Source organism: Sminthopsis crassicaudata, chromosome 4, assembly GCF_048593235.1.
Source record: "Sminthopsis crassicaudata isolate SCR6 chromosome 4, ASM4859323v1, whole genome shotgun sequence".
Lineage (NCBI taxonomy): Eukaryota > Metazoa > Chordata > Mammalia > Dasyuromorphia > Dasyuridae > Sminthopsis > Sminthopsis crassicaudata.
In genome coordinates, this window is record NC_133620.1 from 295,640,039 (window position 1) to 295,751,553 (window position 111,515).

General features: G+C 39.9%; 6 protein-coding genes and 2 long non-coding RNA genes across 19 annotated transcripts; 5 read left to right on the plus strand and 3 right to left on the minus strand.

Moving 5' to 3' along the window:
* Nucleotides 1-5,143: 5,143 nt before the first annotated feature.
* LOC141566736 (uncharacterized) lies at nucleotides 5,144-34,864 on the minus strand. The gene is made up of 3 exons (XR_012489381.1): nucleotides 34,457-34,864; nucleotides 9,264-9,394; nucleotides 5,144-7,194 (listed from the first exon to the last, which is right to left on the minus strand). It is a non-coding gene; the product is annotated as an uncharacterized LOC141566736 (long non-coding RNA).
* Nucleotides 19,679-33,620, plus strand: LOC141566733 (polyunsaturated fatty acid lipoxygenase ALOX12-like). 2 transcript variants are annotated; one of them, XM_074311708.1, is made up of 14 exons: nucleotides 19,680-19,936; nucleotides 22,129-22,339; nucleotides 23,089-23,170; nucleotides 23,310-23,432; nucleotides 23,582-23,685; nucleotides 23,982-24,142; nucleotides 25,133-25,276; nucleotides 25,558-25,767; nucleotides 27,377-27,463; nucleotides 28,540-28,709; nucleotides 31,196-31,317; nucleotides 32,134-32,234; nucleotides 32,367-32,534; nucleotides 32,649-33,620. In XM_074311708.1, the coding sequence occupies exons 1-14, from the start codon at nucleotides 19,802-19,804 to the stop codon at nucleotides 32,826-32,828; spliced, it is 1,998 nt and encodes a 665-aa protein (XP_074167809.1). In that variant the 5' UTR covers nucleotides 19,680-19,801; the 3' UTR covers nucleotides 32,829-33,620. The 2 variants fall into 2 exon arrangements, with proteins under 2 accessions (XP_074167810.1, XP_074167809.1); XM_074311709.1 differs by lacking the exon at nucleotides 32,367-32,534 and having other exon boundaries at nucleotides 19,679-19,936.
* Nucleotides 34,865-34,958: 94 nt separating the features above from the next.
* RNASEK (ribonuclease K) lies at nucleotides 34,959-36,796 on the plus strand. The gene is made up of 3 exons (XM_074311721.1): nucleotides 34,959-35,419; nucleotides 36,157-36,236; nucleotides 36,386-36,796. Exons 1-3 carry the CDS (start codon nucleotides 35,342-35,344, stop codon nucleotides 36,525-36,527), a joined length of 300 nt encoding a protein of 99 aa, XP_074167822.1. The 5' UTR covers nucleotides 34,959-35,341; the 3' UTR covers nucleotides 36,528-36,796.
* Nucleotides 36,797-36,974: 178 nt separating this feature from the next.
* BACC1 (BPTF associated chromatin complex component 1) lies at nucleotides 36,975-40,277 on the plus strand. 9 transcript variants are annotated; one of them, XM_074311711.1, is made up of 6 exons: nucleotides 36,981-37,268; nucleotides 37,796-37,890; nucleotides 38,423-38,524; nucleotides 39,250-39,440; nucleotides 39,647-39,751; nucleotides 40,045-40,277. In XM_074311711.1, the coding sequence occupies exons 1-6, from the start codon at nucleotides 37,248-37,250 to the stop codon at nucleotides 40,107-40,109; spliced, it is 579 nt and encodes a 192-aa protein (XP_074167812.1). In that variant the 5' UTR covers nucleotides 36,981-37,247; the 3' UTR covers nucleotides 40,110-40,277. The 9 variants fall into 9 exon arrangements, with proteins under 9 accessions (XP_074167819.1, XP_074167821.1, XP_074167812.1 ...); XM_074311715.1 differs by having other exon boundaries at nucleotides 40,049-40,277; XM_074311710.1 differs by having other exon boundaries at nucleotides 37,015-37,268; nucleotides 37,766-37,890.
* A 5,228-nt stretch (nucleotides 40,278-45,505) lies between these two features.
* Nucleotides 45,506-52,160, plus strand: BCL6B (BCL6B transcription repressor). Its single transcript, XM_074311707.1, has 9 exons — nucleotides 45,506-45,623; nucleotides 46,234-46,424; nucleotides 46,787-47,008; nucleotides 47,969-48,331; nucleotides 48,648-48,739; nucleotides 48,941-49,120; nucleotides 49,237-49,367; nucleotides 49,624-49,761; nucleotides 50,194-52,160. The coding sequence occupies exons 2-9, from the start codon at nucleotides 46,246-46,248 to the stop codon at nucleotides 50,311-50,313; spliced, it is 1,425 nt and encodes a 474-aa protein (XP_074167808.1). The 5' UTR covers nucleotides 45,506-45,623; nucleotides 46,234-46,245; the 3' UTR covers nucleotides 50,314-52,160.
* A 17,874-nt stretch (nucleotides 52,161-70,034) lies between these two features.
* LOC141566740 (uncharacterized) lies at nucleotides 70,035-71,746 on the minus strand. Its single transcript, XR_012489382.1, has 2 exons — nucleotides 71,576-71,746; nucleotides 70,035-71,469 (listed from the first exon to the last, which is right to left on the minus strand). It is a non-coding gene; the product is annotated as an uncharacterized LOC141566740 (long non-coding RNA).
* Nucleotides 71,747-71,849: 103 nt separating this feature from the next.
* SLC16A13 (solute carrier family 16 member 13) lies at nucleotides 71,850-74,740 on the plus strand. Of its 3 annotated transcripts, none has more exons than XM_074311724.1 (4): nucleotides 71,850-72,413; nucleotides 72,550-72,693; nucleotides 72,955-73,692; nucleotides 74,279-74,740. In XM_074311724.1, exons 1-4 carry the CDS (start codon nucleotides 72,215-72,217, stop codon nucleotides 74,500-74,502), a joined length of 1,305 nt encoding a protein of 434 aa, XP_074167825.1. In that variant the 5' UTR covers nucleotides 71,850-72,214; the 3' UTR covers nucleotides 74,503-74,740. The 3 variants fall into 3 exon arrangements, with proteins under 3 accessions (XP_074167825.1, XP_074167827.1, XP_074167826.1); XM_074311726.1 differs by having other exon boundaries at nucleotides 71,850-71,989; XM_074311725.1 differs by lacking the exon at nucleotides 72,550-72,693 and having other exon boundaries at nucleotides 71,850-72,479.
* Nucleotides 74,741-75,492: 752 nt separating this feature from the next.
* On the minus strand, nucleotides 75,493-77,845 carry SLC16A11 (solute carrier family 16 member 11). Its single transcript, XM_074311723.1, has 5 exons — nucleotides 77,682-77,845; nucleotides 77,165-77,372; nucleotides 76,805-76,948; nucleotides 75,897-76,658; nucleotides 75,493-75,769 (listed from the first exon to the last, which is right to left on the minus strand). Exons 2-5 carry the CDS (start codon nucleotides 77,367-77,369, stop codon nucleotides 75,540-75,542), a joined length of 1,341 nt encoding a protein of 446 aa, XP_074167824.1. The 5' UTR covers nucleotides 77,370-77,372; nucleotides 77,682-77,845; the 3' UTR covers nucleotides 75,493-75,539.
* Nucleotides 77,846-111,515: the final 33,670 nt, after the last annotated feature.

Below are 111,515 nucleotides of genomic sequence, written 5' to 3' on the forward strand. Positions count from 1 at the left end.
GTTGAAATCCTACTCATTTACTTTAGATGGAAAATGCCATCTGCATTCAGAAAGAGAACTATGGAGTCTGGATACAGATACAAGCATATTGTTTTCACCTTTTCTTCTTCTTTTTTTTCTTTCTCATGATTTTTCCCTTTTGTTCTGATGACTTTAATTTCATCATCTGATATGTCTGTTCATATCCTTTAACATATTTACCAGTTGGAGAATGACTTGTATTCTTATGTGACACAGTTCTTTATATATTTTAAAATGAGATCTTTATCAGAAACACTGGCTATAAAGGTATCTCTGATAGAACTTAATGGGTAAGCAGACTTTTAGATATAGAGAAAACCTTGAAAATTTTTATTCAATATAGGGATACCTAAATATGAAGTACAAACTATGAATTTACACTTTGATTGATTAATCTATCTCCTTAATTTTGAAAATGAGGAAACTGAAACCCAAGGTCATCCAAGGGAGTAAGGAATAATTTGTGCTTGAATACTTCCTATTACAGCAAGTTCATTGCTCACATCCTTACCTGACAGTGGCTCTGTTGAATAAGTGGCAGAAACTGAGAATGTTATCTTCATCTTCTAAGTGTAAATGATTGATTTTTTTTTTTTTTTTAGCTTAAAAAATTTATCCCTATCCTGGGCTGGAAACAGGGGTCCAAAGATGGCATGCTTATCAGACTGAAGATGTAAGCAGCAGTACAAGTAGAAGGAATGGGTGGAAGAGGCAAAGAAATGAACTTAGGGCTGAATGAAAGGGAAAGCTTCCTAACATTGAGCATAGTTCCAAAATGTAATGCGCTGCCTTCAAAAGTACTAGACTCCATTTCACTGGAAATTGTCAAAGGCTGGATGAGTACCAATTGGATAGATAGCATTCAGCCTATACCCAAGGTATAGGGACCTGCTCTTGTACTTTGTTAAGAGAATTTTACTGTATTGGTCTCTAAACTGAATAGCTGAAGTCACACATAGCAGACCTTGAGACAGACTTTTAGAGATCAAAGTAGTGATTTAATTGTCACTTTCAGAGAGGGGAAATATTGCAAACCAGAAGCTCTTCAGGGAAAGAGACCTTCCCTGTTAAAGGAAAGGTAGAGATTTTATACATAAATCATTAAGTAGGAAAGTGGTTACAAGGGGCAGCTAGGTGGCGCAGTGGATAGAGCACCAGCCTTGAATTCAGGAGGACCTGAGTTCAAATCTGGTCTCAGACACTTCCTAACTGTGTGTCCCTAGGCAAGTCACTTAACCCCAGCCTCAAAAACAAAAACAAAAAAAAAAAACAAAAAAAAAAAACCCTTGAAAGTGGATTACAATATAATTCTTTTGATTGCTTCAAATCTTGAGGGTCAATGAACTCCCACACCTACCCCTACCCTCAGCACAGAACTAAAGTTCTAATGCGCCATGCACTATGCGTATGCCCTCACCCAGTACAAAAGATGTGACGCCTCTCCCACTCCCCACACATTCTCTAGTACTGGAGCTCCTGGAAAAAAATGATCTTCCCTTTCACTCTCCTCCTGGGGCAGACAGCTCTCCCATAGCATTTTGCCAAAGGATGGGAAAACTCCAAGTGTAATCAAATATGAAGATTCCAATCTCCTATTCCCAGCACTGGTAGTTCCCCTAGTTATACCATCTGACTGCTTCTGTGACCTTACAAATCTCTGCCCCTTTGCCATAACCTGCAATGAATAAAAGGATAAATCTATATACTTCCAGGCATCTCAACCTATGTTGCTCAAGGAACAAAATAATTGCAATGCTTGCATAAAATCAGAGACTAGTACTATTTTTTTCATATTATCAAGGGAGGTGATATGAGAAATCAGTCATCTTCTTTGACTCAAAAGGTTAGACTGGGTTACATTCTAAATGACCATTCAGTTCTAACATGCATGAATCTGACTAAAACTTTTATCATCATTTTTTTTCCATCATCTGCATCACTACTATAGTTAATAGGTCTTCAAAGTTATTGCATTTATGTGCAGTATGTGTAATATACCATTTATCTTGTTCCAAATTTACTTCTTCCAAGCTTCATGGGATTAGGCCAGGCCTCTTTCCACTACAAGCTAGTGGCTTTTTCTCTTCCAGCTCCAAGTCTGTTCCACTGCACAGGTTCATGAACCATAATTGAATGCACTATTACAGGTATGGGTATATGTTGGTTTTTTAGTATGGAAAGTAGATGGTGGTGGGAAGAGCATTCAGTGTTCAAATTCTGATCCTGACTGTTATAAGGGACAAAATACAACTTCTCTGGCCTAAATTTACATTTTGGCAAAAAAGGGAATTGAATTATATGATTCTCATGGCTTTAAAGCACGGAGCATATGGGATTCTCTCACTGATCACAACTGCTTTCCTGATGACTACTACCCTCTAATTCTAGGAGTTTGGAACTTAATTTTGAGAAATTGTGTGAAGATGTTCTTCCTAATTCCTGGATGTTAATGAAAAAGGATCCTTCCTTTAGGAAGTCTGTCCTGCTTCTTCCAAATTGGCAAGTTTGATACATGCTATCATCCCCACGGACAGCCAGGTCTATCTACACCACTACCCACCCAAAGCGAAACAGGCTTCATTCCCCTTTCCTAAGAAGATGCACTGCGAGACCATATTCCCACTTCACGACGGTCCGGCAAGACCCTTCTCCCGCACTATTCTCATTAGGAGATGAGGGAAACTAAGTCGTCATTCAAAAAAAATGCCCCGTATTGGGAATTCACAGAACTTTTCATTGTTCGAAGGACTCGAAAAGCCGGCAGGGTCGCTTTGGGGGTCACATGACTTTTCAGAGATCAGACTCGGCAAGATTTCCCTCCACCCCTTATTTCCTCCATCGCAGGGGAGAGAGTCCTATTTGCCCCCGGACTCTGTGGAAACTGAAGGCCTGCGAATGTTGGCCTCAACACCCCTTCATTTCGACGTTTCTCTCTGCAATTTTTTTGGGGGAAGGGCCGGTCTCTGGCGTTCTACGCCTGCCCCTTTTCCGGCTCTAGTGTCTTCCTTTCCCCAATCCCGGAACTCCTGGATGGGCTCCTACGCAAAATTTGATCTTGCCCGTCTCCTACTTTTTTTGTTGGGTCCGCCCCTTCCGGATAAAACTCCGCCTCCCGGCGCCAATTCCCTTCAAGGGGTGGGCTCCTTCCCCAGACCCCGCCATTGTAGCCCCTCCAGGCCACACTCTTCACACGCACTTCCCCCACTTCCCGGTCCTCAAGATAAACTCCTCCCGAGGAGAGGTTCCCCTTTTTCTGGCTTCCTCCCGCTCTCTAGGTCCTCCTCTTTAGGCTAGAGTCCCGCCTCCTTCCACGCCTCAATTAGGTTCGGTCCACCCCTGCTCGAGCTCGGCCCTCCCCACTCTTTCCTCCCCCAGTCCCGGCCCGCCTCGATCTTGTCAGTCCTCGCTCGCGCTCTTGTGCTTTACTTCCCGCTCTCCTTCTGCTAGCTGGAACCGTGTTCCACCCCAGCCTTTGCACTCCCTCCTAGGTCTTGGGCTAATGCTCGGCTTGGTTTACTTCCTTTGTGCTAGGCCCCACATGACCGCAGGGAACGTGAAGGAGGCCAATATGGGCCATGACTTATTGAAACTCCTTTGGTTGGACCAGAGAACGTTTGCCAGGAATCGAGGGAGCAGAGGAGGGCGAGGCTCGAGAGAAAACGGTAGTAGGTGGTAGTGGTGGAGCCTGGAAAACAAGAGGCGGGAGCGGGGATGAGAATTTGCTAGTTGGCCCTCGGGCCACTAGATGGTGCAGTTTATAGACTGCCCGGCCTGTTGTCAGGAACACTCATCTTTCTAAACCAAACTTAGCCTCTGCCACTTGCTCGTTGTGACCCTAGACAAGTCACTTAGCAATGTTTGCCTCATTTCTTCATCTGTAAAATGGCAAATCACTACACTTTCTCTACCAAGAAAACCTTAAAATTTCCTGATGAATCGAAATCGGACAATGCATTTTTGCTTATTTTTGTAACATACACGCTGAACGTATTTGTGCGCGCGCGCTTACGTATGTGTATGTGTTTTAGTGAGAGAGACGAGAGGTAAAAGGAGAGAGACAGAAGAGGGGCAAGAAGAGAAAGAGACACGAAAAGTCGAACGAAACTGAAAACACATAAATGTAACTAAAGCTCTTTTAACACAACATCCATGGATATAACAAAATCTCTTATCTATCATCATTCTGTAAAACTACTAAGGGTAATCTGTTCCATTTTGCTCTAAATTTTCTTCTTTCAAGCTTCACAAGGGTACTTCAGTTCTGGTATATCATAAATCATTGAATCAATCAGATTCTGTTTTCATCTTTCTAGAATAAGTAACTTACTTTTCAAACGCTTTAAGATTTAAAGCAATTTGTGTACATTTTCTGTGATCCTGGCAAGCCTAAGATAAATAAAACATATTATTTCATAATATTTAATTTCCCCCAATTATGTGTAAAGACAATTTTTAACATTACTTTTAAAAAAATTTCAAATTCCAAATTTTCTTCTTCTCCCTCAGTTACCCTCCCTCTCCCTCCAGGAAGCATGTAATTTATTGCAGGCAAGACCAATCAGAAATGGATTTAGCAATTAAAAGAAATGAAGTTTCTGATAAAGAAGTTTCAGTTGAATAGTGGGGTCTGAAGCCAGAATATAAGGACAGTGAAATGAATTGAAGATAAGGAAATGGGGTCAATGAGAGTTTTCATCTTTTTTTTCCTAACATAACTAATATGGAAATTTATTTTGCAATATTGCAATAGGTATAGCCGAAGTTAAATTGCTTACTTACCATCTCAGAGAGTGGGGAAGGAGGAATGGAGGAAAAGAATTTGGAACTCAAAATTAAAAAAAAAAAATATTAAAAATGATCTTTTACATGTAATTAGGAAAATAAATTAGTAAAGGGGGAAAAAAGAACTATCATTGCAAGTATTTGAACCCAGGATAGGTCTTAACTATTTTCACTATACTATGCTGTTTCTTCAGTGACACTAAAATGCTTAGTCTAATTACACAAAAGCAACACAATCTGTTAATATTTCACAATGTTTTGAAGCTTGTATGTGGTTGGTTATTCTGACCAGCACAACATAAATGGGCTAGTGGTGGTTGAAAATAAGGAGACTGGGTTGTTAATTCAACAGCTGTTTATTAAGAGAAATCATGATGCTTATATATCTTAAAACCATATGTTATTATGAAAAGTATTGTTCTGTGACCAGCCCTGGTTTCTGTTTTCTATGATCTAACTCTCTGAAGCATGTTGAGTCTGGAGATTCAATCTTGTGTAAAGTTCATAATGCCTCAGTAATTGTTCCAGAACCTTATGTTTTCTCACGATTTCAAGCTTAAATACACCCTTGATTAATCTTAGGAGAAGGGGAACATCCCAGTTACCGAAGTCTCTAGCTTTCTGGGAGTTCTTTACATCTCTCCCTTTTTTATTTTTTGAAGTGCTCTCAAGTCTTGAAGTCTAAGATCCTGTCTGTGGACATTCTCAGCAATTCTTTTAAAATGGTCAGAAAACAGCCTACCAGAATAAGTCTAGATACAGATGCATGTAAGTAAAATTACAGCAAATGCTATGAGTATAATTTCATGCCCAATGGCATGGAATGTTCCTTGTCTTAATCCACTCAGCAATTGTTTGGGCACTGGTCAGGTTCTAGATTTTCATGTCATTCTTTATCTAACATTAGCAATCTTTTTTGAAGATCTTCAATATCCAATGAAACATTTGAATTTCCTCATAACTCATTAAGGTAATTTCTAATTTTATTCCAATTCCATTCTGACTCACTGTATTCCTTGTTAACCACACAGAAACTAGTAAACCTGTAATCACACACCAATCTTTGTCTAATCCTCAATTTTTCTACTTCTTATCCTATTTCAAGGCCATACTCCCTTAATTGATTTGTAGCTTCACAAAACTCCTTATTAATTTTATTCTGTATACTAAACCCTTTAGAGACGTTCAGAGTAAGTTCATGCAAATAATTAGCTTGAACTATTGCTTTTGAACAGTGGTTACAGACATAGCAAGTAAGGCACTGGAAGCTAAAATAGAAATTAATGCAATTATATAAAAAAAACAACACATGAATTACATCTTTTCTTTCTATTTCTGCAGAGCAAATGTTCAATGTTCTCCAAGGAATGGTTTGTTCAAGTGTGATACCAATTATCACTCTGCATAGGTAACATATTAAATGAAGGCTTCATAATAAGAAACACAGTACTGATATTTAACCTTATTTCCTATGCATTCAGACCTTTCATTCCCTTCAAGTAACATTACAAACTCCTATTATTGCTATTGTCACCTGGCCAATTTCTACTCACATGAAAGCATAATCATTTCCCAAACATGCCTGGACAGTAACATTATATGATACATTCTTACTTCTATTCTGATAATAGGGGTCTCCACCAATTTTGTTTGGGGTATACCCCAATGCATATGGTAATTACAAGAGTCATTATGCCAGAAAATATAATTCTGATTCCAAATTGTGTTTCAAAGTCTCTGTTCTGTTCTGCAGTCCAGAAAAGGAGGATCAGCTTCTGATAACATATGAATTCCCCAATGAGGAATTGTTTCACAGTTCTGTCCCAATATACCCATAACCATAGTTATTAGATTGAGGAAGTGTTGTATAAGTTTTATGGCACTAGACTTAAAGCCTTTTTTATGCAATTGGAGAGTTGCAACATTTCTAGTAGCCAAAAGCCTGTGAAAAGGGCCATATTTATGATGAAATTGGTTGTATCAGACTACAGCTGCCAAAATTAGCATTTGTAGTAACACATAGGGGAGGATCTTTAGTAAGTTCAGTAAAATTAAACTTAATTATTGAACTATTTGACTCGCCTCCATGCTCATTAATACCAAATTCCTTAACTAAATATTGAGATACAGTTTAATAGAATTTCAGAAATGTATTCTCATACAACTACTACTCATCCCATCCAACAAACTCTCACCCAAGGTAGGCTTTGTATAATATCCCAGAAGGTTTTGTTTTATCCTTCTCCCAATTTAAGTTGTGCCCCCACCAGGGCATTTGCAGGAGCCATGCTGCTCGATTCCTCTTGGGAAAGTCTTTTCTTTTATCTTCATGCTCTGGATTAATTTAGACAGGGCAGCTACATCTTTCAGGGATCCATGTATCTCCTTCATCTATGGAAATAGAAAGAAAATCTAGGCCCCGAATTTATTACCTTATCAAAGCCCCTCCATATCCCATTAACATCCTTCCATATCACAGAGCTGACCCCTTAACCTTTTCTGTTCCTCTTTGTTGGAAGAAAAATTATGTAGTAAAGAAAAAATAAGTAGACTGGGGTGTGAGACATGTTATTCAATGTGAGATAATTAATGGTATATAGTGCTTTAGAAAATCTGTTCTTGGGGACTTCTCCCCCTCCCCCCTTTTATTGATTAAGAATGACTTTCAAAGTTCTATTCTTACACTCTACTATAGCCTGTGCTGTTGGATTGTAAGGGATTCCGGTAATATGTGAAATACCTAAGAAGCACAGAATTTAAAAAAAAAAAACATAAAGAGATCCATTGTCAGTTTTGATCTGTTCCTAAAAGGGCAAAGCAAGATAATAAATGGTCTATTACATGTTTTGTGGTTTCTCCTCCTAGAGCAGAGGCATAAATGAATCATGAATATGTATCTACAATAACATGTACATATTTGCATTTTCCAAACTCAAATATATGTATAATATCCATTTGCCAAAGCTCATTAGGACATCTTCCTCTGTGGTTGATACCCTCTAAGTAAGAAGGGTGATACACAACATAGGCAGGACATCCTTTGACTATCTGTTGGGTCTGCTCTTTGGTAATGTTGAGGGTTGTGGTTCCTTTAACATACTAGTCCTTTCAGATTGAGTTATTCCTTTCTGATTCCCAATCCCTCCTAGCTGATGCATTATCAATTCAAGAAGCTAGGACTTCTGATTCAGAAATCCTGGTCAAAAGCACCCCTCTGAATTCCAATAGGAGATCAGGCTCTCCCAGACTCCCTTAGATCTGAGCCAACTGGGATTCCACCCATGGGACCCTTTAGCTAAATCTCTCATTATAAAAGAGCCAAGCTGGAGTCCTCTTTTTGCAGAGGTTCTACACATGGCAGCCTTATGCCTGGCATGCTAAAGATCTCTGCCCACTGGAACACTATTTTTGGTGCCTTCTTATCTCTACTTTCATCTTTTACTAACTAGACTTTACTTCCAAACCCCATAATAAACCTCTTTTATCAATCTAGGTTTTCAGGTCTGTAAATTCCTTTACAGCAGACTCTTGCACTGCTACTAGACCTCATTTAACTCCCTATCCTTGCACCGAATCCAAAAGGGTTGTAGGGGAGCTCTATTTGACTCCCTGTACCCTGAACCTACTACTAGACCTCAATTAAACCCTAATTTTATTTAGGTACCCCAATTCTAGACCTCATCAGTAATACGAAACATTTTTCTGAGCATCCAAACAGATTGGAAATGTTTAATGATATGCCTATGCTTCTTCCATGGTGCTAATAAGACTTTAATCTGCTATATGATTTCCAACAAATATAGGTCTTTCAATATTAGTGTAGAAAGGAATATGTAAAATATATTTTTATATTTCTGATGAGCCCTTAACTACGTCTTGAAGATCTTGAAACATACAAAATTCAATAATATTCCTTTTTTTAATATTAGCTGTTTCTATTCTAGATAACACTCCTACTGCATACTTAGAATCTGATATAATGTTGACAGGCTCTGGAAACATAACCATGTCAGTTATAATAGCTGCTAATTCACTTTTCTGAGTGGATTAAAAAAAGGTGTTTTGATTTGTTTAAGGAGCTCATCCTCAGGGCTGTATATAGAGACAAGATAAATTTGTAGCATCAGTAAAGGTATTTTTGGCTCAAAAATGACTGTTCTGATATAACTTTCTGAAATATAAATTCATTTTCTGTTAAGAATTAAAAAATCCCTTTTGAATTGTCATATTTTAATTGGCACAGCATGAATCTCAATTATAATCTGCTATTCAGGACTTTCTTGTATTAATTGTTGTATCTGGTCTCCATTATAAGGGATATGTATCACCTCAGGTTTGTTGTCATTTAATCCTATACACCTATTGATGTGTTTGAAAATCAATTTTGTTACTGTAACTGGGTACATTTCTAAAGAAGTGGATGAGTTTATGTAAATATCCCCATTCTGTAATTTACTTACCTTGTATGATTATGCCTATAGATGTGTATCTCGAGGCCAAAATTCTCATCTACAACCCTTTTCCTTCTTTTATTCTGTCAGTGCACTCCCAGGAAGCTAGAGTCTTCAGTAACTGGGATGTTACTCTCCTCCTAAGATTAATCAAGAATGCATTTAAGCTTGAAATCATCAGAAAACAAGGTTCTGGCACAATTACTGGGGCACTGTAAACTTTATAGACAAGATTGAGTTTCCAGAAACTAACAATATGTTTCAGAAGGTTAAATCACAGAAAACAGAAACCAGGGCTAGTCACAGGACAGTGCTTTTCTTAATAACATATGGTTTTAAGATATATAAGCAGCTAAGATGACAGGAAAAAATAATGATGAATGTTGGAGGAGATGCAGGAAAACTGGGACACTGATGCATTGTTGGTGGAATTGTGAATGAATCCAACCATTCTGGAGAGCAATCTGGAACTATGCTCAAAAAGTTATCAATCTGTGCCCTTGATCCAACAGTGTTACTACTGGGCTTATATCCCAAAGAGATACTAAAGAAGGGAAAGGGACCTGTATGTGCCAAAATGTTTGTGGCAGCCCTTTTTGTAGTGGCCAGAAACTGGAAAATGAATGGATGCCCAATCAATTGGAGAATGGTGGGGTAAATTGTAGTATATGAATGTTATGGAATATTATTGTTCTGTAAGAAATGACCAGTAGGATGAATACAGAGAGGCTTGGAGAAACTTACATCAACTGATGCTGAGTGAAATGAGCAGAACTAGGAGATCATTATATACTTCAACAACAATACTGTATGAGGATGTAATCTGATGGAAGTGGATATCTTCAACATAGAGAAGATCTAATCCAGTTCCAAATGATCAATGATGGACAGGATCAGCTACACCCAGAAAAGGAACACTGGGAAATGAGTGTAAACTGTGGGCATTTTTGTTCTCCTTCTCAGGTTATTTTTACCTTCTGAATCCAATTCTTCCTGTGCAACAAGAGAACTGTTCAGTTCTGCACACATATATTGTATCTAGGACATATTATAACATATTTAACATGTATAAGACTGCCTGCCATCTAGGGGAGGGGGTAGAGAGAGGGAAAGGAAAAGTCGGAACAGAAGTGAGTGCAAGGGATAATGTTGTAAAAAATTACCCAGGCATATGTTCTGTCAATAAAAAGTTATCAAAAAAAAAAAAAGATACATAAGCAGCATAATTTCTCTAATAAATGGCTGTGTTGAAATCAGCAACCTAGTCTCCTTCTTTTCTTTTCTTTTTTTTTTTTTTTTTTTGAGGCTGGGGTTAAGTGACCTACCCAGGGTCACACAGCTAGGAAGTGTTAAGTGTCTGAGACCAGATTTGAACTTGGGTCCTCCTGAATTCAAGGCTGGTGCTCTATCCACTGCACCACCTAGTTGCCCCTAGTCTCCTTATTTTCAACCACCACTAGCCCATTTGTGTGGTGCTGGTCCCAACAGTTGGTAAGTGTAAATATTATCATCATTGACAAATGAAGAAAAGCCAATTTCAGAAAATAATTATTCTAAGTCACATAGTAAAATATTATTATAAAGAATAGAATTCAAATTCACTTACTGACCTGCATTCTACCTTTGTTTCTCTGTATCATCTTCAAGCATTTCATTTTTCCACAAATTCATGAGTACAATTGAAATTTTTGGTGTGAGCACCGTGATGCTTTTGTAGGAAGGAAAAGTGTTGAGTAGTAAGTAGAAAGAATATTTAATTTAAAGACCTAAGTTCACCACTCTATTTCAGTGGTCAAATCACAACTTCTCTAGGCCCAAATTTCTATTTTGGCAAAATAAGGAGGTTTGGAGCATAAAGCATTCTCTCATTAATTTTAATTGCTTTTCTCATGATTCCTTGGCTTTTGCTTGGATCACAGACTCCTGGGGCTTGTAACTTAATTTTGAGAAATGATCTGAAGATGTTCTTCCTAGTTCTTAACTGTTAATGGAAAAAAAGAAACAAAGGATCTTTCCCTCAGGAGGTCAGTTCCTGGTTCTTCTTATTATCCTCCTTCCCCCTTTCTCTGGAAATTTCAGAAAGGTCATCCCCATCAGACAATAGATCTTACATTACATACTGCCCCCTAGAACCCACAGGTGGAAAAGAATTTCATTTCCCTCTCTCCTAAGAAGATGCACAGCAAGATAGTAAGCTGTTTGGGCATTCTCCCAGTTAAGGGATGAGAAAAACTCTAACATCTAAAAAAAAAAAAAAAAAAAAAAAAACAAAAAAAAAACTATGAACGAAAAATCCAGAACCACTAATTGTTGGCTAGATTGCAGAGTCAGGCAGGCCTACCTTCCAAGTCACTTGATTGGGGTGTTCAGTTAAGTGAGGCCTCCCACTCTCTGATCCCCCCCAACCTTCATATTTGTCTTTGTCCAGACCGTACTATATTTGTGGGGTGAAAGGAGAAAGATTTGTATTTGCCTCTGGACTATGTTGAAGCTGCAAATATTGTGAAATGTCCTCTTCTGCATCCTTTCATTAAGTTGTTTCTCTGGCTGGTCTTTGGTGTTCTGTTCCATTAGCTCAAGTTCTTTCTACAAGACAAGTCCAGAACTTCCAGTACTTCTCCCTGTACCATGCCTCCCTTTCTCCTTTCTCCCTCTCCTCCCCTCCCCTCACTCTTTCCCCGCCCTCTAGTCGAGCCTCTTCTGTCTCTAGCTCTGCCTCCCAAAGCCCCTCTGTGGTTTTCTTCCGCACTTTCAGGCTCTGTTGTGGGCCCATAGCCGGTGACTTGCAGTGTAAAGAGCCCATTAGGACCATGAAAGGAAAGAGTGAGCCGACTTTGGTATGGAGGGGAGGGGAGTGAGGAGAAAGATAAGGTGCAAAGGAGGGGTGAGAATTTAGGGAATTAAAAGACTGAATGGGGTTAGGAAGAAAGCTTTTATTAAGCCCCTACTTTGTGTTGGTCTAGAATACAAAAAAGGGCAAAAGAGATCCTACTTTCAAGGAATTTAGTCTAATGAAATTAGGAAAACAAGGTCTGGGGAGTTTGAGCTTGATGGGATTTAAAAATGCTGAACACCCCAAAATATTGGGGTTCAGGGCCAATTAAATGGAGGTGTCTCAAAATAATTTATAGGCTTAGAACCATCTCCAAATCAAGAGACAAAATTTTTTTATTAGCTGTTGGCTGACAGGTTAATTTCCAAGCTACTGAAGTGGGGAACAAACAATTTATAGAGGTAATTCTTTGTTGGGGGGGGCCATGTTTAGGTTATTGTAGTTACCTTTTAGTTTTAGAACGCTAATTTCAGGGGGCACCTAGGTGGTGCAGTGGATAAAGGACCAGCCTTGAATTCAGGAGGACCTGAGTTCAAATCTGGTATCAGACACTTAACACTTCCTAGCTGTGTGACCCTGGGCAGGTCACTTAACCCCAGCCTCAGAAGGAAAAAAAAAAAAAAAAAAAAAAAAAAGAATGCTAATTTCTAAATCTTAAAACTGGCTAGTTTCAAAAAACCTGATAAAGCTAATTTTAGAGCTTAGAGGTTGGTTGGAGTTAGAGGTTAGGTATCTTCCTTTCCAAGCCAGCATCCCACTCATAAACTGAGTCAATAAAACTAACATTCTTTTCAAAATCAGTATGATTATAAAATAAAAATAATCTTAAAGTAAAATACAGTACTCTTAATATCAGATATCTTGGAGTCCATCTAAATAATACAAACAACTTGGAGCCATGGTATAGTACACCTACTTCAGTTCCTCCCCTCTCAAATAGTATCCCTGAGACAAAACAATGCGGAGATTACAATCATATCAAATTTATTAAGGAGTTCCTCAATCTGTGACCTGCAAGCTACAACAGTCAAGGATCTACCCAAACAGATGAAATTACAATAATCTAAATTACAATCTAAATTATTGCAACATCTATTAATATCTAATACACAGCACAGAAGAGTTCAATTAATATTGAAAAAACCTTAAACTTCTTATCTTCTCTACAAATTGCTTGCCTTTTCAATGGGGAGACAAGGAGAGGGAAAGAATTTGGAACTCAAAAAAATTTTTTTAAAGTTTAAAAATATTTTTTATATTTAATAATGACATGGGGAGGAACCCTGAAACTGTCCTGACTTTGGGATACACGCTTGAGAACTCCTTGAAGGGAAGAAGCTCCTTGAACTCTTCTGGGAGAGACCCACCCCAGGGAATCAAGATAAAGTGGTTTCATTCTGTTTTCTTGATGGGACTGGTTGAATCCAGGACCACTCCTAACCTGAAATGGAGATCTAGATTTCTTTCGACTTCTATTGAGTTAGAGATTAGTCTAGGACTATTTATTCAATTGGAAAATTTCTAATTAATTCTCAAAGATCTTGGTCTGATTTCAACTCAAACTGCCCCCAGCCCCTAGCCAAAGTTTCAAATTATAAAAAGGAACACTTCCTTGTAGAGGCCTGAAACAGGAATATGCCGTGCCAAGGAACCTCTCTCCTTGGCACAGCTGCCTGCAAGGACCCTCTGTTCACTGAGAAAGCATTCTCTTCTCAGTGTAGCCTCCTAACAGGACCTTGCAGAAGGTCCAAAGTAGCTTGCTCTGCTTCCAGGACCCTGCCTGTTGAAATGCATTCTTTTCTCAGTGTCAGCCTCCATTACCCTAAAAGGACCTGGCAGAAGGTCAAAAGCAGGCCAAAGCAGGATAATGTCTTGTCAAGAAACCCCTCTCTCCCTCAGCATAGCCGCCTTCAAGGACCCCGTGCCTGCTAAGAAGACATTACCTCTTCTCAGTGTTAACACCCCCTTTTTTAAAAATAGCTTTTTATTTACAAAATATATGCATAGGTAATTTGACCCTTGAAAAACCTTCTGTTCCAACTTTTCCTCTCCTTTCTCTCACCCCCTCCCCTAGGTGGCAGGTAGATCAATACATGCCAAGATTTCTCTGCTAGGAACTTTATCTCTCTCTGTTGGGATTTCTCTGGTAGGAACTCTACCTTGTCAGTCTTCCTAGCAAAGGCTGACTTCTCCAACAATAAACTTTTTTTTTTTTTCCAGTCTAACTTTTCTGGTCCAGAAGGACCTGCACTGACCAGAGAAGTTCCCACAACTCTCTGCCCTGTGCTGAACCTCAACAATAAGAAAAAAGTTAAAAGATTAAAGTTGGGGGAAAAAAAAAAAAAGCCTTGGATAATAGTCCCACTCCATTATATTTAAACTCTTTCCCTTCTTCCTTAAAGAACCATCCTCCCTAAAAGTAAGTAAAACAACTGGGAAAAGAGATACAAAATCTTAAGAACTCCTTGAAAACTAGAATTGAGTAATAGGAATTAACTAAATGACACAAGATGTCAAGAAATAATAAAACGAGAAAAAAAGAGCTGAAACGGCTCATTGGAAAAACAACTGGAGAGCTGATCAAGGAGATTATAAAAACTGTCAGATTTGAACTCAGGTTCCTCCACTGGGAGGACTGCTGGTACTCTATCCACTGGGCCACCTAGCTGCCCCTAATTTCCACTTCTTTATCCCAACAAAGAAAAATCAGAGCAAAAGGGAAAAACTTGGGATAGATTAAAAAAACAAAACAAACAAACAGAAAAAAGCATGTGTTGATTTATATTCAGTCTCCTTAGTTCTTTTCCTGGACACAGATAGTATTTTCTGTCCAAAGGCTATTGGGGTTGCTTTGGATCACTGAACTAGCAAGAACCAAGTCTTTCATAGCCGATCATGGCACATTCTTGCTGTATTCCTGGTTCTGCTTGTTTCATTCAGCACCAATTCATGTAACTCTTTCCAGACTTTTCTATAATCAGCTTATCATTTTTAATAGAACAATAATATTTCATTACCTTCATGTACCACAACTTGTTCAGCCATTTCCTAATTGATGGGCATCCACTACTTTGCCAATTCTTTGCTACCACAAAAAGAGCTGCTACAAACATTTTTGCATATAGGTCCCTTTCTCTCCTTTATTATTTCCTTGGGATACAGACCCAATATAGTATATAGTTTTGATGCACACATATAGCACTGATATATTGTTCTATAAGAAAAGATGAGCTCAATAGTCTTAAAAAGACATGGGAAAAGTTACACAAAATAGTGAAGATAAAAGTGAGCAGAACCAAGAGAACATTGTATACAGTAACATCAATATTGTTTAGTAATGACTTTAAGGTTTTTTGACTTATAAATATACAAATTAAAAAATAGGACATATGAAGAAGCTCTTTGTATCTAAAGAAAGAACTGATAGATGTATAGAGCAATGTTATATGTTTATATATATTATATATATATACATACAATCCCATACAATCTTAAGAACTCCTTGAAAACTAGAATTGAGTAATAGGAATTAACTAAATGACACAAGATGCCAAGAAATAATAAAACGAGAAAAAAGAGGAAACGGCTCATTGGAAAAACAACTAGAGAGCTGATCAAGGAGATTATAAAAACTGTTACACTACCTGGACACAATATTACAAGAAACTATTAAGGAATATTTTCCTGAAGTTCTAGAATAACTGGGTAAAGTAAAAATAGAAAAACTCTTGTTCACCACTTGAAAGAGATCCAGAAGAAAACTTACAAGAATATCATAACTAACACTCCCAAGTTAAGGAAAAAATAGTGCAGGGAAAAAGAAAAACAACAAACAATAATTTAAATACTGTGGAAATACTGTCAGGATTTCACAAGATTTAGCAACCTTTACTCTAAAACTGTAACTCTTGGACCATATTTCTAAAAGCAAAAGAGCTGGGGTAATGACCAAAAACAACTTACCCAAAGCAAAGTTAAATATAATGGGGGAAGACATTAATAAACTAATTTTCATGTATTTGTAACAAAAAAGGACCAAAATTCAATAGAACATTCAAAAGATCCAGAAGAAATATAAGGAAAACATTAAAGACTGATTATAAGGCTTATTAAGGTTAGACTATTTACTTATTAAATATATTTAAAATGTTATAAGTATTTTCAAAACTTTCATCATTACTAAGGTAGTTTGAAAGAATGACTGGATCTGAATTATATATGATGGGGTGATTCTAAAAAGCAAAATTGTATAGGAAAAGATAAAAGGGGACAATTATATTCTAAAAATATAATGTGAAAGGATATAGAGATTGGGAGGGTAGAGAAAGGTCTGTTAGAAAGGTGGGTAGATGGGAAGTGAAAAGATGGTAACAGGACAGGATAAAAAGATAGGCTGAAAAGGAGAATAGTGAGTAAAAATAAAATGGAAGAAAAATCACAAATAGTCATTATAACTTTGAATGTGAATAGGATGTTTTTAACAGCTCTTCTTTGTGACACTTAACACTTCCTAGCTGTGTGACCCTGGGCAAATCACTTAAACCCAATTGCCTCAGCAAAGCAAAAAAAAAAAAAAAAAAAAAAAAAAAAAGGAAATTACAAGGATTCCTATTTTAGTTTATTTTTAATACACATTGTTTTATGAATTATGTTGGGAGAGAAAAATCAGAGCAAAAGGGAAAAACTTGGGATAGATTAAAAAAACAAAACAAACAAACAAACAGAAAAAAGCATGTGTTGATTTATATTCAGTCTCCTTAGTTCTTTTCCTGGACACAGATAGTATTTTCTGTACATATACATATATATATGTATATGTATATACATATATATATATATTTCCTTATTTCTGATAGCTATCTGAAGGGCAGATTGAGGGGAAGGAAGAAATAGAAAGGGAAAAAAGAAATTTACATGATAATTGTATTGTATGTTATATATTTATTGTATATTGTAAAATAATTTAACAGAATAGCAAGTTGTACATAATAGATTTGAAGTTTCATATGCAATCATCTTTTTTACTATACTGTATTATGGAGATGTTTGTTTTATTTCCTATATTAAAATAAAATTAATTTTTAAAAAGAACACCTGCCAAATATTTTCCTAAACTATACCTCCACATCATGTTTTCAGATCTTCCTCCAAACCCCAAAATCCCAGAATACTCCCAAGATTTCAACAGATTGCTGTCTCTGTGTCTACCCCATCCAATCTCCTCTTACTGTCTATACTTTTTATTCCTGGATTCCAGGAATGGAGCTCTATTTTTTTAGACTTTGTGCATCTTCACTTGTATAGTGTCATTAAGTCAAGCTGGGAGACAGACCTGCTCATAGATTGAGGTGGGAAGTCAGTGAAACTGAGACACTGTGTTTGGTTCTGAGTAACTTGAGGTTTTTCTTTTTGTTTTCTCCTTCCAACTGAACTGGTATGCCTGGGTACCCCATGCTCCATGCACATGCTTTCATCAAGCACAAAGAAAATGGTGACAACTATTCACCAGGAATCCCATTAGATACTGAGCCAAGTTCAGCCATAGTGAGGGGATGGGCAAAATGGGCAGTTAAAACTGAGGGCCAAACCTTGGATGAAGAGTGGAAGACAAATGTCTTTCCCTATTCCGTTCAATCCTCTAAGCAACTAAAGTGATGTTCCTTAAGCTCACATTCAACTGTCACTACCTACCCTCACTCTATAAATGCCAGGGGTTCTTTATTATCTCCAGGCTCAAAAGTAAAATCTTGTTTGGCAAAGAAAACCTTAAATTAGGTCTCCTCCCTCCCATATTTCCAGTCTTCTTACACCATGCTCTCCACGACATACTTTTGGATCCAGTGACATCCTTGCTATTCCATGGACAAGATACTGTTCTCTATCTCTAAGCTCCAGGCTTTTCTCTGGCAGTCCCTCAGGCCTAAAATGCTCTCCTTTCTCATCTTCTGGATTCCTTTATGTCCCCACCAAAAAGCTATCTTCTACAGGAAGCCCTTCCCAACCACTCTTTAATCTTAGTACTTTCAGTCTGCTAATTATATCCTATTTATCCTACATAGGCTTGGCATGTACATATCGGTTTGCTTTTTGTTTTCCCATTAGATTATGAGCTCTTGGACTTGACTCTTGCCTTTTTGTATGTCCTAGTGTTTAGCATAGTATCTGATACTTAACGTTTACAGAAAAAAGATAGATTTGGGATGAAATCTGGGCTCAATTCTGACAGTACTTTTGTGACCTTGGACAAGCTCCTTCTCTGAGTCTAAAGTTTCTCCTAAGAAATGGGGAGGAACTGGCTAGACCTGAGTGGTGGAGAGGCAGGGAGCTAGACCAGAAAGAAGCTTAAAGTTCCTTCCAGTTCTAAATCTAAGATCCCATTAAGGGATATTAGGGAACTTTACTAGTCTTTTGGGAGTGATATGCTTGTTTTATTGTTAGGTTTCTCTGGAATAGCACAAAGAAGAGTATTTTTCAGGATCTGGGAAGCTAAGTCATGCTGAGCTGTTTGAGGGAAGATCTGGGCTCCCTGAAAAAGAGATCATAGAAAAGAATGTTCAACTGTTTCAAAGTCCAATTCTTTTTGTACAGCAAAATAACTGTTTGGACATGTATACATATATTGTATTTAACTTATACTTTAGGATATTTAACATGTATTGGTCAACCTGCCATCCGGGGGAGGGGGCGGGGAGGAAGGAGGGGAAAAGTTGAAACAAAAGATTTTGCAATTGTCAATGCTGGAAAATGGCCTATGCATAAAATTTTTGTAAAAAGAAAAAAAAAAAGAAAAGAATGTTCAGTAAAACCTGGCCTATGAATTCCTGCAGCCAAGCCCAGTGGAGAACAGTGTCACCATCTGAGCCTGCCCTGCCCCTTTCAAACACGCTTTTCTGAGTTTACTAAAATTCCCCTTAAACTTTAAGTTCCACACCTCAAGTCCCTTACCTATTCTCAGTATTCTCAGAACCCTCTCTTTAAAAAAAAAACCCAACAACTTCTATGTTGGAAGCAAGGGACAGATAAATAATGCTTTTGCTGCACTGAAATAAACATGATTTGGGCCAGGAGTAAGAATACTGACACTAGCTGTGTGATTTTAGACAAGTCATTTAAGCTCTCTGGATTTCAGTTATCTCTTCTGTAAAACAAGGATTCTACTACTTATGGGAGGAATGTGAGGAAAATACCTGGGAAAAATTTAAAACTCTAGAAATGAGTCATGTCATAAAACATGGATTGTATAAGCTGGAAGAGAACACAGAAATCATGTCCTACTCTGAAAACCATCTTTAAAACCAAATATAACAAAAATTTAAGAGAAGTCACTTTGTCAGACTTAAGCTATTTAGAATTCAGGAAGGGACAGTGGGGGGAGCCCCTAACCAAAAAAAGGCAAGTTTCCTGTTTCTGATAACCAAGCCCTTTTATTTCCTATACTAGGAGTCCTAATCACCTTAAAAAGAAACCCCAGACATTCCCCCTTCCCTGCCCATTTTCCAGGGCAGGTCCAGGCCCATCCCCTGGGTGGGGAAAGTGGAAGCTCCAAGATTTTGAGAAGGGTGGGGACAGCTGTAGGTACATAGGTGGGTATGGGAAGGGCTTCTTCACTAAAAGGCTTGAGTCTTCGCCTTGGAGAATCACTGGACAGCAGTAAACAGGGCTTGGAGCAACTTTCCCGTTACTCTTCTCACAGCAGCCAGAGTCTCCAAGACAGATGGGTCGCTACCGAGTCCGAGTGGCCACTGGAAACTTTGCGTTCTCAGGGTCCACCAACCAGGTGCAGCTGTGGTTGGTAGGGCTCCATGCAGAGGTGGAATTGGGGCTTCGGCTACGGCCAGCTCGAGGACAGGTCAGTGAAGGGGATAAAGATGTGAAGAGAACTGGGAACTGAGTTATTTAAGTATCATGCATTAGGACAACTGAGAGAGGATCGGGAAAAAGTTCTGGGTCAGGGATTTCTAGCTTACTGCCATGCTGATCCTAGTTTGAAGGATAGGAAAATAACAAAGTTGGAGCATAAGGGACAATGGATTTGAACGGGAAGAAACCTTCAAAGGGTATAATCACAAACTATATATGGCATTCTGGGATCCCCAGGAAGGGTCATTTACCTTGGAGCCAAAAAGCAGAGGAGTCTGCTCTGCCAAAAAGCAGAGGAGGACAGGAAAGGGACCTATAGAAACAATGCTAGACTTGGAGCTAGTGGATCTGGATTAAAGTGCCCCACTCTGCCACTGAAGCTCTAGTTTGTTCCTAAGTGGCCAAATCACTTCACCTTTCTGGAAATCAGTAGGGTGATTGACACAGTATCAGACAGGCTTGTTATAGACAAAGTTCTTTGAAAAGCACTATGGAAATATGACATATTCCTATTGTCCCTTTTCCCCTGGTTCTCTTAGAATTTTAAAAACTGGTAAACAAAAACCTATTTTTTTCTCTCTCCAATCCTGCTTCTCTATGAAAAAGAAAAAAAAAAAAAAAAAGCTTCATCAAGCAAACCACTTCCTAAATTAGTCATATTCAAAACACAGATCTTAATTTGCAATGAAGTACCCAGGCGAGAGAAAACACAGGGCAGCCAAAATAATGAAAATTTAAGAATGTTTATTGTTAGCCAGTGACTGAACCCCACCAGAATAGGGGAGTCAGCAAATGAGTGGTCTCAGGGCCACATATTTATAGATAGAAGAGACAGCAAAATGTTTCTTAATACATTTGTCATAATAAAAGAAATTTCTATTCTAGACAGAAGGCAACGATGATCACATTAAGGGTGCCATTCCCAGACAGCAATAAAACAGTATTTCTTTATGTTTATCAAGTTGTCAAGGTCTTAGGTTTTTTAGGGCAGCACATCTAGGGGTGTAAAAATACCATCTACATTAGGGCATGAAGAGCTAATAACAAACTTCTAACTAAAGAGTTTCAAGATTATTTTTCTCACGGTACCATCTGGGGTACTTTTTCACTTTAGCATTCTGAATCCAACAAATCATTGAGTCCTCTGAAATGATGGGTTGTTAATCAATTTTTAGGTCTTTTAAAATTTTCTATTTACAATGTTATTCTGTATACTGTTCTGATTCTGCTCAAGTCTATACAAGTCTTTCCCAAGTTTCTCTGAGTCTCCATCATTTTTTACTGCATAGTATATTCCATTATATTCATCCCCAGGTAAATGAATGTCAGACTCTTTGATATAATCTCACTACTTGCCCCTTGACTACTTTGAAAAGCTGTTCTCTGGGATCTATCACTTATAATCTAGAATTTATTATTTATAAGATGTGTATGACGTGTACAATTCATAGAAGATTATTTCTAGAAAGAATCCTAGAAGGTATCTAGTCTAACTTTCACATTCTTTCTACCTCTTAAAATCTTACTCATCCATCATGGCTCAGCCTCCAGTACCATATCCTCCATAGGTTTTCCAATTCTTGCCTCCTCCACTGAATTTGTTTTTTCTCCAGACTAACCACTTTTCCTAAACTTATGTCACTTAAACATTTATTTAATTGCACTGACCCCAACTATTCAAGTATAATCCTATAGCATCCATAATGGTAACCAACACGTACATAGAACATGAAAGAACGAACCTTAGAAATGTAATTCAATTTATCAAATATTAAATACCTACTATGAATTTACATTGTGATCATTTAATCCAACTCCTTCACTTTATAAATGAGGACACTGAGGCCCCAAATCACATGTATTATAAGGGAATAGGCTTGTTTATCTTCAGCAACAACAGTGTAAATGAACAGTAAGTTCATTCCTCACATTTTAATCTCACAGTGACCCCCAGAGAGGAGAACAAGTCTTTGGGTTGCATAGTAGACAGTTACCTGTGAAACTTTTTTTCAACATAGAGGCAAAGTGTCTTCAGATATAGGTTCAAATTTTACTACATTTATGACATTAGGCATTCAGGGTCCTCGTGTGTAAAATCTATAAAAATACAAGATGTTGTGAGCTATGATTTCAGTTCTCTACCTTCTGATTGACCTACTTTTCCTTCTACCTATGCTGTAGATGGAAGATTTTGAAGTTGATGTCTCAGAAGACCTGGGTCCCCTCCAATTTGTGAAGCTTCGTAAAATTCACCTTCTGATAAAGGATGCATGGTTCTGCAACCATATAACTGTTTGGGTCTTTGAACAGAGTGTGGAAGAGAAGGAAATAGTATTCCCCTGTTACCGCTGGGTAGAAGGGGATAGTATCATCTGCCTTCCTGAGACCACTGGTGAGAAAGATGGAGTCTGAAGCAAGGAGAGGGCAATGGACTTAGTCCTGGAAGAGAATTTAAGGATCAGCCAAATTACTGACCTTGTTTTAATGGAAAGTAACTGAAGCACCTTAAAAGATTATGACTTGGCAAAGGTGGGGTGCGGTTGGAATTAAAGTTAAAAAATAGGAGGGAATTGTTAAGGAAAGGACAAGAAGGAAGGAAGAACCACAAGAAAGGGAAGGTATAAGGAAGGCAGTGTACAACAAGGGAGCAGGAGGTCAGAAGTAGAAGGAGCTGGAAGAAAATATGACAATTCTATAACATAAAGCAGTACCTTTAGCTGGGTGAGGCTGGGATATGAGGAAGAGAATGTACAGTGTATGATTTTAGGAAGTTAATAACAGAAAAAGGCGACAATAAAGGCCTCAGAATAGAAAATGCAAAGAATGTGATTTTGGTAAACAGGAGGTGTGAGAGTAAAAGTTGGGCAGGGCCAGAAAACAATGTTCAGAACTAAGAAAGGGGTAAGATGGGATAGGAAGCTTGAGATGAGGTCTCAGAATAATAGGAAATCTGCTCTGAAACTGGGTAGCAGATAAGAAAAGGGATAAGAAATAAGCTTGATATGAAAGCAGAGAGTAAAAGAAAATGGGGATGAGATTCAGGAAATTAGTGAACTGGGGGTTAGGGAGGAGAGAGCAGCTTGGAAGCACATACATGGAGATGGATCAGGTAAGTGAGATCTTGTTTCCATGCTTCCCCAGCTTGGATGATAAGAAATGAATCCCAAGGCCTGTTTCAAAAACATCAAGAAGAAGAGCTGAAGGCGAGAAGGACACTCTATGGGTGATGTCCCTGACCCTTGATCTCTCAGTAATTTAAGCTCAGATTCCTGGGCTCCACCTTATTTACACTGTGACTTTTGATCCTTTGGTGGCCTCCAATTTCCACTAACCCTTTTTTCTTTTAATCCTTTTGATTTCAGCTGGACCAGTTGGAAGAAAGGGATACCATTGTCAGTGGCTGCAGCATCAGAGAAAGACCTGCCTCTGGATGCGAGATTCCATGAGGAGAAGAAGGTTGACTTCGAAAGGACACGGGTTGTGGGGTAGGAATGAGACAAGAGGCAAAACTGGGCTTTGGTGTGGAAGTTTCCAGACAAAATGGTAGATATAGGGTTTGGGGAGGGCACTTAAGCATCTAATTTTTAAGCATCTAATTCCCAACCTAACCCAATTCCTTTACTCCTTATCCTAGGGTGACAGAAATTGCCCTTAAACGTCTGTACACCTTCCTGGGCTCCTGGAATAGCTTGGAAGATTATGACCAAATCTTCTGGGGTGGCAAGAGTGCCCTGGCCAGTAAGTAACCGCCCTATAATCTTCCAATTCAAGCTCATCTTCTCCAATGACCCATCCATGATATTCTGTTCTCCCTTTCCCCATATCAACAACACTCAACTTCTCCTAAATACTTTATCACTGTTGTCTTTCCACTGACTATTTTACCCAGAAATGGCCATAAAGGTAACACACTTTAGGTATCTCTTTTGAGAATTTCCTGAAGGTCAGGGGCATCTGAAAGTTGGGGGCCCAAATGTTTGGGACCCTGAGGAGAGGCCCTTTTTAGTGCTATGATTTCTGCCTTCTGTTCCCAGAGAGGGTGCGCCTATCCTGGAAGGATGATGATTTTTTTGGCTACCAGTTCCTCAATGGTGTCAATCCCACACTGCTGAGAAAATCCTCTTCACTCCCTACTCGACTGTTGATTCCCCCAGGGACAGAGGATCTTAAGGCCCAGCTGGAAAGAAAGCTCCAGGTAATACTCTTCTCTTTACTCCCAATTCTTTTTTCTTCCTTGTAATCTCTCTGATGATACAGAATTTAAAAAGCTTCAAGGAATCAAATTAGGTGAATTTCTAACTACATTGCTCAAAGTTTAGGGAAAGGAATAGGGTGAAATGCCATAAGGATAACTTGTTTTTAAAACTGAAGAACCCTAATTAAATTCTGGAAAAATAATAAGCATTCACAGAAGTACAACTGGAAGAGTTAACAGTAACTAAATACCTTTCCTTCATGGAAAATTTATTTTGTGGCAATCTTGAAAACATGTAAAATAAAAGGAAGAGGAGTATAAAAATAAAATGAACCTAGTATTCTTTTTCTGGAGAATCTGGAATACAGGAGAAACAACACAGAAAAAGAAACAAATGGAGACAGGAGCAGATTAACAAATGAAGACTCTTCATATAGATCTTAGTACTGGACCTCATTACATAGAAAAAGGGAGAGAGAAGGAAGTCATGAGATTAAATGACTTCAGGAAAATGTCTTGGAAAAGATGGCAGGGGAGGGCGTAGGAATTTAGAAGAGTTGAAAGGAAAATTGAGAGGAGGGAAAATAAAAATTTTGGAAGAAAAAAAATGAGGTTTGAAAGCGGGAAAAGAAGGCAAATGATATGAGAGAAGACTATCTAAACAAAGGGCCCAAATGTAAATAGAAAGGACTCTGGAGTCAGAAGGCTTGGTTTCTAAGCCCTGCTTTGCTTTAGAAGATGTGTGGCCTTTGGATAAATCATTTTACATCTCTGGGCCTCAATTTTCTCCATTGTAAAATGAAAGGATGAATTAGATGACCTCCAAGGTACTTTCCAGGTTTCAAATTCTGTGTGCCTGAGCCCAGTTAAGAATCTGGACTCTTTTTAGTCCTTTTTGCTGATGTTCTGACTGTCCCTGATATTAAAATTGTTGTTCCACGTTAAGCTTGGAAACTTGACCTCAGACTCAGACTGATATATATCCTCCAGGAGGGTTGCCTCTATGAAGTTGACTTTTCACTGCTAGCTGGAATCCAGGCCAATGTGATCCAGGGAGAGAGGCAATATCTGGCTGCTCCCCTACTTATGTTAAAGATGGAGCCTGATGGGAAGCTGCTCCCCATGGTCATCCAGGTGAGAGAACCTAGGCATCCCTCTACTCAGCTCCCTTATTCATCCTTCCATCATCCCACTGACCCATTTCCTGAGACATAGACCTTTGACTCTGCTCTATTTAATCAACCCTTCTTCCTTTCAAAAACCCATGTAGTTCAATAAAAAGAGCAGTGACTGGAATAAAGGTCTTGGATTCACATACACTACCTGTCTGATGTTGGGCAAGTCAATTAACATCCACTGGGCCTCTGAAGTTCCTGCCAGTTTTTGATCTATAGTGGTATTATTTTGTCTTCCAGATCCAACTTCCCAGCTCTGATTCTCCAGTTCCACCACTCTTCCTGCCTTCAGATCCCTCCCTCACTTGGCTCTTGGCCAAGGCTTGGGTCAAAAATTCTGACTTCCAGCTGCATGAACTACAAGCACATCTGTTGAAGACTCATTTGATGGCTGAAGTGTTTGCTGTAGCCACCATGAGGTGCCTCCCAGGGATGCACCCCATCTTTAAGGTACCTAACTTTACCTTCTAGCTACCCTTCACATCCCACCCTTCTGGGATTAGATTGGGAAAGGACTGCAAAATAATATTCATGTAGGGTTTCTTTATACCAATTATATATTATGTGTTTCAACTGACAGCAAAGAATCCTGGGAGGCACCTTTAGTACACCTGAAAGAACAAGTCACTTCTTCTCTAGGTCTTTAATTTCCTCCTCTGTGAAATGAAATTGAACTAATGATATCTCAGGTTCTTTGTACTTCTTACATTCTAAGGTTCTAGATTGTAATAATGCAGATACTTAGTGTGTGCTAAGCATTTATTGTGTGCTTGGCATTGATTAAATCTCTGAAGGATTAAGAATTATGTGGTCTCTGCCTTCAAGAGGTTCATGATATACATACAAAATTGTAATAAAGTAGGTGCTCAGTCTTTCTTTTTTTTTTTTTGCTGAGGCAATTGGGGTTAAATGACTTGCCCAGGGTCACACAGCTGGGAAGTGTTAAGTGTCTGACACCAGTTTTGATCTCAGGTACTCCTGACTTCAGGGGTGGTGCTCTATCCATTGCACCAACTAGCTGCCCCTCACTCTTTCTTTTTAACATCTATTGGCACACTTTCCCTCTCATATTCCTTTCCCTACTGATCCTTGCTCAATTCTACTCTTCACTTTTTCTCTTCTTTCTCTCCCTCTCTTTCACTTGCTTTTCCCTTTTTCCCCCCACTTATAATAGAGACAGCAACAAACATGGCACAGGTGGGGGAAAAGTGTGTGGTTGAAGTTACCTGAATTGGAGAGTTTGTAGAGGAATGAGCAGTTCTTAAAGTATTTGGGGATTAAATTTGTGTAGATTTGAAGGTTATTAAGGACTTTGGACTTTATCTTGGATGAAAATAGATATTTTAAGAATATTAATCAGCACAGAGTAGAATAGAGAGATAAAAAGTATAAAAAAAGTCCTGGAGAAGATGCCAGAACCTTGGGGGATCCACCACTGACTGGGGCAAGGAAGAAGAGTAATTAATATAAGCTAAGATAAAGATTACAGATATAGATGGTAAGCATTTCCTCAATGATCCAAGAAAAAAAACTGCCCAAGAAAATAAAAATTTTGAGCTAATCAGAAGGGAGTATGCAAATGAATTGGAACCCTAAATTTCCTCTAAAATATATATCAGGTAATTATCTTGCTCAAAAAATGTCCCCTACTTCCCATCATGTATTTTATAATTTGGCCCCACATATAAACCCCTTCCTCTAATCAGTTTGGTCTTCCCCAATTATGATATGCTCAGTCCCACTTTCATAACTTTAAAACAAACAATGCCCTCAGGTATCTTACTCTTTCCTCTTATCTGAGTTTCTTATCCCTGCAAGAACTTTTAGAGGCCATCATTTTTATCATCTATTTCTTTATTTTTTATCTCTTTAAATTTTATATTATTTTATTTTTACTAGATTTTATCTGATCTCATCCCATTTCCATACCAACTATGTAATCTGTCCATATTCTTTATAATGCTTCTAATGCTCCTCTATTGTAGCACCAACTTTGCCCAGAGTCCATTGTCTTGTGGAACATAAGCTTTCCCCTCTCTTATGGCTCCTATTCCAACAGCTCCTGATGCCTCACCTCCGTTATACACTGGAGATTAACACTCGTGCCAGGACCAAGCTCATCTCTAATGGGGGATTTTTTGATCAGGTATGAATGGATGAGAGTTCATCCTCTCATCAGGAGTTAAAAAAAAAAAAAAAAAAAAAAAAAAAAAGATGAGTGTGTCAGGGAAGATTATAGACCTCCACTCCAAGTACCTTTTTTTTCAATCCTTAGGAGCCCACAAATACTCCCCTTTCCCACAGCATCAATCAATCACCTGATTCTATCTTATTTTTAATCCTATTAAATTTTATGCACAAGGCACTGTAACTATATGGTTAAACCAGATATGAATGATCCCTGTCTTCCATGAACTTACATAATGATAGGAGATACACACAAATAACAACAAATTAGATGATGACTTAAGTATAAAGGAAGAGTCAACACCAATGTAAGATTCAATGAAAGAGTTCATATCAACCTGGGAAGATGAAATAAGGTCAAGCAGCATCTGAGCAGGACCTCAAAGGAAGAGAAAGATTTCAATAGAGCAATTGTATTCCACATGTAAGGGCACTTGCCAGTTTACCCTGAACATAGGTATATAGTGTATGAAGGGGAGTAATGTGAAATAAAGTGAGAATAGTAGGAAGGAAGAATTTGTATTTTATTCTATAATCATGAGGAGTCACTTAAGGTTGAGGACAGAGCAATGACAGCATCAAATCTATGCATTATCTTGAGCTGGGTTTCTTCAATTTTTCCTAATCACAATCCCTTTTCACCCAAGAAATTTTTATGTAACCTTGGATATATAGGTATATAAAATAGGTGTACAAATCAAACATTTATTGATAATAAATCATAATTGTACTACCCCCACAATCAGTTACATGAACCATAATTTAAGAAGCTAAGATATAAAGTATTCTGGCAATACTGAAAGATGATAGAGAAAAGAAGAGCCTGGAGGCAAGGAAAGATGTTATTTCAATAATGCAGGTCAGAAGTAACAGGGGACATTGTTAAATGTACCTCAATGGTCTAGCAACTGATCGGACTTGAGAAAGAGGGAAAAGTGAAAAATGACCTAACTAAATTCCTCCCAACCTCCTTTCTAATTTTTAAATTGGCTCCCAGCCTCCATCCCATCTTAACTCTCTATTCAACCAACACAGGCGGTGAATACTGGTGGGGGAGGTCACCTGGAAGTCCTCCGAAGGGCAACAACTTGTCTGACCTATAGATCCCTCTGCCCTCCTGATGACCTGGCTGACCGAGGGCTTCTGGGGGTCCCATCAGCTTTCTATGCTCATGATGCCGTTCGGCTCTGGGACATTATCTCCCGGTGAGGAGGTGGCACCAAGGGGAGGGATGGACCAGAACAGGGGGAACATGCAATAGTGATAGGGCAAATGAGGACTGGGAACTAGACAATATAGACTAAGTAAACAAGATGGCCAAGACTGAAAGGATATATTTAAGAGTCATGAGATGATGGTCAAGATATAAGAAAAAGAAGACAATGGAAGGATTTACATTTATGTGGCATATTAGTTTCATATCACTTTCTTCAAAATTACCTGTGAAGTAGGTAGTGAAGGTACTATAATTATAAAAAATGAATGATATGTTCATTTAACTACAGATGAGGAAATTGAGACTGAGCAACATTACATGATTTGTTCCTAGTTACACAATAAGAAAAAATCATGATCTAGGAAGAGGAAACTTTAAATTGACATAGAGAAAGTTGTCTAGATCAATCTTCCAATTTAAATGGAGAGAAAAAGAGATGGAGAGAGTTAGGGGAGTGAGTGTGGGAAAACAGAAAGAGAGGAAGGGAGGGAGAGAGAGAAAAGCAGGTACAACACTGGTGAAAGAATACAAGTAAAGTTGCCCAATGATTCACAGGATAGAGAATTCTAAGGGGGGAAAATCCCATAAATCCCTCAAACACACAAAGGAAATATTATTCATGACAACAAGGAACATCACTATTAAAAGTTATGACTTACTCAAATGGAAAAGAATAATGGAATGGGGATGTTATTTACTAAGCTCTAAGCTTTAGGACAATATGGCAATTCTGATTTAGGACTAGAATGAGATGAAATACTCATACTCTATAAACCATTTGACAAGAGAAAGTTCACTCAAGCAGAGCACAGATATGATTTGTAAAGCAAACTTATAGAAATAGTTCAATAGCCCCCCTCAACTCCATGTTAAGTACAATGATGCACAGGGTCAGCAGGATATCTTTCTTTCCAGGGCATCCAGAAGTCCACCAAAGCTAAAGAGTATTAATTATTCATGGACTAGCTTTTATGTCTCAGGCCACTGATCTTTCCAACTCCTGTGACCATGTAATCATTTCAGTAAAATCTTTTTTCTTTTTTAGCATGTATAAATAAGCATGCACTTATTTGTGTATATTAATATTGTATGATATTGTACTAATAAGTATATAAGCTGTAAAAGATTAAAAAGTATGAAATAAAGAAGAAATAATAAGTGAATCAAAAAGGAGCCACTGGAGTATACTAAGTGAAGTAAGTGTTTAGATCTCCACTTAAATAAAATCACGTTGGCCACAGTGTACAGGATGAATTGGAGAGAGGAGATGTGAAGAAAATAAACCAATTAAGTTGTTTAAATAGTCCAGACAAGAAGTGATAAGGGCCAATGTGGTGATAAGGGGAATTAGCTGTGTGAGAAAGAGAATAATGCAGGACATGTCACAGAAGTAGAAAAGGCAAGATTTTGGCAGCTTCCTGGATATATGGGGTGAGGGAGAAAGATGAGAATACAAAAGCTTTCAGAGAAAGTACAGAATAAGATCCTATAACCTAAAACTTCATAGTCAAAGGTAACCTTGGAAGGATGGGAAGCTCCCAAAAATGAGGAAAGAAACAGAAACAATGCTAAGGAAGAAGAGAGAATTGTCTAAAGGGACTAATGCCTTTTTAGCTAACAGCCTTACTTGGGGATAAAAACAAATGAGCAGAATAATCTTATAAGAAAAATGTCAGTGACCTGACTGATAAGGAATGTTAAGAACAACAAAAAGTTTTCTAAATTACTTATGGGCAAATAAGGACCAAAGTAGAGACAGGACCACTGCTCTAATAGATAACATGAAGATGGAGCAAAGACAAAAGCACACAATTGTTTTCTTGGCCAACAAGAATGATCTTTGGATTGGAAAAAAGAGAAAGAAAATAGTGAAAGTTAAAAAAAAAAACAAAACACCAGGATAAATTAGGAGAGAGTAGAAAACCTAACTTCTCTGGGCAAGGTCAAATCACCTAGCCCAAATTAATCTCATAGTTAAACAAATGTTAGTGATATGAAAGGTGAGGAGACCTTTGCTGCAGGACTGGAGAACAAAGGTCCCAACTATTCAAAGAGAGAGGAGAAGGCAGAAGACTGGAAAGATATAGGAAACTTGCATTCACTTAAAAGTGCCAACATATAAAAAGACACTAAATTTGTTCAGTGCCTCAAGAGGCAGCACTAGGAGCAATGAGGAAAGTGGTAGAAAAGGAAGCCTACTTTCTTTGATGTAAAGAGAAGCTTCTTAATATACAGTTACTTCAGTTAATGAACTACCTCAGGCTTCCTCTCATTGGTGATTTTCAAACAAAGGGGGGGGGGGGAATCACAACCTGTTGGTGATGATATGATATGAAGAAAGGATTTTTTAAAATCGGTTTGGGATGAAAAAAGATGTTCTTTGAATTTCCTTCTAACTAATTCTATGATTCTATTGGAAGCCCACCTGTTCCTCTTAGTTACTTTTCCCTAACCTCCTTCTCTTTTGGAGAACAGATATGTGCAAGGAATAGTCCAGCTCCATTATCTGGAAGACGAACTTGTGCAGAATGACCCTGAGCTACAGGCTTGGTGCCGAGAGATCACTGAGATTGGCCTGTGTAAGGCGCAGGAACGAGGTAAAACTTGACATCTCTCAAAGGAAAAATCATCTCCCTTTTCTTCTAAACCCTTCCTAGAAACCTCTTTAAAAGCTTCTCTGAGCTCTCCTATCTTTGTGAAATTATTTGCAGGCCTAAGGATCATCTAAGATGATCTCATATTTCAGTCTTCTTACATTTCCCTACATTTCGTTTCCTTATTCCAGGTATTGACAAACAAGCCCAGCTCATAAGCACAAGGCACATAAGGCAGATGGTACCTCATGTCAACAGGGTTCTGTTGCCAGTAGGTAGATCTTAGGATCTCCATCTTCCAACATTACAACTTCTACTCAAGGATAAACTGAGAGACAAAGACAAAATTGCTCTTTCCTCACTTCTAATTCTCTAGCTTCTCCAACAAACAGGACCATTTTCTCCTACCCCTATCTGCTGTAAGCCACTATATATTAGTCCTCGTATATATCTAAACTTGTATCAAAAGTTACAATGTAAAGGAATTTGTCAACACAAAAACTTGTGAAAGGAGGAAGTGATTTACATTTCTAAATTGACAAGAGAAATAAGACTTTTGATCATGTAACTTTTTTTTTAAATAAAGCTTTTTAATTTTCAAAACATATGCACAGATAATTTGACATTGACCCTTGCACAGCCTTGGGTTTCAGATTTTCTCCTCCTTCCCCTCCCCCCTCCCCGAGATAGCAAGCAATCCAATACAGATCATATAACTTCTAAGAGGCAAAATTTTCCTAAGTCCCAGGATCTTGGGAGAACACCAGCCCTTTTTTCTCCCTTGAGTCTATTTCTTCTACAAACTCTTCTCTTTTCTAGGGTTTCCTGTATCTTTCCAGTCTCGTGATGAGCTCTGCCATTTTGTCACCATGTGCATCTTTACATGCACAGCTCAACACTCTGCGGTTAATCAAGGACAGGTAAATTAATTTGCAAATCTGAATCCCTGACTGTATGTGGGCCAAATACATTTCTTTATTGGGGGAGGAGTTTGGAGGAAAGAAACTAAGGGATCAGATCCTAAGTAATTTCAGTGTATATCCTAATTACAGCTAGACTGGTATACCTGGGTCCCTAATGCTCCATGTACTATGAGGCAGCCACCGCCAACTACAAAGGATGTAACATTAGAGATGGTGATGGCCACATTGCCCAATGTCCATCAAGCCTGTATCCAGATGACTATTTCATGGCACTTGGGTCGGTTCCAGCCAGACATGGTGAGAGCTAGAGCCAATAGATGGAACAGGGTCTGGGGGTAAGAGAACAGAATGAGCAGCTAAGGGGCTAGAGATCTGAAGCGTGTAACTGTGAAATGACCTTCTCTGTCTCAGGTTCCCCTGGGTCATCACAAAGAGCAATACTTCTCAGGACCTGGGCCCCAAGCTGTACTAAACCGTTTCCAGGAAGATTTACATACTCTGGAAAGGGAGATTGTGGCTCGGAATGAAAGTTTGGACCTGCCTTATGAATACCTTAAACCAAGCCGGATAGAAAACAGTATTACTATCTAAGTTAACACCTGGCTGACTACTACTCTGATTGGATTAGAAAAGCCCCATTTCCTTTCCTAACCCTAATTCTTTTACAAAAAAATCACAAACTTGGAGATCTGTCCTCACACTTGATCTACTTCATTTTTTCACACTCTTCCTTGCCAGAGGAGAGGGCTTTCTTCTTCTGATATAAAGCAAGCTTAATATCACACTCTAGTGTCATGAGTTTACATTCAGATCCTTGACAGTACTATTTTCCCATTCCCTACACATGCTTCTTATTTTCTGGTATTGATGTTCTTGTAAAGAAAAATCTTCTTTGACTCTAGTCTTGGGGCAGACATCCCTCCCACATCATTTTGCCTAAGGATGGGAAAGCTCCCAGTTCAAAGCACTGCTAGTCCCCCTAGCTATACCACCTTACTGCTTCTGGGTCCTTTCATTTCTGTGACCCTTTGCTACAATCTGTAATTAATAAACATATATGTAAACTATAAGTCTTCTCAGTATCTATTGCTCAGGGAACAAAATAACTGCAATACTGGTATAAGGCCACTGTACCATCCAGATGATATCCTAGGATACAGTCATCTTCCCTGGGACAGTTCTCCAAACAGCCTTTAAAGTCAGCTACCTGTTGATATAACTAAATCTCTTTTGAAGTATTTTGATCATCATCTTGTACCACCACTGAGTAAATGATTTTATGCCCTTGTTATAAATTTACCTCTTTTAAGTTTCATGGGGATACTTTGTAGTTCTGGTATGCCATAATTTACAATCTTTAATAAAATCTTTTCTTCATCTTTTCAGAACAAGTAACAACTTATTTCTAAAACACTTTAAAATTATTCAGAGTATGGTATGTCCATTATCTTGTGATTTTTGAAAATCTATCTAGATTTATTTAAATAAAACAGGGAGTATTATCTCTATTTTATACATGGCTACACAGATTTAGAGGCTAAACAGCTTGCCCTTATATCACCAAGGTAATATCAGAGGTGAGACTTTAACCCAGGATTTGGGTTCCAAATCAACCTTGCTTTTTCTACTGCACCAAGCTGACTTTCCAATGATAAACACTAAATCTGTTAATCTGCTCACAAAGAAGCTCCTCCAATCCAGTTTTTTAGTAGCTCATGATGTTTCAAGGCTTATAACGTGTTTTCTTTGTAACAACCTTATGTTGTAGGAATTAAAAATAGTATTTCATCATTGTCAGATAAGGAAACTGAGATTCACAAAAGTTAATCAAATTACTCAAAATCACGAGTAGAATAGAAGCAGGTCTGCTGATGACCTAGACAGGCCTCTTGCTGCTACAGCTACATTTGGCATTCTCCGTGCCAGCTCCTAATCTGTTTTACTTTTCTCTAAGTCCATGAGGCAGAATTAAATACAATATTGCAAGTGTAGGCACATGACTGTTTTGTAGGAAGAAAAGTGTAGGAAAGAGCATTTAATGTAAATACCTAAGTTCAAGTTCTGACCCTGATGTCAATTCTGTTATAATGAACAAAATACAATCTCTGAGCCTAAATGTTGGCATGAAAGGGGATGGAATCATATGGCTCTTTTCTGATGACTCCTTCCCTCTAGCTCGGGCCACAGAAGCACACCGATTCTTGGGGCTCGGCGCTTACCTCTGACAAATGGGCTGAAGATGATCTTCCTAGTTCCTGTTAATGAAAAAGAGGGAACAAAGGCCCTTTCCCTCAGGAAGTCTCAATCCCTTGTTCTTCCTACATCCTTTTCCTCCTTTCTCCTGATATTTTCAGAAGATCTAGTTGACAGATTTGAAAATATATATGCCATCATCCCATCCCCATCAGACAACCAGGCTTAATACTGCATCCCACCTAAAGCCTAAGGTGGAAGCAGGTCTCGTTCCCCTCTCCTCAGAAGATGCACCGCCGGATAACATCCCCTTCACTACAGTTGGCCAAAGCCCTTCACCTACATTCTCTCAGTTAAGGAATAAGGGAAACTAGGCCAATACATGAAAAAAAAAAAAAAAAAAAAAAAAAAGTGCTTCGAACAGGGAATCCACAGTTCCACTCACAGTTGGCTAAGCTAGAGAGCCGGCAGGGGAACCTCCAGGATCACGTGATTCTGAATTTCAGTCACGTGAAGAGCCCCTCCTTCTTGTTTCGTCCTCCTGCGGAGCGTACCATGTTCAGCGGGTAAAAGAATTCTATTTGTTCTCGGATCCGATAAAATATGTGTTCGTGGGAGCTGGAAATGCTGCAGATTTCATGCTCGAGATTTCTTCTTTACAGCGTTTCTCTCTTCTATTCCCTTTTCTGGGAATAGCCGCTCTACGGGGTGCTAAATCTGTTCCCTACCCCCCCCCCCCCGCTCTCTAGTCCCGCCTTCTCTACCTGGGCCACTCCTTCGGGCTCGAGCTGGGTGCTCCCTTCCTGGGGAGTCTCTCGTCCCATCCATTCCAGCTTCGCTAAGCCCCTCGGTCTTTTATTCAGTTTTCTGAGACCCGCATTGCATTCCAGTTGCTCCAGCCTGGGATCACCATGGCTTCCCTCTTGTGTTGCGGGCCCAAGCTGGCCGCCTGCGGCATCGTACTCAGCGCCTGGGGAGTGATCATGCTGGTGAGGAGGCCGAGGGAGGAGGGTGCAAAGGAATCGGGAGCCCAGCTCTGGGGAGTGAATGACTAAAACCCTTTCGGGGTGGAACCTGAGGGTTGTTTATGGGAGTCGTGGGAGCCGACATGGGGAGAAAGGGATGGTGGGAAAGCAATAAGAATGGGAACGGGAGAGGAAGGCGTTAAGTCGGACTGTGTTAAGTCTCTGCTATAGGCCCGTCAACTGCTGAGCTCCAGGATTCAAACGCAAGTGGCAAACCCTATTCTCAGGGAGCTCAGTCCGGTGGTATGAAGTTGAGGTTAGGAAGAGTGGAAGGTCTGGGAAGCTTGAGGAACAAGAACTGGTTAAGGAGAGCTTGATTCTGAATCTGACAAAGAAGTCTGGGGTGCAGCTTCCCATAATCAGCTGCTGGCCTCCAGAATGGGGTAGAAAGCCAGAGGAGGAAGTCCGTCTCGGGTTAGTGACCCTCCCTCCCCCGAGAGATGTGCAGTGTGGGTGAGGTGTGTTGCCGGATCTCAAAACGTGACCTGTTATTTTCTGAGGAGAGAAGGGTGGAAGTGGAGGGGATGGTCAGTTTAAGAAGTAGGCGGCCCATTCTGGTTTAGTCTGACCCGGGTATTGCCAGATCTGAGACCTGATGTTATGACAGAGGGAAGAAGGGCAAGCCAAGGTTGGTTCTTGGGAAGTGACTGGGAACCTAGAGTTGTTTCACTTTACCCGTTATTTTCGCGTTATTTCCTCAGGTCCTTCTTGGAATTTTCTTCAATGTCCATTCTGCTGTGCTAATTGAGGATGTACCTTTCACTGAAAGTGATTTTGAAGAGTGAGTTGTAGGGGTGGGAGGGATCTTCCAGGCCCCTTAAAAGCTTGGAGAGTTGATAGAAAACCCGGAGGGCTGGACTTCAAGTATCCTGGGGGCAGGGAGGGCAGGGAAGTCTAGCAGCTGCCCTCACCCTTACTTTCATCCTCCAGGGGTGGTCCTCAGAAAATCTACCAGCTTTATGAACAAGTGAGCTACAATTGCTTCATTGCTGCTGGCCTCTACCTCCTCCTGGGAGGCTTCTCATTCTGCCAAGTCCGACTCAACAAGCGCAAAGAGTACATGGTCCGTTAGAACACTCCACACCACCCCCAAGGACTTGGGGGTCCTCCTTGCCCCATGTCTCTTATTTAATTCCCTTCTCCCAACCTTTCCCTCCTTCCGGGGGGTCCCTGCATTTCTGTCACTTTAGGAGCTGAGGGCTTTGCTGTTTACTCCCTGGGGAGTGGGTCAGGGACGGTGTAGAGAAGAACTTCCATTATCCTTTTGCTCGACCCTTTCTAGCCCCTCGGCTGTCTCTGCTAGAAACAATAAAGCGAGCGTTCTCTGCGGCCTCGGCTGGAGTTTGTGCTTGTAATCCTTCCTTCGCTTTAATGCCTGGGGTCGCTTCTAGAGTAGGAGGGAGGGGCGAGAAACCTCCAGCGTTCCGAGTAGCGTGCCTAGGAAAGTGGGGCGTGGAAAGCGAGCAAATCCGGAGGATGATTAGCTAGAAACGGAAGTGTCCCGGCGCCTCGCCGGAAGCCGAGTGAGCTCCGCCTACCAGCCCCGGTAGTCGGGGCGAGCTCCAGCGCCCGCCGTCTTCCCTTCATGCCCCGTGGACTGAGCGTTCCTTCCGACTGATGGTGCGGGGGAGGAGCGCGAGCGCGAGCGCGGCGGACTCCAGGGGCCGGTGAGAAGCAGCTTGCTGAACAGAGGGGCGGGACTTCCGCGGCCGTTTGTTGGCTGGGCTGCTCCCGTTCTCTGCTCGCGCGGCAGCTGCTGCAGCTGCGTCCCCGGGAGCTGGCGTCCAGGGCCATGACGTCAGCTTCCACCAAGGTGCGCGCTCCTCCCCCACCCCCAGCCCGGGAGAGACCGAGAGAGCCTGGGTTGTCCTGGGGAGGGAGGCCAGGAGGACATTCTACCCACCCCCCACCCCCATTCCCGAGGATAACGCCTCTCTTGGGAGGGACAATGAGGAATCTCGGGTGTTGCTTCTTCCCTTCCTACCCCACCCCCAGTTTAGCGTCCCACCAATTCCTGGGTACCGATAGAGCCTGGCGTGGGAGCGCCTTCTCCCGGGGGAGGGGAGAACGGGGACCCTCTGGTAGTGTTTCCTCCGAGTGGGAAAGGAGGTTGGGTGCGCCCGTTTATGCCACTTTTCACCCAGCAGAGAGGATGGAAAACGACAGGTACACTCCTCACCTGGCGGGAGAATAGAAAGCCTTGTGTAATGCTTTCCCCAGAGCGGAGAGTTGAGTTTTCTAGTGTTACTCTCCAGTAAAGTGCCCCTCAGGACGAGCCTGGTCCGAGGCTTGTACCCCACAATCCTCTAGTGGTTGGATCCATCCCCTGCCGTCCTCCAGGTCGGGGAGATCTTCTCCGCTGCTGGTGCTGCCTTCACAAAGCTCGGTGAATTGACCATGCAGCTGCATCCAGTGTCGGACTCCTCCCCTGCCGGGTATGTTTGAAGTGGGAGGAGGAGATCTGAGCACTCGGCAATCGACCCAGGGAGGAGGGAGGATCTGACACACGTTGCCCTTGCCAAGGGAAGGGGCAGACCGCTCTGCAGCCACCATCCCTGGCCCTCGGCCTCGGTGCTCTTGCCCTTCACTGTGGGCCGGTTGGCTTACGAGTACTTGGTCTCCATAAACCACTGACTTGTGACCTTGAGCACATTTAAGTTTTCTGTGCCTGTTTTTAATGGTAAAAGCATAACTAAGTCTTTGGACAATTGTTACAAGAATGAAGTGAGATTTGTAGAAGTGCTTCGTGAGCCCTACCGCACTGTGCGAAATGAAAGGAGGCAGACCTGGGGGGTTACCTAGTTAAATTGTTTCTGTTAGATGCACAGACATACTTAGGGTTCGTGGAAGGACTTTAAAGGGGCTTGGTGGCTTTGAAACTGAGAATCCAGAGCATGTGGTGTGTGGGGTGACTTCACCCCTCCTTCCCCTACTCCACTTCCCCATCCCCCTTTCCCCTCCTGACAGTGCCAAGTGGACAGACACCGAGATAGAGATGCTGAGGGCTGCGGTGAAGCGATTTGGGGACGATCTTAATCGCATCAGCTGTGTCATCAAGGACCGGACTGTGTGAGGGAGGGTGGTTAGACAGGGAATGGGGTGGGGTGGGGTGGATTGCTTATCCTCTTGACCTTTCTTCCCCCTTGCACTACCTTTCCTGCTGTCTGAGGTCGGGGTGTCCCTGGGAAGTGGATATAAACAATATGAGGATTACTACAGTTGAAGCAGAGATTTTTGAAATATTTTGGTGGGGTCTCCTAGGTTACTTCTGGAAATAGTTTGCTTAGGTTCTCCAGGAGACCTTATAAAGCGTGTAATCCTAGTCAGTTGCTTGTAAAGGGACTTCTGGGATTCTTTGTATTGGGTATTTGGGGTTGTTTCTCTAGAATGGGGTTCCCACTCAGTTATGAGTATTTATGGTAGACCTTTATGAGACAGTGTCTATATCCTTCCTGCCCCCCCCAACCCAGCTCCAATGATATGATTCCCTCTCTGGAGTTCCCTGGCATTCCAAATAAAGAAGCATGAAGCCCCCTCCCCGGCTTTGGACAGTTATTTTACTTCTAAGCCTCCTGTCCCTTTCTCCTAAAGTGATCTACTTGGTCTACACTTAGAAAAAATGAAAAGTAATCCCTCCCCATGAAAAAGTTAGGGATTTCTGAGCTAGAATTCCCCAGCCACAGATTAAATTCCCCTGAATTTCCTAATATCTCATTCCCCATGTGCCCTTTTATTCACCATATCCCTTTGACACCCTTCCCCCTTTTTTCGTATCCTCTGTCTCTCCTCCTCAGCGCTCAAATAAAGTCTACAGTGAAACGAAAGGTATATGAAGACTCTGGCCTCCCTCTTCCAACTGAATCACCCAAGAAAGGGCCCAAGAAGGGAACATCTAGTGTCCTGGTTCCTGCCTTACCTGTACCCCCACCCACTGGGACTAGTGTCCCTGAAACCGGGGGCCCTCCCCTGAAGAAGCAGAAGGCTGGTGAGGGCCATGGAGTGTTTTTTTGTAGAGGACTGCTAAGGAGAAAGATAAGATCCGAGGTCAAATGAATGAACTTGGAAATGAAACTAAAAGGGAGCAGTCTCAACCTGTAGGGGAAGAGGAGAAGCAGGGAGGAGGGAACTGGAGTTGGGAAGGTTTGGGGAAATTGATGTTGGGGGGGAACCTAGTTGATGCCTCCCCCTCAGATGTGACGCTGAGCGCCCTGAATGACTCAGATGCCAACAGTGACCTAGTGGACATTGAGGGCCTAGGGGAGGCTCCCCCAGCCAAGAAACTCAACTTCGACCAGGGTAGGAGTCCTACCCCTTCCTATACTAGTATGGAGTTGGAATCTGGGGGAGAAGGTTCTTGTACCCTGGGGAGAGGGAACTCTGTGGCGGGGAGAGATAATGGCATAATAAAAAAGAAGTGGATTGGAGTCACAGCTGCTTGAGTAGAAGCTTTGCCTCCGACTAGCTGTGTGATATTCTCTAAAATGAAAGAGTCATATCAGATGTTTGTATGTTTTGTGACAGGTTGACATTTCCTTGAAAGGTGGGTTTAGGGCTGTCTCTACCTCTCCTCATTTCATTTCCTGTTCCAGACAGCCTGAAACTAGACTCTGGACTTCTCATGACCTCTACTGATCCTCCTTTGCTCTCCCGATGACCCTCCTACTTCTGACCCCTGTAACCCTTTTATCGTGGATCTAAGTAGAAACCTGGAAAAAGGAAAACTGAAGGAAAATATCTGCCATACAGATCCTGTGTGAACACTTGCCCTCTGCCTACAATGGACTTTTTTTTTCTAACAAAATCAAATAAAAATTTCACTCAACTTTGTGGCTTGGTCTCTATCTCATCAGAGAACAAAGGATTATTCCTCCAGCAGAGACGAAAGGGTTGTCTTCTCCCCACAGCTGCTCTAGCCAGCCTGTCTGGAGCAGCACTCTCAATACTGGCATGGCTTTCCTTCAGGTGCCAATATTTCTGTGCTGCTAAAGCCAGGGAGGCCAAGGTGGTGGTGGGAGTGGGTAAGGAGAGCAAAGGTACGGAAAGATTTCATCAGTTGAGGTAGCACTTTTCCCTGAACGCTTAGGATTTCTCCCAAAGTTTCTGGGAGGGTATTCTTCAAAGTCTCCGCAAGGTGGCCCTAGGATCTTCTCTGGTGAGATACTCCTGTGTATTTGTGGGATCTATCCATTTTGTTTGTCATCCGTCCTCCAGGGCGTCCAAGGTGTCCCGCTCCGGGTCCAAGTTGTGGTGGTGGCAGTGATGCCTTCCTTACCCTCACTCTAACATCACAGTGTGGTTTGGACTTGGCCACAACACCGAACAAACCACAGTGTGCTGCTGGGGCGGAGGCAGGATGGGATTTGGGAGTAGTGTGCTGTGAGAAACAAAAGGGTAGTAGAGACACAAGTACATTGAAGGAAAAACTAAGAACATAAAGCCAATCGGTGGAGGGACGTACCTGGCTTGTTAGAAGGAATTTTGGGGATGCAGTGGCAATGGGAGGGAAGGAGGCAAGAATGCAGATTAGGTAGACAAAGAATTCTCAGAATCTGGCCAAAAAAAAAAAAGGATAGAAACCAGCCCAAGATTTTCTTAGGAGCTGGTTCTATATGTGCACAACTGATTAAGAACCTCACCTTACTTAGCCCCTGCCCTAAACAAGTGTACACACATCTATTCTCCAAAGGCAGACAAATACAAAAATACCCCAAATAAGGCTAACAAGTGGTGAAAACCAGTTCTAGATGTGGATGGGGCTGGCTCTGAATTGGAGGTGGAAGCCAGAATACTGCTTGGGACTCTGACCTGGCACAAAATGAGAGGAAGGAAGAGCAGGAATTGTAGAGGGGTGGGAAAATGAGTGGCAAAAGCCTAGAGAGAAGCCACTTTTGGGCATTTCTACCTACCTCTACCTTGCTCCATAACTCCAGTATGGGTCCTATTTGGGACCCATTGTGTCCTTTTCTACATACTCACCCTCATATCCCATCAATCAGGCCCAAGTCCCCAAGGGGAAGCCACGTTGAACATACAAACATTCCCCCCTTTCCTCACCCATGCTCCTCCCCAACCTCCAGGCCCTTCCTCCTGACACGTCTTCTGTCCTCCCACATCCTCCCATCTTGTCTGAGACACTAGAGGTAATGGGGGTGCAATTTAAAAAAAAAATCTACATTTGAGTCTGTAACAAACATAAATCTAAAGTCAAGAGCAAAAATCATTCTAAGAAAAATTAAAAGTACTTTCTAGATATATTAAAAAATATATATGCACACATACCATCAAAAACCCCTTTAAATTTCCAAAAAGAAAGAAAAGAAAAAATCCCAGAAACCAAAAAGAGCTAAGATGGTGTAAACAGTTTTTCAGGTTTAGGAGGAATCCGGACACCCCCTTCTAAACCTCTCCACCTTCAACACACCAGACTTCTAGTTATCACCTACATTACCCCTCAAATGTAAGAACCCCTAAAAAAATCTTAATTTTAATCTTTAGGAGAATTATTTAAAAATTAGAGATGGAAGCCAATGAGAGATGAAGAGGTGTAAAAATTCTTTGGTCTCCACTTTTAGCTTTGAGGTGATGTGTGCTATGAATTTCAAGGCTCAAGAAATAACTTCAACCTGTCACCCTATCTTCAAAGTCCATACCCCAACTCCCACCATCCCCCCCAACTTCCCTTATTTTGCCCCCAAACAGGGAATACCTCCCTGACCCCTCCCCACTTACCTCAGCTATTCCCCCCTGGTTCCTGGTCCCCCCCTCATTTCTGAAGGGAGCCGATTTGGAAGCACATTCCCCAAGTTAGGGGCCCAGGAAGAGGAGACACCCCAAGTCGTATCTTCGGCCTTCTCTTTTCTCCTGGCTGACTTAAGGAATGGGAAGTGTCTTAAGATGGGAGGAACCCCCCCCAAGAGGGCTTAGGAGTGGGGTTTCCTCACTCCAAGTTAGAATTGGGGACACCCTCCCCCCCTCCCAATCCATCCGTCTCCAACTTGGGTGGGAGAGGCAACAGAAATGCCCAAGTCAGATTACACCAACACTACATTCCTCACCCACCCTATAGGGGTCCAAAGCCCCCCAAAAAATCTCTAAAAAATTGAGGGTCAAGGGAGGACCACCCTTGACCAGCTCCCCAAATCTCAGACACTCAGGTCCCCCCGTTTCTCCAGGAAAATTCTTCCTTTTGCTTGCCTCCCGCCCGCCCTGCTCTGTCCTGATGCCAATTTTGGAAGTCACTCTCCCTCCTCCTCCCGGGTGCCCCAGCCCGCCCCTCTCCCCTTCCAAGGCTGAGATGCCCGACACCTGGGGATGTGGTCAAGAGTCCTTCCCAAGGATCTGGGGAACATGGGGCCCAGTTCATTCCCCCTACTCCCTAGGAAGCTGAGAAGCCCGCTTCTCTCTCCCCTCCCCTCCCCCCAACCCCGGCTGGGTCTCTGTGGTGGTTTAAAGAAGCTTTGAGGACTGGAATCTGCCATTGCAGTTATACAGCCAGGTTTTTTGTTGTTGTTGCTGCTGTTGTTGGGGTTTTTTGTTTTGTTTTGCTTTTGGTATAAGTTTGTTTTTTGTTTTTTTTTGGGGGGGGCAACGGGGGAAGGAGAAGCAGAAAGAATGCTTGGGTCCCTTAATCCCCCCCACCAGATCTTGTTCTCTTTGGGAACCTATCCGTCAATCTAACTCCTTCCAATTTCCTGCATGCTTCTGGCAATCCCAAAGGATTACCAACTTTATGGGATGGTGGTGGTGGGAGCTCTAGTTCGGGCATCGAATTTCAAATCCCCACTCTGGCTTCTAAATCTCACAGCTACAGAGGCTCTTTGTTACTAGGATCTAGCAACAATTTGAGTCCTTCAGACACATGTATTCCATAACTAACTGAAAAATCTCCAAGTCAGCACCCCCAAAATGTGACAAGCGCTCTCAGACCTATACTCTCAGTCCCTGCATCCTCCCCCCATAAAGTACTCCTGAAAGTAAACCCTAAAAACTGGTCGCTGAATTCCTCAAACCCTCTCAGTCTCCAACTGTAAATAGAAACCCAGTTAACTGCTTCACACCCAAACTGCATTCCTAATTGAATTCTCAGCAGATTTCCAATCTCGAACCCATCGACGTCCTAAAGTATTTGTTAACAGCTTCCACACTCACTGCCTCCAGTCTGGGCTTGTGTCCTCCCTGATAATCTTTCTCAAACCCAAGGGGCTCCTTAAAACCTGTTTCTGCTCCCAGTCATAGTTAACCTCCAAATGATGTCAGAACCCCTTTTTGTTTTCCTACAGAATTAGAGGACAATCACCCTTTCCCACCAAGAACAGAGCTCGGGAACTTGCAAAGAATCTTCTCTCCTTGACCCCCTGAACTACTCCATGATCCTTTACTATGTCTTTCCTACTTTCCAGTATGACCCCAAATTAAAATTAATGATGCTTGCTTAAGGTCCTTAAGGGATTGAATTGCAGATAATTAGCATGACTAAGGATTAAGAGAATTCTACACAACCTCCTCTGACCGTCTTGTCCACTGGGCTACCCTTGCCTCATGTCCCCTTAGCCAGAAGCTTTCCACATCTCTGAATTGTATTAAGCTCCACTAAGCCCTGGCGGGGCTTACGCCATGGGCGTACAGGGAAGGTAGGAAACAGTCACTTCTAGCTCCCAAGAAGCTCAGAGCCTTTGGGGGAGACTACATGCGGCTAGGTACAAACACAAGGACAGGATGGAAAATCAATAGACACACTCTCCCCCGCTCCCTTCTTTACACTCCCATTCCCACCTCCGTTGCTACGGGCTTAGCTTTCCCTACTCCGAATACCCAGGGGGATGGGAGGGTGAAGTTGTGGGAGTATGAGTTACAGCTGGGCAGTGAGGCTCCTTTCCCAGACCCTAACCCTCCTGAATGTCTGGGACAACGCAATGCTGCCATCTTGTGGCATGTCATGGGACAGGCTCCTCAGTGAACCAAAAGCCTGTTCCGTGGTCTGGGCGAGCTAGAAACCCGGTCCCCTGGGAGGAGCGAGGGACGGGGAAGTAGAGGGCCATCTGTCTAGTTCTAGATGCAAAGTGAAGAGAGGCCGCCGTTCAAATGTCGCCTCTATTAGAGGCTGTGCAACCGCGGGCAAATGTTAACCTCTCTGGAGTCTCAGCTGCCTCACTTGTATAAGATTTGTTGCTAGCTAAAGCTTATGTCTATAGGATTAGCTAATACTTAATTCAGCATTGTTAATATGGGATAAGATAACGTACAAATAGCGCAGCAATCACACACACACACACACACACACACACTAGTGCTTGAAGAGTGGAGTCTGGCAGGAGGGGAAGAGTCTGTAGCTTCGAGTGGCCGGGATGCCAGTGTGCCCCGATCCTCTCCAGACTTCCGTCCTGGCTTGGGGGGTTTCCCCACCCACTCTAGCGGAAGCAGCTGGACTGTCCGTCCTGTCCCCGTACAATGGGAGGAAATGGACTAGAAATCACATCCGCCCCTCCCTTCACTGCCTCTCCCTCTCAGGTCTCCCTCCCCGACTCTCTCTCGCGGTTCCCCTGCGAGGCCGGGCCATGAACATTTTCTGTAGCTACGTGGCAGCTACACAAAGTTTAGGGTTGAGGCCAGCCTTCTTGCTAGGGACTCTTAGACATCAGGGACAAAAACCTGCTCTCAATAACTTTTCTTTCCACCTCTCGAACTGGGATGCTCGACTCTAGCTGGAATTTTCTTTTCCCGCCAGGACTCTTTTAGTCGGCAATCCCTCTCTTCCCTCCCGCTGTTTGCCTCCGCAAGTTCCTAATTGACCCCCGAAGGCCTCCCCCAGTGGTCCTAGACCCTAAAACTTTTCTCTGGCTTTCCAAGAGGCCCTGCAATAGTCAGAGTTCTCTAACCCTAAATCCCGGTTCCCATGAACCTTCAACGCTATTCCGCTAGGACCGGCAGATCACACCTTTCACATGCTTCCGAGGTCCCACCCCCAGTCTCCCCCCTCTAGGCAGGCAGGAAGGATGCCGACCCAAATGCTTCCCCTCCTCCCTCCTCCCGCCCCCAACATCCCGCCGGGATAAAGGAGTCAGGGCTGGGAGAGATACTCCGCCCCATCCCAGCCAGAGCAGAAACCGCAGCCCCTGCCGGACGGGGGTGAAAGAAGGAGGGGACACGCACTCCGGGGATCCTGAGAAGTGTAGGGGCAAGTTGGGCTGGAAAGCGAGGGACCCAGGGAGTTAGGCATAATGTGCTGGAGGGAGTAAGACTGCAGGGTCGGAGGGGGGCGGGGAGGGCGGGCGAAGATCTCAGGAGTCTCTGATGTCTCTGGATAGATTTGGGGAAATAGTCGAGGAGAAGGGAAGAACAAGATGCCAGCTTTGGATCAAATCCCAGGTCTAGGATTTTGGAATGTCATTAACATCACTTCACTATCTCCTGTTAAATGAAGAATATCATTAAGAATTGGTTGAGTCTAGAGTTTTCCAAAAGCGGTTTTTTTGAATTCTCCCCTGCATGGGATAGGGAATTAGGATTCTGGTGACTGGTGCACCAGATCTTGGGAAGAGCCGCACTTTGGCGATGGGAGGTGGGGAAGAAGGACCCTTGACTTCCAGCACTTAAGCCATATTTAAGTCCGAAGGCTTGCAGAGGCTGCCCTTCAGGAAACATATCCTGAGAAAAGGTTGGGGAGGAGAGGGAGGCCGTTCCAGGGGAACAAGAAGGGCCCAGACTAGGAATCTGCCTATTCAAAATCCTGAAGAACAAACACCCTGGTTCTTTGACTCCCACGTCTCATTCATTTCCAGGCCACCCTCATCATGAACTCGGCCACCGCCGCGGTGGGGAGTCTAGGCTACGTCCGGGAATTTACTCGCCATGCCACAGATGTGCTCTGGAACCTGAACGAATTGCGCCTTCGAGGGGTCCTCACCGATGTCACGTTGCTAGTGGGAGGTCGGGCCCTCCGGGCTCACAAGGCTGTCCTGATCGCCTGCAGGTTCGAGAGGGCGGCTCTGTGGAGAGGTGGGGAGGAATGTGCTCTTCCATCAGGGGCGGGACCTGACTGAAAGCAGGGGTAGGGTGAACTAGACTGATGTGGGATTTGGAGAAAATTTCCCTGCATTGAAGAAATGAGGCCATTGGAAAAATTAGGTTTACTTGGGAGGAGCAAAATATTAACAGAGCCCACGGGTCCAAAGTGTGGATCTCAGAGTTTATGTAGCAGAGGATTATTGTTTTGGGTTTTTTTGGCTTTCTGGAACTGAACTGCCCGCCGCATCAAATACCTGCATTCTCGATTGTGAGATTGTTTTGGCCTAAGGAAGCAATAAAACTCACCTCCCTTTGTCTGGCCCGCAGTGGCTTCTTCTATTCGATTTTCCGTGGCCGGGCAGGAGTGGGAATGGACCTTCTATCCCTACCTGGGGGCCCTGAAGCTGGTGGCTTTGCCCCCCTTTTGGATTTTATGTACACTTCACGTCTATTCCTTTCACCTGCTAATGCCCCGGCCGTCCTGGCAGCAGCCACGTATCTACAGATGGACCACGTAGTAGAGGCCTGTCACCGATTCATCCAGGCAAGGTGAGGGGGAGGCAGTTTGGAGGGAAGAGGCTTGGAAGGAGAGATGACAGTTGAGTAAGATTGGGTTCCCACAATGGAGCTATCAGAGGAGTTGAGAAAAGGAGAACAATTTCAGGTTGGGGAATATTTAAGAAGATAGTAGGTTTGGAGGTAGTGAAAAAATTGGAGGTTCCAACTTGGAAATAAATCAACTTACCTCTCTGAGCCTCAATTTTCTTTTCTATTAAAAAAAATATCCACATTGACCTGATGGCAGGGGCCTAGTAGTTTTGCTTGCCATCGAAGAATCTTAGTTTCCTCTTACTTAAGTGGACTGACTTGGAGGATTGGATTAAGTTTGGTCAAAATTGGCTCTTTCACTTCCTAGTAGTGTAACTTTAAGTGATCATTCAACAAATATTTATTATACATCTGCTAAGTGACAGGTACCAAGCTATGTGTTGTTAATTTGAAAAACAAAAATGACAGTCTCTGCCCTCAAAGAGTATATTATTATCTTCCATGTGGGAGACAATACAGAAAATTTAGAGAAATTCGAAGGAATATAAAACCATGAAAGGAATTGATAGAAGCTTGAAGGAAACTAGAGATAACAAGAGATAAGGAAAAGAGGAAGTATATTACAAGCAGTGTACAGCCAGTACTCCAGGAATTCCCACAAAGACTAGAGAGGGAATATTGTGTGTGAAGAAAGCCAATTTGGCTGGAGAGTAGGGAGTGGAAAGGAGGCTAGAAAGCTAGGTTACAGCCAGATTGGAGAAGATTTTAAATGCCAGAAGAGATTGTATGTGATCCTAGAGAGCCACCAGAAGTCATTCAGCAGGGGAGTGCCAAAGTCAGACCTTGCTTTAGCAATATTGCTTAATTTAATCTCATTTGTAATTGAAAGAATTGAAGCAGAGAATTTTTAAGGCCAGCTCCATCTCCAAACCCTGTAACCTCAACTCTTCTATCCCACAGCTATGAGCCCATAGGTATCTCCCTGCAACCACTTGATGCAGAATCACAGGCACCTCTTATGTCAGCAGCCCCTCCAGAAAGTAGCCCTCACCGCTTTGAGGGGCACCCGGACCCCCCAACAGAGTCCCACAGCTGTTTCCATGGTCCTCCTATCCCAGGCAGCCCACCTAGTCTTGGCCCTTCAGCCTGCAACTGGAAGAAATACAAGTTCATCATTCTCAACTCCAGGATGGCCCAAGCAGGGACCCCAACGGGGAAGGCGGACGCTGCTGCCGAACCAACTGGTTCCGCAAAGCCTGCCAGTGGCGAAGAGGCCTCTAGCAGCAGCGGGGAGGAGGGTTCCTGTTCCGGGACTGGGAGCAGGTTCGAGAGCCTTGGGGACTCGGAAGGTTGGGGGAGGTATTATGTCAGGTGATACCTAAAGGGTGTGGACTCAGGGAGTTGGTACCCAGCGGCTTTTGGAGGGGCGTGGTCCTAGGAGATTGGGGAGGAGGTGTCCGTAGTGAAACAGTTCAATCACTAATCCAGATTCTAAATGGGAACTACGAGCATACCTCTAGTTTAGATCAACTCTAGATCTAACACAGCTTCTCGTTTGGGAGTGGGAGGGTAGTTTTTTTTTTTTTTTTTTTTTTTTTTTTCTCAGAAGAGCTTTTGCTCTCCCTTCCTCTATCCCTAGGCTCTCCCCGGCGCTTGATCCCCCCTTGCTGCTCATGCTTCCCAGCCAGAGAAACCTCGGATCGCCTTCTGAAGCGTCTTGTCCCCGACCAGGTGAGAACTCTCTCCCTTGCTCCGGGATCCCAATAATAAGCAATTCAAAGAGACAAGTTTCTTTCGAAACAACCACAGGACTAGAGTTAGGCGTTTTCTGCCGGCTGTCACAGAGAAGGAGCCAGGCTCAGGAATCACCACCTCATAGAAACTACAGTTCTAGAGAGTATCCTAAAAACTTACTATTGCCATTCCTCCCAGAGAGTAATTTCTTCAACTACCAACACTGTGAGGGAAGGACTGGCTGCCCGGCAGAGGTGGAGTCGCGAGCACTGACCCCCCTCAGCCTGGGGAACGAAGACAAGCCCTACAAGTGTCAGCTCTGCCGGTGTGCTTTCCGCTACAAAGGCAACCTCGCCAGTCATCGGACGGTGCACACAGGTACACTGGGAGAGAAGAGGGAAGAGAGACCGAGGGGGTGGGAAGGGGCGCCCCGGACCATCCCGCTGTAGTAGCAAAGGTCAGAGCTCGAGTTCCTTCTTTCCTCCTCTTCTTAGGGGAGAAGCCTTATCACTGCGCTGTTTGCGGGGCGCGTTTTAACCGACCTGCCAATCTCAAAACGCACAGCCGCATCCACTCTGGAGAGAAGCCCTACAAATGCGAAACTTGTGGCTCTCGCTTCGTGCAGGTACCGGGGTTGTGGAGAGGAAGCTTGGGAGAGTTCTAAGTAAGAATTCTAAAATGACCCAGGATTTGAGTCCTGGGGTGGACAGGTTATATACTTAGCCGGCTCGCTTTAAGAAGACGCACTCAAAGGTCCCATGTCGACTAAAGCTTGGTTCAATAGGTGGAGGGAACCAATGGCTAAGAGAAGGGGAGAGGATGAAAGGTGGTGCGTTGAAAATATGGCAGAGTCCCAATGCTATCCATCCTTGCGCGCGCAGGTGGCACACCTTCGTGCACACGTGCTGATTCACACTGGGGAGAAGCCCTATCCCTGTCCTACCTGTGGAACTCGCTTTCGTCACCTGCAGACACTGAAGAGCCACGTGCGCATCCATACTGGGGAGAAACCGTATCACGTGGGTATTAGGGATTGGGTAGAGCCAACCCCTCTAAGAGACAATCTGCCCATTAGTGTTTTGAGAGCTCGACTCGCTGAGTCTTTAGGGAGTGATGGGTGAGTGGAGAGCAGAGGAGGGAACAAGTAGGTTGGAGACTTCTGGAAGCGAGCTGTGGGAGCACATAACAAATGTTGGGCAGAGACTGAGGATCAAGATTGGGGAACTAGAACAGGCACTTTTTTGGTCCCACTTGAGAGGGGAGTAGGGAGGGTGAATAAAAAGTAACTTGTCATTCAGGAGCTAGTTAGGGAGTAGAACTGATGATGGGGATCAGCACTCCGAGGAAAATTCATTTATTGTAGAGTTTAAAAGTGAAAATGGTAGGTTTGGTTAGTATTTGCTTGTTCTGTGGCACGTTGCCAATTGTGACTCTCCGTTTTCATCCATCAGTGTGAGCCCTGCAACCTGCATTTCCGCCACAAGAGTCAACTTCGCCTCCATCTTCGACAGAAACATGGTGCCGCCACCAACACCAAAGTCCATTACCATGTTTTGAGGGCCCCTTGTTGAGGGCCAGGCTTGTGGCTCAGCTTACCCTTACCCTCACCCTTTCCTGGTTCTAATGTTGATCTCAATCCAGTTTTTCACTTCGGGGAGAGCAGGGGTAGCAGATCTACTAGGTCTGTTTCCATTTTGCTGGCCAAAATCTCTTCCCTTTGGGATTTTTTGCCTAGAAGAATTAGGTTGCCTGGCAGGGAATAGCACTCAGCTAATTTCAGTTCTTCTATAAATATAATTTATTGGAGTTACTGGGTGAAGTTGATGATTTTTTCTCACAAGGAACCATATTCCCCATTTCCTCATTCCTCCCCCACACCCATTAGGGAATTATGTGGCTAGAAGTGATCCACAGTAAAGTGAGATTATAGCTCTGCTGGCAGAGCCAAGCCTGGGGACCCATTTGTACCTAAGCTTGAATATTTCATATAATTATTATTATAGTCATTTTACATAAAGAAACTTTTTTTTTTTTTTTTTTAATTTTACAAGAGGTAAGAACCTTTATTCTACAGCATTTTAGGAATCCTCTGGGGGCAATGAAGCCAAGCCATGCCATTCTGGAAAGTGATGGATCTTAAATCAATGTTTTTCTCTGTGGCTGTAGAACAGAACGACCCCTTCAGTGATCGAGATGTAGAGAAAATAAATCTTTCATCGTAGCTCTGTAAGAAGTTTTGGGGTTCTTCATTACTCCAAAGTGGGGGCTGGTAACCTCCAGAAATTTCATTAGTTCATGCCTAATCACCTAGAAGAGGGGGAGTGGATCCTTCGTGGTGAATATAATATTATATGTTTTCTCTTATCACTGTAGAGTTGGGTCTGGGACCTAACCTGACATTTTTCAAATTAGCAAATTTGCGCAAAAATTGGGAACTTACATATTGGCTCTAGAAAGGAATCTAGAATTCCTTGCTACCTTAGAATTCAGCCTGCTTATCTGTTAGGCTGCTGGAACTCTCTATATTGTTTCTATATTGTCTTTTGGATTGACAAGGACTGAGGTCCTTGAGGCAGAGGTGATACCTTTTGTTTGGGTCTATGATCTCTTTCCTTAGTGTTTTCTCTTGCAGAGAAGAAAATGATCATTTATTTTTCCTTGATGCTGGACATTGCCTCATTAGTCTTTTACTGTAACTAGAAAACTTTAGTTCAAGAAATCTTGGGTGCTATGTAATGCTGTCTTCTTGTTGTTGTTGTTGTTTTTAAGCTTAGAAACTGTTCTGGGATATCATTTTTGTTTGTTTTGAACCTCAAAAGATATCATAACCTAAGGCTATAAAGAGGCGTGGGAAGAGGAAAGAGATATTTCAAGTTTCATGGAATAGAACATGGACTGGACATTTAAGGGACTGTTGTAATTGCTGAGTTGAGGTTAAGGGCTTTCAAAAGGATGGTCTGTCAAGAACAACCTCTGACTATTGGACAGAAAAGTAGACTTCTGTGTATCTGGGCCCAGGATTAAAGAAGACATTTCCAAATGACGTTGGTTTCACAAGCTGGGATCAAGTGAACCTTGTATTCTGATCTAGTTGAACAAAGGGTTGGAAATAAAATCAATTCCTTTCAAGATGGAGAAGTCTTATTACAGTTATACATCTTTACATCAAAGCTGTGCAAATGGATAGACTCGTATTTCCCTACAAATTATTTTTGGTAGTGTGAGAGACTCATCGTAGTTAGGCAACTGAATTTGGTGGCCCTTGCTGAGGTGAAAATAGAAAGAGGAGAAAAATGAGAGACCAGGGGTGATATTTAGAGGGAGAATGAAGGGAAAATGAATGAGAGATGGATCAATGAGTGGATGGATCTAAAACGGCATACTGTATGAGACTTGGAATAAAGAAACATTAATATCATTTGTTGCTGGTTTCTTGGTCATATCTGGAATGGGGAGCTGTGATTAGGTGAATTTTAACTTATACTCTCCAGACTAACAACACTAGCCCCTTCCAACTACACTCTCCACAACTTCAGACTCATTGCTTGTGATATCATAAAGCTCCAGAGCCACCTGCATCCTGTCCCATATGAGGTGACTTCCTATATGAGTTGTGGGACTGAGGAGGAAATCTGAAAGCTCTGTCAAGGGGCAGCAGTACTTCTTTCCTGAAATATGATTAAACATCCTGATCTTTCTCATCCCCTGAATTCTTTTTCTACTCTCACTACGCAGTTATCCCTTCACAACATGTCATTTCAGGACACATATCTATGTGTGTTAGAGAAAGAAAAAGGACTATTTTGTATAATCAGCAGTTTTGATTTATTAAGAGCCTGCTGTGTCAATTCAGGCCTAATATAAGGTCAGTGTAATAACACCCAAGGGAATCAATGCATTCTTAAGAGAGACAGTGTACTGGAATAAAGAAATAGAAATCCTATTGGACTCCATCTGGTCAGCAACATCTGGGATATTATGTTCAGTTCTGGGCACTACATTAGGAAGGAGGTTGGTCATGTGGAGAAAATCCAGAGGAGGGCAACCAGGATAGTCAAGGTTTTTAAGTTCACACTATGTAAGAATGATCAACTTGGAGAAGATAGTTCTTCCAATACTCAGATTCAGCTAACTTATTTGCCATCACTTATGATATTATTATTATATATTAATGCCTATTCTTTAATGTTATTTCCACTAATGAAATGATACCAGTTTCTGATGTTGAAACATTTGATAGCACCAAAGACTTTGGTGGCAAAAAGCTTTTTTTTTTTTTTTTTTCTTTTTTTTTTTCCCTGGGGCTTCAGTAGCTATGGCCGTAGCACCTTTCAGAAAGCATCTCCTGATGCTCTATCTGAGGGCACTGAGCTGAAAGCATTGCTATTCCCAGGGCTTTGGGGACCAGAGTCTTTTCATTCATTAACTTGGAGCTATGAAACCTTGATACAGGTGTGAAGAAAATTATTATGATTTTCATAATTATTGATATGATGTGTATATAATGAATATACATCTAGATTTTTCAGAGCTACCATTTTCTCAGCAGACTCTTACTTGGGATTCAGTCTTACATTTCACCTTGAAATGATCAATCAATTCTTGACAACTTTCTCCTGTGTATGTTAAGTGAAGTAAACCAAAGATTGTAGAATCTGTTCCTGTCACAGAATTCTGGTCCTGTCCCCCACCAAGTAAAGCAATCTTGGGAGATTTGAAACAATCACTTAAGAATTGTTCCCATAGAATTGGAAAATACCCATATTGTCCTGTACTTATGGGCTTATCATGGGAAAACTACTCAGGCTGTGAAAATGATTGTCTTATAATCTACCTTCTACATCCCTTCCCAGTTATGATTTGTGTATAAAAATCTCAATCTCTCCTGCAACAGCAGGAGGTTTCCTGCTCAGAAGAGCTTCCAGTTTGCAAACTGTATTTCTCACTCTGAAAGTAATTAATTAAAATGCTAGTTGAGCTCTAAAAACCTGTTTCTAGGCCTGCTTTGTTTGTTCTAGCTATTCACACAATTTAGAGACCAATAAAGTAAATTCTGTTAACACAGGGGAACAAAAATACAAAAAATAATTACAAGTACATAAAAGAAATCATAAGAACTATTCAATTTCTTAGGGAGAAAAGGCCTTTACTCCTTTGGAAGATCAGGCAAGGCTTCGTGAAAGAAGTAACCTTTGGTTTGAACTTGAAAGAATTAATTCAAAAATTGGAGGAAGTGGGTGGGGGAATTCCAAAGCATAGGGATTTGAATGAACAAATATTAGCAGGAAATCTCAAAATGTGTGGACCAGATGGCAAATAAGGAAGTTTGGCTGGAGTGATTATTTACAGTTTATTCTGTATCTTGTTTTGTACATAATTTGCATCTAGTCTTCCTTATTAGACTGTGAGCTACTTTTTCTTTTCTATGACTCCTCAGCACTCAACCCAGTGCCTGACACATAGTAAGTGCTTAATAAATGTTTATTGATTGACATTAAATGGTGGCAATTAATATGAAATGAAGCCCTTGTTGACCATCCTCCCCTGTTTCTCTAATTCTATCTCTTTTTGTTTTCATTCGTTTCATTTTATTTAGACTTTATTCATCAATGAAATCCCACTACAGGCAAAATACAGAGGTACTTAATATTGAGGTCTAGATTCAGAACATGAATTACAGGTAAAGTTTCCCAACAGTGAACATGGAGTTCAACCTCAGGACCCATTAATGGCATGATATATACCCACTTACACCTTCCTTACTACGGAAGAAAATAAATCCACATTAAATATTCCTTGAGGTAGTATTTAGCAGAAAATTGAGATAGTCATAATTTACTAATATTCCTATTCCCTCAGGAACATCTAAATGAAGGAAATAGCCTAGCAGAGGTATATTTCACAACTACAAGTATTTACTTAGTGGAGGCTTGTTAGGGTCTTTTTACAAATGGGTCAAGCCCAGTGGCTTGATTTGCATTTATTGAAATTATTCTTAAGGGCTTCTATCACAGACTTCATTTCCCCATATACTTCTTCCAGGTGGATTGCGTCCTCCACCAAGGATGCATTAATGATGACTCTGGGCTGGAGATGTCCTTTGCCTTTGGCTTTGGTGTTCTTGGTAGCAAAAATGTCAGATAGACACAGTTGGATGGGTCCCACATTGCTAGTAGTCATTCCATGTTATATATGTAATCCTCAGCCTAACTTTTGAAACAAGCGTTGTCAAAAACTGAGAGTTGCAAAATCCAGACTGCACCCAATGAAACCACAGGCCGCAGTTTCTGCTGTTGGGGAAACAGACTTTGGGCTGGTCTCACATTGTTTTTCTAATTCTCAAAAAGTATTGCACACCCCCTTCCCCTTTTCCTATCAGAACTAATATGAAGTTCTGAATCATTATACTTTTCTTTCCCCACCTCACTTTGACCACCCTTCAGTTTGGATAACCCTATGCTGAAGACTGGTGGAGAGATTCCAAGATGCTATCTTTGCCCTTGAGGAACCCAGAAACCAAATAGAGGAACTGATACTAGTTTTGAGGGATAGAAGAAGAATTGAAGCAGAGCTAAGGCCTGAGAAAAGATAGGTTATTTAGAACTCAATTGGTAAGGGTATTGAGGAAAGAGGATCTGTTAGTACAATATCTGGGTTCATTGCTTATCTTTCTCTCCAACCTGTGAGGAATTAGAGACACAAAGACAGAGAATTAATGAAAAGGTCGTTGCCCTGTAGCAGAGGGAAAGGTTCTCCTTCCTGAGGAGAAAAGAAAGAGGATGGTGAATGTGGTTCTCACCACTACTCTTCTCAGTCATTTTTTCCTCTTTTCTGATGTCCTGTTTTTGAGAATAGAAGTGATAGGGCCAGGCATCTTGGTCCAAAGATAGAATCCATCACCCAAGTCCACAGATCTACCTTTCTTCCCTTCAGAAAATGAATTTTAGGAATCAAAACTGTCTTAGTCCTGATTCTTAGGGTGGAACCCGTTACCCCTACTTCCCATCAGGAAACATTCACGATGCCCTCCCTTCTCCCTCCACAGCCATACTCGCGCTCTCTCTCTCTCTCTCACATCCACACATCCACACAAAAAGTTATTCTGGACAGGTTAGTGAATAGGAACAAGTTTATCTAAATCTGTTCCCCCTTATACTTTCCAATATCTACTAATGAAAATTAGTAGCCTAGCCTCTCAATCACCCTAACTAGAAACCTCAGGGTTAAGACTTAATCCTCATTCCCTATATCCAGTCAGCTGCCAACTCTGTCCATTCTACCCTCACCACCTCTATGAATTTATCTCCACTCCATTTACAGTCACCACCCAAATTCTTGTCCTTCCCAATTCTCTTGTGGATTATTGTAATAGTTTCTTAATTGGTCTTGTTTCTATTTTATCCTTACATTAGTCTATAATACAGCTAAAAAACCCAAAACAAAACAAAACTCTTCTAAGGCATAAGTTTGTCCATATTATTACCCTGCTCAAACACCTTCCAGAATTTGCCTCTAGAATAAATTACAAATAGAATAAAATACAAACTCCTCAGTCCTGCCTTGACACTCTGCTCTTTGGTTTCAGCCTCTCTTTGTGACTTAATTTTACAATAGTTTCTCCCATCCCCTACCTTTATTCTCTACTGCTTTATGGAACTTTATTATTATTATTTTTAACATAGCTGAAACAACATTTATGATGCTTCATTCTAATTTTTAAAAAAAGGACAGGAATCAACATCATGATCTCAGACAAAGCAAATAGTAAAAATGTGTCAAGAGACAAACAGAGAAACTATGCCATATTTTATTCAATTTATTAAAGAATAAAGAAATTACTCACCCACTGACTGTATTTATCATGAGTTCAGGACTATATTAAACAGTATATTAGAATATAAGTGAAGTACTAGCTAACAAAATTTGAATTAAAATTGTGAAAAATTTAATACTTTATTTTGGAAAAAAAGAAAATATTTGACTTTTAATTTACATTTTCAAGAATAGGTTATTTGGGGGCAGTTAGATAGGGCAATGGATAGGGCACTGGCCCTGAAGACTAGAGGTCATGAGTTCAAATCTAGCCTTAGACACTTAATGCTTATTAGCTGTATGACCCTTGGCAAGCCATGCATCATTCTACATTTGGGTACAGGAAGTCGCTAGAGATATGAATGCAAAATGAAAGACACAGTCATTGTGTTTGACTCAACTCCTTTCTGCGAACATGTGTGTATTTGGGAGTTTGCTGGGGAAAACATTTTATACCTACTGTTTTTACTTTTCCTTTGATGAAAGCTAACTATATCCATTAGCAGAATGTTAATAGACACACACCACTGGGGACTTGTGAGCTATATTGTAGTAGGAGTAGTACTTATAGTGTACCCCTCTGGAACCTCACAGTCATAACCACCTTCTAGGTCAATGGTGTCAAACTCAATTAGAAACAGATCACTGAATGCTACATATTAACTTAGAAAATCATAAATTAATATTATCTGTGCTTTGCTGTATTTTTAGTTTATTAAAACATTTCCCAGTTAAATTTTAATCTGGATTTACTGTGTGAGTTTGACACTTCTATTCTAGGGTGAGTGAGCAACAGTTGGGGGAGTATTCTAGGGGGAGTACTACACATAAATGAATTGGGGTATTACCGTACCATCAGAAATGATGAATATGATAAAAAGAAGCATGGAAGACTTATTTGAAATGATACAAAGTGAAGTAAGCAGAATGAGAAAAGGATATATAGGATGTCTGCAAAATATTAACAAAGAATAACAACAAAAAGAAAGACACATAATAAATATAATTGCCAAACTTGGCCTGGGAGAAGAGTTAAGTGTACCTCCTATGAATTGTTTTAGTTTTGCTGAAAATCTTTTTCTTTTTGTCACATTTTTTAGTTCTTTGTAATAAGGGATGGCTCGTTAGGTGGGGGGAAAGAAGAGGGAAAAACTCAGTAATGAAGTGATGTTCCAAGAGTTCCCACTAGTAGGCATTTAACTCAATCACTCACACACTGATTTTTAGAGAAGAAAATGACAAACCATTCCAATATCTTTGCCAAAAAAACTTCAAATGTAGTCATGAAGAATTGGACCTGACTGAAAATGACTAAACAACAATATTCTCTTTTCTTGAGTCCTTTTCTCACTTGACCTGTCACAATTCACACCTTGATAAAACCCAAGACTGGATTATTCTCACCATCTAAGCTTAAAGCTGGAATAGAGATCTTCTAGAGCAGTAACTTGTTATCCTTTTAAATGTACAGCTGTCTTCCCCCCATGAGAATGGGCAATCCTTCATGTTTCCATTCCTCTGCATCAACCCTTAGCTAAGTCTCTTATCCAATCCCAATGAGAAATGCAAGACATTCTGGGCCAGTCCTGATACAGGCCAGTCCAGGTTTAAGCTTAGAATGAAATAAGATATTTGTAGAACAAAGCAGTGAAGAAAACTCAGTTTGCCTAATCATAATAAAAAAAGGATATTTAGCAAAGATACAGTTGAGGGAATTGAATGGGCCATTGGATAGAACACTGGGACTGGAGTCAAGAAGATCTGTTCTCAATCTGATCTCAAACAGTCACTAGTTGTGTAGTGCTTAGGTGAGTCACTTAAACTGTTTTCTTTAATCCCTTGGAGAAGAAAATGGCAAACTGCTTCAGAATCTTTGCTGAGAAAACCCCATATGAGATCACAAAGAATTGAATTTAGCCGCAATAAATGCAGTTAGGTGCAGCTTTTGTCCCTCTGCAATTTGCCATAGTGGCTTTAGGGCTATATTACTGGACAGTTCTAACTTTGGGTATCAATAAACCTGTTAGGCAATATTGGAGATAAAAAAATAATAAAAACCTAACCCCAAAAGACAACCAGCAATATGATGACTCCCTATGAGAATGTCTAAATATAAAGATAAGCATCACTTTCCCTCAGTAGGTTTAGTCTCTAAGGGTTAGAATGGTTTTCTCAAGAACCTTGACAGATATTTTTCTCATCATGGTTATTGGTTGTTAGACACTAACCAAGTCATATTTAATTAGCTCATAGAAATGGATATTTGCTATGGCAATAAAGGTCACACAAAACATGCTCTCAAAAGTCTGAAGCATAGTGAGTACATATGACAAAGGGTTTATTTACAGCTCCTGGAAGTCTCTTTTGCTGGATCCCTCTGAGTATGATACAGATATACCTTATTTTATTGTACTTCATTTATTGCACTTTGGAGATATTGTGTTTTAGGATATTTAAGGGTTTTTAAAATTACAAATTAGAGTTTTGTGGTAACTGTACCATTTTTCCAATAGAACGTGATCACATGTTTTCATGTAGCATCTTGGCAATTCACACAATATTTCAAATATTTTCATTATTATTATATCTATATTTATATAATATAATAAAAATTATATATAAATATACTATATTTGTTCTGAGGCACCACAAACTGTGCCCATATATAAAATGGTGAACTTAATTGATAAATGTTGTGTGTGTTCTAACTGCTCCACTGACTGTTCCTCTGTCTTTCTGCCTCTCCTCAGGTCTCCCTATCTCCTGAGACTCACAAAAGTGAAACCAGGCCAATTAATAACTCTATATGGCCTCTACATTTTCAAGTAAAAGGAAGAGTTCATCAGTATGGCAAAATTCATTGTTGTCTTGTTTTATGGAAAAGCTACCCCAATCACACAGTGATTATTAAGGTAACATCGATGCAAAGCCCTCCATTACCAAAAAAATAAAGGCTCAGGTAATTATTAGCATTTATTTTTTATCCATAGGACACTTTAATTAAGGTGTCAACATTGTATTTTTAGACATAATACTATTGTACCCTTAGCAAAATACAATATGGTATAAAGTAACTTCAATATGCATTGGTAACAAAAAAAAATTCATGTGATTTGTATTATTTTGATATTTGCTTTATTGTTTTAGTCTGGAACCAAATCCACAATTTATCCAAGGCATGCCTATATAGATAGATTTCCTTTTGAACTCTTTATAGAGTCTTGAATCTTCTTTCAATCTATCCTTGGCTCCTGATATAGGCACTTCCATCAGTTATTCTGAGGATAGTCCAAAATCTTCTTATCCTCCAAAGTTCATGAGGTCCTCCTCTAGGCAACAGGTGGAAAAATAGAGACAGAAAGAAATACAGTCTTGCTCAGGTGATTCCTTCTCATGTATTTAGTTGGAACATTCATTTTCATGGTTCATAATTTGCTAAATTTGGGTGACTTAAGTCTTTTAGCCAATCTAAACAGACTTCCTATCAGCAAATGTCAAGCCATGTTCACATCTAGTGAACAATTAATATATCTTCTCCCCAATAAATGTATCAGAGCTTAGCATCTTGACACTTTGAGTGGAAGAAATCAATTTCATTTATTTACTATTAATCTCAGTCATCATAGAAACTCATTTTTATGAAGCCATGTGTGCTCAATTCCATCTTTTAGCCACCTACACAAGGGACAAAGCATTGTTCTCATCTAGAATCTCTTATTTAATTGGCTTTGCAAAAGTAAGTCTTCATGAGGTCCCCTAGCCAAAAGAACTTAGTAGCCCAGAGGAGTTTCAACTAGGCCTCATTGGACCATGCTTTCCAGTGCTATATGAGGTTATTTAAATTTCTCTTGCATTATCCCAAGATCCTACTTTCAAATGAGGGGTACTAATAGGGTAAACCTGAGGCTCTCTTACTAGCAAGTTAACTTCTTAGTTCTCAGTCTTATTTACCTTATACCTCTGATTTCAATGAGGATTCAACATATTTTCCAGCAAGATTTCTGATCCCAATGGTGATTTAACATATTTTCCAGCAAGATCTTTAAGTCAGAAATCATACATCAGTATGATATATATATATAATATGGCCTTTCTGTGCCTCCCCCATTAGCACATTTTAATTGTGTTACATTTAATTGTATTGTCATGTTTATTGAAGTTGTTTCTTCCTTCAGGTCCTTCACATCCATCTGTCCTCAGTGTGTTTTTCTGTTCCCAACTGAATTAATTCTCTCCTGGTCTTCTTCTCTTTCCATTCCCAATGTAGAGTGCTAGTTTTCTACTACTACTCTAGCACCTAGAGATGTTGCTTCCAGACATTTAAATATGCATAATAAGGTCAACTGATTATTTCCATTTCAACATATTTAGTCAAATAAGGAAACAAAACAAAATGTAGCCCAAACTTGGGCTCAGGCTTTTCCCAATGTAACCCCTGTCCCAGAGCCCATATGGGATTCTCTCCATCTTGTTGTAGATGAATGTCCTACCCTGTGTGAGAGGTAGTTGGACTTAAGTGAAAGGTAAAAAAACTTTAGTTCTCAAGGAGTCCCCTTTTGACACTCCTGGCTTTAAGCTTCAAGAGAGAAGTTGGAAGAGGACAACTCTGCTTTAGGTTGCTGAAGGACAAGACCCTAGAAAGACATGAGAAGACCCAGAAGACTCTATCATGTGTCTGTCCTCAGCTTGGATACGCTAGAGATTTGATGAAGTTTCCCCTTGGGGTGAGATCCAGGACACTTTGTTTGGTGGGGAAATGAGTTATCTCAATCCCAATGTAAGAATTTCTTCAGTTGATATTTTCTAGTATTTGTTCTTCTACATATATCTTCTCTGTTTTCTCTTTTGCTGTGATTTGGATAAATGTGTTTCTTGGCTCTGAACATTATGTGGGTTCACTGGGCAGGAACTGTATTGGGCAGGAAAGTGTTTATTATAGATTTTGGGGTCCTCCCTCTCCCAAAAACAAAGTGATCGGAAGTTAGATTGACATCAACCATATCCCTATATTTGCAATATTTAAGGGAGTAGAGAGATATATTTTAAGGAGAGCACAGTAGTCTCTGGCCTCCAATTTCCTTCTTTCCTTCCTGGAAAGAATAAAAATCTGTCTTAAGAATAAGGAAAGAAGACACTAGACATATCTAGTCTGCCTCTTTTTTAGCTACACTTGGATAGCCCTTACTGGTGGGCCTTTAGTGGACTTTCACTAGGCAAGAGGCGCATGTTCCCACTGAATGCTAGCCAGATGAGAGAATGAGATTATGCTACTCATGCCCCCACTTAATCTTCATGAGGTAGCGCAAAGCTATTCTTATTCTTTGAAGCCAAAAAGAGAAAGATATGGGGGTGAGGGGTGGGGACTCCATTGAGTCAGCAGTCAATGATGGAATTTAGTCATCTCCCTTAGCAAGTCCCTGAGTCTTCAGTTCTGATGAAGCTCAGCAACCAATTAAAGGACTCTTTTTCATCATATGTGGCAACATTCTGCACATGGCTGGAAGAATTTCTCTCCCAAGCTTCCATTCAGTATACTGGAAACAGGCAGAGAATATCTTACCTTCCCTTGTCTAGCCTCAGTTACATAAGAGATAGATTGCTTTGGGCACTTTTTCAAGCCCAAATAGAAATGGGCCACTAAATAAGATCCCTGCAGGCTGTATATTGCCTTAGAAGATCATATAATAATTTGTTTATTATTTTTTTAAGTAATAGTTTTTTATTTTTCAAAATACATGCAAAACTTTTAGAAGAACAAAGGATACTTTACCTCTTAGATCTGTGGAGAACTTGTGGCCAAAGAAGAACTGAAGCTCATTATTGAACACAAAATAGATAATTTTGATTATATTAAGGAGTGGGGAAAGGGAGGGAAATTTGGAACACAAGGTTTTGCAAGAGTTAATATTGAAAAATTATCCATGCATATCTTTTGAAAATTAAAAAGCTTTAATAAAAAACAAAACAAAACAAAATACAAGTAAAGATAGTTTTCAACTTTTATCCTTTTTTAAAAAAATAACTTTTTACTGACAAAACATATGCATGGGTAATTTTTCAACATTGACCCTTGCAAAAACTTCTGTTCCAACTTTTCCCCTCCTTTCCTCCACCCTCTCTCCTAGATGGCAGGTAGTTCCATACATGTTAAATATGTTAAAGTATATGTTAAATACAATATATGTATACATATTTATGCAGTTGTCTTGCTACACAAGAAAAATCGGATTTAGAAAGAAGGTAAAAATAACCTGGGAAGAAAAACAAAAATGCAAGCAAACAGTAACAGAAAGAGTATAAATGCTATGTTGTGATCCATACTCATTTTCCAGTGTTCTTTCACTGGGTGTAGCCAATATTTACCCTTACAAAACCATGTGTTTCATATTTTTCTCTCTCCCTTCCTACCTCCTATAGACAGCAAACACTCCAATATAGGTTAACATGTACAATTCTTCTAAATATTTCCACACTTATCATGCTGGAACAAAAGTCAGATCAAAAAAGGGAAAAAATGAAAAACAACATTTCTTTTCTTTTTTTTTTTTTAATTTTATAATTATAATTTTTTTTGACAGTATATATGCATGAGTAATTTTTTTAAATAACATTATCCCTTATATTCATTTTTCCAGATTTTCCCCTCCCTCCCTCTACTCCCTCCCCCCGATGACAGGAAATCTCATACATTTTACATGTGTTACAGTATAACCTAGATACAATATATGTGTGTAAATCCAATTTTCTTGTTGCACATGAAGTATTGGATTCCGAAGGTATAAGTAACCTGGGTAGATAGACAGTAGTGCTAACAATTTACATTCACTTCCCAGTGTTCCTTCTCTGGGTGTAGTTGTTTCTGTCCATCATTGATCAGCTGGAAGTGAGTTGGATCTTTTTTATGTTGAAGATATCCACTTCCATCAGGATACATCTTCATACAGTACTGTTGAAGTGTCTAGTGATCTTCTGGTTCTGCTCATTTCACTCAGCATCAGTTCATGTAAGTCCCTCCAAGCCTCTCTGTATTCCTCCTGCTGGTCATTTCTTACAGAACAATAACCTTCCTATACCATAATTTACCCAACCATTCTCCAATTGATGGGCATCCATTCATTTTCCAGCTTCTAGCCACTATGAAAAGAGCTGCCACAAACATTTTGGCACATATAGGTCCCTTTCCCCTCTTTAGTATCTTTTTGGGATATAAGCCCAGTAGTAGCACTGCTGGATCAAAGGGTATGCACAGTTTGATAACTTTTTGGGCATAGTTCTAGATTGCTCTCCAGAATGGCCAGATTCTTTCACAACTCCACCAACAATGTTATCAGTGTCCCAGTTTTTTCACATCCCCTCCAACATTCATCATTATTTGTTCCTGTCATCTTAGCCAATCTGACAGGTGTGTAGTGGTATCTCAGAGTTGTCTTAATTTGCATTTCTCTGATCAGTAGTGATTTGGAACACTCTTTCATATGAGTGGATATAGGAGAAACAACATTTCTATCCAAAGTTTTTTGGGATTGTCTTGGATTACTGAACTGTTGAGAACCAAATCTTTCATAGTTGATCATCACACAAGCTTGTTGTTACTGTGTACAGTGTATTCCTGGTGCTTTTTCTTTCACTCAGCATTAATTCATGTAAATCTTTCCAAAGTCTTTCTTTCATCTTTTTTTTTAAAGCTTTTTATTTTCAAAATATATGCATAGTTTTCAACATTCATCCTTATAAAATCTTGTGTTCCAATTTTTTTCTCCCTCCATTCCTTAAAGAGCAATTAATCTAACATATATTAAGCATGTGTAAATCTTCTATACATATTTCCATAATTATGCTGCACAAGAAAATCAGATTAAAAAGGAAAAAAAATGAGAAAGACAACAAAAACAAAAACATAAAGGGTGAAAATACTATGTTGTGATCCAAATTCCATCCCCACAGTCCTCTCTCTGGATGTGGATGGCACTTTCCATCACAAGTCTATTGGAACTGGCCTGAATCACCTCATTATTGAAAAAAACCAAGTTCATCACACTTAGTCATCACATAAACATGTTCTCTTACTTCTATTCACTTCACTTAGCATCACTTCATGTAAGTCTCTCCAGGCTTCTCTGAGATCATGCTGGTGATTGTTTTCTAAAACAATAACATAGAACAGTAACATTCCAATTACATTCATATACTATAACTTACTCAGTCATTCCCCAACTGATGGGCATCTTACTCAGTTTCTAGTTTCTTGCCACTACAAAAAGGGCTGCCACAAACATTTTTGCACGTGTGGGTCCCTTTCCCTTTTTTATGATCTTTGGGATACAGGCCAAGTAGAGTCACTGCTGGAGTCAAAGGATATGCATAGTTTGATAGCCCTCTGGGCATAATTCCAAATTGCTTTCCAGAATGGAAGGTTCAGTTCACAACTCCACCAAAATGTATTAGTGTTCTAGTTTTTGCACATCTCCTCCAACATTTGTCATTGTCTTTTTCTGTCATCTTAGCCAATCTGAGATGTGTATAGTGGTACCTTAGAGTTGTCTTAATTTACATTTCTCTGATCAATAGTGATTTAGGGCATTTTTTCATATGACTAGAAATGGCTTTAATTTCTTCATTTGAAAATATTCTGTTCATAACCTCTGCCTATTTATCCATTAGAAAATGGCTTGTATGCTTATAAATTTGAATTAACGCCCTACATATTTTAGAAACGAGACCTTGGACGTAAAATTTTTCCTCCTTTCTGCTTCTCTTCTGCATTGATTTTGTTTGTTCAAAAACTTTTTAATATAATCAAAATTATCCATTTTGCATTTCATAATGTTCTCTAGTTCTTCTTTCGTCATAATTTCCTTCCTTCTCACAGATCTGAGTATCATTCTTTATGTCTAAATCATCAACCCATTTCGATCTTATTTTGTTATGGGTGTTATTTGTTGTTGCCTAGTTTCTGCCACAGTATGCTTTCTTAGTCAAAGTTTACCCTTAAAATCAAAAGACCTGCAAATATGGATAACTCTGTGTAATACATGTTGCCTACCAAATCCCCATGGGAACATTTCTGTAGGCAAAGCATATCATTCAGATCTCAAGAAAGATTTTTATTGAGTTTGTTTCAAGTCATAACTATGATTTTAACAGTATGGGGAGCTCCTGGTAAGATACTTCCTCTATCTGAAAAGGATGCATATGTATAAAAATGCTTACAAAGCTCTTTTTATAGCAAAAAAAATTGGAAACTGAAGGAGTGCCCACCAATTCGAAAATAGATGAACAAGTTATGGGATATGATTATAATGGAGCAGTAATGTACTGTAAGAAATGATAAAGGGGTCTGGTTTCAGAGAAACCTGAGAAGATTTGTATGAGCTGATATAAAAGGAAGTAGACTAAGGGAACAATTTATAATGTGACAACAATATTGTAAAGACAAACAACTTTGAAAGACTTAGGAATTCTGATCAAAACAATGGCCAATCACAATTCCAGGGACTCATGATGAAACAATTCACCTCTAAATAGAAAGATCTTGGGCTCAGCATTCAAAGTGAGGTATTCACACACACAGATGTTATATGTATATGTAATACGTAACTATATTATATATGTACATATATGTGTATATTATATATACACACAAACTTCAGGCCCCTGAGTTGTAGAATATTTATTTTACATCTCAAAGTCCCTCCCTTATACATGTGTATGTATATAATATTTACATATATATGCTTCAAGCTGAACTGACTTTATGATCTGTGTATATACACACACACACACACACACACACACACACACACACACACACCCCTACCTGTATATGATAAGACTAATGCAGGCAATTATTATGCTTGACTACATATATTTGTAACAGGTTTTGTATTTCTTGTTTTCTCAACTTGGAAGTGGAAAAAAAAAAAAAGGATTTTTTATTTAAAGAAAGAAACTTCTGGGGCAGCTAGGTGGCTCAGTGGATAGAGCACCAGCCCTGAAGTCAGGAGGATCTGAGTTCAAATTTGATCTCACTTAACACTTCCTAGCTGTGTGACCCTGGGCAAGTTACTTGACCCCAATTCCCTCAGCAAAAGAAAAAAAAAAAAAAAAAGAAACTTCCTCTATCAATGCAAATGAACACCTTCTCTGCAATATTATATTGTATTATTTTATGTTATTATATCATATGAGTTGCTTGGAGGTAGAGAAAAGTTAGATGATTCATACAGGATCACAGAGCCAGTAGGTGTCAGAGGTGGAATGGGAACCTAAGACTTCCTGATTCCAAAACCAATTCTCCAACAATCTCTCCAGATTCTCTACAGGAAGTTGAACTGAAGTAAATAAATCACTACAAGGAGAAGGATATAAATATCTTAGAAACCACATCCCCACAATTGGCACTAGAAGGTTAGGTCCCGGAGAAGTAGCTGTTACTAATGAGGGAAAGGAAAGGGGGAACCCCATTTCTCGGCGCATAGATCCCATGAGGCGCAGTGTCCCCTGTAAAATGAATTTACAGGCGCGAAAACCTAGATTGATAAATAAAAGGTTTATTGTAGGAATTTGGAAGTAAAGCTCAGTTAGACACCAGGGCCAAAGGTGGCCGCTGGTGGGCAGGAACCCTTACATGACTGGAAGGATACCATGTGTTGGCTGGGAGGGCTCCTGCCAAGAGGGCACCAGCTTGGCCCTTTTTATATATGATGGGCGGTACCCCTAAGTTCTCGGCGGGCTTTTCAGTTAGCTCAGATCAGGTGAGGGCTGGGGGAAGCTGAGCTGAGAGTGGGAGCTGGGCCCGGATATTCAAAAGGGTGCCTTTGACCAGGATTTATGAATCAAGGTCAGCCATGGGTTGGGCAATTAGAAAGGAATCTTAAAGGGACCTCCACCCTCATCATTACTACTCTTGCTGATCTGGGTCAAGCAAGTTACTCAGCTGCTTAGGTGGTTCCTCAGTGGATTCAACTTCTATGAAGCAGTTTGTTTAGCTTCCAGACTGGAGCAAGCAGGTCATTTGGCCACAAGGCAACTGCTGCCTAACTAGGCTGAGCAGGTAATTCAGGTAATTTTCTCACTGTGGCATCTCTGCTAGACAGATTTCTTGGATTCTTGGATTCTCTGCACTCAAGTGCAGAGAGAAGCCTCAAGTCTTTGACAATCTTTGCCACCTCAAAGCCATAAATTATTCTGTCCATTCTTAATTTGCTTCCCTAGTTCTCCCTCCCCCCTTGTCCCCTTTTCTACCTATTTCCCCACTAATTGAATTATACTTCTGTGCTCAACAATGTGTGTGTATGTGTGCGTTTTTTCATCCTTGAACCAGATCAGATAAGTTTACTTTTCCAATCATGTCCACACCTCCATATCTTCCATTATCTCCCAAAATCTGTCCAAAGTCATGTTAATTGTTTCCATGATACTATCTATCTACCTCATCCTTTGTCCCTTTTCCTTTTACCTTCAATGTTTCCCACCATCAGGGGCCTATTTTAATGAGACCTATCTTCTCATTATATAGCCAAAGTATTTCAGCTTCAGCTTCAGTATTTGACTTTCCAATGAATAGCCTGAATTAATTTCTTTCATATTGACTGCTTTGATCTCTTTGCTCTCATAGGAACTTTCAAAAGTTTTCTCCAACACACAATTCAAAAGTATCAATTCTGCAGTGCTCAGCTTTCATGCCAATGGGCAAGTGTTTAATTTCATGGCTGTACTGGCTATTTGTGATCTTTGAGCCCAAGAATATGAAATCTTACGCTTTCTTTTCTTCTCTATTTGCCAGGAAGTGATGGGACCAATTACTAACATTTTATTTATTTTTTTTATATTAAGCTTCAAGCCAGCTATTTCTTTCCTTCTTTTTCTTTTTTCTTTCTCTTTCTCTTCCTTCCTTCCTTTCTTCCTTGCTTTTTTCTTTCTTTTTTTTCCTTTTCTTCCTTTCTTTCTCTCCCTCCCTTCCTTTCTTTTTCTTTCTCTCTCTCTCCCTTCCTTCCTTTCTTTGTTTTTTTCTCTCTCTTTCTTTCTTTCTTTTCTTCCTCCCCCCCCCCCAACTCATCTTCCAATGTTATTTCTTTTATTATTTTAATATTATCCATGGGGTTTTCTTGGCAAAGATACTGGAGTGGTTTGCTATTTTCTTCTCCAGTGGATTACTTTTTGTCATAATTCTCATCACTCATCTGATTGGGTAGCCCTACTTGGCATAGCTCATGGTTTTATTTTATTCAATTAATTTATTTTTATAGAGGGCTCTGCTATACAAATAACGTTTCTGTATATTACCTACATCATTTTCTTTTAATTTTTAAAAACTTATTTTTGTGAGGCAATTGGATAACTCCAATTTTGATTTGTCCATGGTTTTATATTTGTTTAGTTCATTGTTCATTGATGTTTATCTTTTGATATTTCTCTTAACTCCTGTATTTGAACTACAAAGTTTCTATCTATCTCTAATCTTTTCATCAAGAATACTTGGAAATCTTCCATTTCATTAATTGTCTATCCACCATTTCTCTTGTATTATGCTAAGTTTTTCTGGGAAAGTTATTCTTGGCTGTAAGCCCATATCCTTTGCCTTCTAGAATGTTGTACTCCAAGTTCTTTGCTTCTTTATAATGGTAGATGTTAAATTATGTATGAACCTGGCCAAATCTCCTTGGTAGTTAAGTTTTTTCTTTCTCTTTATTTGCAGTGGTTTTTTTTTTTTTTTTTTTTTTTTCCTTTTGACCTGGAAAATCTGGATTTTGACAATGATGTTCTCAAGAGACTTTTTATTTCTAAACACCCCCCCCCCCCAATCTCCAGTCCCAAGATATCTGGGCAGTTTTCTTTTAAGTTTTCTTGAAATATGTCTAGGCTCTTCTTTTGGGCATGGGCATTCAGATAGCCCAATGATTTTTTTATTTTTTGGGGGAGGCTGGGGTTAAGTGACTTGCCCAGGGTCACACAGCTAGGAAGTGTTAAGTGTCTGGGATCAAATTTGAACTCCCGTCCTCCTGAATTCAGGGCTGGTGCTCTATCCACTGTGCCACCTAGCTGCCCCTAGTCCAATGATTCTTAACTTTTGTTTGCCTTGATCTGTTTTTCCGCGCCAGTTATTCTTATTATATCTTACATTTTATTCTGTTTTTTTCCCCCAAAACTTTTTTCTTGTTGTCTCATGGAATCATTGGCTTTTATTTGGTCTATTTTAATTTTCAAAGAGTTGTGACTTGGGTAAGTTTTTACATGTGCCCCCCTACATAAAAACAAAGCACCTTATGTGTCAAACTGTTAATTTCCTTTCCTATTCTTTCTTCTATAGTTCTCGTTTCTTTTTAAATTTCTTTTAATAATAGCTTTTTATTTTTCAAAATACATGCAAAGATAGTTTTCAACATTCACCTTTGAAAAATCTTTCATTCCATATTTTTCTCCTCACCTCCCTCCCTCCTGTAGATAGCAAGCAATCCAATATAGGTTAAACATGTGCAATACTTCTAAATATTTCCACATTTATTATGCTGTACAAGAAAAATCAGATCAAAAAGGGAAAAAATAGAGAAAAACAACTACAACAAAAAGTGAAAATATTATGTTGTGATCCACATTCAGTCTCCATAGTTCTCTCTCTGAATGCAGATGGCTCTCTTCATTGAAATTGGCCTGAATCACCTCATTGTTGAAAAGAGCCAAGTCCATCACAGTTGATCATCACGGAATCTTGTTGCTCTGTATAATGTTCTTTTAGTTCTATCACTTCACTTCATAGTGAAAATCCAGATTTTCCCCAAGTGTTCTTTTTTCATTAATAACAAAAATATTTTTAACTCTTAAGAAAACCAAAACTCATCTTTTTCAGGAATTTGGATGGATATTTCTCTGAAGCTTTGCGTGTAGATGTTTTAGAACCATTCTCCTTTTCTGGGTATCTTAAGCTTTCCTATCACCATAATAGCATAATTCCCATGTCTACAAAAGTTTTTAGAAACCTTAATAATGGACATAAATAAGCCAAATTATCCAGAGAGCATTTAAAGATTAAACTAGAAGGAGGAAAGCTGACAGGAAAAACATTGGAACAATTTCTCAAGATTTGTATTATAAACTATATTAATAAGAGTGGAAATATCAAATTTGAACTTTAAATCATAGTCCCAAATACACTGCATTAGAAAATTAAAATGGCACTAAAGAAAACAAAGATGGAAAAAGCACACACCATATGCTCCTCCTTGTTGAAGATCACAGTTTTGAAGGTGTTGAGGGAATAAATTGCTTCTTAAGATATCAAGATAGTGCCTTCACTCAACCTTTCCCCCAAAACATGGATATTACCTATCACTTAAACAACATTGAGAAAAAACCAGCAATTACCAACTCATTTTACTTTCCCCTCCTTACAAAGTAATAAGCACAATTTACAATCTTATTTGTCTTATAAATACTACAAACCTGGGATGACTTGGAGTCAGTCTCCCCGAGCCTCAATTTTCTCCTCTAAAATAGATATCTTATCGGAGTCTAGTTCAAGTAATTGTTGTGGGGATTTATTAGGATTAAGTATGTGAAAGTAATTTAAAAAAAAAAAACTTTTAACAAAATCTTTTCTTTCCCTTCTTTCCTCCTCTGATGTAAAAACACAAACAAAACCCTTGTAACAGACAAATTCCTGCACATCTGACCCATCCAAAAAATCCATTCTAAACAGTATTGTTGTGGTATACATTGCTTACATCACTCCATATCAGTTCATACCAGTCTTCCCAAATTTCTCATCCATAATCTCCACCACCCTGGTGAAAGCACGGAGGATGCATAGTTATTAATGCTGAAGTCTGAGGGCTTGGAGCTAGCTCCTGGATCCCAAGGTTAAATTTCCATCTTGAGCATCTCCATCTCTGAAATCGGCAGCCATTGCAAATGAGTACCTGGATTTGTGAAAGTGACGGAAAAATGTGAATAAAGCAGTTTAAATTCTGGTGTCCTGATACATTCCCTACTACCACCGCCCAGGAGATGGTTGTTAATATTTACCAGCACTCTGGACTGGGTACCGCTACCTTCAGTTACGTGAAGAACCTTCTTATCTAGAAGAACCTTAGAACTCTTTGCTCCAGCGATTTTCCCGTCGGGTCCTAGCTTTTAGCTCTTGCCTCGGAGTGCAAGGATTTTCTCATTCTCCTCAGCCCTGTGGCCCAGCCGCCTGCCACAGATCACCCGACCTTAGTTGCTTGGCGAAGAAGAGCCATAGGTGATACGGAGGAAAAGAGGCGTGTCTTGCCCCGAAGCCTCACCCTCTCCTGGGACTAGAAAGCTAAACCTGGCTGAACCGGACTTCCTCCCTTGGAGCGGGCTGGGTCCGGCTCCCTTTTCTACTTTTTCATGCGCTCTGCTGTGGTGGGCGGGTGAGGGGTGCGGAGTGTGAGTAGTGGAAGGCTGCCGCCTCAGGTGTGCACCTGCCCTGAACTTTTTCTTGGTGGGCGGGGGACGCATTGCTGGAGCTGCCTTCCCTTTTCCCCTTCCGCCCATCCCCGAGGGTCGCCCCTGCCCTGCTTCCCCCAACTTGTAAACAGCGTGTGGGCTTGCTCCAGCTAGGGTGGGCTTACCTAGCAGCGGGCGCAGCCTTTGGAATTGCGCATCCACCTTTTACGCTACCTCCCGGTCGGTTTGGGGATGGCCCGCCCCGTCGAGCCCCCCGATGGGGGTTGGGGGTGGATAGTGGTCCTTTCAGCCTTTTTCCAGTCAGCGCTGGTGTTTGGGGTGCTGCGATCTTTCGGCGTCTTCTTCTTGGAGTTCGTGTCGGCATTCAGAGAGCCAGCGATGCGGGTCTCTTGGATCACCTCCATTGGGATCGCCGTGCAACAGTTTGGGAGTACGGAGGGCAGGGACGAGGCTGCGGGAAAAGGGCTGGATTCCCGCTTCTCCGAGGGGCGACAGGGTGAGAGTGTGAGGCCCCTGGCTATTCTCCAAAAAAGCTGCCTGTAGCTTCCCTCCCTCCACGTCTCCAGGCCCCGTGGGCAGTGCCCTGAGTACACAGTTCGGCCCTCGGCCCGTGGTGATGACAGGGGGGATCTTGGCTGCTTTGGGTATGATGCTGGCCTCATTTGCGACCTCCTTGACACACCTCTACCTTGGCATCGGCCTGATCTCTGGTGACTATGGATGGTAGGGGTTGGGGAAGCTGGGCAAGGGAGGATTGCCTGGGCTTTCTGCTGGGTTCTGAGTCCATGTTCTCCCCATCTGTACTCCTTTGAGGGAGATAATTAAGGCCAGGACCTAACTGGAAGACTGGAAAAATCAGGCAGGAATCAAGTCTGGAATGCCTTGGCCCCCAGAAAACAGAACATAAAGGCTGTATCTATGCCCGAGTCTGCTGAGCCCTTATCTTTCTTTGTTTTTCCCCTTTCTGGTAGGTGCTGGCTGGGCCCTGACCTTCACCCCCACCCTGGCCTGCCTCTCCAGATACTTCTCCAAACGTCGTTCACTGGCCACAGGATTAGCACTGACCGGCATAGGCCTCTCTTCTTTTGTCTTTGCCCCATTCTTCCAGTGGCTTATCACCTATTATGCATGGAGAGGTGCTCTTCTCTTGGTAGCTGCTGTGTCCTTACACCTTGTGGCCTGTGGGGCCCTCCTCCGCCCTCTCAGACTGGCAGAAGATCCTAGTGTGGGAGGCCCGGCGGCTCAGTTGGTCTCCCTGCTTCACCATGGCCCCTTTCTGTGTTACACTGCTGCCCTGACCCTGATCAATGCTGGCTACTTTATCCCTTATGTCCACCTGGTGGCACATGCCCAGGATCTGGGTTGGGATCCACTGCATGCGGCCTTTCTCCTGTCTTTAGTGGCTGTGGCAGACCTGACAGGACGAGTATTCTCAGGATGGCTGGGGGATGTGAGCCCAGGGCCTGTGGTTCAGCTGCTGGCGCTGTGGTCTTTCCTGGCAGGGATGGCATTGGCTTTGCTCCCTGTAGCACAGCAACCCTTGGTCCTCATGGCTCTAGCTATAGCCTATGGCTTCACTGCAGGGGCCCTGACCCCTGTGGCTTTCTCAGTTCTGCCTGAACTTGTTGGAGTTGGAAAGATATACGTCGGCCTAGGACTGGTACAATTGGTAGAGAGCATTGGGGGACTGTTGGGGGCACCATTGTCAGGTAAGAGGGCTGGGGGGTGGTCTGAGTGACTAAGGTCACTGAGGAAAAAGAAAGTTGGGGAGTATAAATGTGAAGAAAAAGGGTAGTGGGATAGTGTGAGCTAACCCTGAGCTCTGATAGCTTGTGCTTTTTGAAGGGATTACACAGGCTGCTAAGGTTAAAGTGCTCCTGAACGTCTTTCCCTCTCTCTGGCTCTTGTCCTTCTGGACTTTGGCTTCAGATATGATCAAAGTCCTTAGGACTGGAAGAGAAGCCAGATGCTTTTAAGGGGCATCTAGAGCCCAGAGCCTGTTAATAGTTAATGGGAACAATGTGAATAGGAAGAATTGGCTAGTAGATCTGAAAAGTGAGAGGCTGTGGAATTGTTTTTGTCCTGCTTCATTTCAAGCCCCCTTCGGGTTCTGAATAAGGAGTCATCCTAGGATTTTCTTTCTTTATTGTCCTATGCAGAGGCAGGAGAATGGCTTTGATGATGCAGGAAATCATTTATTGGCTAAACCTGAGAAGTGGTGACTGGAATGTTGCCAATTAATCTGTTGTTCAGAATGGATTTTAACCCATCTCTTCCCTCTCTTTTCTGTTCTAGGCTACCTCCGAGATTTGACAGGAAGCTACACAGCTTCCTTTGTGGTGGCTGGAGGCTTCCTTCTCAGTGGAAGCATGGTGCTTTGTACCCTTCCGGGTTTCTTCTTCTGCTTCTTCCTACCTTCTGCCTCAGAACAATATTCTGTGACAAAATCACTGGAAGCCAGAATCTCCCCCAACAGGGCTGAGTATGAAGAAGGAAGGCCAGAGGTCCAGGATCCTTAACTTAGATAAGGTTCCAGCAATTCCTCATCTTCATCTTCATCACCACATCCCCATCCCCTTCCAGAACCTTAGCTATTTATATCTGCTTCTCTGTGCCTTCTTGGGAGCAACTGATAGTTAGGTCTTACCCAATTTGCTATGTTTTCTAAAGACCTTTTTTTGTTGCTTATGTTGTAACTCTTCCCTCCCCCTATGCCCTCCCGTTGTCTTCAACTCTCTAAAGACCACATAAATCCAAGGCCCTCTACTGTTTTTCTTCCCCTTACTTCCACTACCAGTCTAAGGCCATAGCAACCCATGGCAAGGACCCGTCTGATACCTTTTATTTGGCCTCAGTTATCTTAGCCTCTTTGAATATCCCACTTCAGAACTGAGGAAAACCAAGATTTACATGTGTCTCTGATGACAAGAGAAGACAGATGAGGACAGATGATGATAGATGGTTGAGCTCAAGGGCTTGAGTACTTAGGATGCCTGTTTATCCTGTCTCCAGGGCTGGGATGTCCTGAACTATTCCAGATCACATTTTGCTCTCTGTACTATGGGTTCTTTTTTATATTTGCTGCCTCTTCTGAGGAAGGGAGGGCTACTGGATCAAAAGAAAGGGTAAATTGATAAAATGCTGTAGAGTCCTAGTGGGATAAGAAGCTAAAGATGGAAGAGAGCAGAGGGAAAACACCATGATATCTAGAGTCCTGCTCAGAGATCAGGGTGAAGTCATATGTATCCTGATCATTCTCCTTGTTCAAAACCAAGATTTTTTCCCTTGGCACCACCCAAGGTAGGGGTAGAAAGGAGGTCAGTGTTCCTCAGAGGCTTATCTGTTAGGGAGAATCAAGGAAACCTATCTTATCCCTCATACTTGGCTCCCTCAATTTTGGAGTTCCCTGTATCTAATAATATAGGGTCTCCCATCCCTCTTCTCCATCCCACTTATAATTTCCTCCACTTTTTGTAGGTTGTTTATGGGGCTTGAACATAGATGAAAAGGGGATTGGTAGTAATTTTATTTGGATGGAAAGGGGAAAGAATAAGGATCAACAAGTAGTATTTGAAAAAGAATGAGGATCTCTTGGAGAAACCAGGGCACTTTCAGGAGAGGGAAGGAGTTCTCCCTGCTCAGCAGAAGGGGTTGGAGGAGGCGGAGTAGGATGACAGGGAGGCAGGGCCCCAGGGAGCATCAAGTAGACGAAGCTGCCAGAAAGGATGAAGGAGCCACAGACAAGGAAGGAAGCTTTAAAGTCACCTGTCACATCTCGAAGGAAACCTGTGGAATAGGAGAGAAGAGGCATGGGAAGATTAAACATTTCTCTCCTCAAGGGAAGGTAGAGACTCAGAGGAGGAAAGATGAGACTGGATCAAACTGGATCATTTTTTGTGCCTGATTCCCTTACCTGAAAGTGGTGGGCCTAGGAGTCCTCCGAGGCTCATCAGCATCATCACCAGCCCTGTGGCCTGCAAGATGCCCCCAAGCCCTACGAGACCAGGAAGAACACCAAATACCAGTGGAGCAAATGCACCTGCACTCATTCCATAAGCTCCCGCTGCTGCCAGTAGGGGTCCCCCCCACCCTTCTTCTTGTTCCTGTACCAACCCCACTGCCACCAGCCCCAGCCCAGTCAGTGCCCCAGTCATGGCTAGCAACCGTGGGAGAGGAATCCAGCCATGGTCTGCCAGCCACCCGGAGACCAGTCGGGTTCCTGCATCCCCTACTGCTGCCGTAGCAACCACCAGCGCTGCCCCATATCCTCCAAGCCCAAGGTCCAGGGCATGGGGGGCAAGGTGCACATAGGGAATGAAATAACCAATGCCCACTAGGGTTGTCCCCAGTGCAAACACAGCAAAGGCAGAGTGGGTGAACAGAGTGAGACCAAGAGCATCAAGGGGATTGTGGGGTAGAGTAGTAGGATCTCCAGAGAGAGGCAAAGGCCGGAGCAGGGCCCCACAAGGGGTGAGATGGAGGGTGGTGGCCCCAAGCAGGAGCAGGGCGCCTCGCCAACCAAAGGCATCGAGGAGGAGTTGTAGAACTGGGGCCAGGAGCAAGGAGGCTACCCCATTGCCAGTCAGGGCCAGCCCCACAGCCAGGACCCTGCGCTTGGAGAAGTATCGAGAAACGGTACCCAGAGCTGGGGCAAACACCAGAGCCCAGCCAGAGCCTACAGAAAAGAGTACAGCTATAGTCAGTGCCCCAGCCCTTACTGCCTCTGGGGATTCAGGCATTCTGCCCTGACCTCCACTTGCCCCAAGATCCCCCTCCCTTAGGGAATGCTGGTACCCCACTTCCCTCTTTCTCCCACCTCACCCGCAAGAAGGCCAAGGCTGAGGTAGAGGTGCAGGAGGCTGTTGGCAAAGGCTGAGAGAATGAAGCCAAGGGAAGTGATGAGACCTCCTGCCATCACCACAGGACGCGCCCCCCAACGTGTACTCAGAGCACTGCCCACTGGGCCTGGGAGAGGTGGGATTGGAGTCAGTTCTAGAATGCCCCACTTTTGCTTGGGACCTTACAAACTCTCCTCACCCAACCATACCCCACCAAAACCACCCTTCTGCGATGTTTCCCCCTGCTTTTCTCTTCTAGGGCTGTCTCTTCTGGGCTATAATCTGGTTCCTACTGAAGTCTTAAAATCCTCTGCTTGCCCTCCCCCTATCCCTTCTTGCTTACTGGCAGCCTGCTGCACAGCCAGAGTGATGGCACTGACCCACGAAGTGTCCTGGGTACTTTGGTCAAAGTGTTCTGCTAAGGCAGGGAGGGCAAGGCCCAAGGATCGGAGCAGCCCGTAGGAGAGCCCATTCACCACAAATGCGGAGCCTGCCACCACCCAGCCCCAGCCCCCATCAGGGGGTCTGGCTATTGGAGGAGGCGTCATTGCCTGTGGGAGTAGAAATGTGGAAATCAAAAATGACAGCTGAGGAGGAATAGGAAGGATCATTAGGACCCCACCAGTCTGTGTCCTGACTCCTCCTTAAAGAGCAGATGTTAGGATTCGATTCCCTCCAATGGGAAGGAACACCCCTGTGCTTATGAGGAAAAGGAATTAGAGAAGCCTAGAGTAGGTGCGGGAGCCTCAGAGCCAAACACCCAGCTCCTTTTTGTAGAAATGAGGAAAAGAAGGAATGAGGCGGGAGATATCTGGGAACTCCATTCTCCAATCAATACCCTTCCTTCTCCCCTCACTTACCTTCAGTCTTCTGACTGATTAGAGGGAGAGAGCAAGGATGATCCTCTTCCCACTTGTGCCCAGAAGAGGTCAGAAGCCTGGAAAGGAAGAACAGCAACAGAACTGAATTAGGCAGCTTCTTCCTCTGTAAACAGAAGTTACCCTGAGGGACCAAACCACCTGGGCAAAGATAAGGAAGGAGAAGGTACAGCTGAGTAGGGTGGGAGTGGACCAGGGCTGCCAACCAATCACAGGAGAAAAACAGTAAGTCTAGGAGTTGAGTTCCACGGGGATTAAATTACTTCCCTTGTGTGGAAGGAAAGTCCTTTCCAGTTTCTCATACATCCACTCCCCTGCTCTTGATTTTGCAAAGAGTAGAGTGGTTTACAAAACCCAAAATGCACTTTTGGTCCAGGAACAGACATAGACTGAGAAAACTTTAGGTATAGCTAAGAATAATCTTATACGTAAGTGCCATGTAGTTTAACACCTTTATTTAAAAGAGAAGGAAACTGAAGCCAACTTGAGATATCACCGTGTCATTCACAGGGCCAAGACTAAAAAACGGATCTTTAGGTATTTACTACAGGAGTAGGTGAAACTCAGGTATCAATGGCAAATTAATAAATTATTGAGTTATTTCACTCAGAAATATTTCATTTATTTTATGTAAATGATGAGATAGACACAGGTGAGAAAGGCAGAGGAACTGCTTGTCTCCAAAGTTCCAATTCTGGAAATGCACAACCAAGAGCAAAGCAGTAGAAAGCATTACCTCATTATGTCTATAGTATCCCATCTATTCCTCCTTCTCCTCCTCCCAAAAATTTGTCCCATGTGACAAATAGTATTTTTTGGAGAGAGAAAAAAATCAGCGTAGATTGATACATCAAAAAAGTTCCAAAATGTGAGCAATATGTAACACCTGTGGTTTTACCATTTCCACAAAAGGGGTAGGAATCCTGATCTTTAAAAATTTATTACATTTACTTTTGATTTTTTTCTATGTTGTTTTTCCATTTTCATTGTAGTTGTTGAGCATATTATTTTCTTGGCCCTGCTTACTTCACTGCCTCTATGTGAACATAGATCCTTTTGTGTATATGTATACATATAATTTCTTATAGAAAAATAATATTCTATTACATCAGTGTACCACAATTTGTTTAGTCATTTCCTAAATGTTGGGCATCTGTTTTGTTTCTAATTCTTAATTATCATGAAAAGTGCTGCTATAAATATTTTGGAGTACATGGGAATTTTTTTCTTATCAATGGCTTCCTTGAGATTTAAATTCAGCAATGAAGTCTGTTCTTCAAAAGATATGTCACTTTTTCCACTATTTTCATTACATCAAAATTTTTTTAAATTGTTGTACTACCGGGAGCCAAGATGTCAGAATAAAAGCAGGGACTTGCCGAAGCTCTCCCCCTAACCTTTCCAAATACCTTTAAATAATGATTCTAAACAAATTCTAGAGTATTAGAATCCACAAAAAAGTGAAGTGAAGCAATTTTCTAGCCAAGACAACTTTGGCAGGAAAGGTCTGCTGTACCATGGTGAGAGAAGAGTGCAATACAGTGCTAATGGGACCAGTTCAGATCCTTGTAGAGGGCCACAAATAGTGGGAGAACTCTGGGTGAGGTGTAAGACCCTTCAGCCCAGAGGGCACTTGCTAACACTGTCTGGTTTGGCTCCCCATCTCACTAAGGCCTCTCAGCCTTCCTGAGAAGTCAGGGGTAGTGACAACCTGTGTTGTACTAGAAGCCAGGGATACTTACAGAAAGATGCATTTACATATCAATAGCAGGGTGCTTATAGTTAGCACTTGTGCTATGGTGATGTAATGGTACTATGTTGGCACATGCTCATTGTGTTGTAGTGATGTAATTGTACTGAGGTATTTAGGGGCTGAGAGTTCTTGAAATAAAACGGACTCCAAGATTGACCATCCTTGTGGGTCCCTGCTTCATCACTCCTCCATTAAGACGAAGAACTGGGGCTGATCCTGAGATTCTCCAGAGAGCTAGTTCCGACGGTATATTTTGGTACCCCAGCATGGGGGCTCTAGAAAGCACACTACAGGTCCTGTCCCAGCAAATCAAGAGCAGGCCTCAGGACAACTGAATCACTGGCAGCAGTGGTAGTTTTCAGCCAGTCTCAGCCCACAGATGGTAAGGGGGTCAGACAAGGTGTCTGAAGGAGATTTACAAGGGTGCCTTTACAGGACTTTGTTGTATTGCCTATACATGCATGTGGGTTGTGTCATAGGTCTTCGTTCCAGTTCAAGGAGGAACACTAGCACATCTTTTTGTGGGTTCTGCTACTCTAGATTTTGTTTAGAGTCATTGTTACAGCCTCAGCAAGAGAGCAGGGACTCTGGTCACAGTTACAAGATTGAAAAGAATGCATGTAATGACTCACAAACCAGAAGGTGATACAGGAGAATAATAAATATCCCTCCCCAAATCAAACCACCTTGTAAAAGCCAAAAACTTATAGGTCCCCAAAATTGTCTCTGAAAATGGCCATACACAAAAAGCCTGAAGTTTGGGACAGTGGTGTCTCCACAGGGAAAGCAGAGATAGGTGGGAAAATGAAAAAAAAAAATGAGAGAAAAAATTCTGACAATACAAAGTTACTATGGCGACAAGAAAAATCAAAATACAAAACTCAGAAGAAGATAGCAAAGTCAAAATTCATGCATCCAAAATCTCACAAAAATATGAAGTATTCTCAGGCCATGGAAGAGATCAAAAAAAATTTTTTAAATCAAGTAAGAGATATATATGACAAATTGGGAAGAGTAATGAGAGTCATGTAAGAAAATCATGAAAAACAAGTCAACAGCTTGGTAAAGGAGACACAAAAATTGCTGAATAAAATAAGACTTTAAAAAGAGAATAGGTCAAATGGTAAAAGAGGCACAAAAATCTAATGAAGAGAATATCTTAAAAAGCAGAATTGGCCTCATTCATTGAAGAGAACTCCTTAAAAAGCATTGACCAAAAGGAAAAGGAGGTACAAAAGCTCATTGAAGAACATAATTCCTTAAAAGTTAGAATTGGTCGCCCCAATGCTATATAAACTATTTGAAAAAATAGGGGATGAAGGAGTCCTACCAAACTCCTTTTATGACACAGACATGGTACTGATACCTAAACCAGGTCGATCGAAAACTGAGAAAGAAAATTATAGACCAATTTCCTTAATGAATATTGATGCTAAAATCTTAAATAAGATATTAGCAAAAAGACTTCAGAAAATCATCCCCAGGATAATACACTATGATCAAGTAGAATTCATACCAGGAATGTAGGGCTGGTTTAATATTAGGGAAACTATTAGTATAATTGACCATATTAATAATCAAATTAATAAAAACCATATGATCATCTCAATAGATGCAGAAAAAGCATTTGACAAAATCCAACATCCATTCCTACTAAAAACTCTTGAGAGTATAGGAATAAATGGACTATTCCTTAGAATAATCAGGAGCATATATTTAAGACCATCAGTAAGCATAATATGGAATAGAAATAAACTGCAACCTTTCCCAGTAAGATCAGGAGTGAAACAAGGTTGCCCACTATCACCATTACTATTCAATATAGTACTAGAAACGCTAGCCTCGGCAATAAGAGCTGAAAAAGAGATTCAAGGAATTAGATGTAGCGAGCTGTCGTCTCTAGAAGCTGCCGGATCGCTCTCTGGGAAGAGATCTGCTGTGTCTACTCAAATCTTTAAGACAGATTCTTCTTCCTGTAGTGAACCGTTGTCTCCAGGCAGTTGCTGTTAACTCTTGTCCTTAGAAGTGACTTCCCTTCCTGCAGAGAGCCCCGTCAGGCATGATGTAATGCAGAGAGTCTTCTTCTTGAATCCTGGCTCTGAATCTCCTCCAGCTCTTATCCTTCTCCAGGCCGATCTGCTCTCTGCGCCCAGTGCTGTCTCTTTTTATCCTCCCAGAGAATGGGCGTGGGATAATGCAAGGGCTTCTGGGAAGAACCACCCCAGCCAATGAGCTTGCCCCCTCTATCAAGTCAACCTGAGTTCTCACCTTGTAATTGTCGAACCTGAATTCTCACCTCATCACTATCCAGACAACCCGAGTTCTCACTTAGTAATCCTAACATCTCCCCCTTTCTTTTGATTTAGAACATAGGACAGTCATGACCTTGAAACATAAATCCATCAATATGGGAAGTATTACAGATAATTACATAAATGACCTTGAAACATAAATCCATCAATATGGGAAGTATTACAGATAATTACATAAATTACATAAGCACATAGTAACATAACACATGCTAGAAGTATATAACATAATCAAATAATCATAAATTGAAAATTTATAAATGTCCATAAGTCCATTGTCCATTAGTCTCATCTTGTGTGAGGAAGTCCAATGATTCCTGCTGGTTTTAAAGTTCTTTAACAGTCTTTTTATTAGCCATGCTCTTTCGGTGTAAGATGTTTCTTAGATCTTCTCCTTTATTTTGAGGTCTTTCTCTTTTTCTGTCTCTCTCTGATGGACAAGGCGAATATGACTTGTTGGCACCCATCTGATTCCTTCTCCTGCTGAAGAAATACAAGCAAACCCTCTCCCCCAGGCAGTTAACCTATCTGGTCCCTTCCATTCACCACTTTCTGGATCTCTCCACATCACCTGGCGATTATCTAAGGACAGTGGAGATGCTCTCACTGGACACTGCCCTTCTGGTGGGTTATAAAACCTGTCTGCTGGAGCCAGCGCATCTTTGTCAAAAATTAGAAAATTAATGGTATAGAGAACTAAATTTAGAAGTTCCCTAGGGCTACCTGTGGCTCCCCCTTTCTTTTGTTTTTGGAGGAGTGTCTTAATATCTCTGTTTCTTCTCTCTACTATTGCCTGCCCTTGAGGATTAAAGGGTATGCCCGTGGTATGTAAAATCTTATACTGTGCACAAAAGTGTGTAAAATGTTTGGACGTATATGCAGGTCCATTGTCTGTTTTTATTGCTTGTGGCACACCCATAATTGCAAAAGCTTGTATAAGGAATTCAGTGACCACTCGGGCTGTCTCTTTTGCTGCTGGCATTGCAAATGTGAATCCTGAAAAGGTGTCTACCACGACATGAATAAAAGATAGACGACCAAAAGATTTATAATGGGTCACATCCATTTGCCAGATTTCATTGGGTCTCAAACCACGAGGATTCTTCCCTGGAGGGAGTGTAGGAGCATGGAAAGGAAGACAAGCTGTACAGCTTTTTACTATGCTCCTAGCTTCCTCTCTTGTGATTCCAAATTGTAAACGTAAAGCTCGAGCAGCCTGATGATATTTAGAATGAGATTCTTGTGCTTCCTGAAATAAAGGACTACTGGCTAACATGGTTAGAAGGCTATCTGCCTTTGAATTTCCATCAAAAATGGGACCTGGAAGTCCACTATGTGAGTGGACATGCAAGATATAAATCTTGCCTGGATGTTTTCTCACTTGCTCTTGAAGTTCCTTAAAGAGCTGATAAATATTGGAGGCTGCAAATTTTATTTGGGCTGTGGCAATTCTTTGTACTATACCTACTGAATAGGCTGAATCAGTAATTATATTTACGTCTCCTGGGTAATAAGTGAGAGCTAGCATGATAGCAAATAATTCATTCTGTTGAGTGGATTGAAAAGGAGTCCTGATTACTCTCTTTATGGTTAAATCATGAGAGTATATGGCACAAATATTTTCTTTGGAGGCATCTGTAAAGATTGTTGGTCCTTTAAGAGGAACCTTAGAAACCTTTTCTTCAAAAATCCATCGCCAATTATGTAGTAGCCGGGTAATCTTTAATGGAGATCCATGTGCAAAATTTGGAGCGGTGGCCAATAAAATTTGCCATTCTGGGATGGTCTCACAGCATACATTAATCTGTGCGTTAGTATAGAATGTGTATATTTTTTCAGGACTTATCCCAGATAATTGTATTACTCTCTTAATAGCCTTTAATAAAATCCTAGCCACAAGCACTGGGTAAGGTGTAAGGCTTTGTTCTGGTTGTGCTGGGAGGTTCACCCACTCAATCACTCTGTCTCCTTGATGAAGGACTGCTGTGGGTGCCTCTTTTGTAGCAAAAACTGATATTTCCAAGGGTTTTTGAGTGACTCTTTCAACCACATTGGATAAAGCCAGTTCAACTTCTCTCAAAGCCTTTTGTGCTTCTTTTGTAAGCTGGCGTGGTGAATTTAAAGCACTGTCTCCCCTTAAAATGTCATAGAGAGGTTGTAGTTGATTGGTAGTTAAGCCTAACACTGGACGCATCCATTGGATATCTCCTATTAATTTTTGAAAGTCATTTAAGGTGTTCAACTTCTCTGTTCTTAAAGAAAGCTTTTGTACTGTGAGTGTCTTAGGATATACTTCATATCCTAAATATTGAAAAGGAGCATGTCTTTGAATTTTTTCTGTAGCTATATGCAGTTTGTAGTACTTTAATGTTTCCATGGTCCTTTGTAGACATGCCTCTAACATTTGTTCCTCAGGTGCACATCCCAAAATATCATCCATATAATGTAACAATATTACTTTTGGAAAGGCTTTTCTTACTGGAGCAAGAGCAGCTGCAACATACATTTGGCACATAGTAGGGCTGTTTTTCATTGCCTGTGGCAAAACTGTCCATTCATATCTTTTATAAGGCTCGGCCAAATTAACACTAGGCACTGAAAAAGCAAATCTTTTCATATCCTCCTTATCTAGAGGGATAGAATAGAAACAATCCTTAATGTCTATAACCCAAAGAGGCCATTCTCTTGGCAACTGAGTAGGAGATGGAAGTCCAGGCTGAAGAGTTCCCATAGTTTCCATCTGTTCATTTACTCTTCTTAGATCAGTTATCATCCTCCATTTTCCAGATTTCTTTTTCACCACAAATACTGGGGAATTCCAAGGACTTAGAGAAGGCCGCAAGTGTCCTTGGTCAAGTTGTTCTTGTACTATGTCTAATAAGGCCTGAATTTTATCACTTCTTAAGGGCCACTGTTCTACCCACACTGGTGAATCAGTCTTCCACTGAATAGGAACTGGTGAAAGTGCAGGTAGGCCTTCAACAGCAGCCCTGCCTAAAAAGCCGAAGTGCTTATTTGTAATCCTATCTGCTGTAAAATGTCTCTTCCCCACAGATTGATGGGGATTTTTTCAACCACAAAAGGAGTAAAAGCTCCTGTTTCTCCTTCAAATACCCATCTCAAAGGCCTAGCACTAACTTCTGCTGCTATTGATCCTCCCACCCCAGACATATAGGTGTCTGCTTTAATCTTTGGCCAGTGACCGGGCCAATTGGCACCTCTAATAACTGTACGATCTGCACCCGTGTCTACCAATCCTTCAAATGGTATTCCGTTTATATAAATAGTAAGCATAGGTCGGTCAGCTGTCACAGCTGCTGTCCAATATATTCCTGGATTTTGTTCATTGGAGTCAAAATCTAGGCGACTATCACTAGGTTGCTTATTAGGGGTCCGTAACAATAAGCCTGATGCTACTACTTCTCCTGGTTGATAAATCACACGTTGTCTGCCTGTGTTAGTGACTGGGATATTAGATACACGTTCTCCAGTCTCCCACATCAGTGTATGGATGGACACTGTTTTGTAGGCACTCTCAGAAGGTGAAATGGTCAAGCCTACTGTGCCTGGAGGCAAAGGATCCATAGGCTCAACAGGAACAGATTTCACTTCTCCAGGGAGTATCTCGGTAGTCTCTACTGCACACAACTCTATTTTTCCTAATTTCAATCCCTTTCTTCCATCTGATTGCCTTTTGGCTGATTGATCGTGTCTTAAAATTCTCTGGATGTAACCTCGGCTGCCATCATGCCCCACTTGGGGGGCTGAAGCTGGGCCCCACCTGTCATTTCCCTGTGTCAATCTACATTCGGAGGCCCAGTGGAGGCCCTTGTGACATTTTGGACATGGAGTTTTAGGTCTTCTCTCACCCTGTCTTCTCACTGTATCTCCATATCTACACTGAGCTCTTAGATGCCCAATTTTTCCACATTGAAAACATCGCCGAGTTTCTCTAGAAGGCCCTTGCCAGGAGGGACCCTGTCTTTCCACATTCATCATTGTCCGGGTGTAAAAAGCATTTGTTCCCACTGTAGCACAGCGTCTTATGATCTCCTCTAAAGGAGCATCTTTGTCTAATCCCCATATAATTCTTTTGCAAATCTCATTGGCATTTTCCTTAGCCAGATGTCTGGTCATTATTTCTGTAGCTGAATTTTCTCCAATAGTTCTTTTGACAGCAGTTTGCAAACGTCCCACAAAATCTGCAAAAGGTTCATTGGGACCTTGCTGTATTTTAGTGAAAGCCTCTCCACGATCTTTCTGTCCAGGAAGGACACCCCAAGCTTTTATCGCAGCCTTAGCAATTTGTTCATATATTGTCATGGTATAATTAATCTGTTCCGAATTCTCTCCATACTGACCTTCACCAGCTAAGTGCTCAAAAGTGAATTGTGTGTTAACTCCTATTTCCGAATTGCATCAGGCTTGAATTTTACATAATTCATGAAATTCCGCAAGCCATAATAAATTTTCTCCAGGTTCCAGACATGTCCTTGCTATGGATTTCCAATCATTCGGGGTTAGGACTTCATAAGACAAACCATCTAGTAACATTTTGACATAAGCTGATGTAGCCCCATAAAGGGTACAACCTTTTTTCAAATCCTTAATTGTATTCAAATCTAAAGGTGCATATCTTCTCCTTTTTTTACCTACAGAGTCAGTATTTTCAATCACAGGATATGCATGTATAAAATCACTTATATCCTGTCCTTCTCTCTTAGCTTTAACCAATGCTTTTTCTAATCTTGTCATAGGCTTAGGCTTCTTCACAGGCAATTCTGTTTGTGTTTCTGCCTCTTCCCCTCTTTCTTCCTCCATCTCTGAAGGTGGGGTTGATGTGGGCCTGTCAATAATCTGTTCTCTAGGCAGGGTTGAAGCTTCTTCAAGAGAATCATACCATAATTCCTCATTTAAATCCTCTTGCTCTAGGGAAAGATCTTGATCTTTCCTTTTTTCCTCACACTTCCTCCTCTGTTCATTTTTAGAACTTTTCCTTCTCCTACAACTTGCTTGATAGTTTAAGGCTAATTGAACTATGTTGTAGATATAAAATACTTCTGCAGAAATTGAACGAGGCCCATTTTTTGCTTGAAATTCTTTCATTTCATATCCCACTAGCTTCCATTTATCTACATCTATCTTTTCTTCCTCTAAGAACCAAGGGGATGTGCGTCTTAATGCAGCCAAGAGTTTAGCAATCTGTACCCAGGTTACAAGTAAACTCTGCTCCTCAATTATCTTGATTATACTCTCTATAGTACCACTCCTGAATGGGGGTGGAGCTGAGGTTGCTTCTGGGGCTGGGGTTGAGTCGGCTGAGGTCCAGGGATTGAATATAGCTAACATCTGCCCCATTTCAGCTATAAGAGATTCCTGGTTTAGCCCTTAACAAGTTAAGTTCCTTATTTATCTATTAGCACGCTCACTTAATCTTTAACAAAGTTTCCTCGTTACTCACGGTTCTGGGTCAGAGAGACTGAGATCTAGATCAGAAGCTTTTCCACTGGAATTAGGACTGTGTCTGTCCCTGTTTGGGCGCCAAATTGCGAAGGTCTGGTCTAGCTCCTCTTGTCAGGATAAGCAAAAGTCCTTGCCCCACGTTGGGCGCCAAATGTAGCGAGCTGTCATCTCTAGAAGCTGCCGGATCGCTCTCTGGGAAGAGATCTGCTGTGTCTACTCAAATCTTTAAGACAGATTCTTCTTCCTGTAGTGAACCATTGTCTCCAGGCAGTTGCTGTTAACTCTTGTCCTTAGAAGTGACTTCCCTTCCTGCAGAGAGCCCCGTCAGGCCTGATGTAATGCAGAGAGTCTTCTTCTTGAATCCTGGCTCTGAATCTCCTCCAGCTCTTATCCTTCTCCAGGCCGATCTGCTCTCTGCGCCCAGTGCTGTCTCTTTTTATCCTCCCAGAGAATGGGCGTGGGATAATGCAAGGGCTTCTGGGAAGAACCACCCCAGCCAATGAGCTTGCCCCCTCTATCAAGTCAACCTGAGTTCTCACCTTGTAATTGTCGAACCTGAATTCTCACCTCATCACTATCCAGACAACCCGAGTTCTCACTTAGTAATCCTAACAATTAGAGTAGGAAATGAGGAAATCAAACTATCACTCTTTGCAGATGACATGATGGTATACTTAGAGAACCCCAAAGACTCTGCTAAAAAGCTATTAGAAATCAGAATTTTAGCAAAGTGGCAGGATACAAAATAAATCCACATAAATCCTCAGCATTTTTATATATCACCAACAAAATGCAACAGCAAGAGATACAAAGAGAAATTCCATTCCAAACAAATGTTGAAAGTATAAAGTATTTGGGAATCCATCTACCAAAGAATAGTCAGGAATTATATGAGAAAAATTACAAAACACTTGCCACAAAAATAAAGTCAGATTTAAATAATTGGAAAGACATTCAATGCTCTTGGATAGGCCGAGCGAATATAATAAAGATGACAATACTCCCCAAACTAATCTATTTATTTAGTACTATACCAATCAGACTCCCAAGAAACTATTTTAATGACCTAGAAAAAATAACAACAAAATTCATATGGAAGAATAAAAGGTCGAGAATTGCAAGGGAACTAATGAAAAAAAAGTCAGAGGAAGGTGGTCTAAGTGTACCTGATCTAAAGCTATATTATATAGCAGCAGTCACCAAAACCATTTGGTACTGGCTAAGAAATAGACCGGTAGATCAGTGGAACAGATTAGATACAAAGGACAAAAAAGGGTACATCTATAGCAATCTAATCTTTGACAAACCCAAAGATACCAACATTAGAAACAAAAATTCATTATTCGGAAAAAACTGTTGGGAAAACTGGAAATTAGTATGGCAGAAATTAGATATGGATCCACACTTAACACCATATACCAAAATAAGATCAAAATGGGTCCATGATTTAGGCATAAAGAATGAGATAATAAATAGATTAGAGAAACAGAAAATAGTCTACCTCTCAGACCTGTGGAGGAAGGATTTTATGACCAGAGGAGAACTAGAGATCATTATTGATCACAAAATAGAAGATTTTGATTACATCAAACTAAAAAGTTTCTGTACAAACAATACTAATGCAAACAAAATTAGAAGGGAAGTAACAAATTGGGAAAATATTTTTAAAAGTAAAGGTTCTGACAAAGGTCTCATTTCCAAAATATATAGAGAACTGACCCTAATTTATAAGAAACCAAACCATTCTCCAATTGATAAATGGTCAAAGGATATGAACAGACAATTCTCAGATGATGAAAATGAAACTATTTCCACTCATATGAAAGAGTGTTCCAAATCACTACTGATCAGAGAAATGCAAATTAAGACAACTCTGAGATACCACTACACACCTGTCAGATTGGCTAAGATGACAGGAACAAATAATGATGAATGTTGGAGGGGATGTGGGAAAACTGGGACACTGATACATTGTTGGTGGAGTTGTGAAAGAATCCAGCCATTCTGGAGAGCAATTTGGAACTATGCCCAAAAAGTTATCAAATTGTGCATACCCTTTGACCCAGCATTGCTGTTATTGGGATTATATCCCAAAGAAATACTAAAGAGCGGAAAGGGACCTGTATGTGCCAAAATGTTTGTGGCAGCTCTTTTTGTTGTAGCTAGAAACTGGAAGTTGAATGGATGCCCATCAATTGGAGAATGGTTGGGTAAATTATGGTATATGAAGGTTATGGAATATTATTGCTCTGTAAGAAATGACTAGCAGGAATACAGAGTGGTGTGGAGAGACTTACATCAACTGATGCTGAGTGAAATGAGCAGAACCAGAAGATCACTATACACTTCAACAACAATATGGTATGAGGATGTATTCTGAGGGAAGTGGATATCTTCAACATAAAGAAGATCCAACTCACTTCCAGTTGATCAATGATGGACAGAAATAACTACACCCAGAGAAGGAACACTGGGAAGTGAATGTAAATTGTTAGCACTACTGTCTATCTTCCCAGGTTACTTATACTTCGGAAGCTAATACTTAATGTGCAACAAGAAAATGGTATTTACACACATATATTGTATCTAGGTTATATTGTAACACATGTAAAATGTATGGGATTACCTGTCATGGGGGGGAAAGAGTGGAGGGAGGGGATAATTTGGAAAAATGAATAAATAAAAAAAAGTTAGAATTGGGCAAGTAGAAGCTAATGACTTGTGAAATCAAGAAACAAACAAAATCAAAAGTATGAAAAAATAGAAGAAAATGTGAAATATCTCATTGGAAAAAACAACTGACTTGGAAAATAGATCCAGGAGAGATAATTTAAGAATTATAAACTACATGAAAGTCAAGATTTTTTTAAAAAGTCTATATATGTATCATGCTCTCCTGGCAGTTACTATTACTAGTCTGTGCTAGGTCCAACAGAGTACCTTTGACCACTGTCCTTTGCAGTGTCAACTCTACTCGGCTCACCTCCTCTTGAGGCCTTCAAAGGTCTCTGGCCACGATCTCTTGAATCTATAGCTTAATAACCAGTAGCACGCTCAAGAACAGCCACATGTAATCTTAAAAGCCTTTATTATACCTACTCACATAATGCCCTGACTTGTTGGTTCCCAAGTGAACACCTGGTGAGAAGACCCACGTGTTCACTACCAAAATCCTTACCTCTTTTGGCTACCCATCTTGGCTTGGCCACCCAGGCTAGGGACCCAGGGTGAAGAGTGCCAGGTAAAAGAGAGCGACCGCTGTCTGCAGTGGGCTTATAAAGGGCCTGTGAGGTCACACACACAGCCAATCAGCGAGAGAGTCACCCATTACGAAGCTATCTCATCGTGGCCAAGATCCCACCTACAAGGCAGTCCTAATATCCACAGAAATTACTTCTGGGCCTCAATCTCCCGATGTGCTGTGGCGCCGCCCATTTAAAGGGCTCTTATAATTCCCTTCTCTTGTTTTGCGGAGCCACATCCTTACATATATACATCATCTTTTAAGAAATTGTCAAGGAAAACTTCCATGATAAATCAGAGGGTAAAATAGAAATTCAGTGAATCCACAATCACATCCTGAAAGAGATCCCAAAATGAAAACTCCCAGGAATATTGTAGCCAAATTCCAGACCTTCCAGATGGATGAGAAAATACTACAAACAGCCAAAAAGAAACAAATTAAGTTTCGTAGAATCACAGTTAGGATGACACAAGATTTAATAGCTTCTAAATTAGAGGATCAAAGGACTTGGAATATGATATTCCAAAGGGCAAAAGAGCTAGGATTACAACTAAGAGATCACCTATTCAGCAAAACTGAGTATAATACTTTAGGGGGGAAAATGGGCATTGTGAAATAGAAGACTTTTCAAGCATTCCTGATGAAAAGACTAGAGCTGAATAGAAAATCTGACTTTCAAATACAAAATATAAAAGAAACATCAAAAGGTACATAGGAAACAGAAATCATAAGGTAATTTACAAGGTTAAACTGTTTAGCCTGGAGAGACTTACATGAACTGATGCTGAGTGAAATGAGCAGAACCAGAAGATCATTATACACTTCAACAATGGTACTGTATGAGGATGTATTCTGATGGATGTGGCCCTCTTCAACAATGAGATGAACCAAATCAGTTCCAATAGAGCAGTAATGAACTGAACCAGCTACACCTAGTGAAAGAACTCTGGGACATGACTATGAACCACTACATAGAATTCCCAATCCCTCTATTTCTGTCCGCTTACATTTTTGATTTCCTTCACAGGCTAATTGTACACTATTTCAAAGTCCGATTCTTTTTGTACAGCAAAACAACTTTTTGGACATGTATGTGTGTGTGTGTGTGTGTGTGTGTGTGTGTGTGTGTGTGTGTATATATATATATATATATATATATATATATATATATACACACACATTTAACTTATACTTTAACATATTTAACATGTATTGGTCAACCTGCCATCTGGGAGGAGGGAAAGGAGGGGAAAAGTTGGAACAAAAGGTTTTGCAGTTGTCAATGCTGAAAAATTACATATGCATAAAATTTTTGTAAAAAGGGAAGATTATAACTACTAAAGATTTCCTCATTATTAGGGCAGTTAAAAGGAGTATAGATAGACTGAAAGTAAAGGTGTGAGTTGAATATGAGGATATGATTAGCTAAAAAATAATGTTAAGGGATAAGAACTCACTGGGAGAAAGGGAAAGGGAGAGATAAAATTGAGTAAAATATCATGCATAAAAGAGACAAGAAAAAGTTTTTAGAGTGAAGGGGAAAATGAGAGAAGGATGAAGGGGAGCACATGAACCTTCCTCTCATTAGAACTGGCTCAAAGAAAGAATTATATATGCACTCAAAGTTGGGTATAGAAATCTATCTTACCATATAAAAAAGTAGGAAGGGCAAGGATAAGAGAAGGGAGTAAGGGCGCAGCTAGGTGATGCAGTGGATAGAGCACCAGCCTTGAATTCAGGAAGACCCGAGTTCAAATCCAGTCTCAGACACTTAACACTTCCTAGCTGTGTGACCCTGGGCAAGTCACTTAACCCCAGCCTCAAAAAAAAAAAAAAAAAAAAAAAAAAAAAAAAAAAAAAGTAAAAGTCAGAAGCAAAATACTTTTGAGGATGAACAGGGTAAAATGAGAAAGAGAGTAGGATAAACAGGAGGAAAATAAAATGGAAGGAAATACTAGTTAGCAATCATTACTGTAAAAACATTTTTCAGTGAGTTTCTCTGATAAAGACTTTATTTATTAAACATCAAAAAACAGTCAAATTTATAGAAATAAGAGCCATTTCTCAGAAAAACGGCCAAAGGATATGAATAGGTAGTTTTCATACAAAACAATCAAAGCTATGAAAATATGAAAATAATGTTCTAAATCTTAGAGAACTGTTAATTTATTATTAATGAGAGAAATACAAATTAAAACAATCCTCATTGGATAGTATGACAGAAAAGGAAAATGACAAATGTTAGTGGGAATGTGAGAAAATGAAAACACTAATGTATTATTGGTGAAGTTGTATACTGATTCAACCGAATCTATTCAGAGAAAAATATTTATAAAATATTTATAGCATCTCTTTTAGTGGTGGCAAAGAGCTGGAAATTGAAGGGATATCCATCAATTGGGGCATTCTGAGCTCTCCCCTCTAGATGTTTTCTATCACTACCTTCTAAGGGCTTACCTTAGGGATTCCCTTTTTCCACTGACTCACTCTCAGAACAATAGCAATTATTACACGCATCTGAGAGGACACTGACTCATGATAGAACCCCTACTATAGGGGGCCAGGAGGTAACTCTCCATCCCAGGTTTTGAGTCTTGCAGAGACTGCTTGTCAACATAATAAATTAATAATCTAGTGCTGAAGCAAAATGCAAACACTACTTTTTGGATTAAAAGCTAAACCTTTGAATTTAGGACAGGAAAGAATGTCCACAAGGAAACTAAAAGTATTTGGGAGAAAGATACATGAGATAATGGTATAATAAACTTTATTCTGATGTGTATCTCAGCTATTTACCTCTCTAAGTAAGCAAGATATGGGGCTTAAGGGGTTTAATAATTTACATCATAGTAGAATTTTGTTAGACTATAGAAATTTTAAAAGAGTGTACTTTGTATTAAACCTACGAGCATTTGAGGTATATATATTTGTGTCTCTGATCAATAAACTTCAGAGTCCATAACCAGGACTTCTCCACCTGGCCCACGTATGTTGTCACATCCTTCATCACTACAGGAGCTGGACTCCAACACCCTACTTCACCAGGTCACTGATTATGCAACCCAACACTGATCTCTGCTTTCTCTTGACTCTTCCACATATATTTACCTGGAAATCTACTGCCTTTTTCTGTGTTCTCCCATTGTTCTAGATTTCAGTTGCTTTCAGGGTTCTCCTCCAAGACAAGATTTTTCAAATATCAAATCTCACAGACCTCATCTAGTATAAAATACTCATCTTCCTTCACCAACCATTTCTTTTCCTCGTGATTCTACAAATGGTTCTTGAATCATTTGTGAATGCTTTGACAATGATTAGTCATCAATGGAACTTCCTGCCTTCAAAATAAAGCCTCCTTTCTTTCCCCCCATTTTTCAGTCTTTCCCTCTTTTTCACCCACTCTGTTGTAGATGCTTCTCTTTCTAAGACCACAGAGATCACTTTCCTCTTACTGGATAACCTTTGATTTGACCCCAAGCATAATTCTTCAAATCTTCTTGCTCTTCTCCTTCCATGTATCAACCTATATTGTAATGTAGTCCCAGAAAAGAAGCATTTACCTGTAAGCAGGGTGCTATCAGGTCCTGTTTGCAATGCTCCTTGTCTAATAGTCTTCACTGTTTCCTTTATTAGATTTCTGCCTTCACCCTTATTTCATTGTATACACTTAAAAAAATTTTTTTATTGGTTTTTCTGTGTCATTCCATTACTGTCCTTGGTTGCAATATTTATTCAGTCCTCCTGAATTACTGTTGTTTGGGATATCTGAGAGATAAATAATATCTTCAGTTATAATTTTCTTTCTAAAAATGTTTCAAATTCTTCTTTATTATTGAAATTCATCTTTTGTCCTGGATGGTTAAGCTCAGGTTTCCAGAATAGATCACCCTGGGTTACATCCTAATTTCATTTCATCCTCAGCTCTTTGGAACACATTTTCCATTCCTTTCTCCTTTTTTTCTAGAGACTGAGGAATAGTCTTGCTCTACTCAAATTTCTTTTCTTTTGTATTTGAGGGTCTCCCTCCTGATGACTAGTAGAACTTGTTGTTTCTGAATCGAATTGTTAAATTTAACCACTATGTCTCTTGGAGTTTGCAGCCTTATGGTTTTTTGGTTTGTTGTTTTATTTAGTTTTTGTTTTTTCTGGAAGTGATCTGTGGACTCTTTCAACTGGAATTTCATTTTCTGTGTTTAGAGGTTCTGGGCAGTTCTTTTCTATTATTTCCTTCATTACAGTGAAATCCATGATCCTTAAATTGTCTCTGTATGTGTTTTGGTTTTGCACAATGAGCATTTTCTTTGTTTATTAGTTTTTTGTTTTTCTTCTAGATTATCCTTCAGTTTTGCATATTTCTATTCTCAGTGTTTTCTTTTCTCTTGTTTCTTTAGTGAGGCTTATTGCTGCAGATTTGTTTTTCTATCTGCTGATTATTTTTTCTGTACAAGGAAAAATTCTGCTCATTCTCATTTCTCTTTTGAATCACTCAGGAACAGTGTATTGTGATTTCATGTTTTCCTTAAATTTCACAGGGTTCTCTAAATAATCAAGTGTTAGTTTATTTTCCTTTGTTTCACAGTATCCATTAATAGACTCTGAACTAATTTACTAAGTCTTGAGACATATTTCATTTCGTTGTTACAATTATTCCTATAGTTTATGTTCAAGGCATTTAAGTTTGTGTGTGTGTGTGTGTGTGTGTGTGTGTGTGTGTGTGTGTGTGTGTGTGTGTGTGAAATCTTTGGTATTTTCAGTCTTTCTTTTCTATTATTATTATTTGTCATTTATTTCTCTTCCTTTTGACTCCCTTCCTTTTGGTTGTAGTTTTCTTGAGGGTTGGATCTTAAGTTATGTCAGCTGACTAGTCTAGGTCTCTGTCCTAATTAATTTTTGGATGATCATAGATGGCCCAGATGGACCCTGTACTCTTTCTCACATTATCTATGGTACCCCTTAGCAAGATGCAATTTCCTTTCTTATCTCTTTTAATCAGATCTATTTTTACTTTTGTTTGATCTGAGATTAGGATCACTACTCCTGCTTTTTTAAAAACATTTTTTATTAATTTCAGCTGAAGCATAACAGATTCTGCCATTCTGTTTATCCCAAGTTATACTTTTCTCTCTCCTTTAACTCTTTCCTTCCTCACCAGTCACCTCCCTCAATCTGTCATTCCTTTTTTTTCAGCCTCCTTTCTTATCTCTTTCCCCTTTTACTTTTTCCTTCCCTTCTATTAACCTCCCTCTTTCCTTTCCCTCTTTCTTCCCTACTATCCTATAGGGTGAAACAAATGTCTGTACCAAACTAAGTATTCATGTTATTTCTTCTTTGAGTCAAAAACAATGCTCATCTCCCTCCCTTCTTTCTATAATAAATATTTTGTGCCTCTTTATGTGGTGTTATTTACCCCATTTCTTCTTCTCTTAGTACAATCTCTTTTCCACCCTTAATTTATTTTTTGTTTCATCACATTAAAGTCAACTTATAACTACACCCTCTAAATATGCCACTTCTAACTGCCCTGACAAAAATACAGTTCTCAAGAGTTACATATCCATATTGGATCACAGAGAGTCAGACATGACTGAAAAATGACTGGACAACAGTAAGAAAAAGAGAAATGTTACAGTTGCCCTGCCCTAGTTCATACTCTGGAATAGGATTCAAATTCTATTTCTAGTGCTTCTAACCTGTTTGACTTCCAGGAATTTTCTTAACCTTCCTAGAATTTATAAATAAATAAATTAGATTAAAATGATTGGCTAGGTGATCTCTAGGTTTTCTTATAACTTTAAATCCATGAACATGAACAGAGATCTATATTAGGTTTTCCTGATGAGATGACCTGAACTATTATTGAACTTGAGTTCATACCCCCACCTGGTGGCAGCTACGGATTTTACTTTGAATAATTCCATTCTATCTCTGAAACTCCTGGTATAGGTGTCAATTTACTTTCTCCAGTGCCCTTTTTGGAGGCAGACTGTATGGGAAGCCACTCAGAATAGGCTTTTGCCTTGTCACTGCTAGCTTTTTGTATGTAATAAAGTCTTTTGGATGCAGGCAGCTTTGACTCAGAAGCCAATCAAAAAGCCTGCCCTCAGTATCAAGTAATTGCATCATAAATAGTCACTGAATTACTAGGAATACTCCTAAAAGGTCCTCATGGAGGATTGCATCAGACTAAACAAGTTGCACATGTTCCTAGTCTACCTGTCAAGGCAAACCCAGGTATTATATGAACACAACTACAAAATACTTTTCATACAAATAAAGTTATATCTAAACAACTGGAAAAATATAAATTGCTCATGGATAGGCCAAGCCAATACAATAAAAATGACAATTCTACTTAAATTACTCTGTTTATTCAATGTGACACATACCAGTCAAACTACTAAAATTATCAATTATAGTAAGTAAATTAATGAAAATAAATTTAAAAGAAGGTAATCTACCTATACCAGATCTCAAATTGTATTATAAAGTAGTAATCATTAAAATTATGTGGTACTGGCTAAGAAATAGTGGATCAATGAAATAAATTAGGTATGCAAGACTCAGTAGTAAATGACCATTGTAATCTAATAATTGATAAAACCCCAACCCCAGTTTATTATTTGACAAAAGCTGCTGGGAAAATTGGAAAACAGTATGGCAGAAACTAAATATAGATCCACACATACATAATATATACACATAAACATCATCAAAATGTGTATATGATTTAAACATAAAAGGTGATACTACAAGCAAATTAAGAGATGATTAAGAAATAATTTACCTTGTCTGATCTATGGAGAAGGGAAGAGTTTATGACAAAAAGAGATGGAAAACATTACTAGATGCAAAATGATAATTTTTATTATATTAAATTTAAAAGATTTTGTACAGGCCAGTTCCAATGGTCTTGTGAGCACTCTCTCTAGCACCTAGAGAGAGGACTGTGGGGACTGAGTATGGCTTACAACATAGTATTTTCACTTTTTTGGTTTTTGTTGTTGTTTGCTTGCATTTTATTTTCTTTCTCAATTTTTCCCTCTTTTCATCTGATTTTTCTTGTGTAGCATGATAATTGTGGAAATATGTATAGAGGAATTGCATATATTTAACATATATTAGATTACTTGCCATTTAGGGGAGGGAGAAGGAAAGGAGAAAAAAATGAAATACAAGGTTTTGCAAGGATGAAAACTATCTATGCATGTGTTTTGAAAATAAAAAAAGCTTTACTAAAAAAAAAAGGTTTTGCACAAACAAAACCAGCTCAACCAAGGAAAGCAGACAGCTAGGAAACAACACTTACAACAAGCATCCCTGATAAAGCCCTCATTTCTCAACTATATAGACATATGAGTCAAATTTATAAGAATATAGATCATTCCCAATTCATAAAGGGTCAAAGTTCATAAACTGGGAGTTTTCAGTTGAAGAAATCAAAGCTATTTATAATCAAATGAAAACAATTCTCTAAATCATTAATGATTAGAGAAATGCAAATTAAAACCACTCTGAGGTACCATCTCACACTTACCAGATTAGCTAATGTAACAAAAAAAGAAAATAAAAATAATAAATAAAGGGATGTGGGAAAATTGGGATACTAATGCATTATATTAGTAGAGTTACAAACTGATCCAACCATTCTAAAGAACAATTTTGAACTGTATCCAAAGGACTATAAAATTACATATCCTTTTTGATCTAGTAATATCGTTACTAGATCTGTATCCCAAAGAGGTCATAAAAATGGGGAGAAAGGACCTATTTTATTTATTAATTTATACTAATATAATGTAGTAATATATAGCATATTATGGTATAATTTTATATATTATTATATATGTATAGGTTATATATGGCATGATATGGTATATTACAATATAGTAATAATATATAATGTTAATTAATAAAAATATTTACAGTAGCTCTTTTTGTAGGGCAAAAGAATTGAAGGGATGCCATCAATTGGGGTAACAATTTGTGTAATGTGATTTTAATGGAATATTATTATAAGAAATGATGAGTAAGATGATGGAATAAAGCAGAGTCTTACCCAAACTCTCCCCAGCTCCTCCAAATACCTTTAAATATTGACTCCAAATAAATTCTAGGGTGTCAGAACCCACAAGAAAGACAGAATGAAACAATTTTCCAGTCCAGAAAAACTTGGAAGGTGAGCAGCAAAGGTCTGTTGCACTAGGGTGAAAGTGAAGTGCAGTCCAGAGCAGGCTGCACCAGCACAGCCCTGACCTGAATCAGTGACAGCAGGGATGGTTTCCAGACCTCTCAGACCACAGATACTAAAGACAACTTAGAAAATCAGCAGGAAAGGTTTGTTGTAGCTGGGTGAGAATGTAACATAGTCTGGCACAAGCCAGGCCATCATAGCCCCAACAAACAAGGATTAGGACTCAGGAGCCAGGGAATCAGCAGCAGCAGTGGAGGCTTCCAGAACTCAGCTCACAGAGGGTAAAGAGATTGAACAATTGAACAAGGAGATTACACGGGGTAATTACACTGAGACAAGATTCTATTACTTTGCCCATATTTAGGTTCCAGGTCATAATCCTGGGTGGTTAAGGAGGAGCACCAGCAACCAGAGCTTGCAAGCACTGTGGAACAGGAAGCCTTAAAATTCCAGGGCAGAAAAGAAGGCTTGAATTCGCTCACAGACCAGAGCACAGGCTGGGAGAGCAGTAAACTCACCCCTCCTTAGATCAGACCACCTAGATCTAGGTAGAGATACTTCTAGGTGACTAGAAGTAATCCTAAAAATAGCTTCATAAAACTCCTGAAATTTGGGACAGTGCACCCTCCCCCTTGAAAACAGAGAATTTTAACAACAAGTTAAAAGTCAAGTAGTAGGTTGGGGAAAAGAGCAAATGACAGAAAGAAAAAGAGTCTGATCATAGAAAGTTATTATAGTCACAAGGAAGATTAAAATACATACTCAGAATATAACAAAATCAAAGCTCCTACATCCAAAGCCTCCAAGAAAAATATGAAATTATCTCAGGCCATGAAAGAATTCAAAAAGGATTTTGAAAATCAAGTAAGAGAGACAGGAAAATTTAAGAAGAGAAATAAGAATGATGCAAGAAAATCTTGAAAAACAAGTCAACAGCTTGGTAAAGGAGACACACATAAAAAAAGTACTCAAGAAAGTAACACCATAAAAAAAATGGTAGGCAAGTGGTAGAGGAAATACAAAAAGCCAGAAGAATTTCTTTAAAAAGCAGAATTGGCCAAATATAAAAGGAGGTACAAAAGCTCACTGAAGAATATAATTCCTTAAAAGTTAGAATTGAGTAAATGGAATCTAATAGCTTTATGAGAAATGAAGAAATAATGAAACAAAATCAAAAGAAAAAAATCTCATTGAAAAAACAACTGACTTGGAAAATAGATCTGGGAGAGATACTTTTAGAATTATTGGACTACATGAGAATCATGATTTTTTTTAAAAAAAATCATCTTTTAAGAAATTATCAAGGAAAACTGCCATGATGAATCAGAGGGTAAAAAAGAAATTCAAAGAATTCACCAATCATCTCCTGGAAGAGACCCCAACATGAAAAGTCCCAGGAATATTATAGTTCAATTCAAAACCTTCCAGATCAAAGAGAGTACTGGAAGCAGCCAAAAAGAAATAATTCAAGTATTTTGGAGCCACAGTCAGGATAACACAAGATTTAGCAGTTTCCTCATTAAAGGATCAGAAGACTTGGAATATGATATTCCAAAGGACAAAAGAACTAGGATTAAACCAAGAATCACTTACCCAGCAAACCAGTATAATGCTTCAGAGAGAAAAATGGGCACTCAGTGAAACAGAGGACTTTCAAGCATTTCTGATGAAAAGAGCAGAGTTGAATAGAAAATTGACTTTCAAATACAAGATTGAAAAGAAGATAAAAAGGTAAATAGGAATGAGAAATCATAAGGGATTAGATAATAATAAACTAATAATAAATAAAAAATAAAAAATAATAAACTGCATATATTCCTAAATGGGAAAATCATTATAACTCCTAAAGACTTTTTCATTTTTAGGGAAGTCAGGAGTATAGCTGGACTGAAAGCAGAGGTGTGAGTTGAATATGATGGTATGATTACCTCAAAAAATAAAATTAAGGGATGAGAAAGAATTCACTGGCAGAAGGAGAAAAAGAGAGGTATAATGGAGTAAAATATCATGCATAAAAGAGGCAAGAAAAAGCTTTAATAGCAGAGGGAGACAAGAGGAAGGCAAAAAGGAGTGGTTGAACCTTACTCTCACCAGTCTTGGTTCAACTGGGTATAGAAATCTACTTTACCCTATAGGATAGTAGGAGGGGAAGGGAAGCTGGGGTTAGGGTAATAGAAGAGAGGGCAGATTGAGGAAGAAATAGTCAGAAGCAAGACACTTTTGGGAGAAATAGGAAAGGGAGGATAGAATAAATATGAGGGATATGTAGTTAATAAGAGAAATTGTGAAAAGAATTTGAAGCAAATTTCTCTGATAAAGATCTTATTTCTCAAACATATAGAGAAGTGAGTCAAATCTATAAAAAAAAAAAAAACACAAACCATTCCTCCATTGATAAATTATAAAAAGATAGAACAGTTTTCAAATGAAGTAATCATAGCTATCTATAGCCATGTGAAAAAAATGCTCTAATTCACTATTGATTGGAGAAATTTAAATTAAAACAATTCTGAAGTACTACCACAAACCTATTAGATGGTCTAATAGGACAGAAAAGGAAAATGACATAAATTAGAGGGGATGTGGGGAAAATGCACTGTTGCTGGATTTGTGAATTGATTCAACTATTCTGTAGAGCAACTTGGAACTATGCCCCAAAGGCAAACCAATAAATACTCTTGAACCTTGTAATACCATTTCTAGGTCTATATCCCCCAAAATATAAAAATAAAAAGGAAAAATATCCATATTTATAGCAGCTCTTTTCTGGTAGAAAAGAATTGGACATATATCAAGAAGGATGCCCATCAATTTAGGAATGGCTGAATAAATTGTTATAGGTGATTATGATAGAATGCTACTATGTTATAAGAAATGATGAACAGGACACTTTCAGAAAAATCTGGAAAGGCTTCCATGAGCTGAAGCAAAGGATTGTTCTGTATACAAAGTAACAACAATATTGTAAGCTGATCAGCTATGAATGACATTGCTATTCTCAGCAATACAAAGATCCAAGACAATTCTGAAAGATTAATGAAAAATACTATCCACACTCAACAGAAAGAACAGAAGGTGTATGAATGCATATTGAAGCATACTTTTTTTAAACGTTATTTTTCCTGAGGTTTGGGGGATTTTATTGGTCCATGTTTTCTTTCACAATGTGACTATTATGAGAATGTTTTGTACGAGTGCCCCCAGATATAAACTATATTGAATTGTTTGTATTCTCAGTGTGGGGAGAGGAAGGAAGGGGAGAAATCTGGAACTAAAAGTTTTAAAAATGAATATTGAAAATTGTTTTTGCAAGTAACTGGGGAAATTAAAATACTAAATTAAAAATAAAACCCCCAAACCAGGAAAAATTTATATGAACTGATGCAAAGTAAAATGAGTAGAACCTGAAGGACACCATATACAATAATACTGTATAATAATCAATTATAAATGACTTAACTATTTTCAATAATACAATCATCTAAGACAATTCCAAAAAACTAATAACAAAAATTGTTAACCATCTCCAGAGGAAGAACTGGTGGAATCTAAATGCAGATTAAAACATACAATTTTTTCACTTTCTATATTTTTTCATATTTTCTTTTTCTTTGAAACTTTTTTTAATAACATGACTGATATAGTAATATGTTTTGCATGATTGAACATGTATAATGTATCAAATTGCTAACTGTTTCAGGGAAGTGGGAAAGGAGAGAGGGAAAAAAATTTGGAACTCAAAAAATTTTTAAATGAAAGTTAAAAATTATCTTTACATGTAACTGGGGAGAATAAAATATTACTTAAGGAAATAAATTCTGCTGACTAAAAAGTTGCTAAATCCTTTAGAAAAAAACTATGTTTTGTTGTAGCAAAGAACTGGAAACTAAGGAAATGCCCACAGGTTGGGAAATAGCCAAATCAAATAAAATGTAATATATGAATGAAATGGAGTGTTAATATGCCATTAGAAATGATGAAAGTTTTGAAGAAATCTGGAAAGACATATGAACTGATGGAAAACCTAGGAACAATTTATATAATGACAGCATTGTAAAGAAAAACAACTTTAAATGACTTAAAAAGTCATTCTGTTATCTAGGTGTGTTAGGATTACTAGGTGAGAACTCGGGTTGTCTGGACAGTGACAGGGTGAGAATTCAGGTTGTCTGGACAGTTACAAGGTGAGAACTCAGGTTGACTTGATAGAAGGAGCAAGCTCATTGGCTGAAGCGGTTCTTCCCAGAAGCCCTTGCATTATCCCACGCCCATTCTCTGGGAGAATAAAAGAGAGGACTCCCAGAGATAAAAAAAAGACTCTGCATTGCATCAGGCTTGACGGGGCTCTCTGCAGGAAGGGAAGTCACTTCTAAGGACAAGAGTTAACAGCAACTGCCTGGAGACAACGGTTCACTACAGGAAGAAGAATCTGTCGGAGAGATTTGAGTAGACACAGCAGATCTCTTCCCAGAGAGCGATCCAGCAGCTTCTAGAGACAACAGCTCGCTACATAGGTGGGGCTGGTTGAGTTCTGAGCTGGAGAATTACAACCCTATTGAATTGAAGAGATACCCATTCAATTCTAAGATTTTCTATTCAATTCAGCTAAGTTGAACCCAGCCCCATCAAGAACTGCCCCCAGCTTGTAGATAAAAAGAGCCAATTTAGGGCTCAGTCTTTGCAGAGGCCCTAACGTGCCATGCCATGCATAGCAGCAAGCTTCTGCCCGCTGGGATGATATTCTCTTTCAGCGTTACCCTCTCTTTATCTTCACCTATTTCCCTAATGAGATTTATGCCTCTCTGTCTGGATCTCTCTACTAGAAACTTTACTTCTCTGTCAGACCTTGACACTAAGGAAGTCAGTCTTTCTATTCATGTATAGCAAAAGGCTGATTTCCCAATGCCAATAATAAACTTCTTTTTATCAGTCTAGCTTTTGGGGTTCATAAATTCCTTTATGAAGGACTTCTACGCCACCAGAGGGGGGTTCCCACAACTCCCTACCATGAGCTGAATCCCAAGGGAGATTTAGGGGGGCCAAACCTCTCATCTGGTTCCCTGAACCCCAAACCTGCCATTAACCTAATCATTTAACTCTCTGACCACCAGGAACCCTAATCTCATCATTTTGGTTCCCTGAATTTTATCTCATTAATGACCAATACAATTCCAGAGTATTCATGGTAATGATAGCTGCTATGCATATAAAATTTACTATGTATCAGGCACTTTACAAATATTATCTCTACTGGGGTAGATGTTATCATTGTGCCCACTTTATGGAAGTGTCACATAATTATTAAGTGTCTGAAACTGGATTTGAACTCAGTCACTGAAGCATTTTTAAAACAAGGAAGGAAAAGCAAGTTGCCTATCATAAAAGATTATAGCTCCCCATCCTTTTTTTGGTTCTGCTTTTATTCATTTTATTTGATGTTTACTATGCTCAGAATAAAAAAATAAAATTAAAAACTCTACTAAAAGATTTCTTCCAGTCAAATTCTAAAAAGAGTTGCAGATTGAAGAGTCACAGAATTCAAACCTGACTCCCAAGGATAATCACTTCATTTCGATATGCCTTGTTTTTTCATCCATAAAATGAGGGTTTCCCAAGAGCAGTATTTTTCCTAGGGTCCAGTTCCATTGGTCAGAATAATGCTTTATCTTATGCCGGCTAAGTAACATTTTCCTTAAAAGATATTAAAACCAATCTTGAGACTTAATTGGCTCAGGCTGGTAGTTTTGAGAAGTTACATGGTTTCTCCCTTAGGCTTCTGACTAGCAGACTATCATGACCTGTCCTGTCCTTACTGAATTCTCCTGCTTGGACCAAGTAGACCTTCTTTGGAAGACTATTAGTGTAATGTAAGTGATGAGTATGCCTCATTTCTTTTTAATGCTCAACCTGAGCTGCCAGCCCATTCTGAGTTAGATTAGAATTACTACATTTGTGGTACTCAGCAACAATTGAGTCAGATTGACCTCACCAAAGAGAGAAAAGGGTGGGAGATCCTGATTGCCTCCTTGGTGCTGAATGAATCTATTGTGCTATCCCTCATTGCCCTTAAAAGATCAGAAAGTACACTATATACAGGAATTCAGCAACTTAAGACAGGTGACCTTGCTGTGTGTTTTTAAGAATCATGACATCCAATTCCAATGATCTGATTTATTTTTGTTCAGCATGACAAATATGTTTCAAAGAACTGCACACATTTAATCTATATTGGATTGTTTGCTGTCTTGGGGAGGGGGAGAAGAAAAGAGAGGGAGATAGATTTGGAATACAAAGTTTTGTGAAGGTGAATGTTGAAAACTATCTTTGCATGTATTTGGAAAAATAAAATACCATAAAAAAAAGAATCATGTAAAGGCCTCATTTCCAAAATATATAGAGAATTGATTCTAATTTATAAGAAATCAAGCTATTCTCCAATTGATAAATGGTCAAAGGATATGAACAAACAATTCTCAGATGAAGAAATTGAAACTATTTCTAGCCATATGAAAAGATGCTCCAAGTCATTATTAATCAAAGAAATGCAAATTAAGACAACTCTGAGATACCACTATACACCTGTCAGATTGGCTAGAATGACAAGGAACGATAATGCACAATGTTGGAGGGGATGTGGGAAAACAGAGACACTGATACATTGTTGGTGGAATGGTAAATACATCCAGCCATTCTGGAGAGCAACTTGGAACTATGCTCAAAAAGTTATCAAACTGTGCATACCCTTAGATCCAGCAGTGTTATTACTAGGCTTATATCCCAAAGAGATTTTAAAGAAGGGAAAGGGGCCTGTATGTGCAAGAATGTTTGTGGCAGCTCTTTTTATAGTGGCCAGAAACTGGGAACTACGTGGATGCCCATCAATTGGAGAATGGCTGAATAAATTGTGGTATATGAATGTTATGTTCTGTAAGAAATGACCAACAGGATGATTTCAGAAAAGCCTGGAGAAACTTACATGAACTGATGCTGAGTGAAATGAGCAGGACTAAGAGATCATTATATACTTCAAAAACAATACTATAGTATTGATGATCAATTCTGATGGATGTGGCCATTTTTTTTTTTTTTTTGAGGCTGGGGTTAAGTGACTTGCCCAGGGTCACACACTAGGAAGTGTTAATTGTCTGAGACCAGATTTGAACTCGGGTCCTCCTGAATTCAGGGCTGGTACTCTATCCACTGCACCACCTAGCTGTCCCCTATTTGTACACTATTTCAAAGTCCAATTTTTTTTGTACAGCAAAATAACTGTACAATACATATATTGTATTTAATTTATACTTTAACATATTTAACATGTATTGGTCAACCTACCATCTGGGGCGGGGGGAAGGAGGGGAAAAATTGGAACAAAAGGTTTGGCAATTGTCAATGCTGCAAAATTACCCATGCATATGTCTGGTTAAAAAAAAAACTATAATTAATAAAAAAATTTTAAAAAGAATAATGATAAAAGCTATAAATTAGTTTATTGGATTTACTTTTTTTTTTTTTTAGACCTAAAGGATAAGATTTGGGGATTATCTAACAATGAAACTGCAGAAGGAATTGATGGGAATTTTTATATGGCATTTAAGAGGTTATTGGAAAATGTCTTCCATGGACTTTGGTGAAAGGCATTGGAGGAAGCACTTGAAAGGACAGTGATCACTTCAGGAACTCAGTAATTGGACATATGATTGATTTGCTTGATTTTAGGGAGGAGAGGGGACACTGCGCTTCATCACTCTAAAAACTTTAGAAGGAAAGGTGGTTTCCATTCTTCGTTTGTTGTTGGTAATTAGAATAAATTGCTGGATTTTATTTTTGGCTATGATAAACTACAGTGAATAAGGCACATTCCTTATCATCCAAGAGAGATAAATACAAAAGCAGCCACTTTTATATAATGGTGAAATTATTAAAGGACCTGGGGGATAGAAGGAATTATGATATTAATACAAACACCACTCTTTTAGTTTATATCATTGAATGTATTTGCTTTGAAGGTCAACATCTGTCCTTTTTCAATGCTAGTGCTTCCAAACCTATTGATTCAGAGAGCTTAGGTCTTTGTTTTTTTTAATCAGAAAAACCATCTTTGTAGAGGATAAAATTGGCTCTTTCAATAAGGGTTTTTCAAAAAAATTAATACAAGCTGAAAAACAAAGTTGAAATTTTTGGGAAGAAGGGTCAATTTCAGGAATGAAAGGGTGAATATATATTTAGTTCTTTGATAACTATCTGCAAATTATCCTTTGAATACACAGGGATTTTGGAATGCATTGGTTTTGTTCTCATGCTCTCATATGGCTTAATTTAATACACTGTGTTCTTTATTTCAAAAAATAAAAAATAAAAAGGTGTGAGAAATGCTGTTTCCATTCTTGATCCAAAAGTATGAATTGTAACTCTGCCTAGGACTTCCAGTGAGGAGTACGGGACTGACTCCTATAGAGCCCAGGTACTCTCACTCACACTAGCATTAGTGAGTCCATTTTACCTTTATCCACATTTTGTAAAGCTAAGTTTCAGTTGCTTGTTAAATCACCTGATTTTGTAGAAGTCTTATAAGATTACCACCCCCCTTCAAAAGGTCATCTGACTTAAGTAATGTCACAAATTATCCCTCTTGCTTTTGTCTGTATCCCCATCCTCTCCACTAAAAAGAAACCTGGTCTCTCAATCCCTATAATCCTGTTTTGTTTTGTTTTTTTCCTGTGTAGAAGCCAATAATCAATGTCCTTGGTACTGGTTTATTTTTGCAACCACAGGCATTCCTAAATGTATTGCTAACCTCTAATTCTAAAGTTAGAAATGGGAAGAGAGAGAGACAGAGACAGAGAGACAGAGAGAGAAAGGGAGAGACAGAGAGAGAGAGATAGAGAGTGAAGGAGGAGAAGAGGAGGAGGAAAAGGAGGAAGGGAATCTTTGTTCCCAATGTGCAAGAATTTATGACATTATGAATTAATTAGAAACTACATTTGTGACTAAAATATAAACTCTCTATAGTTAAATTTACAAATTTTGATTTGAATGTTCCTGTAAATGCTGAAATATAAATTTTGTTTTAAGAAAAATAAAAATAAAACTCTGTTAAAGTTACATAGAAACAATGCTTTTTAAAAATCACTTTTTCCCTAGAGAGTGTCAATTTTATTGTTTTAATGAAAGAGTGGAAGGTGATTTCACTGATTAGAGAAAAGAAACAAAATAGATTAGCATTTTGCAGTTTAAATTTAAGAAAAATCTACTATTAACTTTTTTTTTTTTTTTTTTTTTTTTTACCTATTTAAATCAGGGAGCAATTTAAGAGTAAATATTTTGTGTTACCATAGAATTTCTTCTGTGAATGATGTAATAGAACTTAATTGTTTAGTTAAACTAGAAGCAAAGTAACTAAAAGGTATTGAAATAGACCATGCATTTATAAGCTTTCAATAACATGAAAGACAACAGCATTGCAATTAATTTGTTTTGTGTAATAAAAACGTGTATTAAATTATGAAGGAAAAATTCAGTGTGGTAGAGTTCTAAAGTAGCCTACCTTATGATTGGGACATAAAGAGAAATAAAGAAACCAGAAGAGAAGTTTCTGATCAGAATATGAAAGAAATAGGACAGGAGTAGTTTTGAAGGACTTTAATAAAGAAAGAAAGAGAGCAAATTTAAGCAAGTAGGACCTATGCGGAGCTCCTTCCCCATCCTGAGATCAAAACTGCAGAAAATGGGTGATATCTAGGGGGGGAAAGTAAGGGCATCCTCATAAAGAATCCAGGAATTGATTTGGCTCACTGGGTGATTTTAAAGGAATCAAAAACACTATATAAATGTTAGTAAATATAAATACTCTATATTGATCTTGAATAGTATAGATCCAAAAAGTGTGAATCTATGTAACATAACCTGGAAATACATTGGACTAAATTATCTAAGTGGTAATAAGTTTTGTTTCATATTTTAAATATATATCATGCATGTTATTATGTTTCTAAAAATTGTTTTATATTGTGAAGTTTGAGAAATCATTATATCAGAAATACTGTTAGAAAAGCAATTTCTCTTTTAATTTGGATGGTGTTAGATTATGAGTTGATCTCATAATTATGAGATTATGTTAAAAGGATATGTTAAAATGTTTGAAAACTGTTAAATATTTAATGGGATATAATTGATTTTATACTATGTGTATGTTTTTATATATGTCTGTAATTAGTTTCTAATGGAGTATACAGGCCTTGAATGTGTTTTAGAAATAAGGTCTCAAAATTAGATTAAAGATTTTCTATATAAAGTTGCATTGATAATTGTAAGGAAAATAATTTTCCTATTTTGAAGTCTGATAATTTTAAGAGACAAAAAGGCTCATTTTCCAAATCCTCATGCATTTTTTAAAAATTCTTCTTTCAGCCTTTTGATGGCAGTGTTTATATTAGGTACAGAGTAGAGATTAAGATAGAAACAAGAGGTGTGTAAAAAATTATATCCTTTGAAGTTTCAGGTGGATTCTGGGTTCCTTTTATAACTCTGTTGTTAATAAGGTTAGATCCATATGGTTAGAGCTGGGTTTTACCATATGAATGAGTTGGTGGAAAAGCAAATTTAGAGGCTTGTACTAAATTGTATTGAATCTTATTACTGGCAGATTTTAGCAGGATTACCTAGAAATGTCTCTGCAAGTGACTTGGAGCCAGAAAATCAGATCTGCCAGTAGGATTTCACTTCAGAGCTGCCATAGGGATGAGGCCTATTCCAGAATAGCCAAGGCAAAAAGTTTTCAGGGACTGGTCAACTAACTACTTATGATATTTGGGACTCAAGATGAAATGTGCTAATTAAATGGACATTGGATGTGGTTTATCAGATTATGGAGAGGTGATTTAATATTGATGATTTTGGAGAAGTCACAAGATTACTCTTCTTTTTAAAAGATTACTCAAATGAATTAAGAAATGTCACAAAATTGCCTCCTTCTTCTTATTTCATGTCTCCCCAATCTTTCCACCAATAAGAAACCAAGTGTTTCAATCCCTATAATCCTGTTTTTCCTGCCTTTCACTCCCTCCTAATTCTATATTAACTGTGTAAACACCTTAAGGACATTGACCTTAACTATGTCCTTAACTAGTTAGAGCCTTGGTCTTGGTTTGTTTCTGCAACTACATGCTTTAAAAACAAAAACAAAAACAAAAAAAAACCAATAGTATTTTATTTTTCCAATTATATGTAAAGATAGCTTTTAACATTTTCATAAGATTTTGAGTTCCAAATTTTTTTCTCCCTTCTTTCTTATCTTTCCCCTCCCCCAAACAGCAAGCAATCCGATATAAATTAAGCTTGCACAATCCTTTTAAACCTGTTTCCATATTAGTCATATTGTGAAAGAAAAATCAGAACAAAAGAGTTACAAAAAAAAAAGTGAATTTTAAAAGGTGAAAATACTATGCTTCAATTTGTATTCAGTATCCATAAGTTCTCTCTCTGAATGCAAATGTCATTTTCTATCCCAAGTCTATAGGAATCATCACTATATTGCTGAGAAGGGATAAGTCTATCATAGTTGGTCATCATATAATCTTGCTATTATTATGTACAATGTTCTCGATTCTGCTCAATTTACTTAGCATCACTTCATGTAAGTCTTTCCAGACCCCCCCTCTTTTTTAGCCTTTTGTCATTAAGTATTTTCTTTGTTTTTTAAAATTTTGAGTAATTTTCCAAATACATGTAAGAATAAAACTATCATGACTTTGTGTTCCAATTTTTTCTTCTTCCCTCCCTTCTCTACTCTCCCCAAGACAGTAAGCAATTTGATATGTTAAGCATGTGCAATCTTTTTAAGCATATTTCCATATTTGCTAAATCACAATAAAAGGGAACAACCTAAGAAAGAAAAATCAAACAAGAAAACAAACAAAAAAAGGTGAAAATACTAGCCTTCAATTCACATTAAATCTTCATAGTTTTTTCTCTGATTGTGGATGGCATTTTCCTTCCCAAATATCCATCACAATTGATCATCACATTATCCTGCTGTTATTGTGTATAATGTTCTCCTGGTTCTGCTCACTTCATTTAGCATCAGTTCATGTAAGTCTTTCCAACTTTTTCTGAAATCAGACTGCTTATATAATGTTCCATTACATTCACATTCCATAACTTATTCAGCCATTTCCAAATTGATGAGCATCCACTCAATTTCCAGTTCCTTGCTACCACAAAAAAGAGCTACTATAAACGTTTTTGCACATGGGGGTCCTTTCCCCTCTATTATGATCTCTTTAGGATACAGACCCAGTAGTGGCATTGCTGGATCAAAGAGTATGTACAGCAACTATATGCTTTGCTATAAATCATTGTCTGGATGTAACATAGTTCCTTTATTGTATCATAATATTGACCATTCTTTTTTGCTTGATTATTCTGAATTGATGATTCCTGGCCTTCTGAGCAGCAACCTAGAATTCCTGCATCCTTTAGTCAAAACTGACTAACAGCAGAATGAATTTCCTGCATCAGACAATGATGGGAAGAAGAATCCAAGAGTTACCCCATCTGGCCAGAATCTCTGTTTTGAAATAGTCAGAGGATTCCCATGTGGCCAGCCTCTCCTTGTAAGGTATGGGCCTCAGAACAAATTGGATTCTGGAGTCCAGAGTCACCAGCCTCTCTCCTCCTTGTCCTGCTGCCAAGTGACTCTGCCCTCTCTCCCTCTGCCCTCCAATCCTTGCCTCTGATTATCTTAACACCAAACATTCAGCAAGCACCAACTGTGAGAAGAGCCATTTATCCAAATATATGTTAATAGAGTCATTGTTTCACATGAAATAGGTAATTAACCTTAAGTTCCTTAAGA

Bases quoted from the DNA above. Each gene is read 5' to 3' on its own strand.
- LOC141566733 (XM_074311708.1), top strand. From the start codon at position 19,802: ATGGGTCGCTACCGAGTCCGAGTGGCCACTGGAAACTTTGCGTTCTCA. The intron at 23,433-23,581 runs GTAGGAATGAGA...TCCTTATCCTAG, and splicing joins GAAAGGACACGGGTTGTGGG to GGTGACAGAAATTGCCCTTA. The intron at 24,143-25,132 runs GTAATACTCTTC...TATATCCTCCAG, and splicing joins AGCTGGAAAGAAAGCTCCAG to GAGGGTTGCCTCTATGAAGT.
- RNASEK (XM_074311721.1), top strand. From the start codon at position 35,342: ATGGCTTCCCTCTTGTGTTGCGGGCCCAAGCTGGCCGCCTGCGGCATC. The intron at 35,420-36,156 runs GTGAGGAGGCCG...TTATTTCCTCAG, and splicing joins CCTGGGGAGTGATCATGCTG to GTCCTTCTTGGAATTTTCTT. The intron at 36,237-36,385 runs GTGAGTTGTAGG...TTCATCCTCCAG, and splicing joins ACTGAAAGTGATTTTGAAGA to GGGTGGTCCTCAGAAAATCT.
- BACC1 (XM_074311710.1), top strand. From the start codon at position 37,248: ATGACGTCAGCTTCCACCAAG. The intron at 37,269-37,765 runs GTGCGCGCTCCT...ACAATCCTCTAG, and splicing joins TGACGTCAGCTTCCACCAAG to TGGTTGGATCCATCCCCTGC. The intron at 39,752-40,044 runs GTAGGAGTCCTA...TTCCTGTTCCAG, and splicing joins GAAACTCAACTTCGACCAGG to ACAGCCTGAAACTAGACTCT.
- BCL6B (XM_074311707.1), top strand. From the start codon at position 46,246: ATGAACTCGGCCACCGCCGCGGTGGGGAGTCTAGGCTACGTCCGGGAA. The intron at 49,121-49,236 runs GTACACTGGGAG...TCCTCTTCTTAG, and splicing joins TCATCGGACGGTGCACACAG to GGGAGAAGCCTTATCACTGC. The intron at 49,368-49,623 runs GTACCGGGGTTG...TTGCGCGCGCAG, and splicing joins GTGGCTCTCGCTTCGTGCAG to GTGGCACACCTTCGTGCACA.
- SLC16A13 (XM_074311724.1), top strand. From the start codon at position 72,215: ATGGCCCGCCCCGTCGAGCCCCCCGATGGGGGTTGGGGGTGGATAGTG. The intron at 72,414-72,549 runs GTACGGAGGGCA...CCACGTCTCCAG, and splicing joins CGCCGTGCAACAGTTTGGGA to GCCCCGTGGGCAGTGCCCTG. The intron at 73,693-74,278 runs GTAAGAGGGCTG...TTTCTGTTCTAG, and splicing joins GTTGGGGGCACCATTGTCAG to GCTACCTCCGAGATTTGACA.
- SLC16A11 (XM_074311723.1), bottom strand. From the start codon at position 77,369: ATGACGCCTCCTCCAATAGCCAGACCCCCTGATGGGGGCTGGGGCTGG. The intron at 76,949-77,164 runs GTAAGCAAGAAG...CACCTCTCCCAG, and splicing joins GGCTGTGCAGCAGGCTGCCA to GCCCAGTGGGCAGTGCTCTG. The intron at 75,770-75,896 runs GTAAGGGAATCA...CCTATTCCACAG, and splicing joins CCTAGGCCCACCACTTTCAG to GTTTCCTTCGAGATGTGACA.